Below are 121896 nucleotides of genomic sequence, written 5' to 3'. Positions count from 1 at the left end.
ATGCAAATTCGTCTTTGAGAACAGTGTATAACAGCACTATCCGCAGAGCTATCCAGATGCAGTTTTCATTATTGCCGGAGATATTAATCACGTCAACTTAAAGGTAAAGCTCCCCAAATTCCATCAACATGTGAAGTGAGCCACCAGAGGACTCGATGCATTGGATAAGGTCTACTCTACATCACATTGGCTTGTAGAGCCAAGCAGTTACCACACCTGATGCAGTCTGACCACATGTCACTGTTTTTGATTCCTGCATATACCCCCATGAGGAAATCTGAATGTACCACCATCAGAGCCATCACAAGTTGGCCTGATGGTGCCTCTCTGCAGCTGCAAAATTGTTTTGAAAGAACAAACTGGGACATTTCTGAACATACAGACCTGAAATTATTCACTGGTAGCATTCTGTGTTACATCAAGACCCGTACTAAAACTGATCCCGATTCCCAAACAAAAAGGCATGGATGACCAGAGAAGTCCAGCAGCTGCTTAGAGAAAGGAATGCTGATTTCAAGTCTGGGGACAAGGATCACTACCGCTTGGCATGGAGCAACCTAAAGAGAGGGATCAGCATCAACACAGGCTCTCCACAGGGCTGCATGCTGAGCTTTCTGCTCTTCTTGCTGCACACACACTGTTGTGTTTCAGTCCATCAAATTTAACAATGGTAATCTGCCCAGAAGACCATCGGCTGCTCTCATCATATCTAGATGATGTTTAAATTTGTGCTGAAGTCCTTTTTTAGCAGCATTTATGTTTGGTTACATCAACTTGGTGATCTTTCATTTAATCCTTCGCTTTTTATTCATTTGATTTTATTCCTCCTGGCTGATGTTTTATTAGTATGACTGGAAAAACTGTTATCTGCCAAAAAAGGTTAAAGGCTGCTGTTGCCAAAAAGGAACATGGCGATAACATCAAAAGCAGGAGCACTAATTGCTTGGTTAGTTATTTCAGAAATCATCAGAGCAGATAAATCTAATTATCACCATGTCACGAAGCAGGGATTTTTAATCTGTCTCTGAAGGACAACATAACATTCAAACTTATCAAAATAAATGATTTAAAGGCCATTTTATACATTTACTGTAAATAAACTCCTGATTTAGTTTATGTGCCTGTGCTGTGTTGTGTGATTGTTACGTCCACAAAGGGCACAACATATTTGAGGACACGAAGGCAAAATGAGGATTCAAAAAGTCAGGTTTATTTCAAAACTCTCTTGACCTCTTTTCTGAGTTCAGCTTATTTTGATTTTCCTGTGGAGGAAAAGAGAGAATTAAATCCTCAGTTTCCCAAAGAAAACCCAAAGAAAAAAGAAAACAAAAATCCCAAAGTATAAACAGAAAGTTGGACCTGGTGAGCCGATCCAAAAGAACAAAACGGTACAGCAGGGGGCCAACCTTATACAGGGCCATCGAAGCCCCTGCTAGTACTGGACTACAGGAAAAAAAGAAACTACTGCAAAGGAAAAATCGAAAACAGGACAACCGGTCCCACCAGGTCAAAATCACAACGAAAAAACAGCAAACAAACGGCTAGCAAAACTACCGTATGGCAGGCTGGAGACGTGCGCACCGCATCAGAACGCATCCTCGGTGGTTGTTGGGAGGGCGTCGCCTTTACCTGGCGCAACCTATTTATAGGCGGTCCAACAGTGCCACAAATTAACGGCACCAAATTACAAAAAGAAAGAATTATAGAACTCCAAAGTATATTAAACAACAAAAAAAATCATACAACTAAAGTCAATACAAAATTCTCCAAGAGAAAAAATAGACAAAAATAAATACAAAGTGCATCTGTGGGTTTGCTATCCACAGATATCTTTCGATATTCAGTACAGACCAAATGTTTGGACACACCTTCTAATTCAATGGGTTTTCTTTATTTTCATGACTATTTATAAGGCAAGAAATCCCACTTATTAACCTGACAGGACACACCTATGAAGTGAAAACCATTTCAGGTGACGACCTCTTGAAGCTCATCAAGAAAATGCAGAGTGTGTGCAAAGCAGTAATCACAGCAAAAGGTTGCTACTTTGAAGAAACTAGAATATAAGGGGTATTTTTAGTTGTTTTACACTTTTTTGTTTAGTGCATATTTCCACATGTGTTACTCATAGTTTTGATGCCTTCAGTGTGAATCTACAATGTCAATAGTCATGAAAATAAAGGAAGCTCATTGAATTAAAAGGTGTGTCCAAACCTTTGGTCTGTACTGTATAGACTGCTAGATGTTAGCAGTCTATATATGTATACATATAAATATTTATATATACATTTTTCTAACATCATTTTTCACTTTATTTTCCAACGTTTGAGCAGTTTGTCGGATTCCAGTAAAACACATTGAAAAAAGATGCTTTGCCAGCAGGTTTCATTAACATTACCGGCATTGAGATTCCGAAGAAGTTCCAGGATTCTTAAAGCAGCACCAGACCACATTGTCTTCCAAAAACCCTTTTAACTCATGTTAGCTTTGATTCAGTTTACTTTCACATGACATTTGCTTCTTCAGCTTGCTTCTGAAGTTTGTTGGAAACAGCCAGAACGACCTGAGAAATTGTTGAATTGTTGCAAATTTTGCAAAGAAAATAAGAAGTGGCCTGTGCTAAACTGAGCCTCTGTGTCTGTTTTTATTTTTAATTTCTGCAAAACCAGTTGACAGAGGTGCAACTAAAACCTCTCCCCTGAAAATTAGTGACGTCGGACACATCCTAGTAAAAGTCGCCATATCATCAGTGGTCAATATGCCGAGTAATAAAAAGTCACATTTTACCACCTTACATTAACGCAAAATTCCTTGCAAATATTTTTGAAATCCTGGAGGGACTGATTAGCTGTGGTTCCACCGGAAACAGCTCAGATTTACTCTAAACAAGCTGAATTCCCACTTTCAAACCTCCAAACGTCTACTTAAGGAAACCAACATCTACTAACAAAGTAAAACAACTCAACTCGTCATACTGTTTTCCTGAACTGTTCAAGACACAAGATAAAATGTATTTATTCATTTCCAGAGGCACTTACAGTTGGAATCATGTCATTTTTGTGTTGCTTTTTGAGTAATAGCTTCTTCCTCCCTGAGTGTCCTCTCACTCTATTACTGAGCATGGCTTGCTTTGCTGTGCATAAAGACATTATTATCTGTTTTATTGAAAATGGCAGTGACATTTGTGTTGCCTGAGCTAGCTTAGCTTAACTGATATTGGAAAAATGTGCATTCCCAATATCCACAGTCTGACTCCTTTTTTCAAATGGAGAAATTGTGCATTGTGGAAATTGTTTTGGGAAGGAACATGTTTGACGGATAACTTTAAAAAATGGCTGTCTTTCATATCACCTTGCTCAGTCTCTCTTACTCCATTACTGATCACCCTTCACACTTTCTTTTTTCAGTTTCTCCCAACACCTCCCTACTCATTAATTTAGAAAAAAAAATAATTTCTTCACAACAAAAATGTAAATAAAGCTAAGTGCCCCAGTTCTACCATTCTTCGTAGGAGAAATGAATCTTCCAACTATTCCTCAGATGACGTTCCCATTTGGAATGCAGCCTTGAGTAAATGTATTCCACTGAGGGCAAGAGATGTTTTATTTGTCTGAGACTGATTCCCTTCAGTTTTTTTTATTTTATTTTTTCATTCCAATGCAATACATCATAATTCATTAAAGTGCCAGCATGGAAACATGGTGCCACCAGACAGATGACAAAGCCAGTGGAAGAGGCAAATATATGTAGGGGACACCATGGAAACATGTTTCTGTTTCTATGCTTCTTTATGGCTTTTAACAAAAAGGCAGATGCTTCTGCAGCTTCAGAAGTAGGTATTCCAGCCATCCAAAAGTTGCTGGCACAAATCCAATGGATCCTGAGGGAAAGGCATTTACTGATGGGTTGAAATATTCCCACAGTGCTTTGCTTCCTGTTAATACAAAGCATGTCGATCAGTAACCAGGCACTAAAGAGAGAGAGTTAGGATTCTCTTCAGACTCGCTGATACGCAGCCATGTAGCTCTAAAGAGTTGAAACTCTCATAGTTCCAAACATCTCAGTCCTGTCAGTCAGTCTGAAGGGCTTCCGGCACGGCGTAATGCAAATAAACAACTTTTCCTACTTTCTTCCACAACTTTCAGGTAGTTATTGAGCAATAAAGAACTAATTAATTATCTGTTTAATCAATGCGTTTTTAGACGTGGCAGGGACATTTATCAGCGTTATAGATTTTAGAGGGAAACGAGCCCATATGGTAGAATACATATGGGCTACAAACCATATTTGTTAAATAAGTATCTATGCAGTACACTGATTAATATAAGTGAACATCTGGGTCTATAACAGAGATGATTGTGCTTGTAGCCTGACAATTATTATAGAACTTTAATTCACTGATTAAAATGCTTATTTAAATGAAACTCTTTCAAGTAAAAATCATATTAGATGACAAAATAAACATATTTCACCAAGCAAATTATAAAATATGTAAGCTTTATTAAAATAATTTTTATTTATACTGTTTATTACACACACAATTTCACATGAGAAGGACAGAAGAAAAATAATGCAGTCCTACAAATAGTTAATGAAAAAGAAAGTGGGTTGTATTTTCTTTTTTTTCTTTTTACAAAATATTGGCATATAGAATAAGAGAGACATTAGATGGAGCAAATGCACATTGAAACAAGTCATACAACTCAATTTTTCTATGCAAAACAATGATCATGGGCTCAATTGGCTACAAAGAGTTTTCCGCTCCCAAACGTCAGAACCCAGCAAAGATGACCTGCTTCAGCAGGTCAATGTCGGGAGGTGGATGACAGAGATCTATGGAGAGAAAATAGTCTCAAAATACCTGTATGTGTGAAATAGTGGATTTGTAATCAGTGTAATCCTCTTTGCGTAACTTTGGATTGTACTTAACACAAAGAATGTGTCTTTGCTGTTCTCTTGAGTGTTGGAATATTTTTTATTGTGAATGGTGCCAGCCCAAGGCAGGAGCAAACCAAACAGCTGCTTAGGCCCTCCAGAACACCAGAGGGCTCCACACACAGACCATAGATCTGGAAATTTTGCATTTGTTCATTGAGACTGGTTTCAGCATAAATCAATTGAAATATTTTACGCTGCGTAACATTTCAATTTAAGGTTTAAACAAATTGTCAGGGTTACTTTTAAAAAGTGTAAAAAAACACCAATATTTATAATTTGATTGCTGTATTGCCATGGCTATAATGTAATGAGTTTAATCTTTGTGTTTGAGCTCAGTTTGTTCAAAAGTACGTCTCATCAAATAACAACCAATTATCAGTGATTGCTTTTAAGTTCGGCCAGTTAAACCTGCCCCCCTGACCCCAGATTCCAAGAAATTTGTATTGAAACACTGTTAGTGGTGGTGATGTTCTGATGGAGGGGTCCCTAAGTCATATTCTATACAACCTTGGTGAGTCTTTCACATTCATAATGTCTTTTTGTGGAAATGCAGAGCAGAGTTATATGCTATGCCATGCAGATTTTTAACCAAATATCCAGTCAGTTCTATACTGGCAACATTTTGAAATTCTAGAACATTCTGATGAAATCAAATTGTATTTTAATTTATTTTGTTCACAGCTGAATGAAGTAAAACAACAAAAACTTTATTCCTATAATTTGAACTATGGCTTTAAAACCTAACAAACCCTCGTTTTGTGTACCTTTACACTTCTGGCATGCATGCTTTTGCAAGGCAATGTATAGTTAAGATTCAAGACATAAAAGCAACTACTTTTGTAGCTTCTATGATCCTTTCTAAAAGCATCACAGAAGCAGTGGCCTGGAAATAATCGCCAGTCTTAAAGGACAAAAAGTCCTATGACTGAATAATATCTTAACATATTAAGGTGTTGAAGTTTGGTTCATTTCAGCTTAGTGAATCCGAACTTCTCTTTGATTGAATCCACTCTCAGTTAAGCGCGAACTCAGCTTCCTGCTGTCATAGTGCTCTGGTATATAAGGCACTCTATCTCTGCTGGCATCACTCTATAAATACAGTTTTTTTTTTCCCTGAACAGTTTTATCCTTCTGCACTACTCCGTCTGTTTATTGATGCTGGATATCATTTCAGCTGTCTGTCTGTGTCTTATCTAGTCTGCTGAGTCAAAGTGAAACCTTGAGAATGAAATGCTTTGTGCTCTGAAAGTAAATGTGACAAACTGTTCAAAGCACCACTTGTGATCGACATGTTTGTACCTGCTGAGATCCCTCTCAGTACTCAATAATGCTTTTTACCAAAGGAATGATGCCCTGATTGAAGTAATTGTGAGAACATGTGGTGAGCATGGTGGTGGCAGAACGATGCTATGGGACACTTTTTAACCTATAGCTTGCAGTGTTGAGTTTTCTTTTTCAGTGTGGTTTCGGCACAAAAATTTGAAATATGTGCATAGTTTCATATTGTGACATACATGCTAACTCCTGACAAGGACCTTATGCTGACTTTTGTATGTCGGTGCATACAGACACAGACACGGGTTTTGAGCCGTCTGCATCAGCTTCAGCTTATTATGCTGAAACATAATGTATTTGTTTAAAATACACATGCTTTGAGTGGTTACTGGCTTTTCATTTTCATTTCTATATCAACCTCAAATTATAGCATGCTGTATACTGTCCAAGCAGGTTCTATATACAAACAAGAGGGAGACATATAGAAAAGACAAAGCAAAACAAAAGCAAAATGTTACAAGAAAGAAATCTCTAGATTACATTAGCTCAAATAGGTTGTTAATAATAACTACATATAGATCAGGCTCTAAAGTTGTTGTGGGTGGCACTTCAAAGAGCCATTGTGGGTCAATCCTGTGGAGGACATGACTATGATGTGGGCTGCCATGGCACTGCTCCCTCTTCACAGAAGTAGGCCATGAACGCTTCTCTGGCATTTGTTGCTTCACTGGTCGCACAGTTTGCTCCCATCCGCTCCACACCTGGAAGTGGTTCTTTGTGTATTCTAGCTCCTTTATGTAGGTGCCTGCCCATCTGCCCTCATGAAATTGTTGAGAACACAAGATGCCTTCAAACGTTTCTCCACAACTTCTAGGTAGATTTGTAGCTCGCGGTGAAACATCCTCCACCAGCAAGACCAGATGCCGAACGCGTCTTCCACCACCAGTCGAGCCCAGGACAGTCGATAATTAAAGACACGCTGCTCCAGTATTGGCAGCTGTGTCCAGAAAGGGGCTGCATCAAATTTCTGTGGAGTGGAAACGCTTCATCTGCCATGATGACATGTGGCAGGAGTCTTCTGTGGAAAGCTCCAGGAAGGTGATAGTCAGGCAGATGAAGTGTGCAGAGCTGGACCAAAGGTGGAGGTGGCCAAGATCCCACCATCACTCGTTCTGCCATATCCACCAACATCAATCACCCAGAACTTGTAATGGGAATCAACAAGGGATAGAAGAACCAATGAGTAGTCTACCTTGTAATTAAAGAAAAGGGAGTTAATGTTGGAGAGTGCTTTTGTAGAAGAATATAATTATATTAATAGTTAAAAACTATGTTGTTTGGTTGGTTCACACTAAGATATATTTTAACCCAAAAGAAATGTACTGTGTCAAATGGACTGGGTCAAACTGACCTGACACACTCCCTTCCCTTGCTTGCGAAGAACAAAGTTGGACCAAAATATGACTTGGGAAGCAAGCTGTTTGGACAGATAAGGAACAAACAATTTGACTAATAGTTCGTCTGAAATGGAGCAGATGTTGAGGTCAAGACGTCTCTAATTATTCCAGGAGGTCAACTCCTAATTGTTGGAACTTCCAATACACATCCAGTGTAAAATGGAGCCAGAATTGCTAAGCAAATGGAGGAGGGCAACGCCATTGGTCGAGGCTTCCCAATACACACCAGTAGAGCTGGGACTCTATAAAAAACTGATGTCAGAAGTAGAAGTCAAGAGATTTTGGATTTCTGGGACAATGTGAATGTGATGATTTGGTTCCGCAGATGTGCATTAAAATCTCTTCCTGTTCGACTATGAGCAGAAGGAGTTCCAAGTCTCCTGTGTTTCTTTATTTATATATTCCATGAGTTTAGGCACCTTTAGAGTCCTCCATACTTTCAGCTTGACATGTTTCCCATCCAGAGCTCAACAACAGAGAGGGAAGTCCTCAAACTCCTCTGCAATAGACTTCCACTCATCTGATCTTATTTGAGCTTGAAATGATTTTTTTTTTACTTTGAAAAATAAGTTCTAGACTTGAAATCTGCTTTGTAACTATTGATATTCTAGTTGCTAGCATATATTTCCACGTAATAAGTAAAGTAATTAAAGTCGGAGCAAGAAAAATGCTTAAGATATTTTATTACTGGCAAAGATGTTGTTTGGCTAAACTCTTCTCTTAGGGATGGCTGTTCACAGTGCAATCAATTTCCGGTAAGTGTCACAGAGTAGCTTCCTTCACGGTCAAGCGAGCGCAATGCATCAACATTAACGATTGGATAAAATTAAATCCAATAGTTTAAAACTTTAACCGAGTTCACGCCTCCAGCAAGTAAGGCAAGAAACAAGACTGTATGGGAGGGAATTTTGGTCTAGTTGTGAGGTTAAGCTGAAAAACCTAAGATGGGGGTAGGTGCTTACAGGTGAAGCAGCTGCCAAATCCACAGAAGCTGTAGGTTCACCAGGCACCAGTACACGGTTCAATTCCCAACTCTGGTACCTTTGCTGCATTTCTTCCTCCCTTCTCCTTACCCCATTTCCTGACTGATCAGTTGCACATAAAGGCGACTTGTGCCAGAAAAAACTTTAAAGAAATAAATAAATCTAAGCTACAATGGGATTTAATTGAGGTTAAACAATAAAGCAGAAGAACATCAAAGTGGTGCCCCTGAGTACAGAGAAGTCGCAGCCTACAACAACAAAGGCTATCAGCAGCAGGGGGCAACCTCAACAGAGCCAGGTTCTGCAATACACCCCCAGCTGGGCCTTATTACTGAGCCAGACTGAACTCCTTCTGAGTCACACATCACACTAACAATCACATCCCAAAAATAAACCTGCATCACACTGATTTAATGAAATACTCCACTGCAGATTTACTGCTGGTTTAATGACAGGGCAGTGACTTTGACTAAGTTATTATTCATTAACACTGTGGGCAGCATTTTTAGTACATTTTCTTTATGTCTGTGTCCAACAGACAGTAAGGCAGAATTTGGTATGTCTCTACTTCATCATTTGCTTTGTGTCAGATTATTTTGTTTTTGTTCTTTGTTCCCATTTTTATGATTTATGCCTTTTAAATAAGGACGTAAAACTTTATGTATGTAGCACATTTTAAGGTAGCAATGTATAAAAACGGAAGACATTAAGAATATGAGTGTCTCTAACTGGCTTTGAAACATGCCGTGACATACAGTAGGCATGACCTATGTCACGGCTTAACGTTAATAATTGGGTAAAATCAGATCCAATCATAATGAAAACTTCAAAAGAATCCATGCCTCCAGTTTCTCAAAATCCAAGTATCCAGACCCTCCAGAACACAGTCATTCCAAAGCAAAGCGTAGAACAAGGGGCTGTTTCAAAGGGAGGTTAGGGTCAGGAGGTCTGTACTAATAAGTAGCCACAAAAAACTGGTGCCATATAGGTATAAAAAAAAAAAAACACTCCAAGGCAGATCCCAGTACAGCAACCCAGAATGTGGTGGTCCACTGAAAATCAGAAAGTAGAGGTAAAGTCCAACATAAGCAGAATAAGCATTCTGCATTAAAGTCTTTACTCTCAGAAGATCTGCTTCAGTTAAATGGGATTTAGGAAAACCTGACTGAAAGTGGTCAAAACTGCAGCACCGTTACCTAAACATATTCAAAGCCAGAAAAAAACATCCCTGGTCTGCTAAATTTCAACTGTTTTCTCTGAATAACATTGGTAAGTAAAAACTATTTTTTTTGTATATAAAAAGTTAGTTTTGAACATTTGAACTTTAAAAATTAAGAGACATGGGATAACGGAAGTATAGTCATTTTTTACAGTCGTGTACAAAAGAAAACACAACAAAATTTAAAAAAAACAAACTCTTGAAGGCAAGCCAGATAACTGAATGACTTTTGCAAATAGTTATCTCATGAATAAGTTTGTCTCTGGAAACAAGGTGAGGTGGACCATCCTGTTCTTGGACAAACCAGTTTCAGCTAATTCAGAGAGACCCCTCTTCCCCTTATCTTTCAGTTTCTGTTTTATGACTGACCCCCAGCCCGCTTTCAATAAAACCAGACTGCTGCAGGGGGACGAGTTGGTGTTGTCCTGAGGCAACACTGAGACTCTCCCTCTTTGCAAAGGCTGAAGTGACACTAATCTGTGTGTGGTTCTTTATATGTACAGGTTAAAATACCCAACAATAAGTATAACTCAATAAATATAAAAATATAGTAGAAACACAACTAGGATGCTAAGGATAAATAAATAAATAAATAAATAAATAAATAAATAAATAAATAAATGATGATCAGAGTATTCTAATTTTTTTTATTCCTGTTTTTGTGAGTTTTATGAGCTGGAAGCCCAAATTATGTAACAATAAACAAATACTTGAAATTGTTCAAACTGTGGGCCCTGGATCTATAACCTATGAAAGTTGAACTTTTTGAATGGAATTATGGGAATTAAACAACTTTTCCATGATATTCTACTTCTTTGGAAAGGGTCTGTACATACCCTGTGACCATAATCCTCAGCACACAGCCAGCTCCTCCACACACATCTACCAATTACATTCAAACTCATATTAAATTGGAGTCAAAACCTTTGGCGCCTTTGGAATTATCACTTGTGACCAATTAAAAAGCCTCTGTTCAAACCAAAATAAAGTTCAGCTGTTCTAGGAGGCTTTTCCTTACATTTTACATCTTCCAGCACAAGCCATGATCCTCAGAGAGTTTCCAAAACATCAGACGGATGTTATAATTCAAAGATATCAGTCAGGTGAAGGCTGCAAAAAAATTTCCAAGAAATTAAATATATCATGGAACACAGTGAAGACTGTCATCATCAAGTGGAGAAAATATGGGCCAACAGTGACATTACCAAGAACAGGACACCCGTCCAAAATTGTTGATAAGGTGAGAAAGAAATTGGTCAGGGAAGCTGGCAAGAGGCTGACATTAACACTGAAGAAGCTGCAGGAATTTCTGGCAAGTACTGGCTGTGTAAATGTGCATATAAATAAAAATGTGTTTTATACAGATTTTAACTATTATAACTGCCATGGCAGTTGGCTGTTCTTCCACTGTTTTATGTCGTTTGCTCTATTTTGAATGTTTTATGGGGAAATAAAATATTTTTGCTCTGTAAATTGTTTCATAAAAAGAAGAAAAAAATATGTATACAATCACGTAAAGAAAAAAAAAACTATGATGGAGACTGACATGCAACTGACACACACACACACTAGTGGAACGACTGTGTGCTGTAAATATATTTTAAATGAGGAAATATGCAAGGCTGCATGACTATGAAATCACATTTAGATAATAAATATGACATGAAAAGCAACTCAAAAGGCCGACTCCAGCAGGTTTGTGCAGCAAAAGAGACAAAAGAAAACACGTAGAATGAAACATGTTTTTGGTTTTCATAGGTGTTAGACAACTAGTCACTGAAACTATTTAGATCTCTTATGGTGAGAACAATATCCTCAGTCTGGACCTGCTTTGCTTTTTAAAAAGTTCCAGGTTGTTTTAACCAGATCAGTGGAATGGAGATCAAAGAAACCTTTCCAATTACTTTCATAAGTCAATGTAAAATTTCAGTGTAAGCAGTTTGAAGAAGGTGTTCACCGGTCTGCAGCTTTTGTTGTTGTTGCCATGGCTTCGGGCACAGCAGGACAGCTAATATCCATTCATTTGCTGCTTCAGTATAATCTGCTGAAGCACTTTCAGATGCCAAAGCACCTTTTAAATTTGCCGTAACACAAATTTGAGTCAATACTGCGAATCAATTCATGATGTTTTCAAAGCTTTCCGTCGTTTCTAGTCTGTTGTGCATATTTTGACATTTGGGTACAACTAAAAAATGGCTACTTCAAAAGACCGCATACCAGAGTGGGGTCCTAGGAAGTCAGCAAAAGTTATTTAGCAGATTATGGATCAAACAGACTTCTACAAACCACAAAAAGATGCTTTACTCTGCAAATGAAAGCAGCAGCAGGTTTTTTTTAAATCAAGGGAAAATGAAGTCTGCTAGTCTTGCAGAGAACAGTCAGTGTGAGGAGAATGGGAGGATTACATGGACCAAAAATCACTTTAGTGATCAAAGAACAATTTGTGAGCTTCTTCTATATGTTATGGTGTGATTATGAGAGTTTTGCTGAGAAAACTGTGCTGATGGGAACGACTTAGTATTTCAGAAAGTGCAAATGGAACATTTTACAACTAAACAACACAAACTGAAGAGGAGACCAAACTCTGAGTAAACAAAATCTGGTGGGTTAATGCAATGACATTCACAACCGTATTCAATATATTTTCATTTGTGCCATTATCATTTTAAAGATAATGTCCAACAGTATTTAAAACAGATATGTCAGGAAAAAATGCTCTGTGCAGGGATAGTTTGTCACAGTTACAGCTTGAGAGACACAGACCTTGGAAGAAGCTGTGCCACAACTCTGAAGCAATCCAATCCAAAACAGTTTTCTCTGAGTGAATTCCCATCTACTCTGCAACTTCAAGGATAGAAATTCACACCAAAAGCCGTCATTACATTTCAGGAAGGTCCAACGTCTGACACACTTGGGTATTTCGTGATGTTTTGTAAGAGGTCCTCATGCATGTGGGGAATGTATGATGACCTCAGAAAGGAAATAACCACACCTTCAGAAAACATCAGTATCTGCCCTCACGCTGTGCTATACACAAAGGAATAATGAACAGATTTTCAGAAAAAAGTAGTTTTTTATTTTGTGAGTCAGGTGATAAAGCTGTTATTTGAGTTATTGTATAAACTTGAGAGGATAAGATAGAGTAAACTTCACACCTGTTACTATACAAAGGCTTCAACATGTGTTTAAAGTGGGGAAGGACTTTAAACACAAATGGCCCATCTTTCAAAATAAAAGATACTAGCAGTGCTTCCACCTAGCGCTATTTTACCGCTCTGCCTAAAAATAGTGCCCCAGCAACAACCATCAAGACAGACAGACAGAGGAGAACATTCTGGACTGTGCAACTAAAAACATGGTGGAGGAGGTGACCAATCCTGAGTAATAAATTGCTTACATGATTAAGATAGATAAATAGTAAGCATACACACAATTAGGCACAAATATTTTTATACCTCTGGAAAATGTAATACCTCCATCAGCATACTCTACACTACAAAAAAAGTTTTACTAACAAAGTAAGCCAGAGGAAACTTGATATTGTATATATATATATATATATATATATATATATATATATATATATATATATATATAAAGTCAAATGTCAACTCAGGATAAGTCACAAGTTTTCCAACCACTACTGATAAACTTATGATTCTTTGCATCTGCTTAAAATACAATGCACGTTTTCCCTGTAGCCCACATTACATAGCATTAGGTTTTGACAGTATTGCAGAGTAACTGTTTCCCAACAGACCTATTGTTACCAATTGGTATATTTCACAATCCACAGATCACTTAACATATCCATGACCTTTAGATATATTCTTCTTCATAGATAATCAGTATTTCCTTTCAGAAGACTTGGAAATAAAAGCCACATGAAACCCATAAAAAGGTATTACTACGAGCTTTATTGCAGTCATTTTGCTTTGATCTCATTTTATTTATTGTGTTCCTCTGTGTGTGTGCAGTAAACAGCTTCAAAGCATTTGTGTTGTGTATTGTCTGATGATAAAAGGGCCAGAAAGATATGCTCAAAAATATGCAGAAAAAGATGACTGAAAATATCTGATCTGATGCATCCAATATTTATAGTGTTCTGTCACCGAGGGGGGAAAATATTCACTTAAACTTCACATTACAGTTTAGTGAAAAAATTAACTCGGACCTCAATTTATATAACGTTGGCCACCTAAGATCTAGTAGTAACAGCCAAGACTGGTCTGAATGTGAGCTCAAGCAATAAAGATTTAATTATCAGGAGAAAAAGTTGCCATGGAGGAGTAGCTTAGAGATTATAGGCTTGACATACACAAAGCACCAGCAAAAGGCAAAAGTTTTCTTGGGGTGACTCCAAAACTTGGAACGCGGGCGCGACGGCAGCAACAAATGTGTTTTAATTTTCTTTTGCTGGACCGCCGGCCTGCATGTCACTGCATTGTGCAAGTTCCACTGGAAATTAATTGAGTGGGAGCAACGTTGCCCAGGGGTGCCATACTGACCCTTTGCAAGTGACGTCACGCTCTCCAGAACTCCGCCCACTCCACTATGACAAACGTCAAAAGAACCAATGCGCTCCTTTAAAGCTAGGCTAAAAGCAGACATGTGTAACCTACTTAATGTCATTTCTATTTAGTTGATTTCACTTTAAAAATGATCACATTGTGCTGTGTAGCCAACTGCACAAACAGACGAGGATGCAAACCAAACTTGTCATTTTTTTATGTAATTTTTAATGAAGAAAGATATGGTGGGGATGGACAGCAGCTGTCAATCATAAGGACTGTCAGCCCTCGGTGTAATCGCAGATTTGCAGCGAACATTTTTTACAAGGAAAAGATAAAGAAAAAAGAAAAAGAGAGCACACTGCCCTCTACTGAGTGTGTCATGCAACTGAAAACATAGATCCAAACCAAACACTGGTTCCACTCTGGAAACACCCTACATTACTTCAACTTATTTACTGTAACTCAAAACCACCAAATCAACTCAAACTGCACAACTGCCACCAATGGCAGCCGCAGTTCTATTATGCTTGCTTGAGTATAATTTTCAGGTACTCTAACCAATCTTTGTGTATGAAAGCTTAATTGATCAGATCACTGCTTTAAATAAAACATCAGCATAAAATGAGGCATACCACACCACTGCTCCATGAGAGTCAGGCGACACAGAGTCATGTTGGTCATGTTCCTGAGGAGCGGTGGTGGGCATAACATATTTTTTATTGCTGGAAGGTGGCATCCCTACCTAGAAACCAAAAATTAGTCTCCAGGCTAGTGTTCACAGTGTCCAGTCACGGCAGTCATTATGGCAAGTTCCTATTACCAACTTACCTTTCAGAATAGTGTTACTGAGTTACTTCTCAATTTTACAAAACTTCCTGAAAGAGGATGAAAATAAACAATGAAATAGATGTTTTGTTCTGATACAAGAAAAAAAAATCAGAGAGGATAACTGGTAAAAGTCAGGAGTGTAGAAGAACACAAAGGAATGAATGAAGAGAGTAACAAAGACAAAGAAGGTTGTCTCTTAGAATAAATACTTTGGAGCAGAGAAGAGGAGAATGACAACAAGGTTGAGACGAGGCAACACTGACAAATCTCCCAGAATATGATAGCGAGCACAAGTCTAATATTCTATCAACCAGGGACAAGTCTCTAACAAATCACTTAATATGCAAATAGTGCTGCATTTACTCCAATGACAAATCACAGTGTCACACACAGGCGCTAACACACACACACACACACCCCGGCACAAGTGGGTTATTCATCTGTCTCACATATTAAATCCTACAGTGCATAAATATGTCCTGTGTGAAGGAATGATGATGTAGTTCCACCTGCAGTGCTGCTGTTTGTTCAAATTCATATATTTATTGATACACTCATTGAACAAACAATGGAGAAAATATTAAAAACTCGAACATTTCTGAAGAAATTTAAACGGGGCCTGCAAAAGTGTGCCTGTCAGTTGGCACACTTTGTGGGCGTTCTACAGCTACAAATTAGCATCAATGCTAAAGTAAGCTACAATGTACTCAATAGCATGTGGAGAGTCACAAACATGTTGAGTAACATGGACTTATGCCATTCAGTATGTTGAAATTAGTGTACAAGTTAAAATGAGCCAAACTGCTAACATTAGCCAAAATGCTGTCAGTAGCATGTGGAGCATCACTCCATCCATCTGTCGCAGATAAATAAGAATATTTTTCTTATTTATTAGCCTATCCAATAAATAAGAAAAATAGTTAAAAGCTTTTTTTAGGGAAAAGGCTAATGCTAATGGAGGGCAGTGAAATGCTAAGGTTTGTGCTAATGTTAATTCACTGTCTTGCACAGCAGGGCAGTGCAAAAACCTGAGAGAAAAATATAGTACAGGCTAATATTAGTTAGTACTACCCTGAGAGGAATATTTAGGCTTTTATTTTGAAATTCCGTTACAAAACTTAACGCTGTCTTCCTGTCGCTCCCCGTGATTAAACTCATAATTACAATCCTCTGTACTGAACAGCTCTCTGATAGCAGATGGTGTGTCCATAAACAAGTTTACTAAATATTGTACAATAACTGAAAAGAGAGATGTAACTTCTATCATGAATATAGATTAGCTAAAAACCCTCCAAATTACAATGAAATACTGCTACTTCCGGGTCTTACTTCTTTGTAAGATTGAGCCCTCACCTTGTCAAATAATGTTGTTAAAAATAAACAGCAGTAATGCATTATGCTGTATAAGAACATATTCTACCTATATACACTTTTTATATGTTCAATCAGCAATGGTAACAGGTGGAAGGTGGCAATTGTTCACCTTTGATTAGATCCAACAGAATTTATTGGGACGCTGCTCTAATTTCCACTGTAGTTTTACCAAAGCAGTTTCACTAAAAGTTGAAGTTCAGTTTCTGAACTATAAAAAAAAAACCTTGAAGAATAATTCAACATCAAACTACTCGTAAAAATTATACACTTACTGTCAACAAATTTAGATTCAACAAGATTTTACAGCCATTTCTCAAATTATGGCAACTAAATAACTCTGACTAAATAATATCGGTGTTTAACTTCCACGGAGTGGGGAAAGCTAGCAGTTCTTAGTGTGCCTGGAGTCAGGCGTTCTCTCCCGGTATACCGAACCTGGAGCGTTCGGTACATCCACATTTGGTTTTCAACATCCAGTGAGATCTAAAATAGATAACTGTTTTGCACCTATAAATTAATACTTGTTATAAAGAAACAGGAGACTTTACTCCCAGTTGTCGTGAAAAGGCCTCCTCTATGAAGAAGACGTTCTACCTGTGTTTGGATAGGTAAGTATGGATCCCTTGCAGCGTGACGTCAGGTGTGCGGTAGTCGAGCGGGAAAAGAGAGGTGGTCTGTGCTGGTGAGGAGTTGTAAATTGTTTCATCTGCCTAATTGTGAATTGTTAAAGTAGTTAGAAAAATGTTTTGCCTGTCTCGACATGCAGAGTGGCTGGTGACCAACGTGACGTCGACGAATAATCCCTGGCGTTGTTGTTTGTTGCTATGGCAACAAGTCTGCATGTAGCTCCATTTTTATATATATCATATTATATTATATTATTATATTATTTTTATTTTTTATTTCATTCCCTCAATAACAGATATGAATAGTTCAAGTAACAAAATAATAAATATAAACCGAAGATTACTGCAGACTTATTTCGAATACACAAAAAATACACAGCAAAACATCAGCTATTCAGTGACATATCACTTTATCATACTAATTTTCAAAATTCTTTTAAATTCAGTAAGTGATTTAAATAGTTTTATCTCAGTGTCATGATTATTCCATAAACTCACCTTTACTTGAAATGCATCATTTTTATTGTTATAATTTTGAATCTTTAAAAAAAAAATTAGTTTCTTTTAAATTGTATTTGCTTATTGGCTTTTTCATACGCATTGTACAAACATTTTTAAGTACTGTACAATTTGTGAAGTTTCAATAAGTTTAACTGTATACATTTTGGGTTTGTCTTATACACCAAACATATGTTTCCTCTTTGACAAACCGCATCAGGTCAGACTTAGACTATTTTCTTACTATCTGAATTTAACATGCTACCCTGGCACTAAGCAAAGGAGTGAAAACAAATCATTACAGTTGTCATATTTTAAGTTACATATTTTTATTTGTCACTATTTTGTACCAATCAGCTTTCACTTTGACACTACAGAGTTCCTTTTGTACTATATTTGTCAAAAAAGTTTAATTTCACTGATGATTGATTTGTAAAAGAAGCAAAAAGAGTAAAACATCCACGGGGTGAATATCTTTTCTAGCCTCGGAATCTCAGTTTCCTGCCACTATCTTTCTACTTTTTGTGTTTGTTGATGAGGTTTAGTTACTAAAACTTCCATTCGTTTTTCTTTTCATTTCCTCACTTTGTCACCTTGTTAGAGGTAATGTATTCACTACAATGGTGTAGGAATACAGTAGATACATCACTTTAATCCAGCTGCATTTGGCTGTTGTCTTTATTCTGAGTGGTGCTGAACCTTTTCTTACATTTATCCCTGAATGAGGTAAAATAAAATATGTACAAGAGAATCACATTCTGAAGAAGTTGTGCACCTCTGTAGGGGAACTTATTTATTCAACATCATCACTGAACAATGCATTATAGAGCCAGGGCTGCTGTCTGGCTGCTCTGACTGTCTAATGCTCGGCCACATTAGGCATAGCAGTGACATAGTCTTTCAGCACGCATCATTCTAAGATAATATAGAATTTCTATCACATTACTCTAAGAAAGAACATGTGTTTTCCCACACAGAAGTTTATATAGTTGGTCTCACACTCATTGATGGTGTTAAAACATCCTCTCCATGTGACTGGAAAAGAGAAACCCAAACTATTATCTCAACAATCCTGCAAATTTGGACATATGTATATTTAGTATCAATTGTAGAATAACTGAAAAATTCTATCTGTTTTAAACCAACATTTAAAACAGACGAAGCCTTGAAATGTGTTCTTTTTGGTCAACAGTAGGTTTGACCTTGGAACTCTGGCATGACGGATACCATTTTTGCCCTTTTTCTTTTTCATTGTTGAATCTCAAACTCTGAGCTGAGTAAAGAAGTAGAATTACTGAAACTAACGTGTCAACTATATTCTTATTTTTCAAGATGCACCTGTACTGTTCATCTGCTGTAGGAAGCTTCTTTTGTTTCTTTTTTCTTCCCTGGAACTTCTCATTTTTGCTTCCATATGTCCATATTCCTCATTTTCTCCACATGCACCACAATAATCTGTCTTTGTCAGATATGAAGACTGGAGAGACAATGAGTGCAGCCAAAGCCAGAAAAGAAACTGTCAGAAATTCAGGAGCTATTTATCAAGATCACTTTAAAGCATTATAAGAAAGCCTGGTTCCCTGGAAGCAGAATTCTGCAGTATTATTTATCCTTTAAAAGTTTTTTCCAAGTGTTGTTTAGTCCTGGAAAAAAAACTGTCACATTTTATTATGATTCAAAAAAGACCTGTTGACTTTGTTTGATCTAAAAATTAAATACCCACTAGCAAGGAATGACTCAATTACCAATTTTAACCATTAGCATAATAACATTTACTACAGTGACACTGAAACTATTTGGAGAAGTTTGCAGTGAGAAACAGCTCTCAAAGTCTATAGTAAGGTCATCATTTTACATTCCCTGAAGACCACCAGGTATGTAGCTGCATTCGTAATCAGCTTATAGTCCACTAGTCACTTGCAGAATTAAAATTGCAAATCATTTGAAAGATTTCCTAAATTAGTCCACACTGTTGCAGATAAAGACTTAATAATACAATCAGGAATTACGTGTGTTGTCTACAAGTGTTCAAAGGGGCTCGTCCGAGATATGAAACCGGGACCTCTCGCAAGAATCATACCCCTACCAGGGGTGGGCAATCCAGGTCCTTGAGGGCCGGTGTGCTGAAACTCTTCGATGTTTCTCAGGTTCAACACACTTAATCAAATAGTTGAATCACCTCCTACGTGCAGTTAGGTTCTCCAGAGTCCTGCTTATGAACTCATTATTTGATTCAGGTGTGTTGCAGGAACACATGGAACGGTAGCAGGACATCAAACCTCGAGGCCTGGAGTTGCCACACCCTGGCCTAGACAAATGAGCCGCTTAGGCACATAACTTACCACTAGAATGGGGGTGCCAAAAGTCTGTCATCATATGTCAGCATCCTGCATGTTTTAGTTCTCTAACTGGTTTAACACACATGAGTCTAATGATGGCTCATTAGAAGGCCGAAAACAAACATTGACTTGCTGAAAAGGTCGTTACTACCAGCAGAGAGACAACTAAAACATGCAGGATGTTGGCCTTTGAGAACTGACTTTGGGCAAATGAAGACATTTTCAGTAGTAACTCTCTCAATGTGATTTTTAGGTTAAGTTTTCCTAGAGGTACTGTCAAGAACAACACAGGACTCTCTCCCAATCTGTACTGCATGGTATTAAAATGATTTAACGTTCAACAACAAAGAAATGAACAAACAAAATGGCTTCCTACAAACATAAAACCAAATCTCTTGTAATATATTTGCAAGTTTTCCCATACAATTACAGATAGGCACTGCAGGGTTAACTACAAATGGTCCAAGGTGCTCGTCCGGGATTTGAACCCGGGACCTCTCGCACCCTAAGCGAGAATCATACTCCTAGACCAAAAAGCCGCTTGTGTATATAATATTCTACTCAAACGCTGTCTTGTACTATTTGGATTGATAAAAAAGCTAGTCCTACTGTCCCTTCCTAACAAGAAAGTTTAAGCATGTTGGTCTAGGGGTATGATTCTCGCTTTGGGTGCTAGAGGTCCCGGGTTCAAATCCCGGACGAGCCCAATTATCACTTTAAGACAACAATAATGATTTACAAAACATACTCACAATTTGAGATGTTGATGCATTGATTCTGACTTTTACAGTGGACAACGACAGAAATCTCTAGCGCCACATGTAATTCATAGAAAGAAAGTCATTTGATACTTATCAACAAAGAAATGACATTATCATGAGCACTTTCACACACTTGCAATTGCCCCTTCAAAACAGCCCTTTTGTGATTCTTCCCACACAGCCACACTTCTCAGGATAAAGGCTAGTATGTACTCTTCACAATTGGGTGCACTGCTTACAAGTGTTCAAAGGGGCTGTTGGACTAGGTGGCTTCATGATAAAACTGGTTCTACCCTCACAAAGTTACAAGTTGTTCTTTGTGGGTGGCTCGTTGGTCTAGGGCAGGCATGTCCAAAGTCCGGCCCGGGGGCCAATCACGGCCCGCGGTCAGATTTCATACGGCCCGCAGCTTCGGTTTTATAATGTATTATTTATGGCCCGCCTGCACCGTGAAACAGAATAAATAAATCATAAAACTTGAAACTGTAATTCCTCCTTTCACCAAATGGTGGCAGCACCACTTTAATACTATCAGTCTCTGCCTCCGTGCAGCGAACCGCTCTCCACTCATTTCTGCCATGGCCACTGCAAAGAAAACAAGTTTACAGTGAAGGCCGCCGCTTTCAAGAGAGATGGGAATTATAACACTTCTTCACTGAAAATCAAGGCAATTGTGCTTGTCTAATTTGTGAGACGGTTGCCTTGTTTAAGGATTTCAACGTAAAAGGACACTACCAGACTAAACATGCTAACACATACAACAAGCTAACAGGAAGTGACTGTGCTGAAAAACTGAAGCAGCTCCAAGCTGGACTGGCATCACAACAGCGATTCTTCACGCGGGCCTGTGAGTCAAAAGAAAATACCACCAAAGCAAGCTACGAAGTTAATGTTAATAGCTAAACATGGCAAACCTTTCACTGAAGATACATTTATCAAAGACTGTGTTATGAAAATGGTGGAGAACATTTTGCCCTGAGAAGAAGCAAGAATTTGAGAAAAATGTTTGCCTGGCAGTAACAGTGTGGCACTGAGAGTTGAGGACATAAAACTGAGTGTTTTGAACGGCAACGTCTATAACTATCAGCAGTGAAGAGCCAAAAGAACATTTTTGCACCTGGATTTATGGCACTTATTTTTATTAAACTCTTGAGTAAGATTTGGTTATGAACCTGTAGATATAGTAAATGACGAGCAAAATTCACTTGTTTTAAGATTTAATAATAACAGACAACTTTGCATTACTTATAACTCCTGTTTAAAATGTTCTTGAGGCAAAGATATTTTTAAACTCGTAAATTTAAGGTATTTCATACAGTTTGTTCAATGTTATCTGACTCTCCAGATATGAAAGAAAGGCAGAATTTGGGTTTTTAGAGTTGTTCTCATTTGCCTGAGTGGATTATATTTGTTTGTTTTTTTTTGTCATTTGAAAAATAAAGATAATTGTGACAATGAAAATTGTTTTATTACAGTGTGTGAAACTTTTGTAGTTAAAAAATGTCCGAACGAACTATTGGCCCCCGGGCATCTTCACTTGATCAAATCTGGCCCTCTTTGCAAAAAGTTTGGACACCCCTGGTCTAGGGGTATGATTCTCGCTTCGGGTGTGAGAGGTCCCGGGTTCAAATCCCGGACGAGCCCAATTAATCACTTTAAGACAACAATGAGGATTTACAAAACATACTCACAATTTGAGATGTTGATGCGGCGATTCTGCATTTTACAGTGGACAATGACATAGACGTCTGGCGCCACATGTAATTCATAGAAAGAAAATAATTTGATACTTATCATCAAAGAAATGATATTATCATGATGGCTATCACAAACTTGCAATTGCCCCTTCAAAACAGCCCTTGTGTGATACTTCCCAAAAGGGGATAATGAATAATGAATCACTTTAAGACACTTCTCGGGATAAAGGCTAGTATGTACTCTTCGCAATTGGGTGCACTACGTACAAGTGTTCGAAGCGGCTCTTGGACTAGATGGCTTGATGTTAAAAGCGGTTCTACCCTCACAAATTACAAGTTATTCTTTGTGGGTGGCTCGTTGGTCTAGGGGTATGATTCTCGCTTCGGGTGTGAGAGGTCCCGGGTTCAAATCCCGGACGAGCCCAGCAAACTAATAGATGGAGCTGAAATGAAGAAAAGGACGTTTTCCGAAGGAACTCACAATCCGATTTTTTGGTTAAATTTTCCTAGAGGTACTGTCGAGAACAACACAGGACTCTTCCCCAATCTGTACTGCATGGTATTAAAATGATTTAACGTTCAACAACAAAGAAATGAACAAACAAAATGGCTTCCTTCAAACATAAAACCAGATCTCTTGTAATATATTTGCAAGTCTGCCAATACAATTACAGATAGGCACTGCAGGGTTAACTACAAATGGTCCAAAGGGCTCGTCCGGGATTTGAACCCGGGACCTCTCGCACCCTAAGCGAGAATCATACTCCTAGACCAACGAGCCACTTGTGCATATAATATTCTACTCAAACGCTGTCTTGTACTATTTGGATTGATGAAAAAGCTAGTCCTACTGTCTCTTCTTAACAAGTAATTTTTAGCATGTGGCTCGTTGGTCTAGGGGTATGATTCTCGCTTTGGGTGCGAGAGGTCCCGGGTTCAAATCCCGGACGAGCCCAATTAATCACTTTAAGACAACAATGAGGATTTACAAAACATACTCACAATTTGAGATGTTGATGCGGCGATTCTGCATTTTACAGTGGACAATGACATAGACCTCTGGCGCCACATGTAATTCATAGAAAGAAAATAATTTGATATTTATCATCAAAGAAATGATATTATCATGAGGGCTATCACAAACTTGCAATTGCCCCTTCAAAACAGCCCTTTTGTGATACTTCCCAAAAGGGGATAATGAATAATGAATCACTTTAAGACACTGCTTGTGATAAAGGCTAGTATGTACTCTTCGCAATTGGGTGCACTACGTACAAGTGTTCGAAGCGGCTCTTGTACTAGATGGCTTGATGTTAAAAGCGGTTCTACCCTCACAAAGTTACAAGTTATTCTTTGTGGGTGGCTCGTTGGTCTAGGGGTATGATTCTCGCTTCGGGTGTGAGAGGTCCCGGGTTCAAATCCCGGACGAGCCCAGCAAACTAATAGATGGAGCTGAAATGAAGAAAAGGACGTTTTCCGAAAGAACTCACAATCCGACTTTTTGGTTAAATTTTCCTAGAGGTACTGTCGAGAACAACACAGGACTCTTCCCCAATCTGTACTGCATGGTATTAAAATGATTTAACGTTCAACAACAAAGAAATGAACAAACAAAATGGCTTCCTTCAAACATAAAACCAGATCTCTTGTAATATATTTGCAAGTCTTCCAATACAATTACAGATAGGCACAGCAGGGTTAACTACAAATGGTCCAAAGGGCTCGTCCGGGATTTGAACTCGGGACCTCTCGCACCCTAAGCGAGAATCATACTCCTAGACCAACGAGCCACTTTTGTATATAATATTCTACTCAAACGCTGTCTTGTACTATTTGGATTGATGAAAAAGCTAGTCCTACTGTCTCTTCCTAACAAGTAATTTTTAGCATGTGGCTCGTTGGTCTAGGGGTATGATTCTCGCTTTGGGTGCGAGAGGTCCCGGGTTCAAATCCCGGACGAGCCCAATTAATCACTTAAAGACAACAATGAGGATTTACAAAACATACTCACAATTTGAGATGTTGACGCAGTGATTCTGCATTTTACAGTGGACAATGACATAGACCTCTGGCGCCACATGTAATTCATAGAAAGAAAATAATTTGATACTTACCATCAAAGAAATGATATTATCATGAGTGCTATCACAAACTTGCAATTGCCCCTTCAAAACAGCCCTTTTGTGATACTTCCCAAAAGGGGATAATGAATAATGAATCACTTTAAGACACTGCTCGCGATAAAGGCTAGTATGTACTCTTCGCAATTGGGTGCACTACGCACAAGTGTTCGAAGCGGCTCTTGGACTAGATGGCTTGATGTTAAAAGCGGTTCTACCCTCACAAAGTTGCAAGTTATTCTTTGTGGGTGGCTCGTTGGTCTAGGGGTATGATTCTCGCTTTGGGTGTGAGAGGTCCCGGGTTCAAATCCCGGACGAGCCCAGCAAACTAATAGATGGAGCTGAAATGAAGAAAAGGACGTTTTCCGAAAGAATTCACAATCCGACTTTTTGGTTAAATTTTCCTAGAGGTACTGTCGAGAACAACACAGGACTCTTCCCCAATCTGTACTGCATGGTATTAAAATGATTTAACGTTCAACAACAAAGAAATGAACAAACAAAATGGCTTCCTTCAAACATAAAACCAGATCTCTTGTAATATATTTGCAAGTCTTCCAATACAATTACAGATAGGCACTGCAGGGTTAACTACAAATGGTCCAAAGGGCTCGTCCGGGATTTGAACCCGGGACCTCTCGCACCCTAAGCGAGAATCATACTCCTAGACCAACGACCCACTTGTGTATATAATATTCTACTCAAACGCTGTCTTGTACTATTTGGATTGATGAAAAAGCTAGTCCTACTGTCTCTTCCTAACAAGTAATTTTTAGCATGTGGCTCGTTGGTCTAGGGGTATGATTCTCGCTTTGGGTGCGAGAGGTCCCGGGTTCAAATCCCGGACGAGCCCAATTAATCACTTTAAGACAACAATGAGGATTTACAAAACATACTCACAATTTGAGATGTTGATGCGGCGATTCTGCATTTTACAGTGGACAATGACATAGACCTCTGGCGCCACATGTAATTCATAGAAAGAAAATAATTTGATATTTATCATCAAAGAAATGATATTATCATGAGGGCTATCACAAACTTGCAATTGCCCCTTCAAAACAGCCCTTTTGTGATACTTCCCAAAAGGGGATAATGAATAATGAATCACTTTAAGACACTGCTCGTGATAAAGGCTAGTATGTACTCTTCGCAATTGGGTGCACTACGTACAAGTGTTCGAAGCGGCTCTTGGACTAGATGGCTTGATGTTAAAAGCGGTTCTACCCTCACAAAGTTACAAGTTATTCTTTGTGGGTGGCTCGTTGGTCTAGGGGTATGATTCTCGCTTCGGGCGTGAGAGGTCCCGGGTTCAAATCCCGGACGAGCCCAGCAAACTAATAGATGGAGCTGAAATGAAGAAAAGGACGTTTTCCGAAAGAACTCACAATCCGACTTTTTGGTTAAATTTTCCTAGAGGTACTGTCGAGAACAACACAGGACTCTTCCCCAATCTGTACTGCATGGTATTAAAATGATTTAACGTTCAACAACAAAGAAATGAACAAACAAAATGGCTTCCTTCAAACATAAAACCAGATCACTTGTAATATATTTGCAAGTCTTCCAATACAATTACAGATAGGCACTGCAGGGTTAACTACAAATGGTCCAAAGGGCTCGTCCGGGATTTGAACCCGGGACCTCTCGCACCCTAAGCGAGAATCATACTCCTAGACCAACGAGCCACTTGTGTATATAATATTCTACTCAAACGCTGTCTTGTATTATTTGGATTGATGAAAAAGCTAGTCCTACTGTCTCTTCCTAACAAGTAATTTTTAGCATGTGGCTCGTTGGTCTAGGGGTATGATTCTCGCTTTGGGTGCGAGAGGTCCCGGGTTCAAATCCCGGACGAGCCCAATTAATCACTTTAAGACAACAATGAGGATTTACAAAACATACTCACAATTTGAGATGTTGATGCGGCGATTCTGCATTTTACAGTGGACAATGACATAGACCTCTGGCGCCACATGTAATTCATAGAAAGAAAATAATTTGATACTTATCATCAAAGAAATGATATTATCATGAGTGCTATCACAAACTTGCAATTGCCCCTTCAAAACAGCCCTTTTGTGATACTCCCCAAAAGGGGATAATGAATAATGAATCACTTTAAGACACTTCTCGGGATAAAGGCTAGTATGTACTCTTCGCAATTGGGTGCACTACGTACAAGTGTTCGAAGCGGCTCTTGGACTAGATGGCTTGATGTTAAAAGCGGTTCTACCCTCACAAAGTTACAAGTTATTCATTGTGGGTGGCTCGTTGGTCTAGGGGTCTGATTCTCGCTTTGGGTGTGAGAGGTCCCGGGTTCAAATCCCGGACGAGCCCAGCAAACTAATAGATGGAGCTGAAATGAAGAAAAGGACGTTTTCCGAAAGAACTCACAATCCGATTTTTTGGTTAAATTTTCCTAGAGGTACTGTCGAGAACAACACAGGACTCTTCCCCAATCTGTACTGCATGGTATTAAAATGATTTAACGTTCAACAACAAAGAAATGAACAAACAAAATGGCTTCCTTCAAACATAAAACCAGATCTCTTGTAATATATTTGCAAGTCTTCCAATACAATTACAGATAGGCACTGCAGGGTTAACTACAAATGGTCCAAAGGGCTCGTCCGGGATTTGAACCCGGGACCTCTCGCACCCTAAGCGAGAATCATACTCCTAGACCAACGAGCCACTTGTGTATATAATATTCTACTCAAACGCTGTCTTGTACTATTTGGATTGATGAAAAAGCTAGTCCTACTGTCTCTTCCTAACAAGTAATTTTTAGCATGTGGCTCGTTGGTCTAGGGCAGGGGTGGGCAACTCCAGGCCTCGAGGGCCGGACTCCTGCAACTTTTAGATGCATCTCCACTTCAACACACCTGAGTCAAATAATGAGGTCATTAGCAGGACTCTGGAGAACCTGACTGCACTTGGGAGGTGATTCAGCTGCTGGATTCAAGTGTTTTGGACCAGGGAGACTTGCAAGAGTTGCAGGACACCGGCCCTCGAGGACCAGGATTGCCCACCCCTGGTCTAGGGGTATGATTCTCGTTTTGGGTGCGAGAGGTCCCGGGTTCAAATCCCGGACGAGCCCAATTAATCACTTTAAGACAACAATGAGGATTTACAAAACATACTCACAATTTGAGATGTTGATGCAGTGATTCTGCATTTTACAGTGGACAATGACATAGACCTCTGGCGCCACATGTAATTCATAGAAAGAAAATAATTTGATACTTATCATCAAAGAAATGATATTATCATGAGTGCTATCACAAACTTGCAATTGCCCCTTCAAAACAGCCCTTTTGTGATACTTCCCAAAAGGGGATAATGAATAATGAATCACTTTAAGACACTTCTCGGGATAAAGGCTAGTATGTACTCTTCGCAATTGGGTGCACTACGTACAAGTGTTCGAAGCGGCTCTTGGACTAGATGGCTTGATGTTAAAAGCGGTTCTACCCTCACAAAGTTACAAGTTATTCTTTGTGGGTGGCTCGTTGGTCTAGGGGTATGATTCTCGCTTTGGGTGTGAGAGGTCCCGGGTTCAAATCCCGGACGAGCCCAGCAAACTAATAGATGGAGCTGAAATGAAGAAAAGGACGTTTTCCGAAAGAACTCACAATCCGATTTTTTGGTAAAATTTTCCTAGAGGTACTGTCGAGAACAACACAGGACTCTTCCCCAATCTGTACTGCATGGTATTAAAATGATTTAACGTTCAACAACAAAGAAATGAACAAACAAAATGGCTTCCTTCAAACATAAAACCAGATCTCTTGTAATATATTTGCAAGTCTGCCAATACAATTACAGATAGGCACTGCAGGGTTAACTACAAATGGTCCAAAGGGCTCGTCCGGGATTTGAACCCGGGACCTCTCGCACCCTAAGCGAGAATCATACTCCTAGACCAACGAGCCACTTGTGCATATAATATTCTACTCAAACGCTGTCTTGTACTATTTGGATTGATGAAAAAGCTAGTCCTACTGTCTCTTCTTAACAAGTAATTTTTAGCATGTGGCTCGTTGGTCTAGGGGTATGATTCTCGCTTTGGGTGCGAGAGGTCCCCGGTTCAAATCCCGGACGAGCCCAATTAATCACTTTAAGACAACAATGAGGATTTACAAAACATACTCACAATTTGAGATGTTGATGCAGCGATTCTGCATTTTACAGCGGACAATGACATAGACCTCTGGCGCCACATGTAATTCATAGAAAGAAAATATTTTGATACTTATCATCAAAGAAATTATATTATCATGAGTGCTATCACGAACTTGCAATTGCCCCTTCAAAACAGCCCTTTTGTGATGCTTCCCAAAAGGGGATAATGAATAATGAATCACTTTAAGACACTTCTCGGGATAAAGGCTAGTATGTACTCTTCGCAATTGGGTGCACTACGTACAAGTGTTCGAAGCGGCTCTTGGACTAGATGGCTTGATGTTAAAAGCGGTTCTACCCTCACAAAGTTACAAGTTATTCTTTGTGGGTGGCTCGTTGGTCTAGGGGTATGATTCTCGCTTCGGGTGTGAGAGGTCCCGGGTTCAAATCCCGGACGAGCCCAGCAAACTAATAGATGGAGCTGAAATGAAGAAAAGGACGTTTTCCGAAAGAACTCACAATCCGATTTTTTGGTAAAATTTTCCTAGAGGTACTGTCGAGAACAACACAGGACTCTTCCCCAATCTGTACTGCATGGTATTAAAATGATTTAACGTTCAACAACAAAGAAATGAACAAACAAAATGGCTTCCTTCAAACATAAAACCAGATCTCTTGTAATATATTTGCAAGTCTTCCAATACAATTACAGATAGGCACTGCAGGGTTAACTACAAATGGTCCAAAGGGCTCGTCCGGGATTTGAACTCGGGACCTCTCGCACCCTAAGCGAGAATCATACTCCTAGACCAACGAGCCACTTGTGTATATAATATTCTACTCAAACGCTGTCTTGTACTATTTGGATTGATGAAAAAGCTAGTCCTACTGTCTCTTCCTAACAAGTAATTTTTAGCATGTGGCTCGTTGGTCTAGGGGTATGATTCTCGCTTTGGGTGCGAGAGGTCCCGGGTTCAAATCCCGGTCGAGCCCAATTAATCACTTTAAGACAACAATGAGGATTTACAAAACATACTCACAATTTGAGATGTTGATGCAGTGATTCTGCATTTTACAGTGGACAATGACATAGACCTCTGGCGCCACATGTAATTCATAGAAAGAAAATAATTTGATACTTATCATCAAAGAAATGATATTATCATGAGTGCTATCACAAACTTGCAATTGCCCCTTCAAAACAGCCCTTTTGTGATACTTCCCAAAAGGGGATAATGAATAATGAATCACTTTAAGACACTTCTCGGGATAAAGGCTAGTATGTACTCTTCGCAATTGGGTGCACTACGTACAAGTGTTCGAAGCGGCTCTTGGACTAGATGGCTTGATGTTAAAAGCGGTTTTACCCTCACAAAGTTACAAGTTATTCTTTGTGGGTGGCTCGTTGGTCTAGGGGTATGATTCTCCCTTCGGGTGTGAGAGGTCCCGGGTTCAAATCCCGGACGAGCCCACAAACTAATAGATGGAGCTGAAATGAAGAAAAGGACGTTTTCCGAAAGAACTCACAATCCGACTTTTTGGTTAAATTTTCCTAGAGGTACTGTCGAGAACAACACAGGACTCTTCCCCAATCTGTACTGCATGGTATTAAAATGATTTAACGTTCAACAACAAAGAAATGAACAAACAAAATGGCTTCCTTCAAACATAAAACCAGATCTCTTGTAATATATTTGCAAGTCTTCCAATACAATTACAGATAGGCACTGCAGGGTTAACTACAAATGGTCCAAAGGGCTCGTCCGGGATTTGAACCCGGGACCTCTCGCACCCTAAGCGAGAATCATACTCCTAGACCAACGAGCCACTTGTGTATATAATATTCTACTCAAACGCTGTCTTGTACTATTTGGATTGATGAAAAAGCTAGTCCTACTGTCTCTTCCTAACAAGTAATTTTTAGCATGTGGCTCGTTGGTCTAGGGGTATGATTCTCGCTTTGGGTGCGAGAGGTCCCGGGTTCAAATCCCGGACGAGCCCAATTAATCACTTTAAGACAACAATGAGGATTTACAAAACATACTCACAATTTGAGATGTTGATGCGGCGATTCTGCATTTTACAGTGGACAATGACATAGACCTCTGGCGCCACATGTAATTCATAGAAAGAAAATAATTTGATATTTATCATCAAAGAAATGATATTATCATGAGTGCTATCACAAACTTGCAATTGCCCCTTCAAAACAGCCCTTTTGTGATACTTCCCAAAAGGGGATAATGAATAATGAATCACTTTAAGACACTGCTCGTGATAAAGGCTAGTATGTACTCTTCGCAATTGGGTGCACTACGTACAAGTGTTCGAAGCGGCTCTTGGACTAGATGGCTTGATGTTAAAAGCGGTTCTACCCTCACAAAGTTACAAGTTATTCTTTGTGGGTGGCTCGTTGGTCTAGGGGTATGATTCTCGCTTCGGGCGTGAGAGGTCCCGGGTTCAAATCCCGGACGAGCCCAGCAAACTAATAGATGGAGCTGAAATGAAGAAAAGGACGTTTTCCGAAAGAACTCACAATCCGACTTTTTGGTTAAATTTTCCTAGAGGTACTGTCGAGAACAACACAGGACTCTTCCCCAATCTGTACTGCATGGTATTAAAATGATTTAACGTTCAACAACAAAGAAATGAACAAACAAAATGGCTTCCTCCAAACATAAAACCAGATCTCTTGTAATATATTTGCAAGTCTTCCAATACAATTACAGATAGGCACTGCAGGGTTAACTACAAATGGTCCAAAGGGCTCGTCCGGGATTTGAACCCGGGACCTCTCGCACCCTAAGCGAGAATCATACTCCTAGACCAACGAGCCACTTGTGTATATAATATTCTACTCAAACGCTGTCTTGTACTATTTGGATTGATGAAAAAGCTAGTCCTACTGTCTCTTCCTAACAAGTAATTTTTAGCATGTGGCTCGTTGGTCTAGGGGTATGATTCTCGCTTTGGGTGCGAGAGGTCCCGGGTTCAAATCCCGGACGAGCCCAATTAATCACTTTAAGACAACAATGAGGATTTACAAAACATACTCACAATTTGAGATGTTGATGCGGCGATTCTGCATTTTACAGTGGACAATGACATAGACCTCTGGCGCCACATGTAATTCATAGAAAGAAAATAATTTGATACTTATCATCAAAGAAATGATATTATCATGAGTGCTATCACAAACTTGCAATTGCCCCTTCAAAACAGCCCTTTTGTGATACTCCCCAAAAGGGGATAATGAATAATGAATCACTTTAAGACACTTCTCGGGATAAAGGCTAGTATGTACTCTTCGCAATTGGGTGCACTACGTACAAGTGTTCGAAGCGGCTCTTGGACTAGATGGCTTGATGTTAAAAGCGGTTCTACCCTCACAAAGTTACAAGTTATTCATTGTGGGTGGCTCGTTGGTCTAGGGGTCTGATTCTCGCTTTGGGTGTGAGAGGTCCCGGGTTCAAATCCCGGACGAGCCCAGCAAACTAATAGATGGAGCTGAAATGAAGAAAAGGACGTTTTCCGAAAGAACTCACAATCCGATTTTTTGGTTAAATTTTCCTAGAGGTACTGTCGAGAACAACACAGGACTCTTCCCCAATCTGTACTGCATGGTATTAAAATGATTTAACGTTCAACAACAAAGAAATGAACAAACAAAATGGCTTCCTTCAAACATAAAACCAGATCTCTTGTAATATATTTGCAAGTCTTCCAATACAATTACAGATAGGCACTGCAGGGTTAACTACAAATGGTCCAAAGGGCTCGTCCGGGATTTGAACCCGGGACCTCTCGCACCCTAAGCGAGAATCATACTCCTAGACCAACGAGCCACTTGTGTATATAATATTCTACTCAAACGCTGTCTTGTACTATTTGGATTGATGAAAAAGCTAGTCCTACTGTCTCTTCCTAACAAGTAATTTTTAGCATGTGGCTCGTTGGTCTAGGGCAGGGGTGGGCAACTCCAGGCCTCGAGGGCCGGACTCCTGCAACTTTTTGATGCATCTCCACTTCAACACACCTGAGTCAAATAATGAGGTCATTAGCAGGACTCTGGAGAACCTGACTGCACTTGGGAGGTGATTCAGCTGCTGGATTCAAGTGTGTTGGACCAGGGAGACTTGCAAGAGTTGCAGGACACCGGCCCTCGAGGACCAGGATTGCCCACAACTGGTCTAGGGGTATGATTCTCGTTTTGGGTGCGAGAGGTCCCGGGTTCAAATCCCGGACGAGCCCAATTAATCACTTTAAGACAACAATGAGGATTTACAAAACATACTCACAATTTGAGATGTTGATGCAGTGATTCTGCATTTTACAGTGGACAATGACATAGACCTCTGGCGCCACATGTAATTCATAGAAAGAAAATAATTTGATACTTATCATCAAAGAAATGATATTATCATGAGTGCTATCACAAACTTGCAATTGCCCCTTCAAAACAGCCCTTTTGTGATACTTCCCAAAAGGGGATAATGAATAATGAATCACTTTAAGACACTTCTCGGGATAAAGGCTAGTATGTACTCTTCGCAATTGGGTGCACTACGTACAAGTGTTCGAAGCGGCTCTTGGACTAGATGGCTTGATGTTAAAAGCGGTTCTACCCTCACAAAGTTACAAGTTATTCTTTGTGGGTGGCTCGTTGGTCTAGGGGTATGATTCTCGCTTCGGGTGTGAGAGGTCCCGGGTTCAAATCCCGGACGAGCCCAGCAAACTAATAGATGGAGCTGAAATGAAGAAAAGGACGTTTTCCGAAAGAACTCACAATCCGATTTTTTGGTTAAATTTTCCTAGAGGTACTGTCGAGAACAACACAGGACTCTTCCCCCATCTGTACTGCATGGTATTAAAATGATTTAACGTTCAACAACAAAGAAATGAACAAACAAAATGGCTTCCTTCAAACATAAAACCAGATCTCTTGTAATATATTTGCAAGTCTTCCAATACAATTACAGATAGGCACTGCAGGGTTAACTACAAATGGTCCAAAGGGCTCGTCCGGGATTTGAACTCGGGACCTCTCGCACCCTAAGCGAAAATCATACTCCTAGACCAACGAGCCACTTGTGTATATAATATTCTACTCAAACGCTGTCTTGTACTATTTGGATTGATGAAAAAGCTAGTCCTACTGTCTCTTCCTAACAAGTAATTTTTAGCATGTGGCTCGTTGGTCTAGGGGTATGATTCTCGCTTTGGGTGCGAGAGGTCCCGGGTTCAAATCCCGGACGAGCCCAATTAATCACTTAAAGACAACAATGAGGATTTACAAAACATACTCACAATTTGAGATGTTGACGCAGTGATTCTGCATTTTACAGTGGACAATGACATAGACCTCTGGCGCCACATGTAATTCATAGAAAGAAAATAATTTGATACTTACCATCAAAGAAATGATATTATCATGAGTGCTGTCACAAACTTGCAATTGCCCCTTCAAAACAGCCCTTTTGTGATACTTCCCAAAAGGGGATAATGAATAATGAATCACTTTAAGACACTGCTTGTGATAAAGGCTAGTATGTACTCTTCGCAATTGGGTGCACTACGTACAAGTGTTCGAAGCGGCTCTTGGACTAGATGGCTTGATGTTAAAAGCGGTTCTACCCTCACAAAGTTGCAAGTTATTCTTTGTGGGTGGCTCGTTGGTCTAGGGGTATGATTCTCGCTTTGGGTGTGAGAGGTCCCGGGTTCAAATCCCGGACGAGCCCAGCAAACTAATAGATGGAGCTGAAATGAAGAAAAGGACGTTTTCCGAAAGAACTCACAATCCGATTTTTTGGTAAAATTTTCCTAGAGGTACTGTCGAGAACAACACAGGACTCTTCCCCAATCTGTACTGCATGGTATTAAAATGATTTAAAGTTCAACAACAAAGAAATGAACAAACAAAATGGCTTCCTTCAAACATAAAACCAGATCTCTTGTAATATATTTGCAAGTCTTCCAATACAATTACAGATAGGCACTGCAGGGTTAACTACAAATGGTCCAAAGGGCTCGTCCGGGATTTGAACTCGGGACCTCTCGCACCCTAAGCGAGAATCATACTCCTAGACCAACGAGCCACTTTTGTATATAATATTCTACTCAAACGCTGTCTTGTACTATTTGGATTGATGAAAAAGCTAGTCCTACTGTCTCTTCCTAACAAGTAATTTTTAGCATGTGGCTCGTTGGTCTAGGGGTATGATTCTCGCTTTGGGTGCGAGAGGTCCCGGGTTCAAATCCCGGACGAGCCCAATTAATCACTTAAAGACAACAATGAGGATTTACAAAACATACTCACAATTTGAGATGTTGACGCAGTGATTCTGCATTTTACAGTGGACAATGACATAGACCTCTGGCACCACATGTAATTCATAGAAAGAAAATAATTTGATACTTACCATCAAAGAAATGATATTATCATGAGTGCTATCACAAACTTGCAATTGCCCCTTCAAAACAGCCCTTTTGTGATACTTCCCAAAAGGGGATAATGAATAATGAATCACTTTAAGACACTGCTCGCGATAAAGGCTAGTATGTACTCTTCGCAATTGGGTGCACTACGTACAAGTGTTCGAAGCGGCTCTTGGACTAGATGGCTTGATGTTAAAAGCGGTTCTACCCTCACAAAGTTGCAAGTTATTCTTTGTGGGTGGCTCGTTGGTCTAGGGGTATGATTCTCGCTTTGGGTGTGAGAGGTCCCGGGTTCAAATCCCGGACGAGCCCAGCAAACTAATAGATGGAGCTGAAATGAAGAAAAGGACGTTTTCCGAAAGAACTCACAATCCGATTTTTTGGTTAAATTTTCCTAGAGGTACTGTCGAGAACAACACAGGACTCTTCCCCAATCTGTACTGCATGGTATTAAAATGATTTAACGTTCAACAACAAAGAAATGAACAAACAAAATGGCTTCCTTCAAACATAAAACCAGATCTCTTGTAATATATTTGCAAGTCTTCCAATACAATTACAGATAGGCACTGCAGGGTTAACTACAAATGGTCCAAAGGGCTCGTCCGGGATTTGAACTCGGGACCTCTCGCACCCTAAGCGAGAATCATACTCCTAGACCAACGAGCCACTTGTGTATATAATATTCTACTCAAACGCTGTCTTGTACTATTTGGATTGATGAAAAAGCTAGTCCTACTGTCTCTTCCTAACAAGTAATTTTTAGCATGTGGCTCGTTGGTCTAGGGGTATGATTCTCGCTTTGGGTGCGAGAGGTCCCGGGTTCAAATCCTGGACGAGCCCAATTAATCACTTAAAGACAACAATGAGGATTTACAAAACATACTCACAATTTGAGATGTTGACGCAGTGATTCTGCATTTTACAGTGGACAATGACATAGACCTCTGGCGCCACATGTAATTCATAGAAAGAAAATAATTTGATACTTACCATCAAAGAAATGATATTATCATGAGTGCTATCACAAACTTGCAATTGCCCCTTCAAAACAGCCCTTTTGTGATACTTCCCAAAAGGGGATAATGAATAATGAATCACTTTAAGACACTGCTCGCGATAAAGGCTAGTATGTACTCTTCGCAATTGGGTGCACTACGTACAAGTGTTCGAAGCGGCTCTTGGACTAGATGGCTTGATGTTAAAAGCGGTTCTACCCTCACAAAGTTGCAAGTTATTCTTTGTGGGTGGCTCGTTGGTCTAGGGGTATGATTCTCGCTTTGGGTGTGAGAGGTCCCGGGTTCAAATCCCGGACGAGCCCAGCAAACTAATAGATGGAGCTGAAATGAAGAAAAGGACGTTTTCCGAAAGAACTCACAATCCGATTTTTTGGTAAAATTTTCCTAGAGGTACTGTCGAGAACAACACAGGACTCTTCCCCAATCTGTACTGCATGGTATTAAAATGATTTAACGTTCAACAACAAAGAAATGAACAAACAAAATGGCTTCCTTCAAACATAAAACCAGATCTCTTGTAATATATTTGCAAGTCTTCCAATACAATTACAGATAGGCACTGCAGGGTTAACTACAAATGGTCCAAAGGGCTCGTCCGGGATTTGAACCCGGGACCTCTCGCACCCTAAGCGAGAATCATACTCCTAGACCAACGAGCCACTTGTGCATATAATATTCTACTCAAACGCTGTCTTGTACTATTTGGATTGATGAAAAAGCTAGTCCTACTGTCTCTTCTTAACAAGTAATTTTTAGCATGTGGCTCGTTGGTCTAGGGGTATGATTCTCGCTTTGGGTGCGAGAGGTCCCCGGTTCAAATCCCGGACGAGCCCAATTAATCACTTTAAGACAACAATGAGGATTTACAAAACATACTCACAATTTGAGATGTTGATGCAGCGATTCTGCATTTTACAGCGGACAATGACATAGACCTCTGGCGCCACATGTAATTCATAGAAAGAAAATAATTTGATACTTATCATCAAAGAAATTATATTATCATGAGTGCTATCACGAACTTGCAATTGCCCCTTCAAAACAGCCCTTTTGTGATGCTTCCCAAAAGGGGATAATGAATAATGAATCACTTTAAGACACTTCTCGGGATAAAGGCTAGTATGTACTCTTCGCAATTGGGTGCACTACGTACAAGTGTTCGAAGCGGCTCTTGGACTAGATGGCTTGATGTTAAAAGCGGTTCTACCCTCACAAAGTTACAAGTTATTCTTTGTGGGTGGCTCGTTGGTCTAGGGGTATGATTCTCGCTTCGGGTGTGAGAGGTCCCGGGTTCAAATCCCGGACGAGCCCAGCAAACTAATAGATGGAGCTGAAATGAAGAAAAGGACGTTTTCCGAAAGAACTCACAATCCGATTTTTTGGTAAAATTTTCCTAGAGGTACTGTCGAGAACAACACAGGACTCTTCCCCAATCTGTACTGCATGGTATTAAAATGATTTAACGTTCAACAACAAAGAAATGAACAAACAAAATGGCTTCCTTCAAACATAAAACCAGATCTCTTGTAATATATTTGCAAGTCTTCCAATACAACTACAGATAGGCACTGCAGGGTTAACTACAAATGGTCCAAAGGGCTCGTCCGGGATTTGAACTCGGGACCTCTCGCACCCTAAGCGAGAATCATACTCCTAGACCAACGAGCCACTTGTGTATATAATATTCTACTCAAACGCTGTCTTGTACTATTTGGATTGATGAAAAAGCTAGTCCTACAGTCTCTTCCTAACAAGTAATTTTTAGCATGTGGCTCGTTGGTCTAGGGGTATGATTCTCGCTTTGGGTGCGAGAGGTCCCGGGTTCAAATCCCGGACGAGCCCAATTAATCACTTAAAGACAACAATGAGGATTTACAAAACATACTCACAATTTGAGATGTTGATGCAGTGATTCTGCATTTTACAGTGGACAATGACATAGACCTCTGGCGCCACATGTAATTCATAGAAAGAAAATAATTTGATACTTACCATCAAAGAAATGATATTATCATGAGTGCTATCACAAACTTGCAATTGCCCCTTCAAAACAGCCCTTTTGTGATACTTCCCAAAAGGGGATAATGAATAATGAATCACTTTAAGACACTGCTCGCGATAAAGGCTAGTATGTACTCTTCGCAATTGGGTGCACTACGTACAAGTGTTCGAAGCGGCTCTTGGACTAGATGGCTTGATGTTAAAAGCGGTTCTACCCTCACAAAGTTGCAAGTTATTCTTTGTGGGTGGCTCGTTGGTCTAGGGGTATGATTCTCGCTTCGGGTGTGAGAGGTCCCGGGTTCAAATCCCGGACGAGCCCAGCAAACTAATAGATGGAGCTGAAATGAAGAAAAGGACGTTTTCCGAAAGAACTCACAATCCGATTTTTTGGTAAAATTTTCCTAGAGGTACTGTCGAGAACAACACAGGACTCTTCCCCAATCTGTACTGCATGGTATTAAAATGATTTAACGTTCAACAACAAAGAAATGAACAAACAAAATGGCTTCCTTCAAACATAAAACCAGATCTCTTGTAATATATTTGCAAGTCTTCCAATACAATTACAGATAGGCACTGCAGGGTTAACTACAAATGGTCCAAAGGGCTCGTCCGGGATTTGAACCCGGGACCTCTCGCACCCTAAGCGAGAATCATACTCCTAGACCAACGAGCCACTTGTGCATATAATATTCTACTCAAACGCTGTCTTGTACTATTTGGATTGATGAAAAAGCTAGTCCTACTGTCTCTTCTTAACAAGTAATTTTTAGCATGTTGGTCTAGGGGTATGATTCTCGCTTTGGGTGCGAGAGGTCCCGGGTTCAAATCCCGGACGAGCCCAATTAATCACTTAAAGACAACAATGAGGATTTACAAAACATACTCACAATTTGAGATGTTGACGCAGTGATTCTGCATTTTACAGTGGACAATGACATAGACCTCTGGCGCCACATGTAATTCATAGAAAGAAAATAATTTGATACTTATCATCAAAGAAATTATATTATCATGAGTGCTATCACAAACTTGCAATTGCCCCTTCAAAACAGCCCTTTTGTGATACTTCCCAAAAGGGGATAATGAATAATGAATCACTTTAAGACACTGCTCGCGATAAAGGCTAGTATGTACTCTTCGCAATTGGGTGCACTACGTACAAGTGTTCGAAGCGGCTCTTGGACTAGATGGCTTGATGTTAAAAGCGGTTCTACCCTCACAAAGTTGCAAGTTATTCTTTGTGGGTGGCTCGTTGGTCTAGGGGTATGATTCTCGCTTTGGGTGTGAGAGGTCCCGGGTTCAAATCCCGGACGAGCCCAGCAAACTAATAGATGGAGCTGAAATGAAGAAAAGGACGTTTTCCGAAAGAACTCACAATCCGATTTTTTGGTAAAATTTTCCTAGAGGTACTGTCGAGAACAACACAGGACTCTTCCCCAATCTGTACTGCATGGTATTAAAATGATTTAACGTTCAACAACAAAGAAATGAACAAACAAAATGGCTTCCTTCAAACATAAAACCAGATCTCTTGTAATATATTTGCAAGTCTTCCAATACAATTACAGATAGGCACTGCAGGGTTAACTACAAATGGTCCAAAGGGCTCGTCCGGGATTTGAACCCGGGACCTCTCGCACCCTAAGCGAGAATCATACTCCTAGACCAACGAGCCACTTGTGCATATAATATTCTACTCAAACGCTGTCTTGTACTATTTGGATTGATGAAAAAGCTAGTCCTACTGTCTCTTCTTAACAAGTAATTTTTAGCATGTTGGTCTAGGGGTATGATTCTCGCTTTGGGTGCGAGAGGTCCCCGGTTCAAATCCCGGACGAGCCCAATTAATCACTTTAAGACAACAATGAGGATTTACAAAACATACTCACAATTTGAGATGTTGATGCAGCGATTCTGCATTTTACAGCGGACAATGACATAGACCTCTGGCGCCACATGTAATTCATAGAAAGAAAATAATTTGATACTTATCATCAAAGAAATTATATTATCATGAGTGCTATCACGAACTTGCAATTGCCCCTTCAAAACAGCCCTTTTGTGATGCTTCCCAAAAGGGGATAATGAATAATGAATCACTTTAAGACACTTCTCGGGATAAAGGCTAGTATGTACTCTTCGCAATTGGGTGCACTACGTACAAGTGTTCGAAGCGGCTCTTGGACTAGATGGCTTGATGTTAAAAGCGGTTCTACCCTCACAAAGTTACAAGTTATTCTTTGTGGGTGGCTCGTTGGTCTAGGGGTATGATTCTCGCTTCGGGTGTGAGAGGTCCCGGGTTCAAATCCCGGACGAGCCCAGCAAACTAATAGATGGAGCTGAAATGAAGAAAAGGACGTTTTCCGAAAGAACTCACAATCCGATTTTTTGGTAAAATTTTCCTAGAGGTACTGTCGAGAACAACACAGGACTCTTCCCCAATCTGTACTGCATGGTATTAAAATGATTTAACGTTCAACAACAAAGAAATGAACAAACAAAATGGCTTCCTTCAAACATAAAACCAGATCTCTTGTAATATATTTGCAAGTCTTCCAATACAACTACAGATAGGCACTGCAGGGTTAACTACAAATGGTCCAAAGGGCTCGTCCGGGATTTGAACTCGGGACCTCTCGCACCCTAAGCGAGAATCATACTCCTAGACCAACGAGCCACTTGTGTATATAATATTCTACTCAAACGCTGTCTTGTACTATTTGGATTGATGAAAAAGCTAGTCCTACAGTCTCTTCCTAACAAGTAATTTTTAGCATGTGGCTCGTTGGTCTAGGGGTATGATTCTCGCTTTGGGTGCGAGAGGTCCCGGGTTCAAATCCCGGACGAGCCCAATTAATCACTTAAAGACAACAATGAGGATTTACAAAACATACTCACAATTTGAGATGTTGATGCAGTGATTCTGCATTTTACAGTGGACAATGACATAGACCTCTGGCGCCACATGTAATTCATAGAAAGAAAATAATTTGATACTTACCATCAAAGAAATGATATTATCATGAGTGCTATCACAAACTTGCAATTGCCCCTTCAAAACAGCCCTTTTGTGATACTTCCCAAAAGGGGATAATGAATAATGAATCACTTTAAGACACTGCTCGCGATAAAGGCTAGTATGTACTCTTCGCAATTGGGTGCACTACGTACAAGTGTTCGAAGCGGCTCTTGGACTAGATGGCTTGATGTTAAAAGCGGTTCTACCCTCACAAAGTTGCAAGTTATTCTTTGTGGGTGGCTCGTTGGTCTAGGGGTATGATTCTCGCTTCGGGTGTGAGAGGTCCCGGGTTCAAATCCCGGACGAGCCCAGCAAACTAATAGATGGAGCTGAAATGAAGAAAAGGACGTTTTCCGAAAGAACTCACAATCCGATTTTTTGGTAAAATTTTCCTAGAGGTACTGTCGAGAACAACACAGGACTCTTCCCCAATCTGTACTGCATGGTATTAAAATGATTTAACGTTCAACAACAAAGAAATGAACAAACAAAATGGCTTCCTTCAAACATAAAACCAGATCTCTTGTAATATATTTGCAAGTCTTCCAATACAATTACAGATAGGCACTGCAGGGTTAACTACAAATGGTCCAAAGGGCTCGTCCGGGATTTGAACCCGGGACCTCTCGCACCCTAAGCGAGAATCATACTCCTAGACCAACGAGCCACTTGTGCATATAATATTCTACTCAAACGCTGTCTTGTACTATTTGGATTGATGAAAAAGCTAGTCCTACTGTCTCTTCTTAACAAGTAATTTTTAGCATGTTGGTCTAGGGGTATGATTCTCGCTTTGGGTGCGAGAGGTCCCGGGTTCAAATCCCGGACGAGCCCAATTAATCACTTTAAGACAACAATGAGGATTTACAAAACATACTCACAATTTGAGATGTTGATGCAGTGATTCTGCATTTTACAGTGGACAATGACATAGACCTCTGGCGCCACATGTAATTCATAGAAAGAAAATAATTTGATACTTATCATCAAAGAAATGATATTATCATGAGTGCTATCACAAACTTGCAATTGCCCCTTCAAAACAGCCCTTTTGTGATACTTCCCAAAAGGGGATAATGAATAATGAATCACTTTAAGACACTGCTCGCGATAAAGGCTAGTTTGTACTCTTCGAACACGTACAAGTGTTCGAAGCGGCTCTTGGACTAGATGGCTTGATGTTAAAAGCGGTTCTACCCTCACAAAGTTACAAGTTATTCTTTGTGGGTGGCTCGTTGGTCTAGGGGAATGATTCTCGCTTCGGGCGTGAGAGGTCCCGGGTTCAAATCCCGGACGAGCCCAGCAAACTAATAGATGGAGCTGAAATGAAGAAAAGGATGTTTTCCGAAAGAATTCACAATCCGATTTTTTGGTTAAATTTTCCTAGAGGTACTTTCGAGAACAACACAGGACTCTTCCCCAATCTGTACTGCATGGTATTAAAATGATTTAACGTTCAACAACAAAGAAATGAACAAACAAAATGGCTTCCTTCAAACATAAAACCAGATATCTTGTAATATATTTGCAAGTCTTCCAATACAATTACAGATAGGCACTGCAGGGTTAACTACAAATGGTCCAAAGGGCTCGTCCGGGATCTCTCGCACCCTAAGCGAGAATCATACTCCTAGACCAACGAGCCGCTTGTGTATGTAACATTCTACTCAAACGCTGTCTTGTACTATTTGGATTGATGAAAAAGCTACTCTTACTGTCTCTTCCTAACAAGTAATTTTAAGCATGTGGCTCGTTGGTCTAGGGGTATGATTCTTGCTTCGGGTGTGAAAGGTTCTGGGTACAAATATCGGACGAGCCCAATTAACTACTTGAAGACAATAAAAATGATTTACAAACATACTCACAATTTGAGTTGTTGATGCTGTGATTTTGCCTTTTACTGTAGACAACAACAGAAACCTCCTGTTATCACAGTCTGACTCATTTTTGAACAGTATAAAATCATGGATGTAGAGTAGAGAGAGAAAGAGGAAAGTCAAATTATCTCTTCCATTCTGGCTTTCTAACCGTACAGCCAGTCTGTGATTTAGAAAGGAGTGGCAAAAGCAGATGAAGTGGATTAGCAGATTATATACAGTATGTATATATATATATATATATATATATATATTTCTGCTGCCATGATAGTCTTCAAACATTAGCTATGTTTCCATCTTGAGGAAACTCTTAAATTGTCTCAAAGAAGAAAATTTGAACCAGGCGTGTTTTCATTTACTGGTTTGGAATAAATCAACCATTCGAATCAAAGCAGGATTTTGTCATGTGTTGACGCTGCATTTGGTTGTAATAAAGAGGAAGTAGAGGATCACACATCTCAGAAAAATGGAGACCTCCTCGTCCATGATGGAGGTTTTTATTTTTTGGGGGGGTTTCATTTCTCTAACAAGGCACCAGCTGACTGGAGGGCGAGAAAGTTTGCTACATCAGAACTTATTCAGTAAACATGTTTCCATCTCCGCTTTTTCCGAAATGCCAAAACTAGCTCAAGCGAGAGTAAAAAGTTTGTTGAAACATTTTAGGGATTTATATGGAGTTTTTCCATTTTCGTTGACAGTTTCTAATGCTATGTTTCAAAGTCTGCATTAAAAAAATGCTGATGGAAACCCATCATGTCTTACAGGAACAGTTTTCAGTCAGAGGCTCCTTCAGATTTGTTGGAAGGCTGACTGCTACTGCATATGCTTCCTGCCCACAGCATCACCATCTACAACATCTCAGGGTTCTTGGAAGATATGTGCTATGTTATTTATTTTCACTTTTGGATGAGGTATTCAAAAACACCTCATCTAAAAGTTTTTGGAATTATTACTTACTTAATTCCAAATGATTACTTTCTGACTTCTGGATTAACTGTTAGTTAAATAACTTAAGCAATTTGTTAAAACTGCCACAAATGTGCAGACAATAAAATCATAAAAATGTTTCATAGAACTGCAAGCCAAACCCATGCGAGACGCTGAGAGCTCCCCACAAATTGCTACTTAATGCATCTTTTTCAGAACTAATGAATGTTCTGAGTGGTTGGGAGCGTGCTAGGATTCTCTCTGCGCCTGTTCACACTCACCCACGAGCGCCTCCTTTCTGGCGCAGCCACTTAATCGGTGTTCATGTTGTGATACGCTTTTTAAAAATCACCTGTAGTGATTTGCTGCCTAATTTAGTGCTTTCCACGCCCCGTAAAAACTCAGTGCCATTATCGGCCCCGCAGAGGTGAGGAGCTGCTTAATTTAGCATCGCAGAGTGTGATTGGTACCAACTGTACACTCTCAGGAACCGTTATATAAAGAACGTGAAGACCCTCTGTATTCACTGCATTATTGCTGCCAGAGGACGTTGATGTACTGAGAGCAGCTTGCCACAGGCCTGATCTATAGCTCCAGCTGTCGCCGCTCCTTCCCCAACCTCTGATTCATTTCAGAAACAAGCTAAGTATACGATGTTCATAAAAAAAGCAGCTTTTTTTTTCAAAATGCTGCAACCGATCTGTATGTTTTCCAGCTTATTAAGAGCCAAGTCTGTCAGCTGTGAAGAGAGTGAACTGGGGTGAATGATCAACTGTTAACCACCACTGCTACTTCACTGATTACACGGCAGACCCTCCATCTGTCTCGCCCCGTTCCAAGCCCTCCCCCAGGATAAACAAACAATTCCCTCTCTAGATATTTGTCTCTCAGTCTGCCCAACCCTCTCCTCCGTCTCTCTCTGACCTACAAATCCCTTCACACATGCTGTCTATCCCCGAGAATTAGTCTCAATCTCCACTTCTCTCCTCGTCCGCTTCATTTCCATGAGAGTTCATGGTAGAGGCACTTCCACACTGAGAGCGGAGGAAGGAGGGAGCGGGCACCGAAGGCTTTGGCAGTGTGTGTACTATCAGAGTCAAGGAGATGGGGGGTGAAGGGGCTTTAAGAGGCCTCTGTACATCCATTCGTCTGCTCCACAAGACAGCTCTTGTGGAGAAGGAGGACTTTTCCTGTAGAAATCGACCCGTGCTCATTGATTTGTCTGCCGTTGTTGCTTGGAGGGAAGGGGGCTGGTTGTTCCCTCAGACAGTGTGACGTGGCCCCGCCATGTCATGGGGAGGGCGGGCTCTTGGTAATTGGCTTGTTTCTGTTTAGGCTCTGAATGAGCTGTGCTGTTCGGTTGATGGCACTGGTGGGAGTAAGAGGAGGTTAGTTCAACGTTTTCGATTTTCTTTTTTTTTTTTCCCGAAGAGTTTTTGCGGCGCTATATTTTTTTCGACAGTAGGCAGACAGGAAGGAGGGTGAGGAGAGGGGGGAAGACATGCGGCAAGGGTCGTCGGGACCGGGAGTCGAACCCGCGACGTCCGCGTCGAGGACTAAGGCCTCCAAACGTGGGGCGTGCTAACCCCCTGCGCCACCACAGCACGCCCCCAACATTTTCGATTTTCAATCGATTTTATGATGCATATTTTTGAGAAGTTCAATGATGCAGTGAAATTCATGCATAGGAAATGTGTGTCAGCATCCCTACGCTTACTTGGATCAATATCTCTCATATGTGTTTTCACCAAAACATAATACACACAGAAATATGATAATAACTTATCATGATACCAGGAGTAAAATACAATCAGATCCAATAAATGAAAATATGCACTCTGATGAAGCTCATTTGTAAAATTTAAAAAATTTAAGATGGTATTAAATATACTTTTACAACATGTCCACATTTTTGCATTAAAAGTATATAGTTTTTTTATTGGTCTGATTTTGTATTTTTATGTTAAAAGCCATGTTTTTTTAATTGTAAGCAGAAAATCACCATAATTACCACAAAAAAAGACCTAAAACATTCCTCCATGTTTCACTTTGTGATAAAGTTCCTGAAATAAATGAACTTCTCAATAATGTTCTAATTCATTGAATAGGCCTGTATAATAAGCACCATCCTGTTTTTTATCATAAGACTAAATAATAGTACATTTTAATTGAATTGCCTTTGTCATTTTGAGATCTCAAAGGGAAGAAGATTTTATTGATGCAACCTCACTGATGACAAATCCTTTGTTTGATGGCTTTTAGTGGAGAGTTGATTGGGCAGTCTTAGCTATGTTAGAGATTCAAGAGGTTCTCAAGCATGCATGATAGGATCAAAGTAACTCTGAATTTGTGTTTATTGAAGCAACTACATTTTAACGTAACATAAAGCTCAAACAAGTCAATTTTGCATAATGGCTCTCTTGATACTATAATCCTAATACCATAGATCACCAATCAATTACTGAAAAACAGCTCAAAACATTGTTACCAGGAAGTACCCAACAACATGTCGATGAAATCTGTGATGCTGATGAACTTCTGAACTTCTAGGTTAAGCAATATAAACCGAAATTTTACAGTCTGGATGCAAAAAGAACATGCTCATATTTACACTGTGGTTTATTTCAATATCAACTGGCACTAAGTGCCAGTGAATAGTTCATGCCAACAACTTTCACGACAGACCATCTTTGCTTGACGATCTTCAACTTTCCCAGTTGGAATTCAAATTCTAGCTAAAATAGGTCATGCTGTCAGTTGCACTTTCACTTTTAAACGTCTTGCATCCCGAGGTTCAAGAGTCTTAATCTGTACAAAAAGGCAGTTTGAATAGTGTGGAATGAATTACTTTACTAATAAATAGTTTAACAAATTAATTAAAGGCTCATTACATGCAATAAAATGACAAAGAAAAGAATATAAATTTAAATGTTCCAGTTGTACTTTGAAATATAGAATACTGATTCTTTGTTTTCCCAATAACTCTCTCTACATATACATGTGGCGCATGGACTTCACCTTCACAGCGGCCAGATCTGGATTATTACAATAACATTATTCATAAAACCCTGCTGAGGTGTTAACTTTAAAGTTCCAATGAAATATGAATCAAAGTTATTTAATGGCATTTTCATAAGCTAAACTCTTAATCAGGACAGCAACCATCCTTAAATGTAATTTTACTTTAAAAAGACTAGAATGCTATGCTATATACAGTGCTACTTGAAAGTTTGTGAACTAGTTGAGTAGTTTAGATTTTTCTTATTTTTAACCATGATTTTCTTATTTTCTCATTACCAGTTTTTGTATATGAAATGTCAGGTTTATGTTCATCGATTCCATTTGCTTGTTTTGAGGGAAATGTATGAATTGCAAGCAGACTAAATGAAACATGGAATCAGAGCATCTGCAAAAGTAAATGAACCACAGCTGCACTGGTAAAGACAATCCGGTAAAAGACTCAGGTGAAACACATGTGAGTGCTCAAGCAATCAACTAAGCAGACCAATCAAATGAGACATCCTTGGGAAAAGTTTTGAGGTGCACAGGTTAAATGGGAGAGGAAACCAACCAAACCACTGTTGTGTCAAGGCATAAAGACCAGATCAACAATGCCGAGAGGAAAGGAGACATCTGAGGACATCAGAAAGAAGGTAGTAACAGCCCATCAGTCTGGGGAAAGCTATAAGACCATCTCCAAAAGATTCCAGCTTCATCCATCCACTGTGAGACAAATCACTTACAAGTGGAGGGCACTAGGCATCACCGCAACTCTGCCCAGAAGTGGACGGCCGTCAAAACTCACACAAAGAAGCACCAGAAAAATAATAATGCAGGTAAAGGCCAACCCACGCATCACCTCCAGAGAGTTGCAGACCTCTCTGTCAGCATCTGGGATAAATGTACATGCGTCTACAATCAGGCAAAATATCAATAGACATGGCATTAATGGGAGAGTTGCTAGAAGGAAGCCTCTGCTTTCAAAAAAGAACAAAGCCACCCATTTAAACTTTGCCAGAGAGCAGAGGCTTTCTGGAAGTCCATTCTCTGGATGGATGAGTACAAAATTGAATTATTTGGCCACAATCACAGGCGCCATGTTTGGAGAAAAGTAAACACTGCATTTAAAGAAAAGAACGTCCTCCCAACAGTGAAGCATGGTGGTGGGAATGTGAAAGTCTGGGCCTGCTTTTCTGCCTTCGGACCTGGACGACTCCATATAATCCAGGGAACCATCAATTCCCAGGACTATCAACAAATTCTTGACCAGAATCTCCTGCCATCAGTCAGGGAATTGATGCTGGGATGGAAATGGATTATGCAACAAGACAATGACCCAAAGCATTCCAGCAAAAGTACCAAAGATTGGCTTAAGAGAAAGGAGATTCACACTCTGGATTGGCCCAGTCAAAGTCCAGATCTTAATCCCATAGAAATGCTGTGCCAAGATCTGAAACGGACAGTACATGCCAGATGTCCCTCCAACCTCACTCAACTGCCAGAGTTCTGCAAGGACGAGTGGACAGAAATCCCAAATAGCAGATGTGAGACACTCGTTTGTGGTTACAGAAGACGTTTAGTTGAAGTAATGGCTGCAAAAGGAGGAGCTACAAGGTACTAACTGAAAGAGTTCACATACTTTTGCACTTGGCAGATTTTCATTTTTTTGACAGATAAAATACTTTTGTTGAATAAATAATGAAAACATGTATCCTTTGTTCTTTGTTTCCCTTATTTGGAAGGTTTGCTTTACAATTTGAGATTTGGATGTTCATTTCACATGATTATTATAATTTTTCTTTAGAAAATAATGACCATGTTCAGGTGGTTCACAAACTTTCAAGCAGCACTGTATATTGGCAATAATTATCTGTCTTTTTTCTTGAAAAATGTAAATGAATATCTTCAGGAAGAATTACTAGAAAGATCTAAAGATGCTAAATTAATGTTGAAGTTCTTAAAATAAGAAAATAAGAATGCCATACCATTTTTGACATTGTCCCTTCAGTACGCCATCACAATCAGGAGGCTGTTTACAGCAGATTAGCAGTTTGTCCAGGTGTTTGCTAATTGCTGCTGCTAGTCTGGAGGAGCTGGAAAACTGAGGCACGGGGGAGGGTTGCTCGATTGAGGACTTCAGCTCCGAGGTGGAGCTTTGGATAAATCAGCAGGGCATTGAACAAGCGTTTTGGCATCCCTGAGTGGTTGCCACGGGAGATTGGAGGATTTCATGCATGCATGCATGAAAGACTCAAAGCAACACTTCAGGTATGTTTTAATGAGAGAATAACATCATGGCATGATATAAAGCTCAAAAAAGTTTGATTTTACATGATAGCCCTCTTTCAAGTACTGGCTGTGGCTTTTCCATCTCATCTACTTTTCCTCCATAGCTGAGCTAAACTCATAAAGGTTAAACCCATAAAGTCTTGCAATTAAACCAGCAATCGGAAATTTTATTAAAACTTGTGGCTGACTAACAAGTTAAAGTTGTGTTGTTTGTACATGTGTGCCAAGCTTGTGAGGCTATTGGTGCATTTCAGTGTACTGTAGTGGTGCGGAATTATCACATTTGTAATTCAGTACAAAAAAATGGTGTCAGTTCAGCACTGTTTTCCTGTATCGGTATTGGAAGTGAAGAAGGTGGATCGGTGCATCCCCTGGTTTCAGTGGGTTGGCTTGAGCCAAAGTTTATAAAAAAGACCCTTGAAGTTTATTTTCCAAGCTTCTACAATGAATCCAGGCTGGACAAATCCTTCTCGACTCTGGTGCAAGCAGATTCCCTGTAGGTCCGGTTCCACAGGCCCGGCAGTCCGGACCCCTTAAACCAGGGGTGCCCAAAGTGGGTCCTGGAGGGCTGGCATCCTGCATGTTTTAGTTCTCTCCCTGGTTTAACGCACCTGGATCAAATGATGGCTCGTTAGAAGCCCTAAGGAGAAATTTGACCTTCTGAAAAGGTTGTTACTACCGCTGGGGAGGGAACTAAAATATGCAGGATGCTGGCCCTCCAGGACCCACTTTGATCACCCCTGCCTTAAACAGAGAGCTGGACATACATTTGTATTAAGACACATTTTATAAAGATCTCAACAGGAAGTTCCAATTTCATAACAGGACTCATTGCACATTTATATTGACTCTTATAGCACAAGTCTGAGTATACTGAATTCCTGAGACAGAACTATTCTTTCAGAAATGTTTGCAGAAGCACTGTGCATGCCTTGATTTTTGATTTAATACAACCCATACCATGGAAGTGATTGGAACACATAAAGTCAAAGAAGTGGAAGTGTTTCTCTTTAGTTTTAGCAATATAGTGGACACCTCAGTGAAAACCCAAGGCTTATTGGAATCATTATACTGAAAGGCTGGTTTGGGCCAAAAATGGAGAACTCAGTGTAAATTGTTGTCTTTGTTCCAAGGATGGATTGATGGATTTTGTTTGTATATGTTCCAGAACCTAACTGTACTGAGTGTACCACTTCAAAAAACTGTAACTATTTTATATCCAACATTTTGTTAAGAATGAAAGCACAATTGTCCAAGTGCAGCTATCTTCAAAACATTTTTCTTTTTATAGATGAATAAAGTGTTTAAGGAGAGAAAAAAAGAGATTCTCCTTAAAGGCGAAAGAACATAAAAGAAACAGGTCTCAGAGAACAAATAGGTTTTCTTGTGTCACCGAGCCCTGGACACACTGGGTTTATTTCCCCAGAGACTTTAGAAAAGGGCTCCAGTGGCAGGTAGAAGCAATTCTTAAGTTTGGTCTCAGATAGTGTGTATCTGACAATGGAGGCACAAACACACCCCGTCACGCTCAACACCTCTGTTGACTGCAAGGAGGCATGCTGAGCCGCATTTAGAACGTCGTCAGACAGGAAGGAAGCTCCACGTGCAGCACTGACCAAAGCGTTGGCAGGAGGGTTCCTGCTGTCAGCAGAGAGAGAGAGCTGCCGTAACATGACAAGGACCAATAAACATCGTTTGACTTCGAGATTGTATGCTTTCTTCCCCAGAGATTGAGAATGAATATTTGTTATTGTTGAATTTTCACTCACTTCTGCTGATGGACAGGAAAAACGTATGATCCTTGGCAGAAAAATAAAATCACTGTTCGTGGAGAATATTCAGCCAAATCTGGCTGAATGCTTCTTTTTTTTTTTTTTATATCAATGCTTCTGATACAAAACCCCAAAACATGTAACTATGAGGATTCCAATAATGATCCTGATTCCAATTGATACAGAGTCAGTCAGATACTCAAAGCTATTAAATCAGTGCTTGAAAACTAGCTCCACAGTACAATATAATAATCACAAGTAGTCTGTATTGCTATTCCGTGTATGATTTGGTCATTGCTTTTTCCATTTCAAATATTATAGTTTTTAGTTTTAAAACTAAAGTAGGAAAAGCAACAGTCACAACACTAAAGGAAAGCTCTGTTTTTTCATATTGTGATTTTAATTGTAAAAGCAAAGACAAGCTTTACATTTTGCTACTGCAACATTTGTGACCTTCTGGCGCAAATGAAATCCCGACCTGTGCTATGTTTTAACTTAGCACTTTGGAAACAGCCCCAGTCTCTTCCTGTTTGTCCTGTTTGACTCGTCTCATTGAGAGCTGATGACCTTACCATGAACAAACTTCTTCTTCTTTGGCCACTTCCGTCATGTTCGGTATCTCCACAACAACCGTGTATTTTATTTTGGACTGAGAGCGAAAATCAAACATTTGAGTTTTAATTAATTTGATTTTACATTTTTACATTTAACTTTTGAAAGTCGAAAAACAAGAAACCACATGTTTTTTGGTTGGTTTCTTTGTGATTTTGCTTTGAAACAGAAAAGCCAAAGAACGAGTCACACATGAATTATTTCTACAGTTCTTTCTTTCCTTTTTTATTGACAATTTGTTTAGTTTGTGAAACAGAAAAACAGGAAACGTTGTCCTCTAGTTATTGATACATTCTCTTTCATTTTTAAGTCACATCATAATTGCACACTTTTTGGGTTAATAAATGTATTTGAAAAGGAAAAGGTGCAATTAAAAAAATTAAAAGTGGAAAAATTGGAATCTGGTCAAAATAAATGAATAAATAAGATGGAATTTGGGAAATAATAAAGTCCTATGTAGGCAGTTATCAGGCCATAGCTCTGGCTACAGAAATCCAGCAGAGCTAATTAAAGATGAAACAACAGCAGCAATTTGTTTTTCGTATGTGGTCAGATTGGTTTGGATAAGTTATTTTTCCCTTAATAAAAGAAATCATCAATTGAGCTTCTCTGTAGCCGTCTGGGCAGAGGTGTGTGTGTCACAGGTCTTTCTGTCTCTTTGGGGTTGAGGAACTGAGGGGCAGATGGATGGATCATCCCGGAGTGTAAGCTGCAATCCACCCAGTCAGGGTTAGAGCGTGATTCAGCCTCCTGCGAATCCCTGAAGGATTTAACGAGCACAGAGATGTACAGAGTAAGACGATGGATGGTTTCTGAAAGCTTCAGAAAAACCCTGTCTTTGTACAATACTGTATTTGTTTTCATGTCCTTCCTTACTCTGATGTTCTATCTTTGTTACATTGTGTCCTCCTGGGTTTGTCTACTGTCTGCCTTGTACTTTTTTTTTTTTTTTTACTTTGTCCTGTTATTGTTAAATTCCCACAGAGTTGTATGAAGAATAGTATTAAACTATATTCTGGACTTTGAAAAGTTACAGGGAAGAAGGTAAAATATGACCCCATCCTAGAACATTTCTGCTCTCACTGCCACATTTCACATCAAACCCAGCTTTCTTTTCAGCCTGTTATTTAGAAGAGTTTGACATTTTCGGATTTCTATTCCGTGTGATCCCAACAGCGTCCAGGAGGATATCAGATGTTCCCCGACCTGGAGCGTCTCATTAGGGCTGACACATGCAGACATCTGCTCATGCACTCTGAAAATCAACTTCATTACAGCTTGTGCACATCTGCATATGCGCGCAACCCGTGGAAAATGCATGCATGAATGCATGTTATTACTGGGACGTCTGCACACTTAACTTGCAGGAGGAAACTTGTTGTGCACACATATCCTAGGCCTTTTAATGATTCATTTTAACTGTCCTTTTTCCAGACAGAAATTAAATGGTATGTATTGCATGAATTTCAAAAGCAATAATTTGAGGACAAGTTTGTATTTATACAAAAATTCTTTACTTAATAAAATATTATTTCCACTGACAGATTTTTTCTACTTATATAATTATCCTCCTGAGACCCAGCAATACATTTTTGTCCTCTGTGGAGGACATAGGTTTTTTTGTTCATAACTCTGAAACCATACATGCCACTGTGTTAAATCCTGTTGGTCCTTAGAGAGGACATCCTGGGCCTCGAAATGTGTTCAAATTTGCCACAAGAGAGTCCCGATGTCCTCTCCAAAGGACATACTGTAAAAAATAAATAAAAACATGTATTGAAACTTTTTCAATTGTAGTGATGTTTTTTCACTCCAAAGAGTCATGTAGTGAAAAAAAAAAAAATTTCAAAAACTTTTTTTTTTCTGGGTCTCAGGAGGTATTTTCCCCATGATTTACTTAAAAAAATCTGCCAGTGGAACTAGTTCTTTTTAACCTACATGCAAGAATTATTGACTTAAAACAAGCTCCTATATCTTGCTATAAAGTTACTTGTGAGTTAGTTTTGTCTCATCTTAAGTGTGAAATAGAAACTAGACTAAACATTGCCCATTTACCTTAAGGTGCGAACTGTGTTTCGACCTCATGCTTTGTGTGCCATCATTAAGCTTCTGGCATGATTTTACTCCAACATTTAGCCTCCCTTTTTCACAAAATATGTACAATTGATTTAAATTAGAATTAGTCATAATCCATGCACAGACTCAGCTTTCAAGTATGGTCCACTAATTTTAATAAGGTATCAGACAGGCTATGGGGTAAGTCACCCCAGAACCCAAGCGAAGACCAAAATCACAACCAAGACCAATTGTGATGTGTGTTAGGGGTCCTTGTCTTGTATGGATGTAACAATTTCTCGAATGATTCAAGAATCTCGATTTTTAAAATTTCTGGAGGAAAGATTACTTGTCTCAAAGTTTTGTTAAATTCTATTATTTTATTTACCATGCTGTGTTCTGGCCGGATGATTATTTGTGTTACGCAACACTCTCACGTCCACCGATGAGCTGTTGACGAACGCCAAGTGCTGTTAGTGGAGGATGATGATGATACACACGTTTTGTCTCTTTCTCACCAAGAAAGAGACAAAAAGTGTGGATTGCTTTAAACTAAATAGAAAAGATAAAAGCGCAGTGTGTGTATTGCAAAACAATGGCACGTCCTCAAACCCCTCAGCAGGAAACATCCACTACATGCATCAAACTTGTTCGTGGAGCCTATATAGGATTATGTTTTTTGTTTCCTTTCAAAGGTTTTATCTGTGAGTGTTACTGCAGATTCTGGCATGTCATACATGTGCAAGGAAATGCATTTTGGCTAACATTAAAAGTACTTGTTGATCAGGAAAAGTAACAAGAAAAAGAAAAAGCTCTTCCAGAGAAAACAGAGGGAAAGGTAACTGATAATGGTAATGTCCTTCAAATGCTCTGCAACCAATAGTAATTTTAAATGTCTATTTATCAAAATGTTTTGGCCTAATATAACTGCTCGAATGGCTTCCAACAGACCCCCTTCCAATCCTAGTGATGCCTCTGCCTAATCCCCAACCTTTCGTTTCAAGCCTAGGATAAAATATGGCATTTTCTAAGACCTAAAAACTCAATGGCTGCCTCACATACACATAAATATGAACACATCCATATTAGTCTAGTGAGTCCACAGTCCCACACATGTTTAAAAAGATATTGATTCGGTTGTTTATTCAAGGTATTAGCCCTAAGTCCTACCAGACCCTCAGAATGTTTTTTCCATAGCTGTTTAAACCTAATTAGATTCCCAAAAAGGAGAAAACATACAGCAAACGAGGCGAGTGAACGAAGAGGCATACATGAAAGGGGAACACTAGGAGTACCGGAGAAAGGCAACTCACTGGAGTTTACAACACAACAAACTAGTATTCTGGCACGCAGAGAGACAATGGGATGTCACAGAGTCCCCGTGTCTGATTAAGTTTTCTGCAAAGCATCAGGAATCCTCTACATAGACTGACTGATGAGTCACAAAGCAGGCCGCAGTTGACTTCATTTGGACTGGAGCTGCTTTCAATTACTGCAAGTGTCACGCTGGCTCTTGGCCTGTTGCGGGCCTTTGGGGAAAACAGGACTTCCTATTGTTGAAGAGCCAAGACTGCAGACTGTAGAGGAACTCAAGTTTGATCTATTTCGGTTCTGTGTCAATGTCATTAAGAACTGTGTTGGTTTAGGTTGGCCTTAGGTGCAGGCTGAATAATGAAGCTTAGGGCAAGGATTCTTTGACTCAAGAGTTGCACTATGACCGTTGTGTGGTTCCATACATCTTTGAGTTTTGAATTCCAGAAGTGAATGTTAATTTTGCAAGTTAGTGAGCAGATTCAAAATGAAAATTTAATGAGTTCCAAACTTTTGGCATACAAGAGTATTTTGAGGTAAAAACTAAAGAAATTAAGAATTTAAACATAAAAATATGTGAGAAACTTAAAATGCATGCTCAAAAGAAGTTTGAGTATGCAAACTATTTCTCAACTATTATTGAGAAACGATTGCTTACTGGAGGGGTGGACTGTTGAAGTTTGAAAGATTTTAACCCAATAGATTCACCTTCATAAGTGGAGCATTACAGTTTTCGGTATGATGCTCAAGGAGATGGAAAAAAATGAGAAAGAAATTGAGAAAGGTCAGAAGAAGGTTTTTGAGGAGATAAGACTAGAGGATAGGAAAGAAGGATAGAGAGAACACAAGACAACACCCCAGAAGTCTGCTTTTACACCTGCAGAAAAGGAGAAAAAAAAAAAACTGGCCCAAGAAACCACACAAACAACATATGCATATATAAAGTAGTAAATAGAACATCACTGAAAAGTACAAAGTACAAGTTAATACAAGATGTATTTAGCGTCAACCAACATAGACAATATGAACATTATAATAAATATGAATATTGAGTTTTTTGCATGAAAGGGGAGAAATATGTGGAGATGCACTTCAAGTTGTCTGTTATGTATATGGTAGACGACCAGTGATGCTGTGGGCCTGTTTCTGTTCCAAAGGCAAAGGAAACCCCATTAGAGTTAATGGTATCAGGAACTATTAGTCGTCCCAAAGGATCTGAGAGAAGATCTTGCCGTTCTTATTTGAAAACTGAGAGTAGATCATTACTCTTCAAGCTAGTAATAGGTCTAGAAAAAACAGCAGGAAAAACACAAATTGCAAAAATCAACCTTCTTCCATGGCCGACTCAGTCCTCAGACTTAACACTGAATAAACGGCCTTAGGTTATCTGGAGAACTAATGATCTACACAATCAATAATTTGATCCAGGATTTTACAATCTCCCAAAACTACACATGAAGTTCTCTTTTTGTGAACTTCTCAACATTTTGTGCTGGATTGAAACTCTTGACCCCGCCTGAACTAAACTATTTTCTTTTGCCTTTTGTGACTCTGAGGAGAGCAGCAACAATCAGATGATTAGAATAATCAGGACTGCTGGAGTAGTTTTTAAAGTTATTAACATAAAGACCTCTGAGCTCTCTAAGAAACTAGCTGATTTCTCTATTGGGCTGTTAAAAACTGAGGTTAATGGCAACTGAATATTTGAATAGAATGCTGAATAATAGCAGCTATGGAACATAAAAGTGTGGAAGTTGAGTGTGGCCAAAGAATAAGAACGAAGACTTTATTATTATTATTATTTCCAAACCACGCTAGTATACTGTTAGTATTGACAGTCACAAACTGTCAATACTAACAGGGCATACATACAGGAAGGGTAAGACACAATACATAACTTCCTGTTCAGGCAATGTAAAGTCAAGGATGTTTAAAATCCCAATTTCTTTGGAGATTAAACATAAATGTTCGCTGTCAATAAAATCAAAGGGAAAATATTGAAGCCTAAATTTACAGAATGAAATTTAATTAATGAACTTTACCTGTTGGTGTTGTTTTTCTGTGGAATGTGACTCCAAATCATGCATGGAAAATCTGCTTATGTGAGTATTGCATGTTCTATTATGACCTTTTTATGGTTTACACAATCTTAGGGAAAATTTGGCAGTTTTCCAACTGGCAGTGATCGACATCCTCCACGAGGGTAAGACATAAAAAGACATGGCTAAAGAAGCTGGCTATTCACAGAGTGCTGCATCCAAGTGTATTAATAGAAGGTTGAGTTTTAGAAAAAATGTTTGGTACACAACAAGGTACACAAGCAGTAGCGACAACCAGAGCCTTCAGCGGATTGTGAACCAATCCTTGATTCTGCACTTTCAAGGATTTGAGGGAGATGCACAAGGGGGAGGACTGCAGCTGGAGTCAGCCCTTCTACAGCTATTATGAACAGGAATGGCAAGAAGGTGATCAACAAAAATGGAACAATACAAAAATGGAGGGAAATGCTCAAGAAGCAAAAGGTACCTTGGAGTGCTGTGGTGGCGCAAGGGTAAAGCACAACCCACAAATGGAGGCCTTGATCCATCACAGGTTTGAGTTTCGGTCAGATGACCTTTACCGCATGTCTTCCCACTCTCTCATTACCTACTTTCCTCAAATAAAGACTGCTAGAGCCAACATAACCTTTCAGCAAAAGGAACCTTAAGTATACAAGCACACCTTTGGGGGTTCTTCAAGCAAAATTCTTTCCAGAATTTTGAGGATCACAAGAATGGAGGATGGACTCAGCACATCAAGAGCCTCCACGCACAGGCATGGGATGCAAATATCTTTCCTGGGCTAAGGAGAAAAAAAACATAAGTGGACTGTTATTCAGTGGTCCACTGCCCTTTATTGGGATTAAAATTAAAGATTCTATCTCATGTGAAAATTAAGTTTCCAGAGTCTGAAGGAAGAGTAGAGCAGAACAGAATCCACATTTCTTTAAGTCCAGTGTGTAGTGTCCACAATCAGTTGGATTTTCTTAAGTGCACAGTGAATGCAGCTGTCTAGCAGGAAATATTAATGCTTCCTTCATACAAGCTGCAGCATACATGAATGGATATGCTGATTTAATTTTCCAGCATGGACTTGGTGCCGGCCCACACTGCTAAAAAAAACAACAACTGATTTTCTACTTTATTGTGCTGCTCATTTATTTACGGAAGAACACCAGTTTTTCTTTAGAGAAAAAACATCTTTCATCAGGGCTGTAATGAACTTGTAGCAGAGATTACTCTTTCACTGCTGGTGGCCTGTCTTCCTGACCTTGTTGTCAAACCTGCGGGAGACATAGTCTTTGCCAGGCAAACTGCCAGTATGGCAGGCTGTTTCAACATTGGCTCAACTTCACCACCAACCTCATTCCGGCTGTGGATAGAATTTCATCTTCAGCACTGCTCTCCCAGAAACAGTGGCAATGCCAAGCACACATCAAGATGATGGCAAACAGTCCTGAAGTCTACCAGTGGCTAGATTCACCTGACTTCTCTTTGAGAGCCTATCAAAACTAAGCCAGTAGCTAGAGGGATGGCAGCAGGGTTTCTTCAACCAATGCCACCAAAACAGTTGGTGTGTCCAACCCTGGCATCCTTCCTCTCCTTATGTCTGTTCTTCTTCTTGCCTTTAGGTGGCATCAAGGTTCCACCCATGCTTGAGGTCTAACTGGCTAATAATTTGATATTTTTTCTTGAGCTTCACAAATATGCACTTGATTGTCTTGTCCTTTCTATAATGTTCTGTCAGTAATACTGAGTAGAGTTGGATCTCTAGTGGTCATATTTTGTATATTTAGTGTTCCTGTAGGTAGTTTTAAACTTTAAGTGGAAACTGAACAGCAACAGTTTTCTTTCTTTGCATTGTATGGTCAGGCCAGGAAAATACTCAAGCAAGGAAAGCACTCTGTCAATTTTGAGAAGGCTGGAATTGATGGTAAAATGATGATTTACTAAAGCCGTCCATGCAAATCATCAGCCACTGTAAGAACTAGACAAAAACAAGTAAAAATTACAATCGTTTTCATCACTCTTTAAGCATAGCTTGTTATAGCAGTACTAATGCATTTTATTAATGTTTGAGAATGCTGACCGTTAGCATCTACATGGGTTTTTCATTTACATTGTTTGTTCTTACAGTTTTACAGTGTGCCTTATGTAAAGCTTCGGAAACAATCCCAATGTGCTGCTTTTCTTTTGAAGAAAACTGTTGAGCTCACCTGTACAAATAAACAGAATACATTTCCCATAAAAATCCCAAGAAAATACACAGAAGACAATTGTCACAAAATTACAGCATGTGGAAAAGTTCCAGGGGTTAGAGCTCATAAAGCAAATATATATGCATATTTCTAGCTTTTTTCATGCAAACACCTTAAATAAAGGATTCCTGCTGCCAAACTGCTGCAATGCTGTGGTTAGTAACTTTAAACAGGCCAGACAGATCTTTGGAACTCTTTGTACATATTGCCATTAACTTGAAATAGCTGCACATTCAAGCAAAGGACAAGTTCAGACATTAGAACTATGTAAATACAGACTGGTAACGAGCAGCATTTGGGTTGTGTTTAGGAGGGGTTATTAAAGTGCCAGTAACCCTGGAAACTCCGTCTAATATTTACTCGTTTATGAGCACTTTGGCTATGATTCAATTATCCATCAGTGACAGCAAAATGGCTGCTGTAGATAGTGTGGAAATACATGAGATCAATGACATATCATAGGGTGTGAAGATTTAAGAGCTGCCATGGAGGTTCATTTGATTTTCATTTATTATTCTTATAATCAGCTTTTTCTAATGGGCTTGTTTGTACTGGTGACAAATGTGAGTCCCAGTGATTCAATTGTTTGTTTTCAGCTCCATTCATCTGCATTAACTCAAGCTAACATAATTAGGCAGGTTGATGAAAGATTAGCCAATGTGTGTGTGGGGGTGTGTGAGTGTGTGTACTGGTTTAGATATCCTATTTAGGACCATTTTTGGCATATTTATCAACCCTCTCAAGACCAATAAACCTTATAGGGACCAAAGCTGGGTCATACTACTGTTAACCCCCTTATGTAGGATTAACCCTGGTTAAGGTTATATCTGGGAAATGACATTAGTCAATTCCCAACTAATGTTGGGATATTGTTTTCATGTTTATTTTCTCCACCATAAGTGATGATGCTCATTCTGGTCAAACAGTTCAGTTTTAATTTCATCAGACAAGAGGACATGTCTTCAAAAGTTTTTTTGCCTGAAATCTTGCTTTTTTTTTTTCTAAGTTTAAACATGGGTACATGTACAGGTTCCACTGCGGGAAGTGACTCTGCTACTAGTTTCCAGCAGGAATTTCACAAGATCTTTTGTTGTTGCTTTGGAGTTAATTCACACGCTGACACTGTCTTTTATGGACAGTGTGATGTCTGCACATTCTTCTGATATTTATATTTCTGTATAATCGATTGAACAGATGAACCTTCAGGAATCTGAAATATGGTCCCAGGGATGAAAGAGACTTGTGGGGGTCCACAGTTCTCTTTTCACCATATTTTCCACCAACTTCTTTTAATTTGCCTTTGATGTCGCATAAATAAGCGGTTTGATGCTCAAACACATGAACAGCTGTGCCTCTATATAGCTCAAATATTCAGAAGTTCACAAAGGCATAAAATCATCATCTGGTCTTCCTGTCATTGCCTAAAGGCATAATAATGCCAGTGTGTGTCACTCATTATTCTGGCATTTAGCAAATGAAAATAATGATAGAAATCCTAAGTGACCTAAAACAGAAAAAAGCTCAATCTGAACTCAAGTCAGAAAGTAAGCAAAAAAAAGAGCTTCTATTTGTACAGCGTCTGTAAATTTCTGGCTTTCGCTCATGTACGACAGAGACAACTGATTAGTCATTATTTTTAAAAAAAAAGAATATTTTCATGTTCTATTTAGATTTTGATGGCGATTCCTCCTTGTCGAATTAAAGTCTGCTTGCATGATTTCACATTTGTATGAGCTCTCAGTTCACCCACTCAAATGTCAGCAGTGCCACAGTTTTCCCACAGTACATCAAAGTGGGAAGATTAAAACGTCAGCTGCACCCTGCGCCTCGCTGTATATCTGTGTATGTGACCACAGCAAAGACAGCAGTGATGATCCAACCCTCACAGCTGAGTGGCTGGTACATATTGAGCTGTAAAAAACAGCCAGCGGGCATGTCCTTGGATCAAAGCCCCACCTCATACACTTAACGACATATATGCCCTCTTTGCGTTATGCGTTTGTGACCGTGTGTATCTCAATGGTACCTATTATGAAACGAGGACAAGAGAGATATGCAGAAGCACATAGAGGTTGTCTTTATTAGCTACAGAAATTGACAGAATATAACAGGTTAGTTATAATGAGGCATTGTTATGATTTGTTGAGAATCAGACAAGGACAAATATTTCGGACATTACATTCAGCCAAAGAAAGGTTGTCAGTAGCTGCGTTTTAATTGACCATGTAATTGTGCAAAGTAGAATTACGGAAATAAATTGACTTAATGGAAACATGCCAATTTCAAAGAAACTCTGGGGCTTTGATAAAAAGTTTTTTGTGGTATAATGAGGTGGATTTTTGGTTGTATCGAAATTAGTGTCACAAAGCTGCAGTGGGAACAATTTTTTCGCTTCCCAAAGGTCATGGGATCATGACTGGCAAAAAAGACGAAGATGATGACAGGAAGTGGCAGGATGACTGACTTCTTCATGTGTGATTTTAATTGTGTTTCATATATATCGGAAACACCACAATTGAAAAATACTTTTCTTTTTTTCTGTTTTTCTTTTTTTTTTAAATCAGCGGATCATCAACATTTCCAATGGAAACGTGGCTAACATTGCAGTTCTTTCTCCAACACCACTCCCCTCACGCCTGCAACCTGTTAGCCAATCAGCTCCGGTCTTTTGCTCCAGCATTCTCTCTCCCAGCATTTATCCTCTCCTCTTTCACTGACCCCTCGCTTATTTCTCCTGTTAATCTCCCTTTGCTTCATGTTCCTGGACTTTGTTCCCTGCGGACTCCAAACAGTTTTTGTATTCTCAATTAAAACGTTTTTTTCCTTGTTATCGCCTGGTTGCCAGCTTGCATTTTGTTCCCCTTCCTGCACACCCATCATGACAACATCCTATTTTCTAATTTCATAATTTCTCACCCAACAGGCTTAAAAGCTTTTTTACTAAACATGTTTCTCAGTTTTTATAGGCATCAAGACAATGTGCACTGAGCTGTAGTAGATGCATTTGAACAATTCTTGTTAAGTTGTCAAACATCTAAATTATTCCTCAGAAATAATTTTAGTTCCACGCCAAACTGAGCCTGTCTGCTCTGTTAAAGATCTGCAGTGAGAACATGGGTTGCTACCATAAGTCAGAAAATACATTATTCACTTCTTCAAATGGATTCCTCTTGACTTCACCTTATTAAAATCAACTCTGATTTGGTCATCAGAGGACACCAAATCAAAACTGACCTGTCTTTGATTCTCAATGCATGCTTTCAGGAAATGTAGTTTTTCTGCAGTAAAAAAACAAAACTTTTTTCACTAAATATTAAAAGGTTGGTGAACACTACATGTGCTAATGTCTGTCATGTTGAATGGAGTCTTACTGAAACTGTTGTGCAGTTGAAAGCAGCAGAAAAGCTGAGAGTGGAAAGGAATTTGTAAAGGAATTCATTTATTTATTATAAAGAAATAAAGTAGCTACAGAGAGAAAAAAATAAAAAAACAGAATCTCAATTAGCTTTTTAAGTGCTAAACTAGTACTGGATTTCCTCCTACTGTCATGTTGGGTTTCTTTACCCACATGTAGAACAACCAGAGGAGAACAGGAATCAGTTAAATGATGCTTATTTAAACAATATGAACAGATTAGTTGAGAGAATATGATCCCTGGGACAGGCTCACGGAGTCGTCTGCACACTAGGGGACAGCAGAAGGAGATGGTGAGTTTGCGGTATTTGGAAATGGGAACTGCAAGATGAATTGGACTGATCTTACTTGTTCTGATGATAATTTCCTTCAAGGAGAGGGGAGACTGCGGGTTCAGGGTCTTGGGGACTTTGTGCGTGTCTTCGAGGTGATCCAGGTTCCAGAGGGTGGGCTTGGTTGAGCTGGTTCCGGGTGAATATGTGGAGGCTGCGGTGGAGGGCGAGCAGGTAAGTTCAGGTGTGGAGGAAGACAGAGGAGCGGTCCGACTGCCAGCTGGAGAATCCAGGAACTGCTTGTGATCAAACTGAGGGGAAGATGGAACTCGGGCAACCAATGGGTAACGATTAGTGATGGCAACACCGATGCGTCGACGCATGCGTCAATCCCATAGACAAAACCCCGTGTCGGTGAGCGTATTGTCAAAAGAATTCTTGATCTTTTATGGTACAGCGTCAACTATGGAGCCTCAAGGCAAAGGAAAGGTTTCGTAGTTTGGGACCATTTTGATCTTACGTCAGAAAATAAGGTATTGGTTATCACTTCGTTGTTTCATCCAGTTCTTTTCAATTTCTACTTGATCTATCTGAATCCAAATTCAGCTGAAATTGACTCTTAGTTTACTTTCATATTATGTTCTGCAGGTTAAGTGTTGCATATGTTTGATAGAACTGCCTTATTTAAATAAATCCACCTCCTCAATGCTGAGGCATTATAGAGCCAGACTATCAGAATGAAGTTCCAGATACACCTAGGATGAACTCAGGTATACATTTGTAGCCATTCTACAAATTATAAATGATTTCATATAAATGTACCGTTTACTTCATTTTTTTCTACAGCAGGAGAAGTTGTGTCAAAAGAAGCATAACAAACAAAATTTCCAAATGTTGGAAAAATTTATGTTTTTCAATGAAAATTTGAGGGGAAAAAGAAAGAAAAAAAAATCAGTCCGCAAGCATCCTCATTCCAAACATGTTCACTTAAAGGTACATGTTCACATTATTTATTGACTGCATCTAATAATATCAAATATATTTTGAATTTAACTGAAGATATGACATAATACACTATATAATATACAATAAAATACAATGACTTAAATCTTATTGTATAGACTAGGTCATCAAATCAGTTTGTCAACTATGTTGCCTGTAGGGATTTTTAATGTCCAGCAGGTGTCAGTATTCAGTGACACAGTATCAACACAGTATCAATACAGTTTCGCTATGGGTCGAAACGCTTCATGAAGCCTCATTTACCCTTAACTAGTAGCGATCCACGGCGTTACTAGGGGAGAGAATCCAGATAGGCAGAACAAGGTCTTCACAGGGAGTATCCACGGCATCACAAGGAAACTGAGAGAAGGGAGGCAACCAGAATAAATTACCAAGAGTCGCTTCTTGGGAAAACACAGAGAGTTACCTCAGGGGGGCTCAGAGTACCATTAATGGCAAACACTCAGGCGCTGAAGTGCTGGCAGTTTGCTCCTCTTAAGCTCCAGGATAATGAGATGATGAAACACAGGTGCGCTGAACAGCGGGCACGCCCCACCAGGAGAGCAGCCTCTGTCACCATCTAGTGGATAAAGGAAGAAGCAGGAGGCAAACAGGAAAACACAAAGAAGACCAAGAACCCCGGTTTCCAACATCTACAAATGTAAGTGGACATGATGGTACTCTGTTTTTTTTTCTTTTTTTTTCTTCAATTTTGCTCCCCTATTTTACAACATAGTCAGGTTCTGATGCTCTAATTTCTGCTGCAGCACCAGCTACTTTCTCTGAAAATCATCAACAGTTGATGCTTTTACAGTGCAGCTAATAACACCATGATTCAAGCCAACACCAGGCAGATGAAGGCAGAAAACAGTTAAATCTCTTAGCAGTCAGAAAAAGAAGATCTTATAATATCTAAGGTATATGAGCTCAAGCTGCGCTCAGTTCTTTTCTGGCAAATTCCGTAACTACTTATGTGTAAATCTCTACCCAGGGAGAACAATCAAACAGAAAAACACAAGCAGGAGAAATGACAGCTGTATCAGTTAAAACTGCCAGCATCTTTCTTGCGATATTTAGAAAAGGTTTACTTAAAATTTGCTTGACAGTTTGATGGAAACAGAACCTTGCTCTGGTGTGTTTCTTTCCTTGCACCAATTTGAACAAACTGGTTATCCTCCATTGTGGGGATTGTATGGTAACATCTGGTGTCAAACTGGATGTTTTAACTATAGAATCACTTTAACCTGTTGCAGGTCAAATTGACCCGTTTTAAAGTTTAAGATTTTTAAAAAAATACTTGGAAGTATTTTTTTTGCATGAAACTTTTTCTGTGTGTCTTAATAGGTGCACTCTACATATAAATTGAAAATGTATTCATTTTACACATTTGCACCCCCCTAGCCCCCCGGGTCTACTTTTTACATAGATACTGATTTGACTGCTGGGTCAAATTGACCCGACAGTCAAATTGAAGGGTAAAAAAGATTTTAAAAAATGTCCAATTCCATATGTTTCCTTGTAGCTATGAACCATATTTCACCACACACACACACAAACACACTACACAACACGCCTACATGCGCATGTGCACCCCCACAAGCCCACTTTTTCACTATTCTCTTTACTTCACTAGGAAACTGCGAGAAAGCAGGTATTCATACAACTTTTGACGGGAACATTTTCTGGAGAAACTCCACCCACACTGAGTGACAGCAGAAGTGAAGGAAAACATAAATACTCTCTGCATGACTCATTTGTCTTGATTTTAATCAGCGGGTCAATTTGACCCAGAACAGTATGTGTGTCTCAAGTTCAATTATAAAGATCACCCATTGAAAAGAAAATCAAAATGTAATATAAACATTTTTTCAAAAGATCAATTTCAAGGAAATTATTGTTTTTTGTGTGTCTAGGTTTTTTCCAGTGGACATAAAAAAATGTAAATTCGATTTTTTATGTCCAAATGAGTAAATGAGTAGGTTGTCGTCATTTTTATTTCTCCCTTTATTTGTGAGAAATAAAAAAAAACATAGTTGCACAAATATTGATTGAAATGGTTAGTATTGGAATTAATAATCAGATACAAAAATGCTTTTGAGGAATTTTTTGGTTTCTGACACTATTGCATGATTAGACACTCCCCGGGTCAAATTGACCCACAAACATTATTGCTGTAGCTACCTCAGAAACGAACATAACAGGAGGGTTAAGTTTCAATTTCCATACCTGAGGGGCCAGAGATGGCAACATAACCCGTTTACACTAAATTATCAATACCAGCCATTTTATTTGAAAATGTTCAGATGTTTACTGTACCAGGTTAGAAATTTAGTTTTAGCCTTGATCTCACTATCTATCTATCTTTCAACCGTCTTCATTGTTGCTTGATTTCCTCTTCTCTGTCATCTTCTCTGCCTCCCATTCCTCTCCCTTTAACTGCCTCTTGCATCATTGCCTTTCTTACTGCTTGTATTGCATTGGTAATTTTTCAGGGCTTTCTTGTCTCCCTCTTATCTCCTTTTTCATTTCTTTTCCAATAACTTCTCTGTGTTGTCTCGTGCCATTTGTCTTGAGTTGCATTGATGTAGATGAGCCTCCGCCCTCCAATGACATACACTTTTTTGTTGAAGGTGGCCTCTGCAGGAAACAATGGGGCAAGAGAATGTTTCACGTGGTTACATCACATTAAACCCAAATTTAAGAACGCTATCTTGAACGAATCTTCTACAGAGGTCAGCATGCACTTTGTCAGAGTAGATGAAAAAGTTGAGAGTGTTTTAAAAGTGTGTCTAAGGCCGTTATTGGTTTAAGTAGAGAAACTCCCTGGACGCACACAACAGTTTCTTTGTACTGTCAGTACACAGAAGTTTGCTATATAGGCTTTGTAGTGTGCAGTGCTGTTTGTAAAGTTACACTGTAAAGAATTAACAGAAACGACTTGGGTTATTTTGCCTGTCTTAACAGACAAAAATGTGGAGTTTTAAAAGTCATATACTCACCATTCTTTTATAAATGTCACTATTTACTGAATATTAAGTTAGCAAATTTACAAACATATTTAGTTAAGCTAAATATTTAGCTCCAATATCCTGTATACACACACACCCACCCACCCACACCCCTTATATATATTTATATACGTATATATATATATATATATATAGCAAGCTACATACTTAACTCCAAACTAAATATATAAGTAGCACTGATCTTATATTTACCATGAATATTTAGCTTTAAGGTAAATTTCTTAGTTTAGAGCCAAACTAAATATTTAAGGTGCATTGATATTTATCTTTAAATATTTAGATTTTAGCTGAATATTTGGCATGGAAACTAAATATTTAACTTGCTAACTAAATATTTAGTTAGAAGAAAAACATGTAATTACAAACTAAATATTTATCTTGCTAAATAAATAGTAGGTCTGGAACTAAATATTAAGTTTGAAGCTATATATTTAGTTAGAAAAACAAATATTTAGGTTGCTACGTAAATATTTAGTTTGAAACGGGGACATTTATACGTGAATGAATAACAACCTGAAAATATGATTTTGAAAAACGAACGCACTTTTTTTCTTATGACAAGTTCAATATCCCAAAATATGGCTGTTAATTGTGGACTGTGTAAGTATAGAAATGGCACCCCATCATTTTATGTTGCCCACTTATATATATATTTTTTAAGATTTAATACATTTTAGTTATTTTTTACATTATTTAATAAAAAATTTTAAATGCACATCCATGGTGGATTTGTACTATATAAATTTAGGTAATTTGTGTGTAATTTGTTTTTACTACAAACTAAACCACAAACAGTTGCAATGCAAAAAAAAGTGGTTGCTATTAATTTTTTAAAAAACATACAATATTTTTACGTGTTGTATGTTAAAAAAACGGACAGGTAAATAATTATTTTTAAATGCAAATGAATGTCAGTATTCTAGCACATAGTTTGTGCATATTTGTGTTTTTGCATGTATGTTTAAGTCAGTTGTCTTTCATATCAACTTATTAAACCATTTGTGTGTTTCTCTGTGTGGCCTGGCCAATACAAAATGATAGTTATAATATTGTTTAAATATTAATATTAATATTAGGAGAGATGATAAATTGCAGTAAGTAGGGAGATGTAACCCTGTAAACCAGAACAGATGAGATTCCTGTCACCATATCAGATCAGCCACGGTTAATCATTTTCTACTTATTCACTGATGACAGTGATGTTGGTCTGATCTCCATAGGCTGCATATTAATCTTAATCTAATATAATTAAATGTCAACATTGACAATTTTTCACAGTTTGTTTAATTAGTTTCATTTAGTGACCTAAAGTCTTAAGCATGCACCTCATTTTACCTGTAATGAGGTGGGAGTTGTTTTATTTTAAGCTTTATTCGAATCATAGATCTATTTTCACAGAAAAGAAGGACAATCACATCTACCCCCTGTGTTTTAAATATGGAAAAATATTTCTTTGTCCTCAGCTGATTGCAAATAAAGCTCTTTCTTTTTGTCTGCGTCCCGATCTCAATCCAGCTCTCCTTCATCCGGTAATTGGCTCTGACAGCATGGAGGGCCCCCGTGTCGCGCCGAGCGCTCGCATTACTGAACTGAAAATAATAATCATCATTTCTCTGCCTGAGAATTACCGTACATACTGTCTAAGGTGGTGTGTCAGGTTTGAAGCTGCATCTTTGGCCTATTCTTCTGTTGCTATGGAGATGGCGCAGTTGTAAAGCTCCACATTTCAGTCGGCCTCGGAGAAACGAATGCTGTGAATATAGCTGAATTGCTGATCTCGTCCTGTGTTGTGTGAGTTTTCAAGGTTTCAGGACGTTTCGGAACTTTTTCACTGACAGGTCCTCGGATTCAGCCGAGTGTTACCGAGGTGCCTTTATGGCCCCACAGGCTGACAGAAGACAGAATTAGAATGTTTACTTTCACAGACAGGGGAACCACTGTCCTTTTCTCAGACTGCTGGGAACACTTGGCAAAACTTCAAAAGCACCAATTTATCTTTCTTGAATCCAACATATGGAAATATCTCAGACGTAAGCAAAATCATTTCATCTAAATGGATGGGTGTTTTTGTACAACCTTTATACTTTTTTATTCATTCCAGTTTTCTGTCTAATCCTATTTATGTCCCACCTTTGAATGACCCCGGTAATGATTGTGTTTCCTTCCTGATTGCAGTCATGGACATTAAAGCACCTTTGTCCTCAATTTCAGCAGCAACATAATCACATATGATGTGTGAATGCCTATGAAGGCTTTAAAGCACAAAAGCAATCATTTTATCTAACCTCAGCACAGAAAAAAGGAGGAGAAATTAAGTAGCTTGAGAACGCTGCCAAGTTTACTGAATAAAAATGTTAAATTGAAATTACAGTCACTGATAAAACAGGTGAGGACATTTGAATGACATCTAGTCCATTTGTAATTTTAACCAATTCAATTTCTCTTTAGGTGGCATTTTTAGGTCGCGCACTAGGGGGCAGTATCAATCACATCTGAACTGACACTGGTAAAACTGCGAGTGAAGATCATGAAAGAATATCTCATGTATATGAGTTATTCATATACATGAGATATTCACCTTTTTTCACTCCAGAAGGTGATAGAGGACGTCTTTCACCTTCTGGAGCAAATAATCATATCACAAAAGGCAAAAAACAAAATGTGTTTGTTCGACTGGGTGTTGGTTTTAATAATGCTTCTTGGTAATAAATAGAAAGTGTTTAAAAGCTTGTCTGGTTCAGGACTTGTTATGTATTTTTCAGGCACAAAATTGTCATATTATAGCTCAATAAAGTAACTATGTTATCTTCAGTTATTTGTAATTTAACACCTTGAAATTAGGCTTCTGTCTCTTTAAGAAGCTCCTGCTCTTTCTGAAACTCCGCCTTCAGGAAGTCATCACAACATGGCTCCTCTATTAACCCTTTAACGACAGTTTTACCAGCGTTTCACTGAGAAGTAGCTCCTATAATGAGCAGTTCCACCAAATGTTTGCTAACTGCAGCTGGCTAGTCTGACTTATCGAGTGAACAAAATTACTTGTGTGATTTTAATTGCGTTTGTTATTTAATGGAAACACCGCAAATAGGAAACTGTTTTTGTTTTTCAGCATTAGCGGAATACCAATGTTTTGCACACATTTGCAATGGAATCTCAGCCTAAATGCATCACATACATCTGCTGCTCTTGCTACAGCCCATTTTTGTGTGTCTAAGCAGATAGGTTGTTACAATTTATGTTTAAAATTCAAAAAGCAGAGAGTGACAGAGAGTGTTGTAGTAAGTGGATGAGTGAACATTTTCATTTTTGGAATCTTATTTTGAATCTAGAATCTTGGCCCTGTAGGTGTGCTGCGTTAAAACTGAGGGAACTGAGGACACGCAGGGTGGTGAAAATGGCTCCTGCGGTCGAAGCACATCTTATATAACCGCTTTTAATGCATTTATGTATAACTGAACTCATAAGCACTGAGCCTTTTCTCTTCATTGCTGCCTGTGACCAGCTTTTGTCCAAAAAAAGCCCTAAACAGCACTCTCCTTCCTTCCCATTCTTCTCCACAGGGATGGGCTCTATGGGTGGGAAGCAATCCCTTTGCACTTTTATAACATTTCCTTCAATGATAAATCAATTTCTCAGAAACGGAAAACACGGTAACCCCTTCCACCCCCAAATTGGGTTTCTTTATCATTCTGAGAGTCAGATAAAAATAATTTCAAAAAATAATAAGTACCGAGGGATTGGAGACCATTAGCTGGTGAAATCAGGCTGAGCACATTCGATCAGGCTGCTTATCTGCTGTTAATTACCATTGTAATGGAGCAGAGTGCTAGATCCGCTCTCGTCCCCGTTTCTTCTCTCCCTGCATGCGCCCGCCTCTTTATCGGCCTCTTTGCGTGTTGAGAAATGCTAATAAGCTCCGAGTTCCTTCAAATCTTGTTCGTCCTTTCCCGGTCACACTCAGATATACATCAGCTTGTTACCCTTTTCAGATGAGTCACCGTCTGTCTTCTCTGTGCATCATAATAAGGAGCTTAGTCACTTCTGGAGTCCCAGATCTGCAGGAGCATCATTTAGGGAACATTAGAAAACAACACTTACTCAGCTTTGTTTCTGCTTGATGTTTTCAGGGTTAAAGAGAATCCCGGCCTACTGTCAACTGCATCATGAGTTGACAGTAGGCCGGGACCACTGAGAGTCCAGTGCTGCCATCTGTTTCCAATTCCTTTCAGCTCGGAGGACTTTACAGCACTTGCTTGGGGTGCTATTGCAACATGCTCCTCTGCCTTTCTCTGTCAGATCATTCCTTTGTGTTGATTTTCTTAGTTCTTTTTGGTGTTGTGCTGTTTGTGTTTTTGATTTGTACCAACGATTTAAAACTGAAAAATGCTGTTTAGCATCTCAAGGCTTCTAACAGTAACTGATCTACAATCCCAAATCGCAAAGCTGTTGATAAGGAGGCTTCATGGATGCAAAGCACAAAGAAAAAGGAAAAACCGTACAACTTTAAAGGGGCATTATCATGTATTTTTCAGGCACTTTGCACTGTTATCACTACATGTTGGATACACTGTGTTTGTTAATGCAGATCAACAGCAGGCCAAACTCAATTTTCATGAGCCAGGAAACAGAGCTTCTTGCTCCTTTATTACAGTCTTCTTGACAGCTTACAATTCTTTGCAATTGTTGCTTGAATAGCTCGATGAAAGGGTTGAGTGAAACTATAAAACAAACAGAAACAATATGCATCAGTTTTCTTATGTGAAATAAATGCACCAAATAACACTGCTAGTGCCAGAACCATACATTAGAATTAACCTTATCTGTTACTAGTAATAAACAGTCATTTTAGAGATCTTTTCATATGTTAATTAGATCATTAGCATCATTGCTATGCAACAAAGCTCTTGGGCAATTTCTGGAATAAACACATCCACAAAACAATCTCTAAATAAGCTTGTTATAAAACACATTTCAAACAGAACAAAGATTGGACTTACAGCCGTTGCTTTCGAAGGTGTAAATAAAGATTTAGGACACAGGAAGCGAAGTTTGCACATAGATATACAGGCTTTCTCTGTAAAAGTGTCTTAACTGACTACTGCTTCTGTTAACCATAATGCAATGCGACCTCAGAATTCATCTTCATAATAAAATGCATACAATAGGTGTGTAGAAGCTTTTTTTTAAATTAAATTACCATCTTTTAAACATAAATTGTTATAAATGATAAAAAATTTGATCACTAAATCTTTATGAACTATTTCTAACTTTTAACCTTGGGCAGAACGCACATATAGCACAATCAAGGGGCTATGTTATCTTTAGTGCATAAAATATGCTTTACGTATCAAACAGTATTTAAGAGACATATGACCTTGTAATATAAGGCCTTGAAATTGTACTTTTGTCTCTTTAAGAATTCCTACTCGTTCTGAACGTCTGTCTTCAGGACAGCAAAAAGTCCAGTGTTGATTCAAATCCCAGAGTTGATTTTAACACTTTTCAGGGTTTATATTTGCCCACACTGTTCAGAGTTAAATTAACACTTTCAAAATGGTCACATTTTTAACAGTGAATCAGAGTGGAATGCAATGGTTAACACTAATAAAATAACAAAAATTAACTACTTTGTTAGTGTTAATTTAACACTTTCGGGGGTTTGGTATTTACTCCAAAACATGTTACTTTACGATTCTGGTTAAAATTAGTTATAATTTTTTTAAAAAACTAGAACAAGTAAATCAATTTTAAACACTTGTTTTATTTTTGCAGCTGTGTTTTCAACATTTTTAGCTGTTGTACAATGAAAAAACATTCATTAGCAATCCATATAGGTTTTGAATATCAAAATACTTTTAGATCTGGCAATTTTACAAGATCTTTCACTATAAATAGCCTTTAAAGCATTAAAATGAACAAAGGTCTCTGAATAGCTGAAATAAATAATTGTCAACTAAAAATAAATAACTTATCTTGCTCTTAAGTCCCTAACTCTGGGTGATTCCTTCATTTTGCAAACATCAATGTCATACACTCCAAAACATTTATAAAAATTCATTAATGCAGCATCATAAAAGACATAAAACACAAAATGTCTTTTGAATAACTCAAATTAGTGAAAAATGTTTGACTTAACATAAATTTAAAAATGTAAAAACACACCCATTTATGTCTATTAATCTTGTGAGCCACCAGTATGTTCATTTCTCTTCTTGTGGCATCACTGAGGGTTTCTGTTGTTCCACACTCTTGCAGAACTTCTTCACCACCAGACATCTTTTATATTACATTTTCAACTGGCAATGAAATTAAGAATAATTACAGAAAAGAAAATAGATGGAGACATTTCGATTACCCACACATGGCACAAGAGGTTTAAAGAGTTTAGGGACACAGTGAAATCATGTTACCTTTTTAGCAGACACTCCAATATCAGCATTGTCACCTTTTTGCTTCTTGCACAATATCTCACCTGTGATAGTATTGAAATTGATATATTTAAGATGAAGTTTGAGAAAGGCAGAGAAGCAGATGAACATTCTGAGAACTCTGAAGGAGAAGCCAAAACATCCTTTTCTAAAATCTTTTTGATGCTTGTTTTTATTTGCTTTTATATCTCGCCATCATGGCAGAAAACGTTCAGCATAACATCAACTTGTCTACTGAGGGCACTGAATGTTTCTCCATCAACTTCAGCATCTGTTGCATTCTTGGATGCACTCTGTTTCCAGCCATCTCACGGCAACACTCAAGAGAACCAATTCGAGTTCCATGGTGTATTGTTTTGCTCCCGAAATCCAGCCATTAGAGTCCAAAATGTACTCAGATGAGAACCTTTCAAATGGACTGAGTTTCTGTAGTGTAGTGGTTATCACGTTTGCTTTACACGCAAAAGGTCTCTGGTTCGACACCAGACAGAAACATAATTTGTAAGTTATGCTTCACTTCACTTTGGTTCGTGTAGGTTCTATTGTGTAATGGTGGCACTCTGGACTCTGTTTCCAGCCATCTCATGGCAACACTCAAGAGAACCTTCATACTTTAATCTCACATCTTCAATGTTGAAACCTCAAACTGAAACACCGCCTAACAGATCAGTTTCCGTAGTGTAGTGGTTATCACGTTTGCTTCACACGCAAAAGGTCTCTGGTTCGACACCAGACAGAAACAGTTTTGTCATGTACTGTTCATGACAGGTGGTTGAAGGTCAAGTAGAGATCCATGGTGTAATGTTTTGCTCCCGATATCCAGCCATTAGAGTCCAAAATGTACTCAGATGAGAACCTTTCAAATGGACTGAGTTTCTGTAGTGTAGTGGTTATCACGTTTGCTTTACACGCGAAAGTTCTCTGGTTCGACACCAGACAGAAACAGATTTTGTAAGTTATGCTTCACTTCACTTTGTTTCGTGTAGGTTCTATTGTGTAATGGTGGCACTCTGGACTCTGTTTCCAGCCATCTCATGGCAACACTCAAGAGAACCTTCGTACTTTAATCTCACATCTTCAATTTTGGAACCTCAAACTGAAACATTGCCTAACAGATCAGTTTCTGTAGTGTAGTGGTTATCACGTTTGCTTAACAAGCAAAAGGACTCTGGTTTGAAACCAGACAGAAACAACTTTTGTAATGTTTTGCTTTTCAGAGGGTGTAGTGAGACAACAAGTATCTTCCCCTTTGGTAATGGTTCTTATCCCATCAACTTCAATGCAGGGATCTTTGAAATCTAGGCTACTTCAATAGTGTTTAAACATGGTGGTTCTATGGTGTAATGGTTAGCACTCTGGACTCTGAATCCAGCAATCTGAGTTCAAGTCTCAGTAGGACCTTTTCTCTCTTCTCCTCAATTCTTCATTTTAATTTTTGATTTCAGTGTTAGTTTTTTACTATCATGTGAAAATAGGAAGAAGTATAAGTCTGTCCGTTTGTTCACCAAGTTACTGTGTGTCCTCCGAGAGGATCTGTGGTATAACTATTTGACATTTGTAAGCAAGGGTTCCATGGTGTAATGGTGGCACTCTGGATCCAGCCATCTCAGTGCATGCCTAAGGAGAAGCTTCATACTTTAATCTTACATCTTCAATTTTGGAACATGAAAATAAAACATTGCATATCAGTTTCTGTAGTGTAGTGGTTATCACGTTTGCTTCACACGCAAAAGGTCTCTGGTTCGACACCAGACAGAAACAGTTTTGTCATGTACTGTTCATGACAGGTGGTTGAAGGTCAAGTACAGTTCCATGGTGTAATGTTTTGCTCCCGAAATCCAGCCATTAGAGTCCAAAATGTACTCAGATTAGAACCCTTCAAAAGGACTGAGTTTCTGTAGTGTATTGGTTATCACGTTTGCTTCACACGCAAAAGGTCTCTGGTTCGACACCAGACAGAAACAGTTTTGTCATGTGCTGTTCATGACAGGTGGTTGAAGGTCAAGTAGAGTTCCATGGTGTAATGTTTTCCTCCCGATATCCAGCCATTAGAGTCCAAAATGTACTCAGATGAGAACCTTTCAAATGGACTGAGTTTCTGTAGTGTAGTGGTTATCACGTTTGCTTTACACGCAAAAGGTCTCTGGTTTGACACAAGACAGAAACAGATTTTGTAAGTTATGCTTCACTTCACTTTGGTTCGTGTAGGTTCTATTGTGTAATGGTGGCACTCTGGACTCTGTTTCCAGCCATCTCATGGCAACACTCAAGAGAACCTTCATACTTTAATCTCACATCTTCAATTTTGAAACCTCAAACTGAAACATTGCCTAACATATCAGTTTCTGTAGTGTAGTGGTTATCACGTTTGCTTCACACGCAAAAGGTCTCTGGTTCGACACCAGACAGAAACAGTTTTGTCATGTACTGTTCATGACAGGTGGTTGAAGGTCAAGTAGAGTTCCATGTTGTAATGTTTTGCTCCCGATATCCAGCCATTAGAGTCCAAAATGTACTCAGATGAGAACCTTTCAAATGGACTGAGTTTCTGTAGTGTAGTGGTTATCACGTTTGCTTTACACGCAAAAGTTCTCTGGTTCGACACCAGACAGAAACAGATTTTGTAAGTTACGCTTCACTTCACTTTGTTTCGTGTAGGTTCTATTGTGTAATGGTGGCACTCTGGACTCTGTTTCCAGCCATCTCATGGCAACACTGAAGAGAACCTTCGTACTTTAATCTCACATCTTCAATTTTGGAACCTCAAACTGAAACATTGCCTAACAGATCAGTTTCTGTAGTGTAGTGGTTATCACGTTTGCTTAACACGCAAACGGACTCTGGTTCGAAACCAGACAGAAACAACTTTTGTAATGTTTTGCTTTTCAGAGGGTGTAGTGAGACAACAAGTATCTTCCCCTTTGGTAATGGTTCTTATCCCATCAACTTCAATGCAGGGATCTTTGAAATCAAGGCTACTTCAATAGTGTTTGAACATTGTGGTTCTATGGTGTAATGGTTAGCACTCTAGACTCTTAATCCAGCAATCTGAGTTCAAGTCTCAGTAGGACGTCTTCTCCTCAATTCTTCATTTTAATTTTTGATTTCAGTGTTAGTTTTTTACTATCATGTGAAAATAGGAAGAAGTATAAGTCTGTCCGTTTGTTCACCAAGTTACTGTGTGTCCTCCGAGAGGATCTGTGGTATAACTATTTGACATTTGTCAACAAGGGTTCCATGGTGTAATGGTGGCACTCTGGATCCAGCCATCTCAGTGCATGCCTAAGGAGAAGCTTCATATTTTAATCTTACATCTTCAATTTTGGAACATGAAAATAAAACATTGCATATCAGTTTCTGTAGTGTAGTGGTTATCACGTTTGCTTCACACGCAAAAGGTCTCTGGTTCGACACCAGACAGAAACAGTTTTGTCATGTACTGTTCATGACAGGTGGTTGAAGGTCAAGTACAGTTCCATGGTGTAATGTTTTGCTCCCGAAATCCAGCCATTAGAGACCAAAATGTACTCAGATGAGAACCCTTCAAAAGGACTGAGTTTCTGTAGTGTATTGGTTATCACGTTTGCTTCACACGCAAAAGGTCTCTGGTTCGACAGAAACAGATTTTGTAAGTTATGCTTCACTTCACTTTGTTTTGTGTAGGTTCTATTGTGTAATGGTGGCACTCTGGACTCTGTTTCCAGCCATCTCATGGCAACACTCAAGAGAACCTTCATACTTTAATCTCACATCTTCAATTTTGGAACCTCAAACTGAAACATTGCCTAACAGATCAGTTTCTGTAGTGTAGTGGTTATCACGTTTGCTTAACACGCAAAAGGACTCTGGTTCGAAACCAGACAGAAACAACTTTTGTAATGTTTTGCTTTTCAGAGGGTGTAGTGAGACAACAAGTATCTTCCCCTTTGGTAATGGTTCTTATCCCATCAACTTCAATGCAGGGATCTTTGAAATCAAGGCTACTTCAATAGTGTTTGAACATTGTGGTTCTATGGTGTAATGGTTAGCACTCTAGACTCTGAATCCAGCAATCTGAGTTCAAGTCTCAGTAGGACGTCTTCTCCTCAATTCTTCATTTTAATTTTTGATTTCAGTGTTAGTTTTTTACTATCATGTGAAAATAGGAAGAAGTATAAGTCTGTCCGTTTGTTCACCAAGTTACTGTGTGTCCTCCGAGAGGATCTGTGGTATAACTATTTGACATTTGTCAACAAGGGTTCCATGGTGTAATGGTGGCACTCTGGATCCAGCCATCTCAGTGCATGCCTAAGGAGAAGCTTCATATTTTAATCTTACATCTTCAATTTTGGAACATGAAAATAAAACATTGCATATCAGTTTCTGTAGTGTAGTGGTTATCACGTTTGCTTCACACGCAAAAGGTCTCTGGTTCGACACCAGACAGAAACAGTTTTGTCATGTACTGTTCATGACAGGTGGTTGAAGGTCAAGTACAGTTCCATGGTGTAATGTTTTGCTCCCGAAATCCAGCCATTAGAGACCAAAATGTACTCAGATGAGAACCTTTCAAATGGACTGAGTTTCTGTAGTGTAGTGGTTATCACGTTTGCTTTACACGCAAAAGGTCTCTGGTTTGACACAAGACAGAAACAGATTTTGTAAGTTATGCTTCACTTCACTTTGGTTCGTGTAGGTTCTATTGTGTAATGGTGGCACTCTGGACTCTGTTTCCAGCCATCTCATGGCAACACTCAAGAGAACCTTCATACTTTAATCTCACATCTTCAATTTTGAAACCTCAAACTGAAACATTGCCTAACATATCAGTTTCTGTAGTGTAGTGGTTATCACGTTTGCTTCACACGCAAAAGGTCTCTGGTTCGACACCAGACAGAAACAGTTTTGTCATGTACTGTTCATGACAGGTGGTTGAAGGTCAAGTAGAGTTCCATGGTGTAATGTTTTGCTCCCGATATCCAGCCATTAGAGTCCAAAATGTACTCAGATGAGAACCTTTCAAATGGACTGAGTTTCTGTAGTGTAGTGGTTATCACGTTTGCTTTACACGCAAAAGTTCTCTGGTTCGACACCAGACAGAAACAGATTTTGTAAGTTACGCTTCACTTCACTTTGTTTCGTGTAGGTTCTATTGTGTAATGGTGGCACTCTGGACTCTGTTTCCAGCCATCTCATGGCAACACTGAAGAGAACCTTCGTACTTTAATCTCACATCTTCAATTTTGGAACCTCAAACTGAAACATTGCCTAACAGATCAGTTTCTGTAGTGTAGTGGTTATCACGTTTGCTTAACACGCAAACGGACTCTGGTTCGAAACCAGACAGAAACAACTTTTGTAATGTTTTGCTTTTCAGAGGGTGTAGTGAGACAACAAGTATCTTCCCCTTTGGTAATGGTTCTTATCCCATCAACTTCAATGCAGGGATCTTTGAAATCAAGGCTACTTCAATAGTGTTTGAACATTGTGGTTCTATGGTGTAATGGTTAGCACCCTAGACTCTGAATCCAGCAATCTGAGTTCAAGTCTCAGTAGGACGTCTTCTCCTCAATTCTTCATTTTATTTTTTGATTTCAGTGTTAGTTTTTTACTATCATGTGAAAATAGGAAGAAGTATAAGTCTGTCCGTTTGTTCACCAAGTTACTGTGTGTCCTCCGAGAGGATCTGTGGTATAACTATTTGACATTTGTCAACAAGGGTTCCATGGTGTAATGGTGGCACTCTGGATCCAGCCATGCCCTGCGACAGACTGGCGACCTGTCCAGGGCGTACCCCGCCTCCCGCCTGGAACGTAGCTGGAGATGGGCACCAGCAACCCTCCCGACCCCATTAGGGACAAGGGTGAACAGACAATGGATGGATGGATGGATGGATCCAGCCATCTCAGTGCATGCCTAAGGAGAAGCTTCATATTTTAATCTTACATCTTCAATTTTGGAACATGAAAATAAAACATTGCATATCAGTTTCTGTAGTGTAGTGGTTATCACGTTTGCTTCACACGCAAAAGGTCTCTGGTTCGACACCAGACAGAAACAGTTTTGTCATGTACTGTTCATGACAGGTGGTTGAAGGTCAAGTAGAGTTCCATGGTGTAATGTTTTGCTCCCGATATCCAGCCATTAGAGTCCAAAATGTACTCAGATGAGAACCTTTCAAATGGACTGAGTTTCTGTAGTGTAGTGGTTATCACGTTTGCTTTACACGCAAAAGGTCTCTGGTTCGACACCAGACAGAAACAGATTTTGTAAGTTATGCTTCACTTCACTTTGTTTCGTATAGGTTCTATTGTGTAATGGTGGCACTCTGGACTCTGTTTCCAGCCATCTCATGGCAACACTCAAGAGAACCTTCATACTTTAATCTCACATCTTCAATTTTGAAACCTCAAACTGAAACATTGCCTAACATATCAGTTTCTGTAGTGTAGTGGTTATCACGTTTGCTTCACACGCAAAAGGTCTCTGGTTCGACACCAGACAGAAACAGTTTTGTCATGTACTGTTCATGACAGGTGGTTGAAGGTCAAGTAGAGTTCCATGGTGTAATGTTTTGCTCCCGATATCCAGCCATTAGAGTCCAAAATGTACTCAGATGAGAACCTTTCAAATGGACTGAGTTTCTGTAGTGTAGTGGTTATCACGTTTGCTTTACACGCAAAAGTTCTCTGGTTCGACACCAGACAGAAACAGATTTTGTAAGTTACGCTTCACTTCACTTTGTTTCGTGTAGGTTCTATTGTGTAATGGTGGCACTCTGGACTCTGTTTCCAGCCATCTCATGGCAACACTGAAGCGAACCCTCGTACTTTAATCTCACATCTTCAATTTTGGAACCTCAAACTGAAACATTGCCTAACAGATCAGTTTCTGTAGTGTAGTGGTTATCACGTTTGCTTAACACGCAAAAGGACTCTGGTTCGAAACCAGACAGAAACAACTTTTGTAATGTTTTGCTTTTCAGAGGGTGTAGTGAGACAACAAGTATCTTCCCCTTTGGTAATGGTTCTTATCCCATCAACTTCAATGCAGGGATCTTTGAAATCAAGGCTACTTCAATAGTGTTTGAACATTGTGGTTCTATGGTGTAATGGTTAGCACTCTAGACTCTGAATCCAGCAATCTGAGTTCAAGTCTCAGTAGGACGTCTTCTCCTCAATTCTTCATTTTAATTTTTGATTTCAGTGTTAGTTTTTTACTATCATGTGAAAATAGGAAGAAGTATAAGTCTGTCCATTTGTTCACCAAGTTACTGTGTGTCCTCCGAGAGGATCTGTGGTATAACTATTTGACATTTGTCAACAAGGGTTCCATGGTGTAATGGTGGCACTCTGGATCCAGCCATCTCAGTGCATGCCTAAGGAGAAGCTTCATATTTTAATCTTACATCTTCAATTTTGGAACATGAAAATAAAACATTGCATATCAGTTTCTGTAGTGTAGTGGTTATCACGTTTGCTTCACACGCAAAAGGTCTCTGGTTCGACACCAGACAGAAACAGTTTTGTCATGTACTGTTCATGACAGGTGGTTGAAGGTCAAGTAGAGTTCCATGGTGTAATGTTTTGCTCCCGATATCCAGCCATTAGAGTCCAAAATGTACTCAGATGAGAACCTTTCAAATGGACTGAGTTTCTGTAGTGTAGTGGTTATCAAGTTTGCTTTACACGCAAAAGGTCTCTGGTTTGACACAAGACAGAAACAGATTTTGTAAGTTATGCTTCACTTCACTTTGTTTCGTGTAGGTTCTATTGTGTAATGGTGGCACTCTGGACTCTGTTTCCAGCCATCTCATGGCAACACTCAAGAGAACCTTGGTACTTTAATCTCACATCTTCAATTTTGGAACCTCAAACTGAAACATTGTTTAACAGATCAGTTTCTGTAGTGTAGTGGTTATCACGTTTGCTTAACACGCAAAAGGACTCTGTTTCGAAACCAGACAGAAACAACTTTTGTAATGTTTTGCTTTTCAGAGGGTGTAGTGAGACAACAAGTATCTTCCCCTTTGGTAATGGTTCTTATCCCATCAACTTCAATGCAGGGATCTTTGAAATCTAGGCTACTTCAATAGTGTTTAAACATGGTGGTTCTATGGTGTAATGGTTAGCACTCTGGACTCTGAATCCAGCAATCTGAGTTCAAGTCTCAGTAGGACCTCTTCTCCTCAATTCTTCATTTAAATTTTTGATTTCAGTGTTAGTTTTTTACTATCATGTGAAAATAGGAAGAAGTATAAGTCTGTCCGTTTGTTCACCAAGTTACTGTGTGTCCTCCGAGAGGATCTGTGGTATAACTATTTGACATTTGTCAACAAGGGTTCCATGGTGTAATGGTGGCACTCTGGATCCAGCCATCTCAGTGCATGCCTAAGGAGAAGCTTCATACTTTAATCTTACATCTTCAATGTTGAAACCTCAAACTGAAACACCGCCTAACAGATCAGTTTCTGTAGTGTAGTGGTTATCACGTTTGCTTCACACGCAAAAGGTCTCTGGTTCGACACCAGACAGAAACAGTTTTGTCATGTACTGTTCATGACAGGTGGTTGAAGGTCAAGTAGAGTTCCATGGTGTAATGTTTTGCTCCCGATATCCAGCCATTAGAGTCCAAAATGTACTCAGATGAGAACCTTTCAAATGGACTGAGTTTCTGTAGTGTAGTGGTTATCACGTTTGCTTTACACGCAAAAGGTCTCTGGTTCGACACAAGACAGAAACAGATTTTGTAAGTTATGCTTCACTTCACTTTGTTTCGTGTAGGTTCTATTGTGTAATGGTGGAACTCTGGACTCTGTTTCCAGCCATCTCATGGCAACACTCAAGAGAACCTTCATACTTTAATCTCACATCTTCAATTTTGAAACCTAAAACTGAAACATTGCCTAACATATCAGTTTCTGTAGTGTAGTGGTTATCACGTTTGCTTCACACGCAAAAGGTCTCTGGTTCGACACCAGACAGAAACAGTTTTGTCATGTACTGTTCATGACAGGTGGTTGAAGGTCAAGTAGAGTTCCATGGTGTAATGTTTTGCTCCCGATATCCAGACATTAGAGTCCAAAATGTACTCAGATGAGAACCTTTCAAATGGACTGAGTTTCTGTAGTGTAGTGGTTATCACGTTTGCTTTACACGCAAAAGGTCTCTGGTTCGACACCAGACAGAAACAGATTTTGTAAGTTATGCTTCACTTCACTTTGGTTCGTGTAGGTTCTATTGTGTAATGGTGGCACTCTGCACTCTGTTTCCAGCCATCTCATGGCAACACTCAAGAGAACCTTCATACTTTAATCTCACATCTTCAATTTTGAAACCTAAAACTGAAACATTGCCTAACAGATCAGTTTCTGTAGTGTAGTGGTTATCACGTTTGCTTAACAAGCAAAAGGACTCTGTTTCGAAACCAGACAGAAACAACTTTTGTAATGTTTTGCTTTTCAGAGGGTGTAGTGAGACAACAAGTATCTTCCCCTTTGGTAATGGTTCTTATCCCATCGACTTCAATGCAGGGATCTTTGAAATCAAGGCTACTTCAATAGTGTTTGAACATTGTGGTTCTATGGTGTAATGGTTAGCACTCTGGACTCTGAATCCAGCAATCTGAGTTCAAGTCTCAGTAGGACCTCTTCTCTTCAATTCTTCATTTTAATTTTTGATTTCAGTGTTAGTTTTTTACTATCATGTGAAAATAGGAAGAAGTATAAGTCTGTCCGTTTGTTCACCAAGTTACTGTGTGTCCTCCGAGAGGATCTGTGGTATAACTATTTGACATTTGTCAACAAGGGTTCCATGGTGTAATGGTGGCACTCTGGATCCAGCCATCTCAGTGCATGCCTAAGGAGAAGCTTCATACTTTAATCTTACATCTTCAATGTTGAAACCTCAAACTGAAACACCGCCTAACATATCAGTTTCTGTAGTGTAGTGGTTATCACGTTTGCTTCACACGCAAAAGGTCTCTGGTTCGACACCAGACAGAAACAGTTTTGTCATGTACTGTTCATGACAGGTGGTTGAAGGTCAAGTAGAGTTCCATGGTGTAATGTTTTGCTCCCGATATCCAGACATTAGAGTCCAAAATGTACTCAGATGAGAACCTTTCAAATGGACTGAGTTTCTGTAGTGTAGTGGTTATCACGTTTGCTTTACACGCAAAAGGTCTCTGGTTCGACACCAGACAGAAACAGATTTTGTAAGTTATGCTTCACTTCACTTTGGTTCGTGTAGGTTCTATTGTGTAATGGTGGCACTCTGCACTCTGTTTCCAGCCATCTCATGGCAACACTCAAGAGAACCTTCATACTTTAATCTCACATCTTCAATTTTGAAACCTAAAACTGAAACATTGCCTAACAGATCAGTTTCTGTAGTGTAGTGGTTATCACGTTTGCTTAACAAGCAAAAGGACTCTGTTTCGAAACCAGACAGAAACAACTTTTGTAATGTTTTGCTTTTCAGAGGGTGTAGTGAGACAACAAGTATCTTCCCCTTTGGTAATGGTTCTTATCCCATCGACTTCAATGCAGGGATCTTTGAAATCAAGGCTACTTCAATAGTGTTTGAACATTGTGGTTCTATGGTGTAATGGTTAGCACTCTGGACTCTGAATCCAGCAATCTGAGTTCAAGTCTCAGTAGGACCTCTTCTCTTCAATTCTTCATTTTAATTTTTGATTTCAGTGTTAGTTTTTTACTATCATGTGAAAATAGGAAGAAGTATAAGTCTGTCCGTTTGTTCACCAAGTTACTGTGTGTCCTCCGAGAGGATCTGTGGTATAACTATTTGACATTTGTCAACAAGGGTTCCATGGTGTAATGGTGGCACTCTGGATCCAGCCATCTCAGTGCATGCCTAAGGAGAAGCTTCATATTTTAATCTTACATCTTCAATTTTGGAACATGAAAATAAAACATTGCATATCAGTTTCTGCAGTGTAGTGGTTATCACGTTTGCTTCACACGCAAAAGGTCTCTGGTTCGACACCAGACAGAAACAGTTTTGTCATGTACTGTTCATGACAGGTGGTTGAAGGTCAAGTAAAGTTCCATGGTGTAATGTTTTGCTCCCGATATCCAGCCATTAGAGTCCAAAATGTACTCAGATGAGAACCTTTCAAATGGACTGAGTTTCTGTAGTGTAGTGGTTATCACGTTTGCTTTACACGCAAAAGGTCTCTGGTTCGACACCAGACAGAAACAGATTTTGTAAGTTATGCTTCACTTCACTTTGTTTCGTGTAGGTTCTATTGTGTAATGGTGGCACTCTGCACTCTGTTTCCAGCCATCTCATGGCAACACTCAAGAGAACCTTCATACTTTAATCTCACATCTTCAATTTTGAAACCTCAAACTGAAACATTGCCTAACAGATCAGTTTCTGTAGTGTAGTGGTTATCACGTTTGCTTAACACGCAAAAGGACTCTGTTTCGAAACCAGACAGAAACATCTTTTGTAATGTTTTGCTTTTCAGAGGGTGTAGTGAGACAACAAGTATCTTCCCCTTTGGTAATGGTTCTTATCCCATCAACTTCAATGCAGGGATCTTTGAAATCTAGGCTACTTCAATAGTGTTTAAACATGGTGGTTCTATGGTGTAATGGTTAGCACTCTGGACTCTGAATCCAGCAATCTGAGTTCAAGTCTCAGTAGGACCTCTTCTCTTCAATTCTTCATTTTAATTTTTGATTTCAGTGTTAGTTTTTTACTATCATGTGAAAATAGGAAGAAGTATAAGTCTGTCCGTTTGTTCACCAAGTTACTGTGTGTCCTCCGAGAGGATCTGTGGTATAACTATTTGACATTTGTCAACAAGGGTTCCATGGTGTAATGGTGGCACTCTGGATCCAGCCATCTCAGTGCATGCCTAAGGAGAAGCTTCATACTTTAATCTTACATCTTCAATGTTGAAACCTCAAACTGAAACACCGCCTAACAGATCAGTTTCTGTAGTGTAGTGGTTATCACGTTTGCTTCACACGCAAAAGGTCTCTGGTTCGACACCAGACAGAAACAGTTTTGTCATATACTGTTCATGACAGGTGGTTGAAGGTCAAGTAGAGTTCCATGGTGTAATGTTTTGCTCCCGAAATCCAGCCATTAGAGTCCAAAATGTACTCAGATTAGAACCCTTCAAAAGGACAGAGTTTCTGTAGTGTAGTGGTTATCACGTTAGCTTCACACGCAAAAGGTCTCTGGTTCGACACCGGACAGAAACAGTTTAGTCATGTACTGTTCATGACAGGTGGTTGAAGGTCAATTAGAGTTCCATGGTGGAATGTTTTGCTCCTGATATCCAGCCATTAGATTCCAAAATATACTCAGATTAGAACCCTTCAAAGGGATTGAGTTTCTGTAGTGTACCTGTTATCCCGTTTGCTTTACACGCAAAAGGTCTCTGGTTAGACAGAAACAGATTTTGTAAGTTATGCTTCACTTCACTTTGGTTCGTGTAGGTTCTATTGTGTAATGGTGGCACTCTGGACTCTGTTTCCAGCCATCTCATGGCAACACTCAAGAGAACCTTCATACTTTAATCTCACATCTTCAATTTTGAAACCTCAAACTGAATCATTGCCTCACAGATATTAATGCCTATCCAGGATTAATACCAAGGATAGGCATTTTCTCTTGAACATTTCAGAATTATTAGCATTTGAATCGCTATGTGACAGCAGTTCTGATTGAATCTAAGTAAGTATGCAAGCAACTAGTGTTTGTCATTGCATATGAGTACATTGTTACATTTGCAGTCATGAAATAATAATTATCAGCATCTGTACCTTGGCGCCTGTTGACAGTCACATCTCCATTAGATCCAGCCGGAGCTGTTAGCAGACCCAGGAAACAGATCATGGCAGCTGTTGGGGAAACACGCCTTGTTTTGCTGGCGACATAAAATGCTGCTGCTGACATCACTGCCTCTGCAACCACACACCTACTCGGGAGTTTTAAGTATTTCCATTTGTACTTAATAACAGGATTCAATGGAACTCTTAAGGGACCAAGCAAAATCCACGAGCAAAGGCTATCTTCCGCAGATCAGCCTTTCTGAGCTGTCACAGCAGCCTCCCTCTGGCTCCTAAATAACTGCAATATACAGTACCTCTGTCTTCTTATTAAGAACAGCTTCAGCTCTGCAGTTTATTGTTAGAGCTTTTATCTGGTGCATATCTCACACCTTCAGTTTACCAAAGCAGAGAGGAAGTGAACCTTGTTTGACAAAACACTAGAAAGGATACAGTCCATAGCACAGAGTGGGACTATCAAACCTTTGTGGATCTGGACATGTTTTTAAGAGTTGAATACAGGATATGCAACATTAGAAAATAACACGAAAAGTTCCACAATAGCTCTAATGAGTGGTCACATGCTGTGATGGAGCAAGGTTTCAGATAATATCTGCTTTACTTTGTATGGGAAATAGATGAACTGATGGATATAAGAACAATTCCAGTGTAACAAAATGGCTTAAAAAGGTGCGCATGAAAGGGGCAACCGTAATTTTATTCTTAAGGAGATATTTGAAAGCCAAGCTAAACTTAAAGGAGCAGTGTCATCTATTTGTCTTCTATTGTGCCATTTTACAGCACAACTAAGGAACTGTTGCTTTCAGTAGCAAAGTTATAGTAACAAATATTTAAAAGAAATTTAACTTTGTAATTTAATGCCTTGAAATTGGGCCTCTATCACTTTAAAAATTCTTGCTCTTTCTGAAACGCCGCCTTCAGGAAGTCATCACAACACCACTTCTCTAATAACACTTTATCAACGTTTTTACCAACGTTGCACAGACAGAGAAGTAGCTCCTATGATGAGCTCAGCAGATGTGCAGTTCCACCAGGTGATTGTTAATTGCTGCTGGCTAGTCTGAAGGATATGAGTGGGGAGTTGCGGGGAAGGGCAGTTCTGTGAGGCGAAAGCTTAGAGGTTTGAAAACTGCAGCTCTGATGAGCTGCGCCTCAAAGGCTGTGCTTGGTCTCGCCAGACAAGCATCGCCTTTGCCATGGAGATTAAAGGATTTCTGAGACATGAATGAAATAATCAAGGCAACAATCCAGGTATATTTTGATGAGGAAATAATATTATGATATTGCGTAAAGCTCAAAAATGTCAACTTTAAATAAAACAGACCCTGTAAAGTGTTTTATAGGCAGCTAATAAACTTTAAAAGCACTCATGATCATACTTCTGCTAATCTGCTAAGAGTGGATTATTAGCAATAAAAGTTTTGACCCTGTTGAGTGTTGTAACACATTTCATTGACACTTAGCAGGTATCAGTATGGTTGAATTTAGCTCATAGCACTTCATCATTAGCTTCTGTTAAATACCATGTATTATAGCGTGATAGTTAGCGAAATATTGTTTTGATTAGTGCTTTACAGTTAGCAGTTAGCGCAACAAACCAGTGTCCACCACTGATAAAATTTATTTTAACGCATTGTAATGAATGAAAACATTTAAAAATGTTTTCATTCTTTACACAGCTTAAAGGAGTGAATCCTGTAAGCTGCAGTTGTTTCCGCTATAAGTGATGACAACAGATCTAACACTCCTCAGATCATTCCTCAGGATTACAGCCACAATACCATACCATGTTCATCTTCTGCTTGGAGGTAAAAATATGGATAAATCAAATAGCAGAACCATAACAAGGTCGTCTAGCAGTATAGAGGGGAACCATAGTACTACAGTTTGCTGTAAGCAGTGAACAATCAGAGTACAGATCCATTTCAAGAGGCAAAGGATTAGCCTCCAGTGGAGTCTGTCATTGTGTGATTGTCAGAGGCGGACTGATACAAGCTTCCACAATTATGCGATGTGACAGAACATTTGTCTGAAGCCCATCTGCAATAGACTGCCGTCACCACAGAGGCTTGCATAATTTGCAATCATAGTAGAGGTCATATGCGATTTTCATCTGATGCATCCATATCTATAATTTCTACCACAAATTACCTATCATATTATTCCAAACAAAGAGACTCTACTGCAATATTACCATCTGGCACCGCCATGATTTGGGCTAAAGGTTGTTGTTCTCTTTTAGTTTTTCTTCTTTTATCCTCATAGGCTCATTGAGGATACAGGCAAAATGCTGAAAGAAAGTCTGGTCGCTGTCAGAGCAGGAAGACCTGAGAAAAGGCAGAGGTTTGGAGGCTGGGTGTCACAGGCCTGTGCTAGGCATTAATGACAGAAGGAAAAGTCGCTATTCAAGAATTATTAAATTGATAAATTTTGTTATATTTTCATGAAAGGTAAAAGAAAAGGGAAAAAATATTTTAGTATCTCTTTTCACAACAGCAGACCTGTACATATGTACAGTATGTTTGACTTCAGACTTTATTATCACACCTGGTCTCTAAGCTGCACATTCAAGAAACCCCTTCAAATGTCTAACAAACTAAAGTGAGGAGGGGAGTGAACCGTCTCAGACTGATGTCAGTGAGTGGTAAACGGCTCCAAGACATTTATCACTACAGTTATTTCAGCCTCAAAGGAGTAAAGCTAGCTGCTGGAAGGAAAGGTGTGCCAACATTTCCTCGGTTGTAGAGGTGCACCGATTGCAGTGTTCTGGTAGATCACGTCTTGCTGATTCTGATTTTGGCCTGTAATTTTTTGTCTGAAAAGTTGCTAAATGTAGCAATGAAGTTGCTAAATTTGCAACAGTGGGCGACTATTGTTAACAGGAGCTGGTGGGCGGGTCTGTTCTCAGTATGGTATCAGCAGCTGATAAGACTGGTGGATAAGATCGGTTTCTCATGTTAGTCTCAGCCAATCGTCGATCTACCTAAATCAAGGAAATTTGGCCGATTGTATGAGCCAGTCATATTAATCTCTAACTTTCTTTTTCAGATAGTACTTTCTATATGGTATCTGATAAGCTCTTTAGCTCATTTGCAGTTTTTCTGCCAGCCGATATCTTTCAGCCTAGACCCCGGCTTTAGAATTTCTGTAAACCTTCAATAGTACAAGAAAAAAACTTGAGCAAATGCACCTTTACTCTAGCCTAGCTCGTATGATCCAAATAGGTGATGGTTTAAGTTAGTGATGCTGTGTCATGAACTTGTCTACGACACGATGCTAGAAAGTCACACTCTGCAGAGGCACAAAACCGTCCGATTATGCCAAGAGGAAGATCAGGGGACGCATTCTGCCTAAATGTCACTTTGCACCAACAGCTATAATGGACACGTTTTGCTTAAGGTTGCAGTTAACTGAGCGTGCATGACTCTCGTTGCTCACGCAAACACTGAAGTTTTAATGAGGCGATGACAGCGGACTCACACAGGGTCTGCTGCTCATGCTGAGCAAGCGTCCAGGTCTGGCGACTGAATACACGAACAATATGCTGAAGAGACGTCAGACCACGCAATTATGTAACAAGCAGTCTACTATGAATGATGAGCTCACTCAAGACATACTGAGAACTGAACCCAGTGCTGCTCCAGCACCAAACTTCATTAACAGTTGAGTTGGTCATTCGAAATTGTCGGACCCACAGCCCTTCAGGAAAATTGCAGACTACAATTGGCCAAAAACACAGCATAGCAGTCGCTCCAGCATCTCCTCTGATGGCTGATAATGAGCTCTACAGCCATGGCATGCTGTGTAACCACCGACTAATGGATGCCATGCTGGAAAGAAAAACAGTGTGATTCAAATGGATCACCTTTCAGTAGTCATAATTTTACGGCTGATTAATTTATGTCAATACAATGTCACAGGGCAGCGTAGCACATTTCATATTGCATGAGCCTTTTCTTTAGAGAATGTCTGATAAATAGCTGAAGCCTTCCTAAATTCGTCTCTTATCCCCGAACCACTTAGTCATGGTCCAGTCTCTCTGCTCTCTGCCTCTATGTGCAAATGGAGAACATTTGTGGCTCCTGATCCATATTTATTCCCACTTATTGGCTAAAAAGTGAATATGGAAAAAGAAAGCAGCGTTTATTGTGTCAGCTAGAATCTTTAATTCAGGAACTCCATTTGAAACTGAAAGGCTTTCTGTTTTCATGACATCGTCACAGTGACTGTACATCACTCCTGTGTTTTCACTCTCAGTCATATAAGAACTTCAGTCTCATGTGGATTTGATGTAAAATATATGGAATTACTTGTGTATGGATCCATAGTTCAAAGTACAAATGTGCATTAGCCATACTAGGCATGTCAGTGTGAAACTAGTTTATGTTCATTATGTTCAGCCATGTTCAGCTAGTGAGTGATAAAATCAAAATAAATCGGACCATTTCTATAGAACATAGAAAAATGCATGGCTGAAGAAACAGTTTTATTACACAAAGCATCTCAAAACATATTCAGGAGAATGTCTCACAGGCATTCAAGTTTTCTTCAAATATCTTAATGCAATTCAGCTGGAACATGAAAGTCAAGAAAATAAAGTCTGATTTGCATGTTTGCCTCACAGTGGAAACTGCTACAAAATAGCCGTGAACATTTATCAAAACTGTTGTGAAGAACATGAAGACATATTTTAAGGATTAATAAAGATTCAAAAGTTTCTCAAATTTGTTCCCCACACAAAAATGCACCAAATGCAACGTCTATGAGAGAAGAATGATTAGATGTAGCCTAATCATGCACGTTTTTAATGCCAGTTTTTCACTTGGGTTAATGACATTCAGTCACATTTATTTTGAAGAAGAAGAAAAACACCTGTTGGCTGTTAAAACGATTGATAAAAAAAACAATAACAATGAAATATAGAATCTTCCCTGTCTGTTCCAGCCAAAGTACAAAGACTGAGCAGTAACTGAACCAGAGGCAACTTGTCATGCTTTACAATGTGAATTGATGCTCTTTTGACTGCGTCCATATTGTTTCCACCGCCTGCTGTTATCACTGAAAGCAGGTGTTCTCAGCTTCCTCTGAGTGACGATAAGCTGCAAGCCATTGATTAAAGAGGACCACAGCATTTCCATCGGATTTCAGCCGACAGACTATTAGCATGACTTATACCTGTAATTACCATTTGTTAAACACACCGCACACAAAGATCTCACTGCAATATACAATATAGTCCCTTACTGAAACATATCTACATTTTCCACTTTGTAATGGATACAGAAGTATTTCTATTTATGTCAGATTACTGACTCATCACTACAAGTTTTTATTTTTTTGTAGTAATATTCAGAACATATTGTTCCATTTCAATATGATGCTGTTAAACAGCAACAGCAAGATTGAATTCATACCAAGGAGAGTCGATTTACATCCTAATGAGTAATTTTCTTTTGAAGATTGAACACCACAGCTGTTCTGCTTCTTGAATGTTGCTTGGAGAGAAAATTATGTCATTTAATTTAGAGACCTCTGCAAATGCATAAGGCTTATGGAATTAAAAAAAGAAAATAATTACAATTCAAAAAACGAGGGCCGACTCTTGACTAGTTTATGATTATACAAACAACAAAAATGAAATCATCTATATGGGGGAATTTTTCTACCATAATCCAAGAGCACGCATTTTCACTCTGAAAAACAGGATTTCAAGTCTTTTGTTCTCCAAACTTTTAATACTTTTGCTTACATTATGAAAGTAGGATTTCATGTCTTTCTTCTCAAGACTTGTAACACTTGTACTCAAAACTTCTTCTCGCACTCGCAGTATCTGCTCGGACTCTCTGAAAACACCTTTTGGCACAGTGTTGTACTTTCATTCTACAAGGTGGGCCATAAGTTTCCATACATAGAAAAAAATAAAGATTTTATATTGGACAACCGTTTTTATTTTTGTGGGACTCTGTGTAATCGCTGCACTTCTTGGACCACTTCGTGGTTGATCTACAAAATTTCCAGTGTTTTGAAACTTGCAAATAAGTTTTGCCACAGTATGGTGTGTGATGCTCGTTCCATGTTTTCTGTTAAAGTTTCGCGCAACCATGCGACTGCTTCCCGATCCAGCCATCAGTATCATTTCAATTCTTTGCTCTTTAGTCAAACACATCTTATTGGGTATCTGAAATATAAAAGAAATATACATTTGACTTTCTCCTATGTATGGAAACTTATGGACTTATGGCCCTCCCTGTATATAGTATTTAGATAGATAGATAGATAGATAGATAGATAGATAGATAGATAGATAGATAGATAGATAGATAGATAGATAGATAGATAGATAGATAGATAGATAGATAGATAGATAGATAGATAGATAGGAGTATAAGCGTTACAAGTTTTGAGAAGAAAGACATGAAGTCCTGCTTTCAAAATCTGGGAAATAGAGAAGATTCTGAGTATTTAACCCCTTCCAGTTCTGGAATAAATTTGTTAAAATGTTGATCCATTACATTCCAGGAGGTTTAAAATAGGAAGTATATTGATAATGAAATGTAAAAGTGGAAAATAATAAAACTTGAGAAAGTTGGTCGGATTGTTAGTTTAAATCTTATCTCTATGATGATGGAGAAGTTGGATTACCTAACTGTGTTTCCTGAACTTAAAAAAACAAACATCTTCTGAAATTAATATTTTACCTGGAGAGTTTCTCAAAATATGCAATATACAGTATATATACGTATATACAGTGTATCTCCCTGCATTTTTGACACCATGACAAGATGACCACACCACCTACATTGCTTCTCTGCTTCAGTTAAACACATCACAGTCTGCTACATCTCTATCACTGTCCCAAGACCTGACTGAACAAATAGCCAACAACCTTAACCCATGCCCCTTCTGACCCCATTGCAAAACAGCAACAGGATGAAAATAAATACTGTTTATATATTTCAGCCAGTTTTACTTATCGAACTGATACAATATGTTAACACATAACCATCATCAGCTGATGACGATGTTGATGGCGATATATAATGCATCCCTAGTGCAGAGTTATGCTGTATCAAAACGTCAGTGCTGAACGTAATTTCTCATCTACTGTTCTTTTAGTACCAAACATCAGGCAACAACTGAGACTATAACAACTTGCCTTTTATTTTCTGACAGTCAGGTATTGTCAAATTTGGTAATTTTGACCAAAATGACTAATTTTGTTAACAGCTGCGTTTGGTACTTAATACTTATCCATAACCAAACCTGTTGTTGCACAAACCGATGACAAGAATGAGAAGCTTTCCCAACAATAAACAGGTATACCAAACAAAGACTGCCAGTCCATCATCAGACAAAGACACACTTTCATATCAAAGGTCAATTTAGACTTTTTTAATGCAAAATCAAAAACACAACAAAATCCATAAGGAAAGTTAAGATTCAAACTTGTGACATTCTTGCTGTGAGATTAACTGTTTTTTACTAGAGCTTGAGATCTGTGATCATATACTATATTTCCCCAATACTTTTGTAAACTGCATTTCATCTAGTATTACAAATGCCCTGATACATCTCCCATGCTACAGCATGCTGACTGAAACCATTTATTGTTATATTTGCACTAACATAATGCTCAACAAGGCTCACCTTTAGCAGATCTTCAGTGACTCAGAGCATACAACATCATTAATCACAGTGTCAAAGCTTATTCCCCTGACAAGGTCAGTCTCACTGGCTGGCTACAGAAAACAGACAGATACTTCTTCATTTTACTCTGACTCAGAAAGCTCTTTGCTTAGATTTATGAAAGAATTGGCAAAGTCGGCTTCCACCATTTGGAGGATGTACTTACTTTACAGCAAGCTCAGTGATGCAACTTTCAGCTGCCGGTAAGTCACAAACAACATCTTCATAGAACCTCACATAACCTTTTAAGAGCTCTTTGTTTTGAGAGATCTGTTTGAAAACATCATACGCAATATGAATTTAATGTCTCAATATATATAAGAGATTTATTAGGCCTGAACAGCGAAAGCGTTGCTAAGGCCTATTAGAATTCAAATGTTTATTACTTTTCTCTTTCAAAAAGAAGAGCCATTTTGGGAGGCAGCAAAATCTCAGATTTGGGTTATCCCATGCAAATGCAAATACATAAAAAGCCGATGTAGAGGAGTAATTTATTTATCACATTGTGTTACATTTTTACCATGGAAAGCATTTAGAACTGCCTTGGTGAAATGTGCCATACAAAATAACTTGACTTCTCTTTTTGCTTTTCCATCACGTCACAAAGGTGTTACTCATTTTTTTTCATCAGATACCCTTTTTCAAGTGTATTACATTAAATCATTTGTATTTGCTTGGTTTTCTTTGATTGCTAATAAAATTCAAAATCTTTCAGTGTGCCAAATAGCAGAACAAATCTGTAATGTGACAAGGGACGGACTTTGGTTCCGCTATGCTCTCAACGAAGACGTTTAAAAAATAAATATAAACAATAAAGTATAAAGAAAATGTGGTTCTTTGTTATTTTACAAATGAGGACGACCAGGATGACTTAGTGTTAAAATGCACGTCAGTCTCGGCACTCTGACTATTTAAGAGAGCCCTGGGGGAAAACACCAACTTCTAGTGGTTGATTTTTAACCATTAGTGAAGGAACTGAGTTGCCATGGCAATTGAAGAGGGGTTTACTCCCTCTTTTAGAGGTTAATATTCCTCCTAGAATAGGCGTACCATACAATAAGCAAACAGTTTGAAACACACAAAGAAATAGATGCAATACTAACAGAATTTGTAAACACTCATTAGCATATGGTGTAGCATAGCCACCGTCGCTGGCTGGCCAACACATCCTGGAACCTTCATTCCACAGAGTGCATTGGAACCAGTCCGGCAGATAAACACAGTCTCCATGTTTGCTGGGCTCCTCAGCCAGGGAAAGATTGTTCCCTATAGAGGAAGATTAACAGAAACGATTCAGTGTCCAAACATATTTCAGTCCTCTGGGAAATGAATTGAAAACCGGAACCTTGATGATCTGAATGCCAGCAAAAGAAAGGACCAACATTCTTGTAAACATAGGTGTTCTTCTAGATGTTCTATTTTAAATAAATGTTACTTGCATAGTATTTTTTTCCTCATTTTGAACCCCTACCCCTCCTCCTCCCTCAGCCCACCCCCTAACATTTTGGCATGTAATCTCCGCAGTTTGCCCATCGTCTTTTAGTTTCAGCATTTAGAAATAGCCTTCATTGTCCAACGGGAGGGGAAATTCAGGATATTTACTGTTGATGACATAATCCCAGCGGTATGCAAACGTTAAAGCTTAAATTCAAAAGCAGCAGATTGTTCTCTCTTCCCTGAGTGTGGTGCAAACACTGAAGCGTACCTGAAGAGCACAACAGCAGAATACCCTGGGGAGCAGACAACAGCATTCCCAAGCATTTGTCATCTTAAACAGCACCGTTGTGGAACAGCCATATCTCTTGGATGCGACTGATGCGTGCTTTTTAAAAATAATTTCCCTCCAATGTCTGCTAGCCAGAATGCCGTCAGAGCCACTCAGCCGAGCCTCAGCTCACCTCTCAGACCGCTCAGAGCAAAGCACTTCATTCATGAAAAAACAAAAACAATCCTATTTTCTGTCCTCACACAAAGATGACATGTTTGTTACACTGAGAGATTTTTGTGTGGAATAGCGAAGTTGTCACTCTAACTTGGCTATACAACAAACAACAAAGCTGGTTTATTGTTTTTCAGACATCACAGCAGATTTCAAAATGGCTGCCCTTTCTTCAGTCTCAGTCCACATGTACACACACCTCAAACCCTGCATTCTCAATTCAAATCGTCCAATCACCTCAGCCTGCCAGAGCTGGAAAAGAAAGACTTTTGCATAAATATTGTTAACATTAACAATTAGCAACAATTAACAATTAATACATTTTGTGTATATAGATGAACAATTTACAACTCAATTTGTTCTTTGAATTACTTTGACTTTTTTCTAATTGTCAATCAATCAAAGTCCTGCTCTGATCAGTTCACTTCCTATATCTGGAACACAAGATGGCTGCCACAGAAGACACACTATATGGTAGCAACAGACATTTCAATAGCGCTCTGGCACACAACAGGATTGTTTTTTACAATTAATCCCAAATGCTGAAATTAAAATTGAAAAGTTAGAGGACTTGGTGGTTCTTAACAGCGTTATGAGTTCAGTCGTCAACCAGAGCACATCAACACAAAGAGGCAACAAGTTGACAATGGTTTTCTCTTTCTGTAAATTCCTTCCTTAGAAAAGATCCTCACTCAGAGAGAAGCATGTTTTTTAACAGCTTTTAGAAATGCTGAGACATCTAGTTGTTTAAAAATCATTAAGTTCTGCATATTTTAGTTATCTAGCTTACTAAAACCAAGTCAACTCCATGTTAGAGTGATTAATGGTACAATCCTACCGGCCCTAATTAGTTCACTTTAATCAAACTCAAGTTTGTTTGCCTATAAAATTTGTTTGTGGAGTTTTGAAGATACAATCAAACAACGATGTGGACCAAAAAAGCAAATTCGAGGTCTGACTAAAAACCTTGACATCGGTTCGGTTGAAGTGAACTCTGATACAGTTCAAATGCATATCTGAACGCCATGAGGACCGGAGACCACTCCAAAAGCAGGAAGAAGACTACAGCGCAGGGTATTCTGGGTAAATACAACCAAATCAAATGTGTGTGTCACAGGCCATTGTGGGAGAAATGGGTTGTGATCTTTTGCCAAAGACGAAAGAGAAATTCTACAACTGCTAAAATCTGACGCCACTCCGTCTGTCTTTACATTCTGTAAAGAAGGAAGTTGAGCTCAGGGTCTTCTTCAGAGGTTTTGATGTCCTTTCCTTCAGGAGGCGTTGATGCCGGAGGGGAAGAGACTGTTCAAAGGGTTTGGATCATTTCACTCAGTGTAATTTGAAAGCGAATTACACTAGTTGAAAATACAGCAAAAGTTGCAACTTTGTTCCCCAATCAAACCAAGTCTACTGGACTATAAGGTGAGAAAACACCCATAGAGTGACCAGCAACACTGTTAAATATTGATTTATATTGATAAATATTGATTCAAAGAAAAGAAAATGTTGAACTTAGTAACTCATATGTTAGGTCGAAAACAGTCACCCAACAATTGCAGAGGGACAGTTTCCTAAGTTTCAAGTGTTATGTTTTATTTCTAAACTGCTTATGGCTGAACTGAAAGATGGACTTTTAGCAGCTTTGCAGAAACAATTTGGCTTAAATTTTGGATAAGTTTTAAAATTGCAATGTGGATTTTTATTGGGTTAAAGAATGTGTTTGTAAAACCTGTGTTTTTATTTACCTAACAGCAAAACCAAGGTACAATTCCTCCTTTGAGACAAAACCTCACGGAGTAAGAAAACCGCTGCTGATTGTGGTGCTTGTAGAAACTCAGCAGGGGTTTCTCTGTTAAATCATTCCTCTTAGTGATGTAATTGTGATATATTGTCTTGTGTGCCAGAATTGGTGAATTATTCATTATATGAAAGATTGGAACAATTCAAGTCAATGCATCCTAGAAGACTACCTATAAGTTCTGGGCATAAGTTCTTTTTAATCTCTTGGCCAGACGGAACTTTGTTTTTCTTCCTGAGTAAAAATAAAGGCAAGGTAAGGTACTTTTATTTATATAGCACAGTTTCAGCAACAAGGTAATTCAAAGTGCTTTACAGAAATTAAAAGGAAATACAAACAAAATAACAAACCAAAGGAAAGAGCAAAAGAAGAAAAAGTATCTAATAATGTTGAGCCAAAGTAAATAAACTAGATGCTCCTGTTCAGAGTTGGTAGATAAGTATAAGTAAATATCCTCTGGTCTAATTCCTTTTCTGGATTACAAGGAGTCTAAAAAGTACTTGCTATGGTAGTTTTTCTGGATTCTAGGTTTGTTCTGATCCCTGTTCTGGGTTGCTAAATAAGTATAAGTAAGTAAACATCCTCTGGACTTCTAAGTGTGCTCTAAATTTGTAAAAGTAATGAGTACGCTACAGTTTCTAAGTAATAATAAAAACTAAGTGTTCCTGTTTTGGAAGATTCTTTTTTTTCTGGATTCTAAGTTCATTCTAATTCATTTTCTGAGTTGCGATAATAAGAGTCTCTCTGCATAATAATCTAAAAATGAATCTAAGAAGTTTAATATTGGTCTAAATAGTGAGTACTCTAGTTTCTAAGAAATAAGCTAAAGAGTGACTAATAAACTGGAGTCTCTGGATTCCACGTTTGTTCTAATACATTTTCCGGGTTAATAGTGAGTACTCCACAGTTTCTAACAAGTAATAACAAATAAACAAGAGGGAAAGACACATTAGGAAAGTTTGCACACTCATCATTCAGGCAAAACAAAGACATGGGTGGAGGTTTTGACATCAAGAAATGTATGTGCTTGCAGTTTATGGGCATTGCATTTATATTGCCATGATAACCATGTAGCTCAGCATGGGTTCGGCATGAGTCCGATATGATGGTGTTATCAAGTAATATGTCCTTGGAAGTGCCCACCTTCACAGTCACATGGCTGATAGGAGGAAGGGGTGAGGTGGGAAAGAGTGTTTTGTTTACACATCTTCAAGGCGACTGGAAATAGGCAGCCCTTCCAAGACCACACCAGAAAGCCAATTTAGATACAGAATGTCTTAGGTCGGGTAGATATTAATTTTCAATCTCCCATAAAGTCTCGCCGATACATCTCAGTTTCCAGTTATCCAAATGAGTGTGGCCGTTCCCCTGAACTGAAACCATCAACTTCTCCAAGATTGATTCCATCCCGCTAGTCAGTCTTAGTGCCCTCAGCTGGGCTGCAGGTCTCAGCAAGACTCGCATCCAACTTGTGTCTCTGTCCCACAACATACATCTGAGTGTCTGCTATTTGTGACATATGTCTTTGGAGAGTTTGTGTTGGCCTCATGAATGAAGAATGTGCTTTCTGTGTGTTTTATACTCCTGCAGGTCCAGTTCTAACTAAGAGCACCAGATGTGGATAATTAAGGTTTTTCTCTCACCACGTTTTGCATGTCTATATCTATATTTTATATGAAATTGAGATAAAACTGTTACACTGAGGTAATAAAAATCCTGGACTATTTTCTCAGTGTGTAAAAATCACCACACACACTACCAGTAGGGTGAGATGTCTGTCACACATTTGTGTGATAGCAGCAAAATAATATCCTTTGATCCCAACAGAGCAGAGCAGCTTCCATTGGCTGTAAAAAGCTCATTCTGACACCAGATTCTCTGATTGTTCTGTTTCGATGTACTGTTGTGTGGTGAGATATTTTTTTCTACTTCCAAAAAGGTCCTCCTCACCGACCTGTTGCGTAATCAAGTGGCATTGCACATGAGTCACAACTAAAACCCACTCTAACTGAAAAGTGGTGCAGGGAATCACCTCATACACAAGATGAATAACACCAGATGTTAAAAGATTTAAAAGAAATATTAGTTCATTTAAGCCTAAAAGCAAAGAGGATAAACAGTAAGAACATTATTCAAAATTTGTTGTTCATGTTGCATTAATTATTGCATAATTTTATTTAAGAAAATTGCAATACATACATTAGTAATCAGCTAGTGAGCCTTGTGGGATTTATTGGTTGCTCCCACATCCACCACTAGGGGGCTTTCCCGCTCTCCTCTCATTACATTAATAAACTGTTGGTGAAGCAACTGAAAAGCCCTCCTGCTATTCTTTCTCCCCTATTTTCAGTTCATGTTAATCAAATGTTCATGTGTTTTTAGTGTGAACATAAAGACATTGTATTGATGATTTTTGTGCTTCTGTGAACTTTATAGAGCATTTTATTATAGTTCTATGTGTAGTTTGACATGACGTTTCTGTGTCAGTTGTGTACAAGATAATGGCCGTTAAGATAACGCAGGAGCTAGAAAACTATCATTACAGTGCGCAGAAACATGTGAAAATACATATAGTTGAGATATTTGGCAGCCTATTATTATAATGGCTTTCTTAATTAGCTCTGTCCTCCATTTTGTGATATGGAGCAGCACTTAATGTTATGTCATGATTCCTCAAGCCCTCACCCTTTCCTTAAGGCTAAGTTCAGCCACCCTCAAGTGGAAGCTCATTTATTCTGCTTGTAGTGGTTATAACATTTCCATACTAATAACCAATATCTATTTATAACCGGTCATGAAGAAACTCATCAGATTTGAAAAGTCTTCCTTTCCTCCACTTGAAAAGTTCCACCTTGCAGTTCTGAACCTACATGTCCTACATTTGGTCAGTCCTTAGATGTAGCTGGAACAATATTTCCACATTAACCATTTCCCTTCCAGCAGCGAGTTAAAAAGCTACACAGCTGTATTATGAGCAAGATGTTTACTTTATGTTGTTAATAGAGTATTTGTGCTGTGAGCAACAAATATATAAATATCTTTCCTGCATCTCCCCATAAATTTTTCTTTGCTATGAGCAAAGTCTATTTTAAGAAGCGTCTAATTATCACATCTAGCTGGCAGCTTGGCTATTAGTTAATTATTCTCGATGGCAACAAGTATTTACTGGTGATTACTAACCTGCCGGCATAATGCTAAGATATTGTAGTCTTAATTATGTATGTTTGCATTCATTAATCCATTAGTTTCCCTCTTTGTGTGAGAACAGTAATAAATGCTGCAAAGCTGAAAGCAAGCAAAGACACATTGCATTAATTCTCTCTACTGAATGGAATTTTTAAGATAAAAATTAACATAATAATTTGAAAAGTTAGGAAGTATTTTTATAAACAGCAGCACTTTTTAAACCATTTTTCCTTCATTTTAGTCAGTTGGGAAATATATAGATACATATCATTGAATTTGATTTTTATGTTTATTCCATGAATCCTTCAAAGATCTTCTGGGCATATCCTACCAGATATACTGTATATACCCGATGGCTAGGGAATGCCTCTTTTAATCCAGATGAGCAGAAGGTCTACCCTTTGAAGAAGCTCATTTCCATGATCTTTTTTTTTTTCCAGCAATTGGCCCATCTCCCACTCTGACCTGTCCTTACTTGTGAACTAAACACAAAAGTCTCCATTGTCAAAGTCTCACTCCAACTAGAACCAGTTTGTCTCCATCTGCAGGGTGCTCCCCACTATGTGGATGTGAATATGGGCAGGAATGTGCCCAGGCCATGAGCTGTGGCACCGATTAGGTCATGTTGCTTGTGGCTGTCAGTTCTTCCAAAATCTCTTGGTATATTTGTTCATTGTGGGTTTTTCCGTCTATTTGACACTGTATGTGCTCTTCCACAACTTTTGAAGAAAATGTTGAACTCCAAAACTTGATGATGGAGATACTGATTTGCGGCTCACCATCTTGCCAACTACTAGGGCAGAAGTGGGCAACTCCAGGTCTCTACTTCAATACACCTGAGTCAAATAATGAGGTCATTAGCAGGACTCTGGAAAACTTGACTGCTCTTAGAAGGTGATTCAGCTGTTGGATTCAAGTGTGTTGAACCAGGGAGTCATCTAAGCGTTACAGGACACCGGCCCTCGAGGACCAGGATTTCCCACCCCTGTACTAGGGTCAAGATGTTGTTGTTCAAGGAGTTTGCAACTACTATCCAGGGTCATCAAGTGACATAAATCCACAGGCCAGTCAACATGTGCAGTCTGCTGCCAATCAAATCACTTCTGCGCATTACCCGGCTGAGGTGGTTCCATGAAGCATAGAGGAACTGTGCGGGATCTACAAATGGAGATGAATCTGGCTGTGAAAGAATGCGTAAAGCAACACCTGTGGAGAAAGGTCTAAGTTACCTGAACTATTCAGCTTGAGGCTCCAACAAGCCAAGACCAAGAGGAATGGATACATTATCTGTATGGGAAAAGTTAGTCTCACACATGCTGAAGACTGTTAACTAAATCCCTCTCTTTCTATCTCCATTTCCATTGATAATATGATTATGCAATTTGACATTTTGAAATAAATTTGCCTAATGGAAATATGGCAATTTCAAAAAGAAAGACTCTTGGTTTTTCAATAAAAGGTTTTGGCATTAGGATGAGGTGGTTTATTGACTGTATCAAAATATGTTTATTTCACAAAAGTGCAATGTAAACATCTTTTTTTTGCATCAAACGAGTCACATGATGAACAACCAGATGTTTCCACTGGCTTAAACCATGAAGGCGAAGAAGACAAGAAGTAGTTGGAGGACAGTGGCGTGGCATTTTTTAAAATTATTCATTGCATGAACAAAGTTATGAAACGATTAAATGATTGCATTTCCTATTTAATGGAAAAACAACACTTGCAAAATTTTATTTTTTCAACATTAATGAAATATAGACAAAGTTTTGTGCACATTTGTAATGGAAACGCAGCTCATTGCTACAAATATTGGTCCAAAAGACAGTCTTGCTGAAGTCTAACTTAGCCCAAGGAGCTCGACTCTACTAAGGCATAGCTTTAATTTTAATGATGCAAAGACTGGATAGCAATTAAAGGGGCCCCTAAGAGCCTGGTCCCTGATTCAGCCCAATCGAGATGCCTGGGGAGAACAAGGTCAGGAAATGTGAACTTGACAGGGTTCACTGTTCCATGACCAGGCGAACAACACACAACTAAACCTGAGTCTGAGATTCATAGAATGGAATGTCACTACATGCTGCTGATCCTAAATGACTCTTCTTCATTTTGTTTCTGGGTTAAGCTGAAACTGTAAGCCTGTGTTTAAATTTAAAACATTGTTCACTTCCTTTATTTTCCTCTGCATACCTTGACCATGTGGGTCAAGAGTTTACTCCATTCAGCCAGACCTAGCCGTTTTTGCTACATGACCCCGTCTGAACCTGTAAATTGCATTTAGCTGCTTGCAGCCCTTCATGTCTCCACCTATAAGCTCCAGTTCTGATTATTGTGTTTCTGTTGTGCCCCAGGGTTTCTTTTCTTTCCACTTATCACTTCCTCTATGTGAAAATCTCTCTTGTGTTTCTTCAGCTTCCTTTCCACCCCAGCAAACAAGAAGCAGGAAGTGGTTGGTTCTCTCAACAGATTGTAATGTCACCGAAATATTTAGATTTATTATTTCTGTTCATTTTGATTATGGTGGATAATAGCATACTAACCATGCAAAATTACATTTCTCTGAAAATTAGGATACTTTATTAAATAAATAGAAATAATTTGTGTCAAACCGCTGCTGGTTATTGGACTTCATTTTGCATTGATTACTGCATCAGTGGACATGTTTCCATCAACGCTTTTTTATATATCACATAAGAAAAGCATTCAAAGCAGTGAGTAGCAGTTAAGTCAGTTTCCTCCATTCCAGGTAAGACGCCTCTGTTCTCTCAGGCTCAGGAATGGCTGAACATAACCACTGTGATGGTTTTATCTCATTTCTTGGATATGTGCGTGCGGTGGCTCTCCAATTTGTAACTCCATCTGCTGCTCTTGTGAATGTTCCCCAAACTCGTTCATTGTTTTTTGTTTTTTTTCACAATCATTTCAAGGTTGTGTTTTGGGTGATGGTGGTAATAGTGGTAAGGCTTTGTCTCTCAGTCGGTGGGTTGCTTGTTCGAACCCCCACACCGTGGTTTTGACTACTGTCACTTCAGCTGGTATTCCCATGACTGTGTAGGTTTCCATTATCCATAAAATTGCAAAAAATTAAATTAGGAAAAGGATTTTTTTTAATTGAAGCATGCCATTTTACTTTTTTTTTGATAAAAGTTTTTTGCACTAAGATGAGGTGGTTTTTTTCAGCCGTATTGAAATAGATGTGTTTCACCAAACTACAATGTAAACTTTTATTTATTTTTTTTGCATCACACGAGTCACAAGTCTTACTACTGGCGAAAACGTCAAATAAGACGACAGGAAGAAATATGAGGATGATGGGGGGTTTTTTGGACAATGTGCAGCTGGCTTCACCTGAGCTCTCTCAGCATTACACAGTTCATAAAAAGTTGTGTCATTCTAATGTGTTGAATTCATAGCTGTAATAAAAAGTTGCCAATTACAATTTCCCCAAAACGCCGCATATGAAACCACTCACAGGTATAAGAGCTTGTTACACCAACATCTCCCCTGATGGCTGATATATGATGAGCCATCATCAACCACGGCTAAATTATGAATATATTTATGATTTTAATTTAATTTCTTATTTAATGGAAACAGGGCAATTGTGCATATGGATTTTTTTCAACTTTAACAGAATATAGACACTGATTTGTGCACATCTCTGATAGAAACACAGCTTATTGCATACAATTAATTTCCCTTTTTTCAAAGTGATATGTAATACTCACATTTTCTGAGAAACTGAAATTTAAATTGTCATCAGGTGGAAGTCATAATTGGGAACAAAGGGAACTTGAATTGTTCCCTTTGTAGACTCAAGTAATGAGTCTACTTGACTTTCACTTTTTAATTGAAATACTAAAGTTTTTAGTGATGTAATATTTGTTAGGTTTAGGTGGAGGTGCTTAAAGTGACCAATAATTTGTGCTGTTTTTTTGTTCACTCTTAGCCCACACACGCAGGAGCTGAACGCAGGATAACCCAAGCTTTGCTGGTTGGGCAGCCGGGTAAACCAATTAGCTGGCTTGAAATCACGCCAACACTTAGTTGTCCTTTTTCTTTACTCCTATTTCCACTTTCTGTGGGAAGAGACGGCGTTCAGCGTTGCCAAGGAGAGAAAACTAACGGACTCACTGAAAGGCCGAGAGAAAAGGAGACAAAGAGGATACTCCGAAAAGTGGGATGAAACAATTGGAGCAAGATGGGAGGGGGGAAAAGAAGAGTGGAATGTGTGAAATGAAGCTTGGAGGATTGGCGAGGACAGACAAAGGGTTGGCTTGGGCAAAAGAGACATTGAAAAGTGACGGCCAAGGCTGGCGCCGACAAGTTCCAGCTGCTGAACCGAGACGGAAGTGGGAGAGAGACACAGAATTGAAAAAGAAAGAAACAGAAGGGGGGGATTGAGGGAGTGCCAATGTTAGGGCATAGAATTCAGGTAATGAGGCATTCAGCTCTTCTGGAGAGACACAGCTGAGAGACTCTTGAAGCACACCCGCTGGAGAGGGGAAGGGAAAGCAGACCCTGCTTGATAGAAGCTCATCAAGGAGAGATGGAAAGGCGAGAGAAACAGGCATAATGGAATAATTCAGCAGAGTGAACGCATCTGACCTGAAAACGATCCCTGCAATTTGTCTCCTCTTAAATTGAATGCAGTTAAACAGTTGGTGAAAATATTCTGCGGATTCTGCTACAACAAAGTTTTGTGGTAGACCCGAAAATGTTTTACCGGTGTTGAGCCGGAGGTTCTGAGGAGCTGTCCATGAATGCACATGAAGATCTTCACCCCACTGACTGACGCTGGCAGCAGTCTACTAACCAAAAGATGCCATCGATAAGTCATGAGCTTAAAGAACAAGGAACATCTTCGAAGTCTGTAAGGGAGCACCAAACATAGCATATTGAAAGCAAAGTAGAATCTGGAGGGTTTGATAAGAAGATCCTACTTAAGGTTTTTAATGTAGCACAGTGGAGGAGGCTGCGTCATGGTCAAGTTGAGTTTATTTGTATAGCACATTTCAGCAACAAGACAAATCAAATCTTTATACCATAAAACACAGTAACCAATTCAATTTACATTTTGTTTAAGTGCCATCATCAAAAGTAAATCAAATATGTTGATCAATGCTCCACTTACTATTAACCTGGAAACTATTTTTTGTGCTAAAATTCTGCAAATGCTTTCAAAGTGACGACCCAATAACAGTAGTTGATCTCATGGTCCACTGACATTTTCTCTGCTACAATCATGATCCTCTCACCTCAACCTTCATTATTCTTTAAGTGACGACAGCTAATTTGCATAAAGCATTGACCTGTTTCATGTCCTGTTCTGACACAATATTGAATTTTATGCATCCTTTATTCAATACACAATGGTGGAAAATACAAACTAAAATATTAGCTGCTATTGTGCTACACCAACACGGTTTTTAGCAGAAGCTAATGCTGCAAAACTAAATTCAATTCAAATTATATCTGCTCTTGAAAGACTACAACCTTCGAGCGTCTAAGGATTTTTGCCTTATAACTTGTTTAAAACATGTTTTAAAATTCCTTTATATATTGTGTTTAACTTTAATATCTTGTTCTCTACTTGGTGCCTTTGTTCCTGTGTGTTTCTTGTTTAAAACCGTTATTGAGGGGAAAAAATTGAGGGAAAAGGATGAGAGGAAGTGAAACTGCTCCATAAAAGTCTTCACCCAAAATTCTTCAGTCGGTGATCAAAAACTTCAACACAGATGTCGAACTTTATTCAACTGTAATGTTATAAAACATCAATGTAAATTAGCGTTTTATAATTTATTTGAAACAGTTAAATCAGGGGAAGCCAAGTGCGCTAAATGTTTTCAGAGTTAGCTAAACTAAAAATTAGCTCTGCTATTAGCACACTAGCGGGAGGGTGCCCACCACTGCCAATACACTTGGTTCATCACAATGACAAGACAGGAACTGATTTAACAAAATATACAGTAAATTTCCTTACTTTGCACACATAAAGAAAACATTTTTAGTAGGCCAACATGTTCGCCTGTATAGAAACAGACAGAATAAAACATTTCAGATGTTTGGGGATTAATTTGCCACAATGAAGCCATTTTATTGTTCAAGTCTTCAAAACATGGAAACAATGAGACAATGGCTGTGTGTCATCCTGCATCCTCCCTACAGGCAGGTTAAAAATAAGAAAAACGTAATAAATTTTTTAAAGTGTCCACAATTTTATCTGAAAAAACCATGCTCACTTCCACCGGAGCATGTTTTCAATCTCGGTTTTAACACCCAGAGATTGAAGCGTTTATCATGTAGAAGTAGCCGCTGTACAACCAAACAGTCTGCTGTTATACCCCGGCTTTGCATTTTCATGGTCAATAGGATCACCTTCTTTTGCTCTCCGAACTCCAGGGGCCCTCTGTAGTGTAATTGCTTCTGTCATCGATTCCCTGAAGCCACAACAAAGAAGGTTGCTGGCCTGAAAAATATGAGCAGCCCTGAATGATTTAAGGAAGGAAGTGGAGAATATGAGCCTGCTCGCTGTCCTGCTGCTCCCCTCCTCTGGGCCCTCCCTCTACACTTTGCAGCGCTTTACAAGCTATTATTCTTTTGCTTTTATGTAAGGAAACAATTTTTTTATGAAACAATTTTTTTATGAAATTCCCCCAGTCTTTTGCTGGTTCAACTTTATTACAGTTGCTTTATGCATACTTTAGGAATAGACCATTTAAACCTCTGTGGTTACAGAGACACCTTTTTCCTCACACCTATAAAATAGTATTTTTGATTCAATATGTTCTGATTATAGAGTTTTGTAGAGCCCTAATATTGATCTTATTAGCTATATTGTATCACCAAGATACGTATTCTGTCTTATTTTACATAATTACATAGCATCTCCTAAGTGCTATTTGGCGTTTTAGAGTTAGAATAAACGTGACGGATCTCCCTTCAGTCCGAGCTGCTTTGGTCTTAAAAGGCACTTGTGGGATTTTCCACCTGAGGCAAACTCACAAAATGAAAGTCCATTTAATTTTCTACATAATTAATTCCTGATAAGCTAATTAAACAAGCTCATTTGGCCAAAGCAACATGGTTTTATGTGTGTTTGTAGATCCGCCACTGATTTTAGAACCGGGCCAGGTTTGTTAAAATAATAAAAGCCCAGCTGTTTGAACTAGTTGAGGCAAGGCACCACTTATGAGAAGATACAAGGACAGATCTATACATTCAGAAAGAGGACTACACACACACACACACACACACACACACGCACACACACTCATACCTGGAGAATTTAGAGAGACTAATTAACCTCGTAGTAATGTTCGAGACCCGTCTTTCCTCCTTGATACAACTCTGGGATAGGCAGTAACTGGTAGTAATGTGCTTGCTTTAAAATAAAAGGTCCTCCACTAACAAGTGAGGCCACCAGTCTTAAAATTGGGGTTCACATTTAAAGGAGTAGAAAAACACACAAATCTCAAAGAGCATAATTGAAATTAAGAGCAATTAAGAAAAAAGAATTTTCTTGAAATTGACAAGTACATACTATGAGTGCTTTTAAACAAGTTAAGATATGTCTGTGGGCTACACAGAACATGTTCATTACATTTTTGACACAAAAACCATTGTTGGATTATGAGATTTCAGCTGCTTAGTTCTGCCTAACTGGAGCTCCTTTCTGAATGAGCTGTTTTAAGGCTCTTTCACTTTTATGCTACAAAGCTGTTACTGGCCACGACCCTCTGAAATACATGTTTATGCTTGCACTTCATACATCTAAAAAATGGCTGTAAACCGTACAATTGTACATCTTTGAGCCTGAGTCCAATCTGGAAGCTGAAGAAGGGCCTACAACAGAACACTTGTCTTTTCCAGTAGTGTCAATGGTGGAATGGTGGGCTCCAAGAAACGCAGCAGACTGCTACGATCCACTCATAAACACAGCAGAAAAAGAAAATTGTGAGCAAGTTCAGAAGAAGAAGATGAAAACTGACAATGATATTTCTTTCTTTTGGAAGCAAATTGTGAAGACTTTCTGTTCTTTTCTCAGGTGGATGAGTTAAGTTATCTGTCATGGACCACAAGAGTCGATTTTTTGTCCGACTCCAAGTAAACCGATCTTTAGCATAGCTGTGCTGAAGGTTCAGTCAAACAGTCACCTCCAAACGTTTGAATGAGTAACTGATGTCAAACTGTTTTCTCTGAGTTGCATATTTTCTTCAGTGATCTTGCTTTTGACTCTTTGAATGTTTGGATGTTGTTTTTTTCATATCTCTCCAAATTTGCCAGATTGTTGTACTGTGAGTGTTGCTGATTGGATGTTGACTGGCAGTGCTCCATACAGACATTTCTTTTTGGGTTGCTTGCCTGATCTGGCTCTGATTGGCTGAGCTGTTGAGTGTCCTGTGTTTTTTAATGTTTGTTAGCAAGTGTGCTGACAGCATGCAGAATGTATGCAGCATGCCAACATTAAAGGAGAAGTACTGATTCCCATTTTTTTTTCTGAATTTATATGTAAATATACATGATTCTGGGTAAGGACAGGGGAGATGTGTTTTCTTCATGCCAGAAGCGCTAACGGTTTAGGTCCATGAGAAAGGGAACGCTTGTTATATGATTGGTTTTGTTTTTATGGTGCAAAGCATTTTAAACTGCTCCGTTGCTATGCAAATAAATTTGACTTAAAGAAACTTGACTAGTCTTTAGATGATGAAGCATGTGGCTCTTTTAGCTGTGAGGATGATAATATCCTGTTGAGAGTTTCTGTTGTCTAGCTTGCAGTCAAATACAGGTGATAATGGTCATGATGGCTAACTTGTTGGCCTACACTGTGTTGTGAAACAGTGTAGGGTTTCTTCACGAACTTCATGAGTCTCTAGAGCAGGTTCTCGAGCTCCATTGTTGTACCTGGTAAGTTGTGACAAATCTGAACTCTAAACTGCAGACTCCACTTATTTAACTGATAAAGTTGATGGGAAACGTTGATGAGTCTTTTGAGGTTCAGGATTATTTGTTATGGTGACATTCAGTAGGCGGCTGTTGCTTCAACTCCATGTCAGAAGATTCTTGACCTCTGTACATGGCCGTAAGATCCAGTCCACACGGAAATTATTTTTGTTGTATCCTTTGTCTTTTGCCTAAAACACAAAGATCTTTTGTCTTTTAAGCTGTGCATCCTCACAGATCCAGGGTTATGGATCCCTGGATCCAATTTTTGAAGCCAAGTTCAGCAGTGAATAAATTTCAAAACACCAATTTCATGTATTAGTGATAATGACAATGGTGCTTGGAAACAAATCCACCTTTACGCTGACCAGCAGAGTTGAGTATGTGGATTGTTCCCGTAAACAATAAGTCAAAAATGATGCACAAATTAAAATTAATTATGTTTTGTTTTCCATTTCTGATGTTTCGAGCATCTGGTTTCTGATTGTTTCAATAAAAATCTACTAGGCAAGATTTTTTTTAAATTTTTGTTTACTACAGAGAGCTATCTATGATCCATGTTTCAGCAGGAAAACAATGAGTCACAGCAAAAAAAGGAAAAAAACAAAAACTCATCTATGTGCAAACAGAACAGTAGCTTCTGCTTGAACTCTGACCCCAAAAGGGTGCTTTGTAACCACAGCACAGAGTTACCTAGGTGACATGTTTTTCTCACCTGACTGGAAGAGAGCTTAGTAGCAGAAAATGATGATGCCAAACACAATTTGTGTTCACAGCGACTCATAATGTTAATTATATTTTTGTCCTCATGTGTCTGTATGCAGTGTTGCTGGACAGCATCTAATCTTTCCACATTTTCTGCTGTAAGAAACAAAGACACAAGTTTCTGCTCAATTTTGTTTTCTGAAAACAGCAGACTGGTCATGATTCCAGCTGTAGGTGAACTACATGGCCCTTTTCTAACACCTACTCAGTGAGGCTGGGCTCAACGATACTCGTCGTAAGGGTTATATAGAACCAGCTCCTTTTCTAGAACGTACTTCACTTGGGTTCCAAAACAGCCGAGTTGTGCTGAAAACATGTCGAGTCACTGGTTGGTTCACAAATGCATCTCCCTTACAATAATCCAATCATCCATTTGTAAAAACTCACAACAGTAACTTGGTGTATTTAAAGTTTTCAAGGACTTAGCAGAACACATCTTCCATGCCCTCTGTTATTAAGCTGTGTTTGTGTACTGATCATGTTGGGCTAATTCTCAGACTCTGGGATCATCCAACTATATGATGACCCCAACTACTTCAACTCTTAATCAATTGTAATGGAAAACCACTGGAACTGCTTGGTAATAGTGGAAAAAGACCTATAGCTCTTGAGTCATGTACATGCACAGCCTATGTAATTATTTCCCTTAAACAAGGTTGCTCCCCTTGAACAAATCGATTCGTCAGTGCGTCACCATCTCATGTTAACTTCCTGGTGTGAGATGCCGCCAACCCAAGCAGCAGTTCAGTTTCATTTGACTGCCTCTGCTTCACAGCCATTCAGATTTTCAGGCAGAGAAATCTCTCCTTGATGTTATCGTCAGATGGAGCATAATGGAAACGTACAGCAGGCAGCAGAGTGTGTCTATCCTTTACTTCATCTGCCATTACAGCAGATATTTCCCAATTTTTCACTTCTTCTATCATGCTTTCAACTATTCCCTTGGAACAGCATCAATGGATGTGAGAGGATTCGCAGATTTGGGATTTTTTTTTGTCATTATGCGAAAACTCTTTTATAGGAAATGCATAAGGCCACACTAATAAGGGATTTAGTATTTCAAAATGAAATACTAATACATAGAATTACCAGACAGCAACATAGCACAATGAGTACATGAGGGCTTCCCTTTGTAACTTCTTATATGCATGTCCAGAATACGCCACAAAAACTGGGGAAATGCTCAACACGACTCAGATAAACGTCTGACAAACAGGAAACTAGATCTAGTGAGAAATTAAAGACTAATATTAAAATCAGGGGAGTTGACATAAAGCTCCCAGTTCCTGCTATGCTGTGATGCTATTGCTTTCTGATTAACTTTTCTGTTGAACTGTTCAAAAACATTGTAATCTGAATAACTTTCACACTGCAGCCACAGTGATTAATAAAAAAGAAAATCGTTTTATTGCAACGAAAAACTCACACCATGCTGCCGAGCGGTAGAGCACTGACTCGTCTTATGTAATGCCAGTTGGAGAAAACAAATATTTTTAGGAGAACGGCTCAGGATGCCTGCTGTTCTACTCAATTGATTTATTGGCTCATGGTTGTGCTTTTAGGTGCAGCTTTAAATGAAACCTTTGGAGCTTCTCTGGCAGAGGAGGAACAAAGCCAGTCCTCCGTTCTGAATTCACCGTCTGCCTTGCTGGTTCGAAAGTATTTGTAGACTGATGCTTAAAGAAAAGAACCACATTTACTCTACAAACCAAAACGCTCCAATCTATAAATTATTTTCTTCCTAACATACCCATAATAGGATAATCACTATATCCATCATCATAGTTAAGAGTGAAACATTTGAGCCGCATTTAGTTCTGTGTCGTAGCTTCTATTTTTAAAGTCAAAGAAATCTTTCAAGTTTTAGCAGGTTTTTTTTTTAACTCAAATGTGTGAGTTTGTGAAATATAAACTTACAGTAGTAAGTTGTGTTAACTATTTGATACTTTTTCCATTTCCCCTAAAGTCAAATAAATGAGGGTTTTTAAGTCGGCACCTAAAAAAAGCATTTTGACAGTGAAGAAACAAAATAAGTGGTGATGAACCAGGCCTGTTCCTCCTTTTGGTGTTTCTATGTCTGTGTAATTAAATCCACTGACTCCACCTGTGTGACTCTGTCTCAGGTATGCCTCTCACCTGATTCTCCAGCTATCTTTTCCTGTGTTCTCTGCAGGATTCTCTGTTCTGTTTTGCTCTGTTCAGTTTGTTGCTCGTGCCATACCTGTTTAAATTTTGGGCTTAAATCATCACAACATCATATTTAAATGATAGTCTGCGCATTGGTTTGTGAAGGTATCAGACTGATGAAGCCAAATTTAACTGAGTGTCTCACTCAAAATCACTAACTGGAATGCTGCTCAATAAAGCATATCAGTAACCTGACTTACTGTAATTAAGTATGACAAGAAAAGTAATATAATACTATCATTAAATGTTGCTTGAAAGTAGATGTCAGTAAAAACATCTACTGACATTCACTTTTCCAATATTTACATTTAAATATTGGAATTTATTCACTCAAGACCTCTTCAAAGCAACATAAATATTTTTTCCTCCAAGCATTTCTGTTTGCATATTCATTTAAAGCTTCACTCCTCTCTCACGTTAGCATACATATTTATGCTGTTAAACACAAAACAACTGCAGTAAAAGTTTGCAGTTATCTGTAGTGAAGTGAAAGTTGGAAGTTTCTTCAGAATATTAGCAAGAACTGCCCAGGAAGCACGTTTGTTTTTGTTGAGCATTCTCTAATAGTGTCTCATCACTTTCTGGTTTTTCTTCTTCTTCTTCTTTCTAATTCTGGATTGATGGCTGCAGCGTGTCTTCTTATCGTTCTGTAGACTCACAGGTGGACAGACCATAGTGGCGCATTAATTACTTATCAGAAAAGTGTAATCTATACTAAACTGGTAATGTTTTGTCATGGACAATTGCTAAGGAATATTAAGCTAGCTGCTTAGTCTGTTACCCAATAACTAGACTAGTTCCTCAAGGCATATACTGCCACTTAATTGTACTGGACTATATAGAACAGACTGGTATTCTAAATCTCTCAGATCAAGAAACAAAGAGAAATTAAAAAATAAACTTACTTCTTTGTGATTCAAACTTAAGAGAACACAACATCCTGATGATATGAGATGGATATGTTGAGCGTAAACTTTCAATATGGGCTACGTGTAGTGTGCTGTTTTTATTACCCGGCAGTCAGCCAGCTGTGAAGGCTTCATGCCACATCTGGAACAGACCTGCTGCCTGTATGGGGATGAGATAATGATCCAATTATCAAGAGGTAAGGACTTTCATCACAGCATAAGAGCTTTGACGTTTGCTGTTAGGTTGCAAACCAGACAAAGCAGTTGCTATTGGCAATATTGGCTTGGCGTTCTTACAGTCCCGTTTACCAACATATTGTACTGGTAAACGAGATATTAATAATCATTTAACATTCAGATGGAAGAAATTTGTCTAGGAAAGAGATGGAGCTCACCACACACTGAAAACTGGAAGAACATCAGAGTCAAGAGCTGCATTTCCATTACAATCTTTGTCTATATTCTGCTAATGTCAGGATAAAAACACATTTTCACAATTGCAGTAATTCCATTTAAAGCAGTAGTCACCAATTTACATTAGAGCAATGGATCCAACACATTCAAATGGCAAAGCTTTCCCAGTAGTAACATCTGGCTGTTGATCGTGTGACTAGTGTGACGCAAAAAAAGTGTTTCCATTGCAGTTTTGAGAAACACACCTATGGCAAGTATTTTTATAAATTCAATTTGTGCAATTCTATGTTTAATGGAAAAGTCTTTTCAGTCTTTTTTCTTTTTTGTATTCCCTCACAATATAATTCACCACATCAACAAAGGCAACAAAATGATTTTTGGAGGTCATAGAAGTGCCGAGCTTGTTATAAGACAACATGAACCAAACCAACATGGTTAATTGTGCCTTGTTATATTCATTTTCCAATAGTACAGCCCAGCTCTTAATGGAGCCCATTTTCTTAAGCATACACCTCTGCTGCATCCATCTTGTTCTTTAATCAGTCCACCTCAATAATACATCATCTACATCTATATCAGTGCACTGCTACCTCCTTCTTCCAGACCTAAGTTCGTTCTGACTCCTCAATAATCATATTTTCACTTCAACATACAGCTGCTTCAGAATGAACTTTTACAGTTGAAATGCAGGAAAAACAGCAACGAGGCGTTCCGTTCAGAGAGGTTGTAATAACTTTCAGACCCTAATTGACTCCAAAAACATCTCAGAATCCAAATTAATATGTCAGCAGGCTTCAAAAAGCAAAAGACAAGAACAAATCCCAAGGGCAACCAGTCTTATGTGTTCATACAGTTCTTCTCCCTGGAGAGGAAGAGATTCCTGCACTGTCAGTTTAACTTTACTTTATTTAGAACATTTATTTCTACGATATGATTGGTTCTGACAGCACTACACAAATAAATATGCCATGAGAAAATCCACTCCGTTGTTTCTACTAGTAGGATTTATGTTCTAGTCGCTTGTTGAGTGGACAGAGGAGTGAAATGGCAGCTTGGTTAGACATTATAGTTTGCTTTGTGGAGGATTAAAACAATTTCTGTTTCATTCACAATCAGTTTTACAGTAAGAGCACAAAAAATAATTGTATTACAGAGGTGTAAGCCAATTAAATACATAAAGTGTGACAATCAATCTGCCTCTGTAACTGCGTTTCCAATTATTGCAACTATTTTGATATGATTGAAAAACCACCTCATACTAATGCATAAACTTTTTTTTTAACTGCCTTGCTTTCGTTAGTAAAGTTTCTTTTCGTAATTTCACTTTTCACAATTCTGAGTTCAAGGCAACGAGTATTAAAAACTTGGAAAACCAGTGCCCATTCCTAAGACGTAGCTTCTGAATTTTCACTTTCAAATCATTTTTGGACACCATCCCATTTGTTGAAAAACAAAAACATAATAAGCAAAAATATTAAATCCAAAACAAACAGAATATTTATCTGTCTTCCTCCTTTTTTACTAGTGTCCAGTCAAAATCAAGGATAAAGTGCAAAAAAACTTGATGGCAACAGTAGAGTGAACTTCTTCTTGATACTTTTAAGTGAAAAGCTCCTTCCTGTTAGAAGCATGCAGTGCTCGGTGCTGAGGTGATCATTGAGCAGGTGGTATCACCACCATCTAAGGGGTGGCAGCTGGATCAGAAAACAGACAGAGCGAAGAGTTAGCCATCTGTGCAATTAACCTTGTCTTGGATCCATGTCCTGCTGAGTTAAACGTGGCTCCAATCTACGGGAAAAAACATTCTGTTTGGGTTTGTAGATGAAGTTTATATCAGGAGCTATGAACAACCCATCATGAAACATGTTTGGGGTTAATATCCCCTTCTCAGACCCTGGAGATGATTGGACACTGAGGTCATTGCTCACAAACTGAATGCTGTTGGAAACTGGTCAAAATGTAAAGTAAGGCTAATAAAATAAACAGAGCAACCTTGGTGTCTTTAGCACTTTCAGACTCCATGGTGGTCTGATTATTGTCACCCTAAGCAGTTCTGTTTGACTTTTTTCTAGTAGAATTTCTACTGGGCCAATCAGCGAACAGAAGGCAAAGTTGTGAACGATGGCATCAATTCTGTGTGCTGTTTTATAATTGTAGACTGTCTGTTGTTTCAGCAATGGCAGTGGAGGAAGTGAATAAAGTGGTTCACTCCGTTTTGGCCTCGCTTCCAGGTATTGAATTAACATTAACAGCCACGTTGTTGAAGCTCAGCACTTTTCTCTTCACAGTGGAGGATGGTTGTTTACAGTGTAGGCCATTTCCAGTAAGCTTTGTTGCGTCGAACTGGAGCGCATCCTAAACCACCCAATTGTTACCAATTCCAGGACATTTACCGCCATATTTTTGCATTACATAGTTGGTCTTCTCCTGGCAACTTTGAATTTGTGGCTGTTGTGTCCTTTGGGTACATGACCTGTCTAGTATAACCCTGGTCATCAATAATATTGTGGAACGTTGCATTGAAAAGTTGTTTTGTATTTACGATAAGTATCCACTGGTAATCCTGCTATCCTTTTTTTTTTGTTGGTAATGTTAAGTCATGTACCAGCTTTTGCCTGCATTGGTGTGGGGAGTTTGGCTTGTAGTAGATTTCCCTATTTTTCATTCGTCCCTGTTTAATTTGGGTTGTGTTTGTTTAACACTCTTAGTTTTCTTCCTTTACAATTGAGTGACATCTCATTGTGGATGGGATTATGTTATTATTATTATTATTATTATTATTATTATTATTATTATTATTATTATTATTTCCTTTATTTGACCAGATAAACCCCGCTGAGATCTGGATCTCATTTTCAAGAGGGACCTGGGCAGAAGTCTGATACCACCAGAACCCCACAGCTGTGATTTTGTTTGTAGAGGAAGAAAGGTGTATATTCACTTTTAATTTAAAATGTATATGAAAAGAATTTCTAATTCAAAGTTGATAGTTCTTCTGCATTATGTTCGAAAAGATCTGATGCACTTTCAGAAACAACCTCTTGATTGAATGAAAAGAAGTATATCTACGTCCATCAGGGATATGAGTAACTTTGATCTTAATTGTATGGCCCATAAAAGCTTCTAAAACCTCTGACTTGGTGTTCTTCATAGAAAAGAAAATCACTTTTTTATTTGCATATGTCTGTTTTTTTGTTTTTTGTTGTTTTCCATTCCAGCCAGTTAGGATTAATGAATTTCAGATGTTTTGACTACTCTGTCAAAGTTCAAAAACAAAATTGGGTGTTAATGCGCTTCAAAGTATTGCAGTAGCTTTTGTCTATCAATAAGCATAATTTAAAACACACAATTCTGAATGAAGTAAGAGGCATGTTTGTAAAGCTTCGAGCTGAAAGGCTTAACGTCACACTTGTAGCTCTCATTTAATCCAATGAACATTGTTTTGAAGCCAAAACAGGAGGCGTCCGTGTAGTAAGAATCAGATTTAATAAGATACTGAGAGCACATTCAAATTTCATCTCCCCGCATGATGCCGGCAGTATTAAAAATCCTTTTGTAGTTCTGGGAATTAGTTGGATTTCAGTGTGAAATGACTGACTTTTCCAAACATTCACAACAACAGACTTGCCATGTTTTTCTGAGGGTCCAAAAACATTGGTCATGAACTGCTAAAAAAATGTTCTTGTATTAAAATTGGTTGGAAATAAAAGAATAAACCATGTTCTTTATGCAGTAAAGTTGGCAAAGATTATAGACAAAGTAGCAACGTAACAGAAATTAGACTAATGTTTGTATTGAAATGAAGACAGAAGCATTTGAAGAATCAATAATGTGAAATTAAGCCCAAAATGACTGGCACTGAACAGTGATGCAAATCAGTGAGGTTAAAGAGAGGCTCTGGTTCATGAACTTCCTGTTCAGGTACTTGGTGTTGAAAGCATGAGAGAAAATTCATCAAATGCAAACTCAAATGTCCGAGTGTGTTAAACCCAATATTTGTCCTGCTGCCAAGACTTCTGGCTGTGACTGGAGTAACCCAGATAAATGTTGACAGGATGCAGGCAAAATTAGCTTTTGGTCTGTTTGCACTCCGGGGTCAGAGGGAATCCACCAGTGGAGAACTTCCAAATACCCTAAAACATGTTCACTGCCCACAAAATGGATCAAGTCAGGCTTTATTTTAGGAAAAAGTGTTCATAATCAGATGTAAAATACTTTTCACCAAGCTTCTAAACATGTTTTTTTTTTTGTCTTACAGGGCTGGGTATCAATCAAATATTTTCCATACCGGTACAAATATTCATATCTTCACTTTGATACCAGTTCCTAAATGATACTTTTTTTGATACCAGTTTTAGAATATCAATTGTACAAAGAAAATTATGTTACAAATTACAGTAAAAAACTCTTCAGTTTTATTTTTTAACTTTGGTATTTCTCCATTTTATTACAAAAAAAAATCCCAATAAAACCCAAAACACACATCAAGACAATGTTACGATGATGTCTGGACAGAGGACGGTATCAACATGATTAGATTTGCAAAATGGCAAATATTTCCAAAACATCAGTGAAGAATAAGGCATTGTTAAATTCCTCAGTATTTATGTACAGTATTAATACGGGTGTACTTTCTTTTCCCTTCTGATTTTTGAGCCCATTCTCACTCCCTACTCGTCATATATTTACGCATGGGACGTCTGTCCTCGTCGCATATTGACGCGCAGGGCACCCCTTTTGCGTCAATATGTGACACGAGGTGTTTTACCCTATGCCTTACCGTAATTTTTGCCCTAAACCTAACCAAATCGTCGGGTTTTGAAGTGTCGGCAGCGGTTGCGAGAACCCTTCGCTTCAATAATCCACGTATAACATGTGACCTACCCAAATCGTCAACATGTGACGCTGAAGGACCCTGCCCAAGTCATCACATATTGACGCAAAGGGGGTACCCTTCACGTCAATATGTGACGCATGGTCAGAAATCGTCCCAACTCGTCAATGTATGACGAGTTGGGAGTGAGAATGTGTTGGATTTTTGGGTTAAAAATCAAACATTTCCTCAGATAGTAAGTTTGTTTACACACGTTTCATTTGCCTCAGTTCCAAAGAGACTCCTGCCAGTAGTTTCTATGTGTGTGTTAAGAGGTGAAGGAAAAATGTTGTAAAACTAAACCGCTCAGGTGAAAAGGGGACTACATGAACCCGGACCATTAGAGGGGTACGAAGAAATTATACAGTGATTGCAGCAAGTCCAATAAAAGTCAACACCTCTGCTTTCCTCAGAGACTTCAGACTAATGCGCCGAGCAACCTCTCGCACATCGATAAGGTTTGTCGATCACTTATTGGCAATGACATTCTCACCTGCCAATATGGCTGAAACACAGCTGGATTATTCCTCTGAGTTACCGGCCATCCATTAGGGCAGCGCCGGTTGGGCGTGTGCGTGTGCATGCTCGGTGTTCCTGACATTCATCGCCCAGGGTAACGGCTGTGAGGGTTTTAATCAATCACTGTAAGACACCGTCTCTGAGGACCTCACTAATACCTCAGCGAGACTCCGCCGACAGCTCGACATGGTGAAATCAGCCGCTTTTGGAGAACAAGACACAGGAGTTGGAGATTACCCGAAGCCTGTAAAATGATTATATATTGAGTTTAGGTCTTACAATAATGAGGAAACATAAGAGCCAATCTACACAAACTTGTGTTTGTTCAGCATTTGTTAACTCCCAATACTCCTCCTCGGCCAGCACTCCTCTAATAACGCAGCAGTGTTTGGTTTGGGATCGCTTTTTTTCTCTTTACTGATGTAGCTGAAACTAGCTCTTTGAAATGAATACCAAAGGGACCCATAGAGAGAAAGGATGGGGTTTTGTATCAGAATGACTTGAGCTCAGAGATCCTACCAACAGCACACAAATCGATGGGATTTTTTTGGTTGGTCTGAAAGGTTCTAGATGTTTCATTCATTATAATTTTTGCTCTTTTTTACATTAATTATGCTTTTTCTGGTGGCACATAAAAGCATAATCCATCCACCCTTCCTACAAAAAATGCAAACGCAAAAAAAGCCAAAACGAAAGTTATGCCAGCAAGTTTTTCATAACTTCTGTTTTAGCATAGCTTTCATTGTGGCTTTTATGTGTATATGTGATTGTATTTTGTTGACCCTTCTGGGCCACTGTAGTGCTTTACCGTTTTTGTCATCAAAAAGGTCTTTCCAGTTCCTGCTTTTTCATTGGCTCAGCCTAATCATTTGGTCTTTCTTAATCAAAAAACTAACTAAAGTAATAATAATAATAATAATAATAATAATAATAATAATAAGTCTTTCAGAATATCAGTGTATGCTACTTTTGCAGGTCGTAATTCCAGCTACTGGAGAAACTGTGACTTAAAAAAATTGAACAGACAGAATAAAGTTTCTGTGTTTCATAGTTGTTTTTTTTCTCACATTTATTTCTTCCTTCCTTCCATAAAGGAAGAGAACTCTGGCCGATTTACTTGACCAATGTGTAGGAACTTAGAATTACTATTATTAATGCATAACTTTCTTCACATCCTTTATTGCAAAGTCTGTGACGTTTGCGCTGCATGTTTCACTTGAAATCCTGTCATAACACTTGCAGCTCATTAAACAGGCTCGGTGTGGATCATGTTTTTATGCTGCCGGCGGTAATTAGCCTCACACATATGTTTACTTAACGTACAGCAAGTGATTAAGCAAAACAGTTATCAACCATAGCACAAATCACAACTGTAAAGAAAACAAAGATCAAACCAGATATTGTTGTAAAGTTTTTTAAAATTAATAAAAAAATGAGAATCTCATTAAAGTGTGAAAAATAAGCAAAAACAGCAGAGATCTATAATAGGGGCATAGACATATTACTGTGACTTTGGTTAAAAACAGTAATTAGTTTATGATGGAAATAAGCTACATATTTAAGTTGTTCGTACGTAAGAAATCTAAATTTTTGACAAGTTTGGTTTAAAAGAATTTAATTTGAAAAAAACCAAATGGATCTAATCAGACTTCCCATTAATCATCTATTTTTCGTTTTCTGTGTATTTCACTTAGAAAGAATCTTCAGTAGAATCAAAGACATTTGCATATTAGCTACATATTTAGCTACTAGCTAAATAGTTTGTTACAGAGCAATAATTTAGGTTCTGTAACCTGTCATATTTTCACCAAGTTCTTTTTTAGTTTGTCAATGTCTAAGCTTCAATCTAGATATTTAGTTTCCAAATCAAAAATTTAACTAAAACTAAAAGTCGTTTCTAAAGAAAATATTTAGCTTCAAAACTATATGTTTAGTTCATTAACTAAATATTTAGTTTGAAGCTAAATATTTTAGATTGGAGGTAATATTTAACCTCAGTTGGTGTTTGTGTATAAGCAGAGTTTGCAGATTATGCACAAACACGAAGCAGAAGAAGATGAAGCAGAACAGAATGAAGACAGCGATGTAAAAACATGAGATGCTAACATTAGCAAAACAACAGGGGGGAGCCAGTCATTATAGCAGTAGCATCATAATGTTTTAGTCAACATTATTAAGCCCAAATGTATTTGCGCTCAGACTTCAGTGGTATTATAAGTTAAATCTATTTTGCTCAAATAGATTTGCAGATGTTATAGTTTGAGAGAGAAGGAGTTTCTTTGGTGGCCTATGAAACGTAAAACAAAATCAAGGCTACTGTTGAAATCTGCATAATATTTAACGTTAGTATA

General features: G+C 38.8%; 97 non-coding genes across 97 annotated transcripts; 78 read left to right on the top strand and 19 right to left on the bottom strand.

Annotated features, from left to right (window-relative positions):
- The first annotated feature begins 22861 nt into the window (after positions 1 to 22861).
- Positions 22862 to 22933, top strand: trnap-cgg (transfer RNA proline (anticodon CGG)). Its single transcript has one exon. It is a non-coding gene; the product is annotated as a tRNA-Pro (tRNA).
- A 285-nt stretch (positions 22934 to 23218) lies between these two features.
- Positions 23219 to 23290, bottom strand: trnap-agg (transfer RNA proline (anticodon AGG)). Its single transcript has one exon. It is a non-coding gene; the product is annotated as a tRNA-Pro (tRNA).
- A 102-nt stretch (positions 23291 to 23392) lies between these two features.
- Positions 23393 to 23464, top strand: trnap-ugg (transfer RNA proline (anticodon UGG)). Its single transcript has one exon. It is a non-coding gene; the product is annotated as a tRNA-Pro (tRNA).
- A 406-nt stretch (positions 23465 to 23870) lies between these two features.
- trnap-cgg (transfer RNA proline (anticodon CGG)) lies at positions 23871 to 23942 on the top strand. The gene has a single exon. It is a non-coding gene; the product is annotated as a tRNA-Pro (tRNA).
- A 285-nt stretch (positions 23943 to 24227) lies between these two features.
- Positions 24228 to 24299, bottom strand: trnap-agg (transfer RNA proline (anticodon AGG)). The gene has a single exon. It is a non-coding gene; the product is annotated as a tRNA-Pro (tRNA).
- Positions 24300 to 24401: 102 nt separating this feature from the next.
- On the top strand, positions 24402 to 24473 carry trnap-ugg (transfer RNA proline (anticodon UGG)). The gene has a single exon. It is a non-coding gene; the product is annotated as a tRNA-Pro (tRNA).
- Positions 24474 to 24879: 406 nt separating this feature from the next.
- On the top strand, positions 24880 to 24951 carry trnap-ugg (transfer RNA proline (anticodon UGG)). The gene has a single exon. It is a non-coding gene; the product is annotated as a tRNA-Pro (tRNA).
- Positions 24952 to 25236: 285 nt separating this feature from the next.
- trnap-agg (transfer RNA proline (anticodon AGG)) lies at positions 25237 to 25308 on the bottom strand. The gene has a single exon. It is a non-coding gene; the product is annotated as a tRNA-Pro (tRNA).
- A 102-nt stretch (positions 25309 to 25410) lies between these two features.
- trnap-ugg (transfer RNA proline (anticodon UGG)) lies at positions 25411 to 25482 on the top strand. The gene has a single exon. It is a non-coding gene; the product is annotated as a tRNA-Pro (tRNA).
- Positions 25483 to 25888: 406 nt separating this feature from the next.
- On the top strand, positions 25889 to 25960 carry trnap-cgg (transfer RNA proline (anticodon CGG)). Its single transcript has one exon. It is a non-coding gene; the product is annotated as a tRNA-Pro (tRNA).
- Positions 25961 to 26245: 285 nt separating this feature from the next.
- trnap-agg (transfer RNA proline (anticodon AGG)) lies at positions 26246 to 26317 on the bottom strand. Its single transcript has one exon. It is a non-coding gene; the product is annotated as a tRNA-Pro (tRNA).
- Positions 26318 to 26419: 102 nt separating this feature from the next.
- trnap-ugg (transfer RNA proline (anticodon UGG)) lies at positions 26420 to 26491 on the top strand. Its single transcript has one exon. It is a non-coding gene; the product is annotated as a tRNA-Pro (tRNA).
- Positions 26492 to 26897: 406 nt separating this feature from the next.
- On the top strand, positions 26898 to 26969 carry trnap-ugg (transfer RNA proline (anticodon UGG)). Its single transcript has one exon. It is a non-coding gene; the product is annotated as a tRNA-Pro (tRNA).
- Positions 26970 to 27254: 285 nt separating this feature from the next.
- Positions 27255 to 27326, bottom strand: trnap-agg (transfer RNA proline (anticodon AGG)). Its single transcript has one exon. It is a non-coding gene; the product is annotated as a tRNA-Pro (tRNA).
- An 812-nt stretch (positions 27327 to 28138) lies between these two features.
- On the top strand, positions 28139 to 28210 carry trnap-ugg (transfer RNA proline (anticodon UGG)). The gene has a single exon. It is a non-coding gene; the product is annotated as a tRNA-Pro (tRNA).
- A 285-nt stretch (positions 28211 to 28495) lies between these two features.
- Positions 28496 to 28567, bottom strand: trnap-agg (transfer RNA proline (anticodon AGG)). The gene has a single exon. It is a non-coding gene; the product is annotated as a tRNA-Pro (tRNA).
- A 102-nt stretch (positions 28568 to 28669) lies between these two features.
- On the top strand, positions 28670 to 28741 carry trnap-ugg (transfer RNA proline (anticodon UGG)). The gene has a single exon. It is a non-coding gene; the product is annotated as a tRNA-Pro (tRNA).
- Positions 28742 to 29147: 406 nt separating this feature from the next.
- trnap-cgg (transfer RNA proline (anticodon CGG)) lies at positions 29148 to 29219 on the top strand. The gene has a single exon. It is a non-coding gene; the product is annotated as a tRNA-Pro (tRNA).
- A 285-nt stretch (positions 29220 to 29504) lies between these two features.
- trnap-agg (transfer RNA proline (anticodon AGG)) lies at positions 29505 to 29576 on the bottom strand. Its single transcript has one exon. It is a non-coding gene; the product is annotated as a tRNA-Pro (tRNA).
- A 102-nt stretch (positions 29577 to 29678) lies between these two features.
- Positions 29679 to 29750, top strand: trnap-ugg (transfer RNA proline (anticodon UGG)). The gene has a single exon. It is a non-coding gene; the product is annotated as a tRNA-Pro (tRNA).
- Positions 29751 to 30156: 406 nt separating this feature from the next.
- On the top strand, positions 30157 to 30228 carry trnap-cgg (transfer RNA proline (anticodon CGG)). Its single transcript has one exon. It is a non-coding gene; the product is annotated as a tRNA-Pro (tRNA).
- A 284-nt stretch (positions 30229 to 30512) lies between these two features.
- trnap-agg (transfer RNA proline (anticodon AGG)) lies at positions 30513 to 30584 on the bottom strand. Its single transcript has one exon. It is a non-coding gene; the product is annotated as a tRNA-Pro (tRNA).
- Positions 30585 to 30686: 102 nt separating this feature from the next.
- Positions 30687 to 30758, top strand: trnap-ugg (transfer RNA proline (anticodon UGG)). Its single transcript has one exon. It is a non-coding gene; the product is annotated as a tRNA-Pro (tRNA).
- Positions 30759 to 31164: 406 nt separating this feature from the next.
- On the top strand, positions 31165 to 31236 carry trnap-cgg (transfer RNA proline (anticodon CGG)). The gene has a single exon. It is a non-coding gene; the product is annotated as a tRNA-Pro (tRNA).
- Positions 31237 to 31521: 285 nt separating this feature from the next.
- trnap-agg (transfer RNA proline (anticodon AGG)) lies at positions 31522 to 31593 on the bottom strand. The gene has a single exon. It is a non-coding gene; the product is annotated as a tRNA-Pro (tRNA).
- A 102-nt stretch (positions 31594 to 31695) lies between these two features.
- On the top strand, positions 31696 to 31767 carry trnap-ugg (transfer RNA proline (anticodon UGG)). Its single transcript has one exon. It is a non-coding gene; the product is annotated as a tRNA-Pro (tRNA).
- Positions 31768 to 32173: 406 nt separating this feature from the next.
- Positions 32174 to 32245, top strand: trnap-ugg (transfer RNA proline (anticodon UGG)). Its single transcript has one exon. It is a non-coding gene; the product is annotated as a tRNA-Pro (tRNA).
- Positions 32246 to 32530: 285 nt separating this feature from the next.
- On the bottom strand, positions 32531 to 32602 carry trnap-agg (transfer RNA proline (anticodon AGG)). The gene has a single exon. It is a non-coding gene; the product is annotated as a tRNA-Pro (tRNA).
- An 812-nt stretch (positions 32603 to 33414) lies between these two features.
- Positions 33415 to 33486, top strand: trnap-cgg (transfer RNA proline (anticodon CGG)). The gene has a single exon. It is a non-coding gene; the product is annotated as a tRNA-Pro (tRNA).
- Positions 33487 to 33771: 285 nt separating this feature from the next.
- trnap-agg (transfer RNA proline (anticodon AGG)) lies at positions 33772 to 33843 on the bottom strand. The gene has a single exon. It is a non-coding gene; the product is annotated as a tRNA-Pro (tRNA).
- A 102-nt stretch (positions 33844 to 33945) lies between these two features.
- On the top strand, positions 33946 to 34017 carry trnap-ugg (transfer RNA proline (anticodon UGG)). The gene has a single exon. It is a non-coding gene; the product is annotated as a tRNA-Pro (tRNA).
- A 406-nt stretch (positions 34018 to 34423) lies between these two features.
- On the top strand, positions 34424 to 34495 carry trnap-ugg (transfer RNA proline (anticodon UGG)). Its single transcript has one exon. It is a non-coding gene; the product is annotated as a tRNA-Pro (tRNA).
- A 285-nt stretch (positions 34496 to 34780) lies between these two features.
- On the bottom strand, positions 34781 to 34852 carry trnap-agg (transfer RNA proline (anticodon AGG)). The gene has a single exon. It is a non-coding gene; the product is annotated as a tRNA-Pro (tRNA).
- Positions 34853 to 34954: 102 nt separating this feature from the next.
- trnap-ugg (transfer RNA proline (anticodon UGG)) lies at positions 34955 to 35026 on the top strand. Its single transcript has one exon. It is a non-coding gene; the product is annotated as a tRNA-Pro (tRNA).
- A 406-nt stretch (positions 35027 to 35432) lies between these two features.
- trnap-ugg (transfer RNA proline (anticodon UGG)) lies at positions 35433 to 35504 on the top strand. The gene has a single exon. It is a non-coding gene; the product is annotated as a tRNA-Pro (tRNA).
- A 285-nt stretch (positions 35505 to 35789) lies between these two features.
- Positions 35790 to 35861, bottom strand: trnap-agg (transfer RNA proline (anticodon AGG)). The gene has a single exon. It is a non-coding gene; the product is annotated as a tRNA-Pro (tRNA).
- Positions 35862 to 35963: 102 nt separating this feature from the next.
- Positions 35964 to 36035, top strand: trnap-ugg (transfer RNA proline (anticodon UGG)). The gene has a single exon. It is a non-coding gene; the product is annotated as a tRNA-Pro (tRNA).
- Positions 36036 to 36441: 406 nt separating this feature from the next.
- Positions 36442 to 36513, top strand: trnap-ugg (transfer RNA proline (anticodon UGG)). Its single transcript has one exon. It is a non-coding gene; the product is annotated as a tRNA-Pro (tRNA).
- A 285-nt stretch (positions 36514 to 36798) lies between these two features.
- trnap-agg (transfer RNA proline (anticodon AGG)) lies at positions 36799 to 36870 on the bottom strand. Its single transcript has one exon. It is a non-coding gene; the product is annotated as a tRNA-Pro (tRNA).
- Positions 36871 to 36972: 102 nt separating this feature from the next.
- On the top strand, positions 36973 to 37044 carry trnap-ugg (transfer RNA proline (anticodon UGG)). Its single transcript has one exon. It is a non-coding gene; the product is annotated as a tRNA-Pro (tRNA).
- Positions 37045 to 37450: 406 nt separating this feature from the next.
- Positions 37451 to 37522, top strand: trnap-cgg (transfer RNA proline (anticodon CGG)). Its single transcript has one exon. It is a non-coding gene; the product is annotated as a tRNA-Pro (tRNA).
- Positions 37523 to 37807: 285 nt separating this feature from the next.
- Positions 37808 to 37879, bottom strand: trnap-agg (transfer RNA proline (anticodon AGG)). The gene has a single exon. It is a non-coding gene; the product is annotated as a tRNA-Pro (tRNA).
- A 102-nt stretch (positions 37880 to 37981) lies between these two features.
- Positions 37982 to 38053, top strand: trnap-ugg (transfer RNA proline (anticodon UGG)). The gene has a single exon. It is a non-coding gene; the product is annotated as a tRNA-Pro (tRNA).
- A 406-nt stretch (positions 38054 to 38459) lies between these two features.
- trnap-cgg (transfer RNA proline (anticodon CGG)) lies at positions 38460 to 38531 on the top strand. Its single transcript has one exon. It is a non-coding gene; the product is annotated as a tRNA-Pro (tRNA).
- Positions 38532 to 38816: 285 nt separating this feature from the next.
- On the bottom strand, positions 38817 to 38888 carry trnap-agg (transfer RNA proline (anticodon AGG)). Its single transcript has one exon. It is a non-coding gene; the product is annotated as a tRNA-Pro (tRNA).
- Positions 38889 to 38983: 95 nt separating this feature from the next.
- Positions 38984 to 39055, top strand: trnap-ugg (transfer RNA proline (anticodon UGG)). The gene has a single exon. It is a non-coding gene; the product is annotated as a tRNA-Pro (tRNA).
- Positions 39056 to 39461: 406 nt separating this feature from the next.
- On the top strand, positions 39462 to 39533 carry trnap-ugg (transfer RNA proline (anticodon UGG)). The gene has a single exon. It is a non-coding gene; the product is annotated as a tRNA-Pro (tRNA).
- A 285-nt stretch (positions 39534 to 39818) lies between these two features.
- trnap-agg (transfer RNA proline (anticodon AGG)) lies at positions 39819 to 39890 on the bottom strand. Its single transcript has one exon. It is a non-coding gene; the product is annotated as a tRNA-Pro (tRNA).
- Positions 39891 to 40463: 573 nt separating this feature from the next.
- Positions 40464 to 40535, top strand: trnap-cgg (transfer RNA proline (anticodon CGG)). The gene has a single exon. It is a non-coding gene; the product is annotated as a tRNA-Pro (tRNA).
- A 285-nt stretch (positions 40536 to 40820) lies between these two features.
- Positions 40821 to 40892, bottom strand: trnap-agg (transfer RNA proline (anticodon AGG)). Its single transcript has one exon. It is a non-coding gene; the product is annotated as a tRNA-Pro (tRNA).
- A 102-nt stretch (positions 40893 to 40994) lies between these two features.
- trnap-ugg (transfer RNA proline (anticodon UGG)) lies at positions 40995 to 41066 on the top strand. The gene has a single exon. It is a non-coding gene; the product is annotated as a tRNA-Pro (tRNA).
- Positions 41067 to 41472: 406 nt separating this feature from the next.
- On the top strand, positions 41473 to 41544 carry trnap-cgg (transfer RNA proline (anticodon CGG)). Its single transcript has one exon. It is a non-coding gene; the product is annotated as a tRNA-Pro (tRNA).
- A 285-nt stretch (positions 41545 to 41829) lies between these two features.
- Positions 41830 to 41901, bottom strand: trnap-agg (transfer RNA proline (anticodon AGG)). Its single transcript has one exon. It is a non-coding gene; the product is annotated as a tRNA-Pro (tRNA).
- A 95-nt stretch (positions 41902 to 41996) lies between these two features.
- On the top strand, positions 41997 to 42068 carry trnap-ugg (transfer RNA proline (anticodon UGG)). Its single transcript has one exon. It is a non-coding gene; the product is annotated as a tRNA-Pro (tRNA).
- Positions 42069 to 42463: 395 nt separating this feature from the next.
- Positions 42464 to 42535, top strand: trnap-cgg (transfer RNA proline (anticodon CGG)). Its single transcript has one exon. It is a non-coding gene; the product is annotated as a tRNA-Pro (tRNA).
- Positions 42536 to 73941: 31406 nt separating this feature from the next.
- trnav-uac (transfer RNA valine (anticodon UAC)) lies at positions 73942 to 74014 on the top strand. Its single transcript has one exon. It is a non-coding gene; the product is annotated as a tRNA-Val (tRNA).
- Positions 74015 to 74188: 174 nt separating this feature from the next.
- trnav-cac (transfer RNA valine (anticodon CAC)) lies at positions 74189 to 74261 on the top strand. The gene has a single exon. It is a non-coding gene; the product is annotated as a tRNA-Val (tRNA).
- A 130-nt stretch (positions 74262 to 74391) lies between these two features.
- Positions 74392 to 74464, top strand: trnav-uac (transfer RNA valine (anticodon UAC)). Its single transcript has one exon. It is a non-coding gene; the product is annotated as a tRNA-Val (tRNA).
- Positions 74465 to 74638: 174 nt separating this feature from the next.
- trnav-aac (transfer RNA valine (anticodon AAC)) lies at positions 74639 to 74711 on the top strand. The gene has a single exon. It is a non-coding gene; the product is annotated as a tRNA-Val (tRNA).
- A 137-nt stretch (positions 74712 to 74848) lies between these two features.
- On the top strand, positions 74849 to 74920 carry trnaq-cug (transfer RNA glutamine (anticodon CUG)). The gene has a single exon. It is a non-coding gene; the product is annotated as a tRNA-Gln (tRNA).
- A 287-nt stretch (positions 74921 to 75207) lies between these two features.
- trnav-cac (transfer RNA valine (anticodon CAC)) lies at positions 75208 to 75280 on the top strand. Its single transcript has one exon. It is a non-coding gene; the product is annotated as a tRNA-Val (tRNA).
- A 130-nt stretch (positions 75281 to 75410) lies between these two features.
- Positions 75411 to 75483, top strand: trnav-cac (transfer RNA valine (anticodon CAC)). Its single transcript has one exon. It is a non-coding gene; the product is annotated as a tRNA-Val (tRNA).
- A 130-nt stretch (positions 75484 to 75613) lies between these two features.
- trnav-uac (transfer RNA valine (anticodon UAC)) lies at positions 75614 to 75686 on the top strand. The gene has a single exon. It is a non-coding gene; the product is annotated as a tRNA-Val (tRNA).
- Positions 75687 to 75860: 174 nt separating this feature from the next.
- Positions 75861 to 75933, top strand: trnav-cac (transfer RNA valine (anticodon CAC)). Its single transcript has one exon. It is a non-coding gene; the product is annotated as a tRNA-Val (tRNA).
- Positions 75934 to 76063: 130 nt separating this feature from the next.
- Positions 76064 to 76136, top strand: trnav-uac (transfer RNA valine (anticodon UAC)). Its single transcript has one exon. It is a non-coding gene; the product is annotated as a tRNA-Val (tRNA).
- Positions 76137 to 76310: 174 nt separating this feature from the next.
- Positions 76311 to 76383, top strand: trnav-aac (transfer RNA valine (anticodon AAC)). Its single transcript has one exon. It is a non-coding gene; the product is annotated as a tRNA-Val (tRNA).
- A 489-nt stretch (positions 76384 to 76872) lies between these two features.
- On the top strand, positions 76873 to 76945 carry trnav-cac (transfer RNA valine (anticodon CAC)). The gene has a single exon. It is a non-coding gene; the product is annotated as a tRNA-Val (tRNA).
- Positions 76946 to 77315: 370 nt separating this feature from the next.
- On the top strand, positions 77316 to 77388 carry trnav-aac (transfer RNA valine (anticodon AAC)). The gene has a single exon. It is a non-coding gene; the product is annotated as a tRNA-Val (tRNA).
- Positions 77389 to 77877: 489 nt separating this feature from the next.
- trnav-cac (transfer RNA valine (anticodon CAC)) lies at positions 77878 to 77950 on the top strand. Its single transcript has one exon. It is a non-coding gene; the product is annotated as a tRNA-Val (tRNA).
- Positions 77951 to 78080: 130 nt separating this feature from the next.
- On the top strand, positions 78081 to 78153 carry trnav-uac (transfer RNA valine (anticodon UAC)). The gene has a single exon. It is a non-coding gene; the product is annotated as a tRNA-Val (tRNA).
- A 174-nt stretch (positions 78154 to 78327) lies between these two features.
- trnav-cac (transfer RNA valine (anticodon CAC)) lies at positions 78328 to 78400 on the top strand. Its single transcript has one exon. It is a non-coding gene; the product is annotated as a tRNA-Val (tRNA).
- A 130-nt stretch (positions 78401 to 78530) lies between these two features.
- Positions 78531 to 78603, top strand: trnav-uac (transfer RNA valine (anticodon UAC)). The gene has a single exon. It is a non-coding gene; the product is annotated as a tRNA-Val (tRNA).
- Positions 78604 to 78777: 174 nt separating this feature from the next.
- Positions 78778 to 78850, top strand: trnav-aac (transfer RNA valine (anticodon AAC)). Its single transcript has one exon. It is a non-coding gene; the product is annotated as a tRNA-Val (tRNA).
- Positions 78851 to 79485: 635 nt separating this feature from the next.
- Positions 79486 to 79558, top strand: trnav-cac (transfer RNA valine (anticodon CAC)). The gene has a single exon. It is a non-coding gene; the product is annotated as a tRNA-Val (tRNA).
- Positions 79559 to 79688: 130 nt separating this feature from the next.
- On the top strand, positions 79689 to 79761 carry trnav-uac (transfer RNA valine (anticodon UAC)). Its single transcript has one exon. It is a non-coding gene; the product is annotated as a tRNA-Val (tRNA).
- Positions 79762 to 79935: 174 nt separating this feature from the next.
- Positions 79936 to 80008, top strand: trnav-cac (transfer RNA valine (anticodon CAC)). The gene has a single exon. It is a non-coding gene; the product is annotated as a tRNA-Val (tRNA).
- A 130-nt stretch (positions 80009 to 80138) lies between these two features.
- trnav-uac (transfer RNA valine (anticodon UAC)) lies at positions 80139 to 80211 on the top strand. The gene has a single exon. It is a non-coding gene; the product is annotated as a tRNA-Val (tRNA).
- A 174-nt stretch (positions 80212 to 80385) lies between these two features.
- Positions 80386 to 80458, top strand: trnav-aac (transfer RNA valine (anticodon AAC)). The gene has a single exon. It is a non-coding gene; the product is annotated as a tRNA-Val (tRNA).
- A 489-nt stretch (positions 80459 to 80947) lies between these two features.
- trnav-cac (transfer RNA valine (anticodon CAC)) lies at positions 80948 to 81020 on the top strand. The gene has a single exon. It is a non-coding gene; the product is annotated as a tRNA-Val (tRNA).
- Positions 81021 to 81397: 377 nt separating this feature from the next.
- trnav-aac (transfer RNA valine (anticodon AAC)) lies at positions 81398 to 81470 on the top strand. The gene has a single exon. It is a non-coding gene; the product is annotated as a tRNA-Val (tRNA).
- Positions 81471 to 81607: 137 nt separating this feature from the next.
- trnaq-cug (transfer RNA glutamine (anticodon CUG)) lies at positions 81608 to 81679 on the top strand. Its single transcript has one exon. It is a non-coding gene; the product is annotated as a tRNA-Gln (tRNA).
- Positions 81680 to 81964: 285 nt separating this feature from the next.
- trnav-cac (transfer RNA valine (anticodon CAC)) lies at positions 81965 to 82037 on the top strand. Its single transcript has one exon. It is a non-coding gene; the product is annotated as a tRNA-Val (tRNA).
- Positions 82038 to 82167: 130 nt separating this feature from the next.
- On the top strand, positions 82168 to 82240 carry trnav-uac (transfer RNA valine (anticodon UAC)). Its single transcript has one exon. It is a non-coding gene; the product is annotated as a tRNA-Val (tRNA).
- Positions 82241 to 82414: 174 nt separating this feature from the next.
- trnav-cac (transfer RNA valine (anticodon CAC)) lies at positions 82415 to 82487 on the top strand. The gene has a single exon. It is a non-coding gene; the product is annotated as a tRNA-Val (tRNA).
- Positions 82488 to 82617: 130 nt separating this feature from the next.
- trnav-uac (transfer RNA valine (anticodon UAC)) lies at positions 82618 to 82690 on the top strand. Its single transcript has one exon. It is a non-coding gene; the product is annotated as a tRNA-Val (tRNA).
- A 174-nt stretch (positions 82691 to 82864) lies between these two features.
- On the top strand, positions 82865 to 82937 carry trnav-aac (transfer RNA valine (anticodon AAC)). Its single transcript has one exon. It is a non-coding gene; the product is annotated as a tRNA-Val (tRNA).
- Positions 82938 to 83074: 137 nt separating this feature from the next.
- On the top strand, positions 83075 to 83146 carry trnaq-cug (transfer RNA glutamine (anticodon CUG)). Its single transcript has one exon. It is a non-coding gene; the product is annotated as a tRNA-Gln (tRNA).
- Positions 83147 to 83431: 285 nt separating this feature from the next.
- trnav-cac (transfer RNA valine (anticodon CAC)) lies at positions 83432 to 83504 on the top strand. Its single transcript has one exon. It is a non-coding gene; the product is annotated as a tRNA-Val (tRNA).
- Positions 83505 to 83634: 130 nt separating this feature from the next.
- trnav-uac (transfer RNA valine (anticodon UAC)) lies at positions 83635 to 83707 on the top strand. The gene has a single exon. It is a non-coding gene; the product is annotated as a tRNA-Val (tRNA).
- A 174-nt stretch (positions 83708 to 83881) lies between these two features.
- On the top strand, positions 83882 to 83954 carry trnav-aac (transfer RNA valine (anticodon AAC)). Its single transcript has one exon. It is a non-coding gene; the product is annotated as a tRNA-Val (tRNA).
- Positions 83955 to 84091: 137 nt separating this feature from the next.
- On the top strand, positions 84092 to 84163 carry trnaq-cug (transfer RNA glutamine (anticodon CUG)). The gene has a single exon. It is a non-coding gene; the product is annotated as a tRNA-Gln (tRNA).
- A 280-nt stretch (positions 84164 to 84443) lies between these two features.
- On the top strand, positions 84444 to 84516 carry trnav-cac (transfer RNA valine (anticodon CAC)). The gene has a single exon. It is a non-coding gene; the product is annotated as a tRNA-Val (tRNA).
- A 130-nt stretch (positions 84517 to 84646) lies between these two features.
- trnav-uac (transfer RNA valine (anticodon UAC)) lies at positions 84647 to 84719 on the top strand. The gene has a single exon. It is a non-coding gene; the product is annotated as a tRNA-Val (tRNA).
- A 174-nt stretch (positions 84720 to 84893) lies between these two features.
- Positions 84894 to 84966, top strand: trnav-aac (transfer RNA valine (anticodon AAC)). The gene has a single exon. It is a non-coding gene; the product is annotated as a tRNA-Val (tRNA).
- A 137-nt stretch (positions 84967 to 85103) lies between these two features.
- On the top strand, positions 85104 to 85175 carry trnaq-cug (transfer RNA glutamine (anticodon CUG)). The gene has a single exon. It is a non-coding gene; the product is annotated as a tRNA-Gln (tRNA).
- Positions 85176 to 85460: 285 nt separating this feature from the next.
- On the top strand, positions 85461 to 85533 carry trnav-cac (transfer RNA valine (anticodon CAC)). Its single transcript has one exon. It is a non-coding gene; the product is annotated as a tRNA-Val (tRNA).
- A 130-nt stretch (positions 85534 to 85663) lies between these two features.
- On the top strand, positions 85664 to 85736 carry trnav-cac (transfer RNA valine (anticodon CAC)). Its single transcript has one exon. It is a non-coding gene; the product is annotated as a tRNA-Val (tRNA).
- Positions 85737 to 121896: the final 36160 nt, after the last annotated feature.

This window comes from Xiphophorus couchianus, chromosome 23, assembly GCF_001444195.1.
Source record: "Xiphophorus couchianus chromosome 23, X_couchianus-1.0, whole genome shotgun sequence".
NCBI classification, from domain to species: Eukaryota; Metazoa; Chordata; class Actinopteri; order Cyprinodontiformes; family Poeciliidae; genus Xiphophorus; species Xiphophorus couchianus.
Note: the sequence above shows the minus strand (reverse complement) of the source record. Positions and strands in the feature narration are given on the sequence as shown.